The following is a 144,179-nucleotide window of genomic DNA, read 5'->3' as shown; positions in this document are numbered from 1 at the left end:
CACGGGACCAGCCTGTGATAGTAACGCAGAGTCCCAGGGTCCTGGGAGACTAATAACACAGTAGGATTACTGAGCGCTCACTCTGCTTGCACCAAGGACATTTGCCAATAACAACTTTATCTGCCTCCTCCATGCGCCTTGGGTTCTGGCATTTGTAACTGCTGGAAATTAAGAATCGCTTTGTTTTGTCTCCAAGCTGGGGATTGCTGACTGTGGCTGTAATCAAGAAAAAAAAAAAAGAAAGAAAGATTCTTTCAAAAACCTTTTTGATAAAACCTTGAGCAATTTCATCATGTCACTGTCATTTTGCCGTGTCCTTATCAGTTGATTAATCAGGGAGAGTTGTGAGCTGAAGACAACACTATTTGAGGTGTTGGAGGATTTTCTGTGACGACAACAGTCCTCATCCTTCACAGGGATGTCATTATTACAACGCCTGCCAACGTATTAATGGGGGCTGACAAAGGCCTAAAAATTTTGATTTGCATACAAATAGCAAAGCCATTTTAACCTCCATCATTTTATGTGTCTGGTAACCATTCCACATCTCTTCAAAATCTCCCATTATAATATACAGTACATGGTTATGTGATGTGACTTTTTACTGCAGCGGTACTCAACATAGCCTCCGATTTCAGCTCAAACAATTAGTTGATTACGTGATAAATCGATCAACAGAAAATTTATCGTCTACTATTTTGGTAATTGTTTTATGGTTTCAGTCATTTTCCAAGCAAAAGTATCAAATATTCTGTGCTTCCAGCTCTATGATAGCAAATCTTTGGTATGTGTTTATTTATATATTATATATTTTGGGGTATTAGACTGTTGGTCAGACAGAACAAAGAATCCGAAGATACCAGCTTCAGTCTGGGAAACTATGATTGGAATTTCATTATTTTCTGATATGTTACAGACACTGTATATATTAATCAATGAGTGAGGAAAATAATCACCACTTTAATCAATAATGAAAGTAACCTGCTACAACTCCAATTTCGAAAAGCTGGGTGCTGTGTAAAACCCAAATGAAACAGGATGTGATAACTTGCTAATCCTTTTTGACAGATACTCAATTGAAAACCGTACAAAGACAATAATGTTTCACCTCATCAACTTCATTGATTTTTGCAAATATCTGCTCATTCTGAATTTGATGCAACACATTTCAACCAAGTTGGGACAGGAGCAACAACAGACTGGGAAAGTTGTGGAACGGTCCAAAAACACCTGTTTGGATCATTCCACAGGTAAACAGGTTGATTGGTAACAGGTGATAGTATCATGACTGGGTTTTAAAGGAGCATCCTGGAAAGGCTCAGTCATTCACAAGCGAGGATGGAGCAAGGTTCACCGCATTGTGAACACATGATTATAGAAAGGAGATTACTACATCGGCTCAGGAACACTTTGTACAAATGTTTTATACAACGTCCCAACTTTTCTGGAATTAGGGCTGTAGCTGCAGCCCTAGTCACTAGTGCATCTTGGAGATTTAGAACAATAAAGATTATTTCCGTCCTGCTGTCTCAACCCTCTAAATAGTCAGTGTAAAACTTCAGTCAACACTGGCTACACAATCCAGGCCTTTCGATCGAAATAAGCACACTGGAACATGAAACAATGCCAATAACATGATCACATTTCCTGTGAAATACATAAAGGTGACAACCCTTTACTCTTGTTGCAAAGCAAGTCTGCTTTCCACTTTCTGCTACTCGTCAGGATCCATATTGCATACTGGTGCCAAAGAACAAGTGGTATTCCTTCGACCCCTCATACCTGAGGTAAACATGAAGATGTTGCCTCTTTAATTTGTGCCATTGTGGCACACTGCACGGTAAGAAAAATGTTGCCCCTCTTCCCTGAAATGAGCCAGATGCTCCTGACACTGCTGCACCGCAGGGAACACCTGACATTAACACAGTGTTCTTCAGGGCTGTGTTTAATATGTATAGGAGCCCTTTTCTCTTTTAGCAGACAGACCCCTCATTGGTGTGCCTCACCGTCTCACTAGCTTGAAGAGATGAATTCAAAAGCTGACCCTCATCCAGTACTGAGCATGCGCACGCCTGAGGTGATGAAGTAGAGCACAGACAGAAATGTTTTGAAATGCTGTCAGCAGGGTTTAGAATTGTTTAAACACACTCATCTCTCACATGTCAATTGCTGGTGTAGAGTTCAAACCTACTCAGCCTTGTTCCTCCCAGGCTAAGCTAAGCTTATGACTTAATTGCTGCCTAGGGCTCATTTTGTCTCGCTAAGAGATATCAAAAGGGATCTCAATGGACAGGTCTCAGGTTTGTTCCCCTCCCCCAATTAGCTCCCATAGAAACCATAGAAAATGCAAGTGGTGCTGTACCCCATTTTTCTTGGAACTTTCCACCTTCACAGTCAAGAGCAAAGTCAAAGCATTTAATTCTAATCCTTAGTCCAAACTGTCAAACTTTTATCAAAGAATACAGCCTCTCATATAACACCAACACACACACGAATAAAGCAGACTGAGCTGTATTTTACTCAAGTTGTTTTTGCTGGCTTTTCTAGGTCTTTACTATTGAATTCCAGCAAACACAACGAGCTACAATGTGCTCCTGTGTAACGATAAATAGCCAAATTAGGTACCACGTGACAAAGCAGTTATCCATTACTCCTATAGATTTGTCTTTGGGGTTGCAAAACACTTGGCAGTGAGATGTTCCAGTACAGCTGAATTAAACTACGATCCTTACCGTTTTCCCAAAAGGCACTTTGCTTGTTTGCAGTTAAGTCTATTTGACATACACAACTGCTATATATGAGTGTAAGGCTATGCTAGATGTGAGCTTAGTGTGTGGTCAGGCGTTAGGCATAAAACCCAATCTGTATTATATATATATATATAAGTACATCAGCCAGTGTACCACGGGGCATGTCTATCAAGTACATTTATATACACAGTAATAGACACACACACCACACACACACACACACACACACACATTCCGACAAAGCAGAGGGAGCTTTCCTGTAACAACAAAACCAGCTGAGCTCGTGTTGCAGTATGAAGTGTGGAGACAACCCAAACCCTAACGCTACACAAAATCAACGTGAAAACAGTCAGTCACATCCAGGTTACTACTGGCCAGTTTCTCATTACTGTCCCTCAATATTAAACACACATCACTCTCGGAATGTGCTAACACCAAACTCAACAGGCTAACCAGCAAAATAAACAACGGAGCAACATAAAAATGTCAAAACTTCCAAGTTATAAGTTTGAAGTCTGGATCCATCTTTGGATTCAGTTCTGAAGCGTATCCTGCTTTGTACTGGCTCTCAAAGCAGTCCAGAGGAAAACGATTAGCGCACACACATATACTAAGAGTTGTCCTGTGTAGGGACAAGTTAATTGACTGGGTTTCCACTTCCTCGGATGGTGGGAGTAGATGAAGACTTTTGTGTTGGGTCTTGCAGCCAACAACAGAGAAATTGACATGCCCTGCTCATAATATTGCCTTCCACATCTTTGTGTCACTGGAGTCGGCATTATAGCAAGGAGAACAGTAGTTATTAGATGTAACTGCAGTTCTATGAATACATGGGTAGCCTTCTACCTGCATGTTATCACAGCCACAGTAAAGCACATTACTTTTTAACATTAACATTAGGTTTCTGCTAAAATATCACGGGTAGCGACGGTAATTTGTTATGGCGGCCCTACTTACAGCTGTGTATAAATAGCAGTACATCAAAGGGCAGAGTGTAAGAATTGAGAGAGGGCATTCATATACCATGCATGACATGAATGTCAGAGTCAGTTTTCAACTGCAAAGAATTTGACTGGTGCATAACAATGAAGACATAAGTAAAAAGATTTCAAGAAAGATAAAAAGCAAGCGCTCCAAATCAAGCTTCATACATAGAAAAGCGAAAATTGATGAGAAAATATTTTAATTTGTACAATATGTTGGTTAAATGAAAGACATGTTTTTATATTCCTCAAACTAACCCTGTCACCTCATGACAGTCTGGTCTACTTAATGGCCCAGAATCTCTCACTCACTGTGACCTTCCAACTTGCTCAAACATCAGCAATTAAAAACAGACAGCATGTGGCTCCAGAGTGGCAGAAGAAGTATTGCTAGCAAATGGAATGGGGCAGAACGTGAGAGCGAGAGGAGCTGCCGTAAAGTGAAAAGCACTGTACCGATGCATTACATAACAAACATAAAAGGGTGACATGTAAGAGACATTGTATGATGGCATGAGATGAAGAAACACAGAGATGTGAGTTGCGACTGCCTTGCCCAGTCTTAGAGCTGATGGGGGCCTGAATACTGGAGCTCAGTGGCTATTTCAGTGCTTGTTCCCATCGGGGATGGGTCTTAGCAACATGCCACAGGACATTATTTCATGCATCACTGAGCTGCCTTGAAACTAATGCAGCCAGTTCTTGATTTTTTAGCTTCTGCAGAGCTGACTTTTTATAGAATATTTTGATACTTTTGTTGCTCAATCCATGTAACCTCAATGTGCCTTATCCATGTGTGAACCTGTTGGCGAATTAAAGCTTGCAATGGAGATTCTTGTTATTCATTCACTATCAAAAAAAAAAAAAGAATGTGTGGTAAAAGCACAGCACTGGAAACTGAATTCTCCACTTGCTGCATGTGGAAACAAAGACAATGTGAATTAGCATTTTACAGGTCCTTTCTTTAGACTGTGAATGCCATTATAACTCTGGGAAACAATGGACCTTTAGGAATAATGGTTTCAGCACAGTAGCGACACATAAAACTGAGTTGAGACATGTAATTTGTGCTTGTAATTGTATGCTGTCTTGTTGTCCAGTCCTGATTACTCCATAAGAGCCTGCCTAAAACGTGATGCTGATCTTCTGCCTTTGCTAAAACACTGGGATATTTTTATTGCACAGAATAATTACTAGTGTTGTAGATACACAGTTATTTATTCTGTGAACTGTGGTCATTATGTTATTGTCATAATGTTCTTTATCTTGACAATACTCATTAGCTCCATCCTGATCCACAAAGAGAGATTCAGTGCGTTCTGCTCGTGTGCATCCATCATCGCAACCTCTGAAAATGGTGGCAAAAAAAGAAACTGGAAATCCCGATATGAGATCACAAGACAAAAAGACTGTGAGGTGAAATAGTGAGAAAGGGTTTAATGGTTTCAGTTTCCTACACTTGAGAGCCTATGATTATAAAGCTAAAATTGTGTTTAGAAAATAAGCCTTTTTCACTCAAATACAACATCTCATGTTATAACATCCTAATTATGGTTTATACATGTATTAAGAGCATATGTAACAGGAAACAAACTAATATCTGGGTTTTACAAACTACCAATTTGACATCGACCTACATTCATAATAATAAGTGGTCTAATTTGAACAAATGGAAAACATATTGTATTTAAATGCTGCGATAAATGTTTAGGAACCACAAGTCCAACATTGAGATAAACTTCTCACCTTTACTACATAGAATAACCTTTTTTCAGAAGGTACTCAGTAACATGGCTGCTTAATGACAAATTATACATCACTTATGTATCTGTTTTCCAGAGCTAAAAGTATAAGAAATAAAAATGCTACACCAGTAAAGATAAGCCTTCTTTGGATTAGGTATACATTCTGTTCTTGGAGATGGACCAAGGCTAGCTTTGCTCCAGGTAACTTAACATTACTTGCATGTAAGTGGGTGTCGAAAGCACACACACACACACAGTTATACATCACAAACAGAGAAACCACAAAACAGACAAAAAAATCTTGGCAACCCCTTATGCTCTATTGTGAGGCAACTATTGCCCTGACTGTAGGAGATAGTGCTTCCTTTAAATGTTAATCACTGGGCCAACATAATTAGCCGCTGGTCCAGTGTAACACCCCGTGTCAAATGAAGAGCAGGACTTTCCAGTGGAGAGTGATTGCACTTGAAAGTCTGGAAGATTACCACACATAAGCATAGCCTCAGACGAAATTTCCCGGTTGGCAAACTTGATATTTGCTATGCAATTGCCTTGAAGGTTTTGAAGATTTAGCAGAGAAAGTTGTGATTGTTGGACAGAACATCTACAGAGACGTTTGTGTGAAACTCCACTCACATACTGTAGACTTATTTGAATTCAGAGTGGACATTCACAGCCTTACCGAGACCCGGGGAGAGAGAGAGGTCTTGATGAAGTTTTAAATCTTAATTCCCTGACTTGTTTAGTCATATAAGAGTGGGCAGATAAAAATATTAAAATACAATACGACTGTCCCAATTTATGTCCTCGTCATTTTCTTCACCACCGACGTTTGTTCAGGCCCTTGAGATGTCAGATCTCTTGAGGCTTTGTTCATTAAATTAATCGTTAAGATTCAGGCCTGCTCTTTCTCATGATAAAGGGAATTAGACCGTCAAACAGAAATAACCATTTGCAGTGCCTCCCTGTATTGATTTTTGACTTTTGCTTTGAGACACTGCGACAGAATGTGTCTCTGACTGAGAAAACCGAACTGTCTCTGAGTCATCTGGGATACATTTACCAACTTCTGACATGGTTATCTCTGCACAATACTTATATTTCTCTCAGGGGAAATCAAACAGAGGTAGAAAAGAATGATTGGAAATTACTCAGTAACTCCATTTTGGTTGACCAAAAAAAAGGAGGTTAAGCTAATGGCGATTTAAGGCGTACATCTGTGATGTGATCCATGAGTTGCATGCACTGTCAGTTGACTGTAAGTAGCGCAGAACCTCGTGACCTGGCTCCAAATTGCAGTCTGGCATACTAAATATTGATCAAAGAGGCTAGCGCTTCCACAGGCTGACAGAGTTTAAAGGCAGGACAGGCCAGACAAAGAGAAGTGGACAGCTATGTGGATGAATATACGAGTGCCTCACAGATACACACACACACGCACACACACACACACACACACACACACAATACACTGTGAGTCCAACAAGATAAAAAGCACTTCAATTAGCGCAAGAAATATTGATCGCTATGCTTTTCTTCATGTGTCCAATGTAAGACGACACAGAGCATCAAACAGACACAGGGGAGACGGGACGGATATCTGCTTTGGCATCTACATTTCTTTGTAAGGATTTGTCATCGACACATATGCACCCTGTTGGTTTTCACCAGATTCATTACATGCAATTACAATAATTCGCCCAAGTCACCGGTTTCATGTTTGTTAATCTGAAGCTGTTTTGGAGACTGCTTCTCATGGGCCCCGGCTTCACATCCATCATCACGAGGCTTACGCTTAAGAAAAGCGTTCCACGTTCGCTGCCGCCTACATTTTGCTCTGTGTGCTTTTTTTTCCATGACTATTTTAGCAACACAATTATTAATGTGACAGGAGTGTTTACACGTGTCAGCATAAATTATTGACATTTGCACGTGCTCAGCTATAAATAGTGTTGCGGGAGAGGTTCTGTGGCTTTATCCTTTGACAGCCTTTCCATCGCTGTCACTGGCCATTCTCAGTTTAAACAGTACAATCGTAAATGGGCTTATAGACGAGGAAGTCCTTTCCTCACACTATTCATCTGTGAGGTCGATCTGTTGATCTGTGTTCTGTCTGTGTTACTCACATATATTAACAGGTGACTGCACCTCCCTCAGATGGGATAAACAAAATTAAACTCTGTCTTGAACTTATTTTGTACATACTTCCTCCACAGATATAAATAGGCCAGTTCATTGTGCTAATAATTCACCCTTCGTTAAATTCATCCTCCAAACAGCAACTGTCCAATCATAGTTCAGTAACTGTAACTACTCAACGGCAATCAAGCTTTGCACTTCTCTACATGCAGTGTGCATGAGGCCCAAAGAAAAACGATACTTGACTTCTCAAAAGTTTGGAGGCGTTTAAAAAACCTAAAACACAAGAGCAAACATGTGAGGAATAGGTTGAACATTGTCTTTATCTGTTCGAACAGATAAAGAAAAGCTGCAGATGTTAGCATGTCTGGCTAATTGGCTTACTACCTACAGCAGTAACCAAGCATTACGTCAAAAGGCTTACTGCATGTTATTAGCTTTCTACATTACTTTATGGGGTTACAGGTAATATTAGAAAAATGCTTGTTCAGGGCCGACACATCCACTGTTCGTGGATATTTCAGTCTGTGAGCCAAGGTGCAGCTATATAAGAGTTTAGATAAATGACAGCAGCTCAGTCCTGCTCTCTGTTTGTTTTGGGGATGTTTAAGCAATGCCAGCCAAACTAGTATTAGATACCATGACATTTACCAAACTCATGGCTTATTCCTTGTATCCTCAAATCCTTCCTCCAGGGTTTGAAAATACAACTAATAAAGCATAGCCTAAATCTCACCACTGCATTACTTCTCGAAGTGCGTTTTTCTTTTATAGTAAGCCTCCAAACAATTCAAGGGAGGTTAGAACGAATAACAATCTAAATAGCCAAATAGCTCTGCACTGAAATACACAAACAATGCTGCTCCCTTGTATACATTACAATAATCAACAGCTGGTGATGATGCTAATGTTATGCCTGGGACATGTAGTTTTAGCCTCTGTCTTTTAGCATTATCTTAGATTTGCTAGCCAAATTTATAAAATCTGCTAGCGAGAGTCATCATTTTAGCTGACAAAATCCACAGTCATCAGCTCGAAATAAGAACCTGCTTTTCTGTGGGGAATCGACTAAAAAGACATTCAATGCTAAAGACATGTTTGAAGTCATTCAGAAACAGTGTCACCAGCTTATAAAGTAGAAAGCACTGATGCATTTTTTTTTTTTGACCTGTGAAAAGTCCTACATAATTTTTCTCTCGGCTGCAATTCATTAATGACCAAATTTAAGGAAATCTTATCGAAACTCCCTGTTTATATTATTTGATTATATTATTATTGGAATCTCTGAATATGCAAATATTCTAAATTTCAAACATTTTGAAACTGCTGAACAAAGGATGTCTCCCACTTCACTGAGGGTCCATTCTCAGTGCATGTTCACTGGGCGCTTCAAGTTTCCAAATCAGACTTGTGTTAGCTTCATACTTATGTCACAACATCATACTCTGACGCACACGTCTAAAACTCAGATTTAAGGTGAGCACAGAGAAACTAACTCCCTTCAGCAGACTAATTTTAAGACAGCTTTCTAGCACCAAACTGCACATATATCCTTCTTCACAGTGAAGGTCAAATACCCAAGAAATGATATAACCAAAAGACATTTTTAGGACTTTTGAACTGTCAATGACAAAGTGATGATATAAACTTTGAAAGTTGAAGTACATCTACATATCTGTGGACCATGAAATTTAACTTTGCTCTTAACTTTTGATTCCAGACAAGGAAAGTCGGACATCCTGATAAATACAGCCGCATCAAAATGAAGAAAAAGACATTTAAATCACTGGTTCTCCCTTTTCTTATCTTTTCTCTTTCCCTCTAAGCCTTTCTGCCTACTCTAGTAATGATCTGGCCTTATCATTCATCATATCATTTATTTGTCTCTTCCTTTCTTGCTCTCTCTGTGCCTCTTTCACTCCTCTGCTTTTGCTTCCTACTCACTTCTGCAGCCTTGTTGAGTGAAGTCAGTGAAAGCCTGGGGATCTTTGGAAATCCAAACAGATTAGAGCGTAAGAAGGACCTTGGAGATCCCAACTTTCTATCCCCTCTAAGGTGATAAATGTCAGCCTTGGTTTTAGCCACGACAATGGTATGCATTACGAAGGGGCATTCCATCAGAACTGTTCATCCAGAGAGATTCATTTGTAACGGTGACCGTGTTCAAGATATTTATCACAGTGGCTATTGGTTTTCAAAACGGATTACACCTGACATCGGTTTTCCTCCAAAAAATGTTAACAAGCCGGATCATTTTCCCTTGACTACAATTACAGGTCTACTGGTGAGGATGGATGCCGAATCAGTGGCTACAGTGACAGGCTGTGCTGGGGAGCCGCATGTTGTAATGGTTTACCATTGCTCAGTGTCTGTATGAATGAGAGAGCATGCCATTAGCACCACAGGCTGCTCCATGTCTGTGTCTCCAATAATGGACCAATCAATGGGGACGCAGGACTCGAGAGCACAAAAAGAAGGAAGTGAAAACATTAATGATGTCCATCCAAGGCTCTTGGACAATATGTCTGTAAATATGTGATAGGCCTTTATAGTGGTCCATCACATATAAGTGCACATGAGTGTGCTGTTATTGAGGATGCACATCTATTCTGCATTCATAAGAAAAAGAGCTTTTTGGTGGTGTTACTAGGAGAAATTCTGCATTGCGGCATTAATATTTTTGAACAACAGCACAGTCTTCTTTTGAGAGTGCCAAGCAGAAGCTGAAATCTAAAAAGACGTGACCACGCGCTCCTTTCCCATTAGGAAGAGAAAGGGTTTTGGAGGATAGGCGCTCGAAACTCTCCACATCCAACAACAGATCCCAATTATAGATCAGGGCTGTGCCCGTCTCAGTCTGCTTTCCTTCAGATCACACTCTGGAGTGCATGCATTTTCTCCCTCAGCAAAACAAACACAAAACACATTCACATTCTAAACTGCTTGCAGTGAGGACAGCAGCAGCCAGAGAGAGCAAGAGAGAAGGACTATTTGAAATCATGTCAGTATGTTCTAGCTGGGAGATAGTTTTACCCAGAGCTCTCCGGCATAGGAGAGTGAGGCCCACTGCGAAGATGCAGCTTCAAAGTGAATAACTGTGTGAAACTACCATCTGTTTGCTCAGACGTATGAATTCTGCACTATAAAAAAAGGCTTATTTTAAGAGCAGGGTGTTGTAGGCTTTGATGTCGATAACATGCTTACGATGCTTAAAGAATCTCAGTAAATATAGATATTTTGCCTGAATGGTGTCTTCTTGGACAGTGCTTCACTGCAACATAACAGAAAATGCAAAATGTTTTTTATTATTAATTTTATTATCATCTGGCTTATTTCTGTTCCTACATATTTGACAAAATCCACAGGCCATCTCTGATAAGGGTGCAGTGGGAGCTTATTTAATTTGAAATATAGCATATGCTGTTGAGATCTCTCTGGTGCGTTGGATTTGTTCTCGCTGGAACATCCCTCTCCTCTCCTTCTAATTGAACAATCAGTTTGTAAACATAGCAGATATGTGTCACCTCCCACCGGTAAGGCTGGACACCAAATATCATTGTCATTGTGGGTCTATTTACCCAACAGACAAGAACACAGACTCTAAATTCATCTATGTGACAAGGGGAGCAGTGATTATTTCCAATATGGATTAATTAAATTATCTTTTTTTTTCTATCTTTATCTTGTTTTGTCTGAGATGAGGTATTCAACTGACAATATGCAAATCAGAGAAAGGCAGTTTCAGCGGCTGGAAGCAGGAAACAGAACTTTTTCCCAATAAATGATCAACTAATCAATCAATGGAGTCATTTTTTCCGCACAAGTGTGACAGCTTGCACTAGTGCAGCAGGTCAAGCGTCAACTTCAGAGCAAATGTGATGATGGGCCTTCCACACACAACAACTGCACAGCACCAAGGTTTGCAGATGAGTTGAGAGTTTGTTGAACTCAGAGCAGCAACCACACAAAGAGAATTTAGACCAAACCACAAATAACTACTGAAAACACAAAAAACAAGCACCAACACATCAAAAAAAGCTAGCCTCATGTGGCCTGTGTTTCAGAGCACCTCTTAACGTTACATCAACGCCATGGACAGCGACATAATACTGACAAGTCACAGTAAGCAGTAGGACAGGGCAAGATCTATAAATAGAAGATTTACTTACCATTAAAAGATATGAGGAGTGTCAGGGTTGAACCATCTCAGCATGTCATCTTTTCACTTGCCAAGGGTCAGCTGCTGATGGTTAGTGTCAAATCTTCGGATGTCCATCCATTAATACGCAGCTTCTTCCTCCGCGCTGTACTCCAACCAGTTTAAATCCCAATGCTATGCACTCATCACTCGGCGCCTGCTACCTTTAAACTGGTTGACTGATTGTAAATAGGCTTGGTTTGGTGTCAGTCTGTTGAAGGGGCCTGTAGCGCCCAACTGTCCCGGGAGAGACATAGCCTGGGGACGCGGAGGAGACCGGTTGCTGCAACTGACGAACGCTAGCATATGTTAGCATCTATTTCTCTAAGCTACGCTAATTTTCTTCACTTGTTACACGCGCTTCGCCAGTAAACACCTGTTTCCTCAGGAGCAACAGCATCTGGACTCTCAACAGTTGTACACTTTTGAGTAGAAGTACTTTAAAAGGATTTTTAATATCAAAATGCTGGATTTTTACATTATCTAGCTTAGTCAATGATGGAGCATCGTGAATCAGCGTCCTGTCATTAATTAACACCTGAGAAAACAAAACCTGACAGCCTGAGGTTCCGCTTTGGCGCCACCCGCAGTTACAGCATTTTATTACACGTATTTAGACGCATCTATTATTTATGCATCTGAAATGTGTATCCATTAATTTAAATTCTGTAGTACCTATTGTCACTTACCCACTTAGTTTTGGTTGGGCAGCAACATGGAGTGATTTTGGGAGACTGTGGTTTGAGTGCAAAAATGTGACCGTACCAAGAGCACACAGAAAAAAATGTTTTTCAAAGGAAATTCCTTATGAGATTTATCTTTGTGGGGTAGATCTGTGTAGATAACTGTTATAAAAATAACAGTGTTTGCTTGGAGAAGGACTTGTTAGCAAAGTAAATGTTGTGGACTGTACTGAACATACACTACGCCTAAAAGCTACTTTACACTGTCTAAATATTGCCTAAGACATTGAATAATTATAATTATTATATGATAATAAAAGTTTTAATTATTAAAATGTGTTTTTACTTGGACAGTACTTGTCACATCAGCTATGATGAGGGTGACCTTTCCGCAGGGTGGCATGTCTGTTTGCATCACTTGATTATGAAGGTCTTAAGAACTTAGTGTTGCCTCAATTAAACCTCCACGGTTAAGCATATGATGGGCAAACATTTTCATTGGATTATAAATCAGCATATGCACTCGAGCAATTCAGTCGGAAAATAAGGGAAAAGAAATACCACATCCAATTTAAATACTGGTCCATCTTAAATTATTTACTGTACCTTAACAAACTTGCCTTTAAGCAACAAGGATACCTAGGTGAGGCTTTTGTCTGCAAAGTATTTCATGAAGTGCCCAGCAAACAATATTACTAATACAACGCTTTATTTCATGGGGTAAAGAGAAGATCAAATAGACTGCACAGTTTGTCTCTCAGAATTAATAGGCATTACATTGTGGATCTCCCTAGTGATGCCAGCAGCACAGTGCCTCTGCAACACCTCTGCTATGACTAATCATTCTTTTCTAGTGGCAACAGCCTTAAGGCTTCAAGCATGCACTGACATTTCATGGCCACACTGTGAAAAATGGCAAGATAAGACCACATGGTACGTACTGTATAATGTGCTAGAAGCAAAGTAAATATGTTTTTCTGTATCTGGGAAAAAAAAACACAAACAAAAAAAAATAAATTAAGCTTTCTGCAAAATAATGCAAATGTAACAAAGTTTCTCACAGTAATATTCACTTTTGTCCTGGAATTGCTGAGGGCGATTGAATTCCTTTCCATTGTGAAGGGAAACAAACACGTTTTCATTATTTTGCAGAAGCAGAATTGCAGTGATATACAGTGTGATGTAAAAACAACCTCACTACAATGTGCTGGCTCATAAGCTCATAACTGCTAAATGTATCAGCAGTGCAGAAATAGGCAGCAGCTGGGGGTGGCTTGCAAAAGCTGTGACCACCCTGGAAACCTCCATCTATCTTAATGAAAGTGTCAGTCAGGCAGCAGAGAGTTATTTGAATGACAATGTTTAATTTCCAAAAAAAATAAAAGGCAGATAACAAAACTCATGAGCATGGTATTCTTTTCTTAAGAGACATAGCCTACAGTGTGTAGAGTTCTATATTTAGTATATATTTTCATTGTAGGCTGGCACAGAGAGGCGCTGTTGTTCAGATGATGTGCTGAACAAATAAGAAATGTATGAACCCTCAGTGATGGAAAAATTGTATTTGTATTTAAAAAGAGCAAATAAAGAAGCTGACAACTATAACAGTAACTCTGAAGAGGCTAGTGAAATTTGGAGAAAAACTAGCTAGCACCGCTGACGTTAATGACCTGTGCTGCCTGCTAGCTTTACGGTACAGTGTGTGGGATTTAGTGGCATCAATATCTGTAGATTGCACCATAACCCTTCCTCATGGTGGCCACTAAAACTGGGAAAAGCACTCACTAGAACCAGTGTTTGGTTTGTCCCTTCTTGGCTACTAGAAACACGGGGGCACAACATGGCAGACTCTGGGGAAGAGGACCCGCGCTCTCTGTCGAGATAAAGAGCTCCTCATAAGGTAAGGGCAATGCAACAGTTCTTGTTTTCACGCGATTATACACAAATATAAACATACTCAAAAATGTTATATTCCATTTCTGTCATGTTCTGCCAATAGATCTGCCTAAATCACACACACTGTATCTTTAACTAAGTTACTGGACCCTTGTGAGCCTCATTTGCCAAGTTCAGATCTGTGAACTGAGAAGTCTTGGCGGTAGACTCTTTTTCACAGGAAGGTAAAGAACAAGCACCTGGTTTAAGGTAAGACATCTCACCCTGTTATTGTGTGTCAGCATTTATAGTTGGTTTATTTGCTAGACGGTAAGCAATCGGAGGTCCTTTGTGTATTGTTCAAGGTCAAGGGTGAACTCAGGGGTGACCAAGGGTGCCAGTTAGTGTAATTCAGGGTTGATTCAGGCGGTGAACTGATGGATTTGGGTGGAGAATGCAGCATTTTGTTTTTAGGATTTATCAGAGAAAGTCACCTGCATATGATGACTGACTGGTGTGCATGAAGCAAGCTGCTTTGTCGTCTTTGATGTCAATTTTACAGACAAAATCCTGCATTAATGCATAAAGCTGTACCTGCTTACAATGCAGCTATTGAATAACGTGCTTTTTCTGTAGTCATTTTTGTGTTGTTTTTAGAAATGGCATGGATTTCATGTAGGCTGCCAGTGTTAAGGGTTAGGGGGCTCCCGCTGTGTGTCAGCCCACAGGCCTCTGTGCTCTTAATCTGTGTTTGATGGCATCCTCCTCTCCTGTATTCATCTCTAAGAGATGGACACTGCAGAGATGAAGAGAGTACAAGACTTTAGCTGGGTCTCTTATCTATTACTGTGCATGAAAGAAGATTTGTCACATTTGTGCATTGCTGCGAGATTGTGTAATTCCTGCTTGTTTCTTTTTGAGCACTCATAGTTATTAATGTTTCAGGGGTATGCTTGGTATCCACCTAGGTATTTAAGGTGTGTGGGTAGACATTACCACACAAAGCTGTACATACTGTATGGTGAAGTAGTTGACTGCGCTCGGTACCTATTCAGATCTCACTAATTTGGCTGTGGGGCAAATTATTTCCATTTAGACCTTTGCTAGCTTTTTGTGTTTCCACCACAACAGTCTTTTCAGTGTCAATTATACCTTTATTAAAACCACCTTAAAGGTCAAGGCTGACAACTATTGGAAGAACATGGTGTTTAGACTTGTCTGTCTATGACTAGATGACTCACACTTATACAGACGGAGGCACAGAGTCTATAGAAAGCCAACAAAATGTCAGTGCTAGCAATGAACTATATGCAAAAGAAATATTGCAGTTATTTTCACAGATAACGTGATTGCAATATGAGTCATGATTTACCGAGAATGATAATTCTTGTGTTTTATTTTCAATGAAAAAAAACAGAAAAATGATGATGATGATGTGGTTGTTATGTTGGACTGTTTGAACATGCATGTTATCTAATGTCTAGAGAAAATGATTTGTAGGCGGGGGCATCTCTGTGGCACCGGGATGCTATTTATAGTGGTATCTTTTACCCCATCTTACCTTTATCACAAAAACAGCAGCTTCTGTGATTTGAATATTGCACTTGGCATAACGATTTCATCAGGACAGTATTTCAATTAATTGTTCAGCCCTTGTCAGTAGCGGAGACAATAAATCCTCTTTTAGTTCAATTTAAAGCACTGAAAGCAATGAAACTGATCACATAATAAAATAAACACCTACTTTGGTGGAGTTGTGCTGTTATAGTATGAGACAGGCATCTCATGCTACATCTCACTCCTGCTATTGTACTTACAGTAGAAGACATTGACGTGCGCCAGTTGAAATGCATTGTTTGGAGCTCCAGCCCTTCATCTCTAATTATAAAATGCCAAACTTCATTCTGTCTGGTTCTCTTTCTTGTAGGTCGACAGCTAGGCTGTTCATGCTTCATAGCACTTCCCTCTCTCAAGCTATTTCCCCCATAGCCTAACCTAATATTGACTGGAATAGGAAATTCAAAGCTGCTGTAAACATTCAAATGTCTGAAAAGCCCACTTCCAATTTCACAGATACAGACCTGGGAGTTATTATGGCAAAACAAACTGCAATCTTGCTGTGCATGAAAGAGGAAAAGACAATACTGTTCAGCTTTCTGTGCAAGGTCTTCCAATCTTGCACACGCAAGAGGTAATATTTTACATGGAGAGCTAAATCAAAATATCTGGTTGATTTGTGTTTTCTCACTAACACACCATTTTGCAGGTTAATGCACTGCCTCTGCAGGGAGTTTGTTGAAAATGATGGTAATAATTGGCATTTAAGGAGCCAATGTTTACCTTTAAGGCTTATCTCTGCTGGGGTCAACCCCATGCCTCGCTACAACTTGAGTGATTCTGCCCCTCCTGTAGTAGCAGGCCTTGGAGGGGTCAGAAAACCATGTCAATGTGTCTCTCTGTTTAATTCTATTAAGCACAGGTTCAAGCTCCAAATTAAAATGCAAATTACCTCCATAATAAAAGTGAGCGAGAGTACAGGCAGAGATAAGGTACATCCTTCCCTTTTATTGCTTGCGCTTATGAAGTACAAACCTCTTTTTAATGTAAAACTTAATTTAATTCTGAAGAACAAAGTGTCTCAAAACACATTGTCTCACAACAGGTTCTGTCCAACTTGTGTCATGTTTGAAACAAAAAAGAATGATGGCTTCACAGCGTGCTTTGTGTCTTCTCGCATTTATTGCCTGGGGTTCTGAATTACACAGGCAGTTTCTCTGCAGTTGTGTTGGTGCAAATAGGTCCAGCTGCATCTTTAGAGTTTTGAGTGTGCAACTCATCAGGATTTGTGTAAAATATAAAACAGAATCTGATTAATTCAATGTAATCTTTTCCTAAAAATTAACATCAAATATGAGTCAAACCTGAGTTTAGGAACGCCTGTAGTGGAATTAACAGTAGTAGTAATAGCATTAGTGCTAATATAAAAATGGATCAGTCTAAAGCATTAATATGCACTTCCATAGGTGGAAATACTTTATTTATTTGTGACTGCATCTTGTGTCTTAGTTGTCAAAATGTGCGTGATCTTCCTTGGCCTGGTTTTGCCTCGTTGGGTCCCTGCAGCTGCCTCAGTGAGAGCGCTGTACCTTTTGGACACATGTTACCAAGTATATGAGGTGAATGTCAGCATCAAGGAGATAACAGCTTGATGTCTCGCTGGTCTGTTATCACCGTGCAACGCTCTAGAGCAGCACAGCTGCAGGAGCAAAAGTCTTATCAATCTCAGAGTTAGGGTGAGAGAGCAGCAGGAGGATGAGACGCGAAAACCAACTAGCATGAGCCCTTCAGGCTCCCCTCAGCGACGCCCTCTGACTCCCCGCCCGCACATAGTGCGCATAATATTGTGAGGGGCCGACCTTTGCATCCCCATAAGGAGAAAAAAACGGGGGGGGGGGGTGTCATAATCCCAGCTCTTTAGTCATCCAAGGACAATTAGTATGGCGCCCTACGACACAGAAGGTGACGCAGATTCGTTGACGGCTCAGTGCATACTAATTATAGCTTTTGCTGTACAAGGTAGACAAACTGTACCCCTCAATTATAGGTCACCTCAAATCTCTGGGCTGAAAATAAATGAAGTAATTAAGAACAGAAAATCATGCCCGGCACAAACAGAGAAGAACATGATGAAAGATTCAGACAGAGATTCACAGACCATGATGCAGACAAGCATCAGTGTCTTCAGTGTATGACTTAAAGATAACATCACCTTGGTTATCTCACACCGAAAATACAAGACAGTGTTGCATATTGTTCGCAGTCACAGTGAGCTGTTGAATAATTCAGTACAGGTGTGTTGAAACGAGCCGAGCATTTTAAGTGAATATATTTTGTTTTATAAATGAACATTTGGTAAATGCCCGCGGGCTACTCTTCACCTTTCTCGTGGATACATTACTTAAGATGAGCGGTAAACAATACATAATAGATAACTCTGTACTTTGAAGTGTTTTGGCCTATATCAAGGCCATGTGGACTTGCAATGGTTGCACGTCACAAGCTGTGTGAAATGACAGTGAACCAAGCAAATGAGTATTTCTGCCGTTCGCTGCAAAGCCTCCTTTATTTTTAGCCAGGTCTCTGTATACCAAGGTGTCAGAAAGGTGTTTTTCTGCATATAGTTTATACAGCACTCTGGCACCTACCCCTTTAATTTGGACCAATTTAATTAGGCCATTGTGGACACAAATCAATGAGCAGGACTGCTTTCTGACAATGTTACATTTTTCTATGATTCTTGAATCGATGTGATATTCATTTGCCAGCTATTTAAATTGCTGGATTATACACAAACACACATTCTTGTCTCCATGTTTTATCCATGAACAGTTTTTCAATTGATTTTCAAGAAATTACACATACGCTGTGATGGAGGACTGCATGTATATCACCCACCCATCACCATGAGGAGGCTCAGTGAGGTGCAGCAGGAGACGGTGCAGCATGGACCGCCAATTTAGCATTGCACTGCTCACAAATACACTGTCATACTCACGATAGACAATTAAAGTTTCAATCGTTCCTCTTCCTTGTCAATTCTTGGTGCCTACATTACCCATAACGCAGCTGACTGCCAACAGCCTGGTCAGAGATTCGGATGTGTTATCAGTGTTTCACTTAGTTTGACTGCATTCTTCCTTAAAGTAAGAGGAAAAAGTTAGTGTTACTATCACACTATACACTTCAGTCGTTTTCTAATGAAATAAAAATAATAACATTCGGATAAAATTGAATTTGTTTGAATGCCAAAGGAGGGAAGACCTCTTTTCTAATGACAGCATATGTCCTTGTCATTTAGAAGTTGCTCCGTTCTGCTGATGTTATGAATAAAGAACTATAAAATAATTAGACTGATCTAAATTACCTCTAAGCTTTTTCTGAATGAAATCAAGCTCTCCGCTGCGATGTTAACCTTACCACCACACGACCTTCTGTTCACATTCGAGCATTCATTATGAAAGGCTCGGGGAAGTGCTTGCTCATAGGGCTCTGGTATTACATAAGCGACTGTGCAGACGTTGAGGGCGAGCCAAAAATTAATCGGCACGATTAATTACAAGAGCCATATGGTCAGCAGCGTCTCAGTGCCATTTCCAGTTAGACTGCTAGGGAGGTGCTGGGAGGCCTGCTGACATTTGCACAAAGTCCCTGAATCCAACATTCGTGTCCGGCTACAGTCTCTCTCTGTCACACTCACACACACATGAACACACACTCAAATAGTTTTGTATAGGTCAGATACACTACATTTGATCTGCATCACCGATATTACACCAGCATCCATTAATCATTCAGCCATGAATGCTGATAGATATATTTAAAACATTGCTGAGCACCCAGAAAGAGACAAGTCATTAGTGACCAGACTTCAGAAGAAGTCCCAGCTTTTATCCTCTCCTCCATCTAGCCTTAGTGTTTGACTATGTATGGGAAAAATGGAAATTGAAGCTAATAACGCCAGAGAAGATTCAAGAGCTTACTCAATCAAAATGACAGGTGATCGTACACTGTTAGAAACGACAAAGCAGAGGATGGCGCCAACACGCACCTCAGAAATGAGATGGATATTGTCCCACCTGCCAAAGGCTGTATGAGTCATGGCAGACGCTGGTTAGATGGTGACTGTGCTGTGTACACACAAGCTGTATTAATCATGCATACATTCCCATAGGGAGTATATTGAGTTTTCAGCTGAACTCTGTATCTTCCTGATGATTAACACTTTGTTTTGCCAGAGGTGCAACATGTGGAAGATTAAGAATATACAATATTCTTACATATATAATCAGTTATCGTCGAACACGCAGCTGAAACGCCGCCCTGCTGGCTGCATACTGTACTGTCTCTTGTGCCATTTGTGTCCTCTGGGACGGGTTGTAACCAAATGTAATATCATTGCACTTGTGCAATGACAATAAAACGCTTCTGATTCTGATTCTGATTCTGATGTGCTGTAACGATGCATAATTGAAATTATGAAAATGAAAACAGATAATTTTTGAGCAGGAAAAAAGACTTTGACTAATTAAAAATTGGTATGTTCAGGTTAAATGTATGCTATCTCATTTCTTTCCTGTCAGACGCTTTGCTAAGCTCAAATCCATAGTGCTGATGTCCTCATCTTCACTGTCAACACTGACTACATCTACAAGCATACTAATATTGGAATATGACAGCATTCTTTGTTCGCTAATCGAGTATGCACGGCTGCATGTAAACGTGATTATTTGTACAATATTCATTTTCATGAGCCATGTGAACAGCTTCGTAGGAATATTGTCTCTTTCAGAGTAAGGGCAAAAATATAGTAGGTGTTGGCTATCATAGAACACTTAACATCGAAATTAATTATGTTGTCAGTGTGTTCTTTTTTAAAATCTGTTTATTGACATTTCCAGATTTGTATTTGTGCACAAATCACATATTGAATAATTTTACATATAAATCCCCCCACTCCCCCCCTGCCCACCCCACATTCCCGGACCATCTGAAAGAAATATCATCTAGAAAAATAATGAATTACACACAGCTAAACCAAAGACAAACAGAGAGCGAGACAAAAGCAGAGGGCGGCAAGAACACGACCTTTGAGTCAATAAGGAAAACAAACAAACAGCTTCAACATTACTCACCAAATATATACGTACAAGTACTCTCATCGTACAATTGAGACAGGCTGGGCCCTTCCAGACAGGTCCAGAAGTATCCCAGTTAGTTACATTGGTGAATTATCAATGTAAATCAGAAAAGGCTTCCAGACTTCTTGGATTTATCCCTATTGTACGTATCTCTGATCCATCTGACATGGGATGGAAGTTTGAGCTCTTCCACTTTAAATGTATTAGAGTATCGGGCCAATAAGGTCAGAAAGTCCGCCACATTATACATGACGTCTATGTAGCTTCCTTGTCTAACACATCCAGGTTGTAAACCGTTTAAAAAGATTTATTATAATCACTAGACCATTAAACAGAACAATCAAAAAGATATTTCGCCATTCATGCAAACACCATCGTCAGGAAGTAAGTAAGTAATAAACTCACAAAAAAGCAGGAACGGAAATATTCCAACACCTATTTTCCTTGTTAAACAGAAAAATACAACTTTCCAGTTTCCAGTTCCTTCCATTCCAGTTTCTCGACAATCAATTGCCAAGTTAACTCATCAAGACGTACTTCATTCATACTTGATAGAGACAAATGAGAGTTAACCAAAACCATCTTGGTTAGTTTTTCCACAGATCCAACAATCACCATCTCTCGCCTGGTCAAAATAAAGCCTTAATTCACGTGAGTTATGCTGTTTTTCCCTGCTGAGTCTGTCACTGAGCTGCGGCTCTCACTTGTTCTTCAGAGGCAGATCATTAACTTTTAAAAAAAAAACAACAACCGGTGGTGGACTGATCAACTTCATCCAATTGTCCAAACCGTCTGCATATTCTCTAACCTGATGCATTAATAGGAATGAGGTATAAGTGAAGTCATGATTTGTATTTTTAAATTCCTGTGTTTCCTCATGAATTTGTTAGAAATTCATTAGTGTATGTCATGCTAAATCTACAGTACAACAAAATCCACCAATGCTCATTCTCAGCAGACTGCTATGCAGTATTTTGGAGGGAGCTCTATGCCCCACAGCTCATACTGTTAAAGAGAAGCTGAAACTATGTCTTAACTAGTTCATTTCTCAGAGGAACCAGTGACTTATTATAAAATCACTTAACAAATGGCACACTTCAAATGAATTCATCATCAAAGTTAAAATATTATAAAAGAAAAGAAAGAAAAGTCCCTGCAGATGATCTGGTCAGGTCACTCTGATTGCCGCACTGCTGTACGGTGCTAAACTGATGTTACATCTACACTACTGTATTTCCTATCCTGCTCTAAGTAGCTGTGAAAACAGTCAGACCAGTTGAGGACTTGTCAGACCAGATCCAAATATGCTGATTTTCCGTGCGGTGATTGACAACAGCTCCTAATGCCCCAGGATATTCTGTCTTCCTACCATTCCAGGAAGATAGGATTGAATGACGGCTTTTCTCTCTTTTCAACAGCATTTTACTTATTAATCACATTGAGAGTATGAACCGTGAAATGAAAGCCATCCCGCTAAACTACTCCGGCCTTGACTAAATAAATGGTCCTCCAAGGGAAATAACTTTTCATGGGATTGGTTTGGTGGCAATATTCCGAGACTATGCAAAATACCCCAAATATGCTGTAAATCAAACTCCGACATAAACCTCGAAGAGAATTAAATGAGCTGCCTCTTTTGGACCGGTTTCAAAGAACTTCAGATTACTGGAGATCATTTTAAAAATAACCAAAGATGATCAAAATAAGCTTCAGCTATTGCTCATGCAGTGCACAGAAGAGGAGGTTTTGTGTTAGATTGTGAATGTGTTTGTTTCCTTCTTGCCTGTTTTATATATGATAATGTAATATAATGTTGTGGTGCAGGAAGACCTGACATGCATGTGCAAAATCTCTCGACTGTTATTGTTAATTTCAGGTGGATGTGACAGAGGCCTTGAATGCATATGGTCACCTCTGGCTAGTATTTTGTGTTGCATTCAAGTCACATTATATAATAATTGTCGATGCATAAGCAACACACCAAACAGAAGACACAGTCCAGGCACAATGTGGAATCCATAATGTTCTTTGTTTATAATAGGAGCTTACGACCACTACTGTATGTTTAGAGTCAGCAGACAAGACATGCATGTGAAGCCTGACTTTTAACACAAAAAATCCCTCCCCAGCTCCCTTTGATGCCACATCCTTCATAACAATGTAAATACAGTAGGGCCTAATACAGAGCAGTGCTTGGCATCAGCTTTGCCATGCTATATGAAAATGAGTCAGTTGCATCTTTTGATTCATTTAAATGAGCTCAACGAACTGTGGAAAATGTTAATTTTCTTCACGGGGGCCTTTTGTGTTCCACGTCCCTAAGGGAATGGCAAGAATACATTTCCGAAGTTGGACCAGCTGAAAACTTGGTTCAAATTCAGCGGTGATGTCACTCTGTGGGCACGTTAAAGCGAGTCCTTATTTTAGGTGAGCTTTTCTTCACTGATCATACATGGTGCTCTGGGTCTTTGAACACATGGTGATACATGGGAGTGACAATATATAAAAATACATTCTGCTTAACAAAGGCGGCATTTATAGTGAGGACACAGTGTAATATACACATGTATACTGCCTGATCAGGTTGTTACATTCGAAACTCTCCAGTTCAAAAATAGTCCTGGCAGGATCACAAAGTGTATTGCCATATGTTGTTCTTGCAGGTGGATCTGTATACTGTACATCAAGCTTCACACACAACGCCAGTTGAGCTGCATATGTTATCTGCAGTGTAGATTCAGAGCCACATCTAATAAAACAATGCAACTGACCAATTTTGCTTGGGCGTCATACAATTTTTCCTCCTACTTTATACACATATGCAATATAGCGCATAGTTTTACTGAAGATCAGAGACTCCTTTTATGATTCAAAATACAAAGGATCATATATGCCCCCTGGTATCCATGGACATTGTAATGCGCCATGTGTTTAAGCTGTGATTCTAAAGTATGCATGCCCATGATCAACTCTGACATCTATAATTATCATTATATAATCCATCAAAGAAAATGTGACTCTTCTAAGACCTTTAATCATTTAGTTCAAAGAAACCATGTCAGTCCCATTTGATATGTCTTCCACTTTATCTGATGGCTCCATTTGTAAGAGGCTTTAAAGCTATGTAAAACTCACTTGAGTGATAATGACACTGCCTCTCACTTAAGGTTCTTTTTCATCGCAGTCCAGTGTCAAAACTATTGTGCTGTTTTAAACAAATAAAATCCACGTTATCACTTTCTGCACCCTGCAACGATTCCTTTTTCAGGGACAGTGAAGCAGGAGCAGACTTAAAGCTGCCAGGCCAAACACAAGCATGTATTTGACTGATAAATATAGGTGACCACTTGGTTAGTTAATGCGATTGATGGTCAGAATTACTCACTGTTAGAGTCAGGTATTACCAGGTGCACTGCAGACAGTAATGCTGCCATGTGTTAGTCTCACTAATTTCATTCACTGGACGAAGAGAAGGGGCAAACGTGACCAATGGCCATGTCTGGTGTTATGAAACATCTTCGTAAAGGAACCACTACTACCACTGGCTCCATTAATATGACCAGTAAAATGAAAGTAAAATATCCCTGCTGGGCATTGCATGTCCTACTTGCACACATGACACACACTGATACCAACCGTTACTGCAGCCAGAAAGCGAGAGAGGACATCATTTCTGGATTTGAAAATAACCAAACCTGACGCTGACCCAAGCTGAAGCTGTGTGCAACTTCACTACCCAGACCTGATGCTGCGTCCAGACTAGGGATGTCAGCGGTTAAACACAGAGAATATTGTTGACCGGTTGCACATGTTGGTCTGTAGGTTAATTTGCATACACAGACACACACATTTCGTTATTGGCTTAGGTTAGCCCGGGGCTAACAGCTCCCTTAGCCTGGAGCAAAGCGCAGTGTAAAAAGCCTATGAGGTCAGACACAACGCATGCTAAACAAACCTCAGTGGAGCAACATTTCCTACAGAAAGGCAACAAAGTCCAGTGTGAATTGTGTGATGCTGCTCTCCAGTTCAGTAATAGCACAAGCACCATGCTGCACCACATGAAGAACAAGCACCTGGCTGCCATGTCAGAGGATGAATCGCACCCAAAGATACCGAGCCAGGGGGTGAAAGTGTGATGCGTGCTGGTCCGAGGCCATTGCCCAGCCGGCCTGCCAAATGATTGAGACTGATACACTGCCAATCAGTGTGGTAGAGGGCGAGGGATTCATAGTGCTAGTTCAGTACCTCACGCTCCAGTATGGAATGCCATCAAAAGCTACTGTGAGCAAACACTATGAGGAGAAGAAGGACGAGATGAAAGTCAAGCTAGCTCTGACCACCGACTGCTGTACAGCTCTCACAAACAAAAGCTACCTGTAACTTCACCAGTGCTGACTGGGACGCAGTCCAGTCTGCTCCTCAGCTCAAAATTAACCGTTAGTGACTGATTAATGGCAAAAGCAAGATTAACCAATATTTACATCCCTAGTCAGGACACATAAGGCTTAGGCCAGGTAGGTAGTTCGAACACATTAATGAGGCAAAAAAATTATAATAAACCTACACAAATCAAATGCTTATAACCCTGCTGTCTTACACCCTGAACTCTATAAACCTGACCCCAACCAAACAGCATTTTCACCTGCTATCCTAACACCAAAGCAGCTCTGTGCATCAGTGCTGTCATAACACAAAAACAGCTGGAAATAAATGTAAGTCATTAATTTTTTGAGGACAGTTAGTTTCCTTTAATGGAAAAAAGACAAATGACCTCTCTCGTCTGTGAGAATATTAATGGAGATTTGTACCTTTAGGTAACTTTGAGTCCAGCCGCCTTGATGAATGTACAGCAGAAAGCAATTCAGGAGGCCGTTAGGAAAGTGTCAGGTTTGTGCTCTTTCAGACTCCTGTCGCCGAAGATGAGAGTGGGTTCACGCGGTGCGATCTGTGACAAGCCAAGGCACTGATGAAGGAAGCAGCAGGGGCCACACACTCTACGTCCCATCTCCATGGTGCAACGTATTAAACTCTCATTTACTGACAAAAGACATTCAGCCCTGCTGTTAGTCACACTACTGCTACAACAAGTATTGGCAGAATGAGAGATGGCCTCTCTTTGTCTTAATCACCGTTCAACATATCTGCTCTCTACTTTAAGCTTTTCATTGGCTTGAGGCCTGAAATATGAAATGCAGGAAGGACACAACACATCACAGAATTCTCGCTGAAACACTTGCCATAACAAGCAGGAAGGCACATTATGCAGCTGAGCACTGTGATTGTATTTTTTATTTTTTTTGCATGTTTCACATCCAGGAAATGTAAATTTGCTCCACACAATTTGGTTCCTATGTTGATAGAGTTACTATTTTCCATTTCAAACGAGAATTAGAGAGAGAATCCTTTTAGCGTAGCAGTCTAAATTCCTACAGAACAGTGAGTGGTTTTAAAGCTGTGGACAGGGATAAAAAAGTGACTGTCTGTTTAATGGGTGGATTTTGACATAGAAACACCCTAATCTGCTGTTACTTCTGTTGTAAACAGAAGTGTTCAAGACAGCTTTGTTATGCTGCTGCTCCCATAACTGATCAAAATGCCGTGTGGTATTTTCCAGAATGCCTTTTTTTTTTCAATGTGCAATCATTTCTAATGGCAGAGGTTGTTTGTGTATTCTAGTGAATTCAAAGTTCAGCGCTGTGTATTAACTCTGAAAGGAAATCCACGGCTCATGTCATGCTTTATCGTCAGAAATATGTATGCCACAAACCTTTTTCCCTCCATATTTTACCAGAAGCAAAAAAAAAACATACTGTAGTTGGTGTTCCTGTCAAAAAGCCCGGGCTTACAGAGGAGGGTGTCTTCTGTGTTCTGCAACATTCGAATGCTGCGTGAATGTGCAATGTAAGAACAAGAAAAAACTAACAAACTGGAACACAAAGTCAGGGAGCTCTACATTCGCCATTATTATGCAATGAATAGATTTTCACATGGTCATATAAATGCAAGTTTTCTGGTTTGATATGTGTATTCAATTATTCTTTCTTCATTGATTTAACCACAGTCAAGGTAAGGGTTCAAACTGCATAATGAACACTATAAATTGCACAGTATGAATATATCTGTGTCTTTATGTTACATTCACTTGCATGACGGACAAGATATGCAGTCAAAGATGTATGTAGTGGTGATGCTTTTACAAAAATATCAGCAAAATATGCTTAAAGTATCACAGTATTTTTTATGCATCTGTGTTCTAATATTCTATAATATAATATAATATTGGATTAATGTAATGATGCATTGATGTGTAGGTTGAGGAGAAACTCTGCTTTCTATAGTGTTTGGTAGTTCACTCAATAACAGCTTGTCATTTTTAATCAAGTGAACACATGTTTTATATATTAAATCTTAAACTGCAAAGTAAGGATCGCAATAACAGTACAATATTTCCTTTTAAAATCTAGTGGAATGGAAGTATAAAGTAGCATTATGGGGAAAAACTATTGTTTATTCTATTACTTATAAATTGAATAGGAAATATAAATGTTGTTAATTTGAAATTAAAGACTACTCGCCTTTGTGTTTCTGCTGAATTGCAGCAAAGCTGTCATAGCTTTATTTTTCTTGTACCATGACAGCACATTTAATTAAGTCCTATATATAACAGCATTAGTTCAATTAATGTAAAACAAGAGTCACAACACACCCATAGGCTCCCATATGTCCAGCTTGTAACCAGCATATGCTGAGTTGTTGGAAGAGACATCTCCACTCTACTTTAATCAAGACTGCTGTAGCAGTGTTACATTTCTCCCCAAGGTCCATGAACTAAACAGAACTTATTACTCCCCTTAGGGAATCCATCTTTTAGACCACTTTGTATATTAATGCTCAGGGTTTAACACAGACAAGCAGCATTCAAATCAATTATAAAGAAATTGTTCAGTTATATGGACCCTGAGATTACATGTGCATCCTAAACGTGCAAATTTTAAAAAGAGAAATAATAATCAAAATAAATGAAAAACAACGACAAGCATCAAAATGCTTCTTTTCTTGTTTGTTTGGACCTGTCCTGTGGACCAGAGGAGACTCTGATCATTCAATAGTTTATCTTATCTCTCCTCATGCAGGCTCAAGTCTGCAAGGTCTCCAATTTTGCAGAACAGTGCAGCACCCGTATTTTACGAATGCCTTGATTCAACCGAGCACAATGTTTTTCTACAGCATGACCAGAAACTTTTACAGAAACCTTTGCAGAAACAAATGTTTCTGCAAGATAAACAAGACACAATAGACAAGTACAACAATAACAGGCACCAGTTTCCTCACTGTGCCAAATGACTGGTGCTGCCTAATCAGGATGGAGGCTTTAAGGAGTCGTCATAGAAAGAAATCAAAATGGCAGAACTCCAGACACAGAGGGACAAAGCTGCCAGAACAGAAAGAGAAGACAATTTGAACACACATTTTGCAGCTAATGATAATGTAAAAGTTTGCCCTCGGGTCCTTTGAACACCAGAAATCATGGGATCAAAAACAAAGCACAAACTGGCCCTTTTCTCACAAAGTCACACTATGTTTGTGTAGCGTAGCATATTATGAAAGGAGAGTAGCAGGACTAGTGATGAGACTCTTTATTGCAAGAAATGAAATGTAATTTCAACATTTTCTTGACTCGAAGCCCAGTGTGTAATCTGTATTCCAGGCTGGGGTGGTTCTCTGCTATTGCCTTGTCTTTACTCATTCACCTTGTTCACAGCAGCTTTGGGTGACAAACCCAAACAGAGCATAACACATTGAGGAGTGCTGCGGTAGGAGGGATCAGCACCCAGGGAATGAAAGCTGTTCATTTCAGACACGCTCAAGTCAATGAACTGTGATATCTTAAAGACAGTGAGGACCCACCGGACACAGTTTGAACTGTGAGAGACCTCAGGGGGGAGGCCGGGCCTGATGGTGAGTGTGTTTCACGACCAAACCTCATCGGAAGCTTTATGCAAAATTCAGAGACGTGGATCTCTTTCTGTAAGATTTCACAGAGAGAGCACAAACGTACATGAGCATGTTTATTACATGAACATGCTTATCCAGTGCTGATTGGATTACCTGACCAGAAACTGCTGAGGGAGGGCAAGTTTCATCAGGGTTAGGACTGGGTTTGCACAGCTAAAGTGTTAATTCAGATTACATCAAGGTTTGTCAATAGCTGCAGCCATTATAGAGTTTGTCAAGCAGGGAAGTTTCTTTTTTAACTGTTGCAGCGTTGATTAATGAGCGTAAGAAGTGCTGGTTGGTGAATTTTGTTACCTTTGGATAGAAGCAGGCTAGCTGGTTCCCCTTCTTTCCAGTCTTTATGCTAAAGCTAACCAGCTGCTGGCGGTGTCTTTTCACTAAGAGTACTCACGTGAGAGTGGTTTTGATCTTCTTATCTAGTTCTCTAGTGAGCAAGTGTAATTCCTAAAATGTTGAACTATTCTTCATACATTGAAGTGACAAAGACCTCTCGGGGCCAGAGGAATTTTGACAGGAGCGCAGGAGGAAGTCAGGTCGTGTTACCGCAAAGTCCATGTATGGGGGAGGTCGGGCTGGATGCATGGACCACAAACATCAGACCCTCCGACCCATAACCTAAACCAGGTGTTTATTATTGTTGCCATGACAATGATGCTCCTGTCACAGTAACAAAGTACTTCATGTGTGTTAATCCAAAAGATAATCTTTGGATTTTCTGCCTAAACCTAAACAAACCTCAGCCATCGTGTTGTCACATCAGAAAACAAGTTTACATTTCAATGGTTTTGGAGGAAATGGACAAATGGACATTTTGTCATTTAATCTGGAGGAACCTCCACCATGTTGGGGCGGCTGTCATCCACCGAAGGTCGGTGGACACATGCCGAAGTATCCTTGGCAAGATATTGAACCCCAAATTGTTCCGGATGCTGTTCCATCGGTGTGTGAATGATTAAAGCTCGTAGTGAGCAGGTGGTCGAGCCACCATCGTATAGACGTGTGTGTGAATGGGGGAATGCAGACTTGTGTAAAGTACATTTACCATGTTACACTATTTAAACATCATATTAATGAACATTTTTAGCCCTGTGTGCGTCATACTCTACAGTCTTTGTTGTCCTTGTCCCACTCCAATATTTCATTTCTACTTCTATTGTGACACTTTTCTGTTCTGTCATTATACAATCACGATGTGTCCTTTTCTTGCCAGGCCGTCCCCCTGTGTGCACATTACAGTGTTTAGATGGAATTACATTACATTTCTCTGCTTCGGCCGAGAAAGGACAAGGCTCCACAGTGATAGGCTATTTAAAACACACAAGGACTTTGTGGACAATATCGGTCTTATTTTGCTCTCTTTAACAGAGGACATACCTGCTGCTTTAATGGCCTTTAATCTGGTCATTTAAAGTCATGTATTATTTCAGCGCACAGCTGCAGGTGGCTCGTGTCATACAGTCTGTGTTCAGTTCATTCAGTGGAAAAACAAAGGTGTTGCTATTGGGGCCCATGTAGAAATAAATCATTTTATAGTACATTGATGTTTTGACTCTCCCTTTAGAGCTCAGTGAAAATCCCATTACCAATTATTGTAGCTGCCTGACAAGTTACCACATGAGAGTAGAGCCTTTATTTTAATGCAGCTTCATTTTTCAGACAAAATACAGTGTGGCAACAACTAGAGGCAGGGCCAATTATTTATACAAATTATATTACTGTAACTGTAAACAGCAGCAACACTTGCACAGCGAATATAAACACATTCGTGATTATACTGGTTGGACACTGGTTGGATTTGTCGGCAGTCGTAGCTGTAGAACTGATGGGCTCTGATGGTTTCATGCAGCCCCTCAAACACTCACAGCTCTGAAGAGGCTCTTTGCATTAAGGGACAAATAAAAAAAACACAGCTGTCCTCATCTTTTCGTCCTTTCATTACAAAGTGTGATTATAGCAGCTAAAAAAAATCAGAGAAAAGGAGTTCGAAGCTGTGTGACTTTCAGTGGGAGAAAGTGTTAATGCCAGTAAATTTACTCAAGTACATTTCTGACTACTTCACTGCACTCTTCCCATTTTCTGCTGCTTTGTACTCTTACTCTGGTGCATTTAAGAGGCAATAAATGGATTTTGTTTTACTCCACTACATTTATAACTAACTGAAGCTTTAAGACTTTAGATATAAAACACGGGATGCATTGATTTAGATTAGTTAAAATGACTTTCATCTCCATGAGCTACATTAAAATGCTGCTTACACATTAATGCAGCATTTTAATACAATTACACACATAATATAATATAATATATACTGTATATAATACTGGGGGGCATTCAGAATAATGGCTGCATTTGCTTTTGATACTTGAAGAGCAGTTTCATGATGATACTTCTGTACTTAAAAATAATTTCAGATGCTGAATCCTCTATCTGCCACCTTTAGGGGAATGGGGTTGTCTCAGGGGATCCAGTGTTTATAATGCATATGTATGCAAGTGTTTAGTGCTGCAACTAACGATTATTTATATTATTGATGAATCTACCAATTTTCTCAGTCAGTCATTTGGTGTTTAAAACATTCGAAAGAAGCCCCTCAAAATATCCCAGAGCACAAGGTGACTTCGTCGAATGTCTTGTTTGGTCTGGCCACCAGTCCGAAAATCAATAATATTCAATGTACTACACTATGTGTTATAAGGCAGCAAATCTGACAAATTATTTTGCTATTCTTGCTTGAAAAATCACCCACATGATTAGTCAGTTATTGATATACTGTTGCTGCAGATAAATTTCCTGTTAACTCATGAATTAATGCATTAATCATTGCAGCTCTAAAAAGGTTCATTGTGTTGTGTTGATGTATGGATTAAGAGGACAGCTATGTTGTATTAAGAGCACTGGTGTGTCTCAGTCTAGAAAAACGAAGCAACAAAGTAAACGAGCAAAAACCAACACTGATCATAATGACACAAAGGTCAGATCCTGCTGCAGACCTTTGTGCATTTCAGACTAGTGTTTGCCAAGTTTCATATAGTTTCATACTTTAAATGCCATATACATACTGTGTCCCATCTCAAGACTTCTCAGCGAGGTAATCACCAGTGCAGTATTCTGCTCTACCTGTTTCAGATTTCATCTAGATAGACAGATTTTCTGTGGCAAGCTGTGTATTTATAGCAAAGAGAGAAAAAAAAAGCTTAGTCAGGACCCAAAAGCAAAAGCGCAGACTGGAATATCCACATGTTTATCAGTCCTCAGCCACAAAGTTAGATCACAGACTTTATTGCTATAAAATGTACGACTCATATTGGTAAGAAAAGTGTCTGACACACACTCCCTCCCCATTCCTCCCCACTCCCCAAATACATAGAATATTTCTTAAATTTTATTCCACATTATACTGGCTTTATTATGGATTATATTGTATGCTACCTTGCTGTATATATTTTCTATCCTATTATATTGTATATATTATGTTCCGTTATATTGTTTTATTAAATTATTTAGTATATCCTTTTCCTATCTTAATCCAGATCAACACTTATTACTTAATCATATTCTCATTCTGCTGCACGCCGTTATAGTAGATGGTGTCATATTACTCTTACATGTGCTGTAATGTGATTTTGCAGCCATTAATGACACCACCGCATCACTTCACTTCAGAGAGTGCTGCACACTATTCATGGGCACTGGACGTATACTGCCTGCCATGTAAGTCTGAGTTTAAAGATGAGCTGAACATATCTGCCATCGTTTTTCAGTTTTCTAGTGTAAAACTGAAATCACTTTGGTTCCAGGCTTATGTTTGTTTGATACAGTCTGCTGTCTTATCTTGATTCATCAAAGTTGGGTTGATGCAGAGCAGACCATCTTTTACAGCGCGTGTCAGGTGATCATAGTCGGAAATGCACAGGTGTTACTTATGACGTTACTTATGGCTCTGGCAGCGGGATGGTGAGCCAGCATGCACGATACCAGGACCAAGAAACTGAAGCAGCTAAATGGAATTCAGCCATTGTTCATTTTATTACTTATTTACACGTGTGCTGTTCCTACTGTGACGAGTCAAAGTGTCCTCTGTGGAAAACCTGAGGTGGGATGAAAGGCAGTCATCAGTGTTGCATTGGCTTTACCCCCTAGATAACGTGGTTAATTAATTGAATTTACTTTGAAATTTGCTATGTAATCATACTGCGTGTTCCATGACTCTGTCTGCAATGTGATGATGTGCTGTCACTGTCATCTCGGCAGAGTCTGCGCTCGTGTGTTACAGCAGCGATCAGCTGGCGTGCTTCGCTGCTGAGTGGGAATACACAGAAAACCCATCTACTGATGAAGTGGAAAACTTGTTGTACATAATAAGATTAATATTGAAACGCTGAGGAGAAGTTAGAGAGAGCCCTTGCTTATTTCTTCAGCGCGCAAACATGAACATCTTGCGGCCTTCCCGCTGCCTCTCGACACATCAGAAGGCTAAGCTGAGCGAAAAACGTCAGTTTCAGGACATTGTCTGCAGGCAGGTGCCAGCTCTGAAGCGGCAGCAGCAGCCTGGATGGTGCTCAGGGCCACTGCATGGGCAGATTACATAACGTCTTAATACTGTACAGCGACGCAGATGAAGTCTCTCAGTGATGTGTCTGTTTACTCCTTGACGTAGATACTACATCATAAGTAATAAAGCTACACAAACAACAGCAGCAGAAAATTCAAAAGAGGCACAATGCCTACAGTGCATACAGCAATGTCGTGTTCATTCTTGTCAGTCAGTGACTTTTAAATTCAACAAATCGTCAAATGGCATGCCGACATGCATGTTCTGGTATTTACTGTAGATGGCTGCAAGTCAGGGCTACTGATAAAAGCAGCCGATCCTTTATTTCTAATCTCAGAGTTCCTGCAGGATAACGTTTTTGTTCGTAGCATCTCTGCCACCAGCACTTTTCCCTGGAAACACACACAAAGCACACACACAGGCAACCACACGCAACCTCTACTCCTGCGCTCAGAATAGTCAACCACCAGCAGTCTGCAAGGTGACAAATGAATGCTGTCACTTGGCTAAACACCTACTTGCACTTTTATTACAGTTATGTACTGTAGTTCTGTTTTGTTTTGCTGCGTTTTTATTTTTTTTGGTGTGTGAAATGCCCAAAATAACACACAGAGATTTTTCTTTCTCATACAAAAGCCTAACCTTGCTCAAAACTCTCACACATCTAACAAGGAAGATAGAAAACCTGAGGGTTGCCCTCAGCTGCACGAAGAACGGGTCTATTTTAAATAACGGCAGGATCTTGTATCACTGGTATCTGGATGTGAACGCTGCAGTAACAGAACACATTTGACTGGGTGGGGATGTGGCTGAATAGACCTGTAACCCTGTGCCCTTCACGCCACCCAGTTTCGCTCGTCTATCTGAGGGCCATTAGGGGAGTCGCTGAGAGAGCGAGTGTCACTCTGCATTAGTCCACCGGTCTCGTCCGTCCATTCCATCCTGTCTGATAGGACACAGTCTTATATCATAACCCGCTGTGTCAAATCTGAAATCACAGACTCCACCGAGCATTATCGCCCCTGCACTGATCCTAATCACACTAATGCATTCTTTTATGCAAAGGCCGGGACACGATGTCTTGGTGAGATGACGTCCACACACGAGGATTGTGGTAAATCACCATATCCGCTGCTGGTCTGCGTCGCTGTCATGTCCAGGCTGCGACATGAGCCCTGGTTCTGAAAAATCACAATTTAGCGTAAATTGAGCAGAAACTGCTGAGGAGCACGAGGTCACGCTCTCTTCCTGTTTGACCCAGAGGAAAATAACATGAAAATACACCAGTTTACTGTAATATTTCTGCATGTGTGACAGTTGGAGGGGATGTTTCTGTGCGGCCTTGATTAGTAGGGTTTGTTTGCATGGGCGTCTGTGCAGAGGGCGCGAGGACACATTGTTACATGACGAGATTTTCTCTGGTTTTTCATTTTGTCAAGAACGGATGTCTAATATCCGAACAATCGGCTGAACACACCTCTTGAACCTGTCGCTTCAGTGCATTGTGTGGGCGTTTGATAAGTGATGTGATTATTATGTAAGATCTCACCACTCCAATTAGATCCTCTGGAGCTGTAGGAATGATATACAGCACACTGGAGCTAGTGACTGTGCTACTGCTACCATCAGTACACAGGCGATGGAATTAAGGGATTTAAAAGTGGTTAATTGTAAGGAAAAAGGGGAGTGAGGAGAGGGTGGAGCGGTGATGGTGTAAACCAGAGTTGAGCGGAGAAGGAGGCAGGCAGGCTGGAGGGTAAAGATCCTGGAAGCTCAGGGACATTTTAATGTTTCCACATGATTTGTTTTGAAAACTAAAACGCTGTAAAAGTGTGTTGAATTTGCACTCGATGGCTGCAGAATGCTTAAAGACTGAGGCCAAAGCCCCCAAGCAAAAGTCCTCACCCACAAATTGATGATCCATGTGAAAGACAACAGGCAGTAGTTTTGTATGTTTTTGCATTGCAGTGAGTGACACAGCACGATTACAGAAATCAGCTGTTATGGACCTGGAGTATTCAAACTACACATCACATTACAGTATCTCCTCCCTCCACTACTGCGTCTTCATCCCGACATGCAGCCGCTGCCTCCACCGAAGCGTTTCTCTAATATTTGCGAAATATGTCTCCAAAGTGATTAGCTGATCATTTCCTCTTTGAGAAGAAATTATTTAATTAGCTTGCCCTTTCCCAGTAGCTTAACCTTTCAAAATGTCAGGTGAAAGGGTTTTTAAAATAAGTGTGCCATATTCTTGGGAAATTCCTGTTTTAGGGGGCTCGTGATGACCTATAGAAGTGCGGCGAGAAATAAGGTCTGACAGTGATGAATCTTAAAGCTCAGAGCAATTTGTTATAGTCCAGATATGTTCTTGGAAACCTCTTTCAAAGCACAACTCCCACTGAGCTGGACTGACCTGTCTGTGGGCTTACATAACAACCACCTGTCCAGACTTTTGAAGAACTTACAAATGTTGTCATATTAGGTTCGTGCTCAATATGGTGCTTTATTTCTACATGATATTAAACAAAAATCTGGCTTCACTAGATGGGAGAGGATAAATTATAACCGTTCCCCGCAGTGACAGGGCCATTTGTTTGCTCTAAGGCAGATCAATCCACCTCTATCTTCTCTGGATTTCCTGTGCCTTTGTTGTCACCACTCGTGCTGTCTTTAGTAATCATCAGCTTTCATGTCAAATAAATGAGCTGTTTTACTGGCAGTGTTGCCGCAGCTCCACCGCTGGTCAAAATAAATGGAAATGAATAAGGGTTGCTTTGCAGGGACACGCCGTACACGCAGAGCAAAACGTGGCCGAGCAATAAAGGCTTCTGCCAGAGTGAATCGGATCACATGGGTGACACATCCAGCGCACTTCACCTCTAGAAGAAAAAGAGAAAATATGTGAAAATTTAATGAGTCAAAGAGGAATATGGTGTTCGGGAAAAGTGATGCGATGAACTGCAGCCTGTCGTAGAAATGTCCCGAGCACATGATGTTAAAAATAAAACGCAAATTGTGACAAAAAAAAAAGTCTTGTTTCAGTTTTTTGCAAACCACAAAACCCGGCATGCGTACCTGCCACGACAGCTCTGTGGTTATCAGCTCAACCGCAAGCAGGGTTCTGTAATTGTTCTGAAGACTTGAGTGACTGTAGAGTCAAACCTCCAGCTGCCAGGTGTACTGTATATTCCAGTCATACAGTAGAGCATCTGCGTTTCCTCTGCTGCCGTCAGTAAATAATGCACTCCTGTGCATCTGCAGCCCGACTTAATACATAATTCACACGACGTATGCGGTGAGCAGCCCTCATGCCATTCACACTAGAGATGGGAACTGTGCTTAAACCTGCCGCAATATGGCTTCTACACTATAATGCTGACTTCTGTTGGCCCCTTTAAACGCTTTGTTACAAGTTGATCTTGTGTATTGTCAATAGGACCATTATCATCAGCACTCCCGCTCCTCTGTATCACCCATTGTTGAGCTATCTTTACAGAACATCTTAATGCAAAGAATGAAGACTCGACTCTCCAACATTTGCTCACTTTGTAAAGCTAATAGGATGTGGATGTTTTAGGGCTATGTTTGCTGTCTTGCTGTCTATTTTCTTTTCTCTTTCACATTATTTTATCACGTATGAGTCAGCGCTGATGGAGACCTTTCTGAGACGGCGCAGGCTCTGCTACAGTGTTTTACAGAGTCACGCAAGCATGCAGAGACGGTTTTGAAGGCCTTGGGTACCGCAGGTGGTGTTTATAGGCCGTCAGTGGCCTTGCAGATGTCCTAATATAATTATAGCAATAGTTGTCGGCCGAACTGAACAAACAGTGAAGCCTCTCTGCGCTCCACCACCACCACCCGCTGCTGCCGCTGACAGCACACTACATGAGAATATGCAAATGTGCACCAAACCTGAGAACATTTCCATTAAACTTCATATTTCAGGGTGATGATTTGTATTGGAAAGAAAAAAAAGCATCATTCTCATTCGCGTGCAGGCAAGCTACCTGGTCCTGGCCTTGTCAAGCACTCGTCAGTATCATACAGGAGAAATGCTGCAGTTGAGACCTGCTGGGTTCTGTTCAGTCAGGCAAAAAGAAAAAAGTGGCTTCATTTCAACTTGTGCTGCTAAACTATTCTGTTGAGAGCATTGCATTAGCTTGATTATAGTTTTATCTGTCAAATGAATGCGCAGAAATAGCTGACATAACATTATGTTGCAAATCCAATTTCGTATTGATTGACAGTGCGAGATTCACCAAGCCCATGTTATGACTTCCTGCACTATTAGAGCGTATTGCTGTGTTATTTGCATTGGAAAGAGGGGGCATTTGCTGGGAGTAATTAGTTAAGCTCCTCTGACTTTGGAAATTTAATTGCAGGTACAGTAGAACCAGCTAACAATGGGATAACTGAAGCATTACAGTCTGTGAGGGACTAACAAACAGCAGGCGCCTCCCTCCTGACAAACAACACTGGAACACACATGCAGGCAGACACGCACCGGCGTGGACATACACTGACACACACACTTTAAGAAAAAAAAAGCATACATCGCCTCCTGCCCTCTTGACTCTTTGATCCATTAATGACATGCAATATTCATACTCCCAGCTCCTGAATGTTTCATTATAACTGCAGAGATGTGGAGTGCATTACTAAGAAGTATGGCACAGACTATCTACCAAAATGTTTATCATTTATCATGCGCTGCTGGCAGGGGCCGACATTAGCATTGGCCACTCTCCAAATGCGAGTAAAAATCTACATCGGCGAAGAAAATAGATGAGGTCAGCTGCCATTGGCTGGTTGTTGAAATGGGATTACTTCACTACAAGCTCTCATCACCACAGTGTGTAAGGTGATTGACCACGTTTTGTATCGACTCTGCACACCGGCAGCGGTATGCAAAGTACGACCATCAATGATTGTATCCCAATTCTTTGATTGACCCTCGCTGCTCATCGCCATTGCCGTTACACTTATTCTATCTAACTAGCTACCTGGCTTGATGACCAGTATTACTGGTATTGAGCCGGGTACCACAGAGGAGAGTTTTGTGCAAAGTATTTCGGCGGCTAATTGGCAGCAGCCGTCGGCAGCTAGATCAAAAAGTTCATTATGTGCGTTGGCTGTTAGCTTAGTGTGCTGTTCCTATGAACTGCTTGACCTTGACTGCTGCTTTCATGCATCCCTGTATATGTAATCAAACCATGAGGGACTACCATTAGGCTAATATCATGCACTAAAACCTGCATGTCAGGTTATATGAAGATAAATATTTCCCATGCTTTTCCACTGGTTATCATTATTTGCCACAATTTATGAACATGTGCTGCTCATCATGTTTGCTGTTCAGCCTACACAAAACCTCATGTAAGAGAGCAGTTAAATCACCTTAAAGCGTGGTATTTGCTCTCGCAGAGAATATCTATCATACGTTTTAATATGCAAGATTGATTTCTCTTTACATTAGCAGGTTTATCTTAACACCCATTATAGCTGGGAAATCAATCACAACAGTGCCGGTAACGTGACACAGTGGACACTGGTAATTATTTAAAAGGATCACTGGCTATTAATGGTATTTTGCCTCACCTTTCCCATTATCTGTAGCAACCAGTTTGTTTTCCTCTCAATTAGGCACGCAGGCAGTGAGCAACACCCATCTCCTATTACTGCGATATGGCAACAGAGGCCATGGGGGAAGGGAAAATAACAGGCTGCTGTTGTTGTTGCCGCTGCTGCTGCCGCCGCTGCTGCTGCTGCTGCTATGGGATTGTTTTTAGCATTTTCTTGGCTGCATTTCATGTCACTTCATTCTCTCCACCATAACTTGCCTCCGCTATTAAACCTTTGTCACTCTGCTGTGGAGGTCTAAAATGACTGGGTCATTGAAACCTAACCCGAGTCACAGTCGTGATGTGTTTGGTGCGTGTGGTGTGTGTTTTATACCTCTTTGCTGTGCAGAGGATATTAAGCAGAAAAAAAACAAGGCTGGGATGTAATGAAATTCAGCCAGTTGTAGACAAGTGGGATTTCACATGTTCCTTTAGCCGTAGTGATATGTAGCTCTGTTTGTTCTTTGGACAGTGGTCGGACATTTACATTAACAGACGGGTCTTTAATAACCACTTGCAGGATATGAGATTCAGCTTTTATCCTCTGTGATCAAGCAATGCCTGCTCCACTAAAGTGACCACATTAGGGCTGCAAAGAATATGTATATTTTTGTCATTGATTAATCTGTTATTTATGTTTATTATCTAAAACTCAAAGATATTCATTTATAATGATGTACACAAGAGAAAAGGAGCAAAACTAGCATTTTTGTAGCTTAAACTAGCATTTTAGCTAAAACCTGCATTTTTAGAAGCTAAAAATAGCATTTCTTATAGCATTTTCAGACACTAAAACTAACATTTGTAGCATTGCTTTTACATTTTACATACATTACTTTTGCGTGTCTCGACTGACCAATTTTTAATCAATCATCACACTGATGTCCATAATTTCGTTGTTGAACCACTAATTGTGTAATCGACTAATCGTTTAAGCACTGGACCACATATAACCTTCTGACCACCCACACTGAGAGCATGAGTTAACCACAAACGCTATGTGATTTGCCTCGTGCACGTGTGTGTAAACATTTTTGTCCAGTACACACTTGTGTGTGTCGAGGGCGGGGCACCCTTCTGCCTGCAGACGGCCCATTCCCGTGAAGCTCGAGCCCCATGTGGTGAAGATGTCTTCCTTCCACGCTGCGCTGACTGCTGCAGTTGCACGGTTCTGACTCTGCAAAGCCCGAGGCGAGAGAGTGAAGTGTGTCAGCCTGTGCAGCTGATAACGCCGCCTCTGTCACACTCAGGCCAAAGAGTGTTTGCCGGGGAGCCAAAGCGCGTGATGGGTTTGTGACGCAGCACGCAGCGGCATTCAAATAGTGGAATTGGAGAAGGCGCTTTTTTTCCCTTCATCCCTTGAACTATGTCACGTCGTTTATTTTATGCCACATGACGCGTTTTCATTTTCCTCACGGGGAGTTCACAGCGATTCATCCCGAACATCTTTCCCATCTCAGTGTTCTGCTGCTTGACATAGTTTTATCCCACTGGAGATGATTTTTTTTACACTTTGTTAAACAATTTGATTTCCGCATTGTACAGTGTTTGCACGGAATCTTTTATTCAGCTGGATTTGTTGTTTCTTTACATCTGTGTGACACTCCACCACAATGGCAAGTGCTTCTCTATCTCCTTAGGCCATTGCCTTCCCGGAGTCTCTTTCATGGGAAGTGGCACTGACAGAATAAAGAAGAGCTCCTTGAGAGCGGAGTCTCTTATCAGCCTCCAACATCTGGCCAAGACTGATGGGCTCTTGGAATAGCTCTCCAAATCATTGAGTTTGAGCTGCATAATGCTTGTTTAACTGCATCCTTCCCACTATACTAATTCAACCCCCCTCATTATGTGTCTTTCACCAGAGGAACCCATTTCTATGATTACTGAATTTGAGTCCTCAGCGGGGTAGGATTGAAGCGAGGCGGTACACTAAATGGAAGGAAACACAGAGATTGAAAGGTGAGTCAAGTCGTATGTGAGTGAAGGAAATGAAATACGACGTGACCTCTCCTGAACATACGTTACGACTCAGCAAAATATTCAATTTTCAAGCTGTTCAGTGTTTAAATCTTTGACACGAAAAGCAATTTTCTCTGATGCGCACACATTTTTCTCTAAATTGAAGTCATCATCGTAGATTTAAAACGTGCGGCCCTGGTGCATCGCAGCCAATTAGGCTGAACCTCGAAGGTAATCTGCAGCAGATTTGAGAATTTATCCAAACACCTGGTTCTGTGTCTGCGAGTCACTGGATGCCAAGCCGGCGATCGTACAGGAGGGAGAGGTTGAGCAGGTGTGTCACGCTGAGACACTGTGGAGCAGGGTGGACCAATCGATTATGTCCATGTTTGATCATGTTTTGTTATCGCTACGTGTTACGCTTTGATTTCTTGCCATCATGAAATGAGCTCATAACCTTACAGCCAAAACTGCTTTTGTATAATCTTTAGATAAAAAGGTGAAAATTCTCACCATGTTGTGATCCAACTTAAATGACCAATGAATATTTGATGGATGTGACGGGGAGTTTTTGGTCAGTTGCAGCTGCAAAATGTTATCTGCTGATGTTTTTTTGATTTATTTGTTGTCTTTTTTGGCATTTCCCCCCTTTTTTCCCTATTTGCAAGGGCCAAATCTCCATGTACCGCAGAACCCGCCGCGGCAACACCCACTGCTCCCCGAGGGTGGGTGTAGACAGCCATGTGCTTCCTCCGATACACATGGAGGCACCAGCTGCTTCTTTTCCCCTGACAGCGAGGAGCTTCGCTAGGAGGGCGTCGCACACGCGGAGGTTCAAACAATCTCCTGCAGATCTTAACCCCGACTCCACACAGACGTCCCAACCAGCCAGTAGGAGTCAGCAGCGCAGCTACAAGGAACACTGCCAACTGGGCTGTATGGAGCTGGAAACACTGGAGCTGCGGATTAAAGCTGAACGCTGCAGTGGTGGGCGGGTATTTTCACTCACTCTCCGGTGTTGAGTTTAGGGAATAACGTTGCTTCCCTTGGTCTCAGAAAACTGTTTCGTTTGATTGTACCGAGAGTCACCACCACACCATTACCTGGTTCATCCACTGACTCCATGCTGAGTTCATAATCCTTTCAGGATCAAAAATGATTCATGTTTATGCAAAAAATAAATATGGCTCAGCTCAGCTCGCAAATATCGAGATTCATGTTTGCCTCAGAAATCAGTGACAGCGAAAGGTTGGGAATAGGGATGTCAGCTTCAGTTCATTTGGCTGTTTGATTGCATCTCCCAGTCACCATCGACGAGGTGACAGGTGTCGTTTTCAGGCAGCTTTTGTTTGTGAGAGCCATCCAGCAGTCGGTGGTCAGAGCTAGCTTGACTTTTTTACCTGATGGGCTTTTCACAGTGCACTTAGCCCCAGGCTAAGTACCTGCTAACACAGTGTGTATGTGTGTGTGTGTGTGTGTGTGTTTGTGCGTGCAAATTAACCCACAGACCGACGTGCAGCTGATGACCGGTTAACCGATTAACTGTTAACCATTTACATCCTCAGTTAGGAATCACTGGCATCAGGTAAGCCTCCACCTGCTGACCACAGATAATTACCACGTCACACATGTTTTCACCTTAAGATCACATGTGTGAAATCATTATTTTGTGATACACAAAGAAACAGAAGCTCGCTCTGTCAAGATGACAGAGCAATTATCCAGTAATCACGAGCAAATCAGACCTAAAAATGATTACGCCCGTGGCCCCGGGCCTCCCGTAGAGACAGGGACTGTCATTTCTTAATAAACGTTTGAGTTTCTAACTTATTTGCTCACGTATCCTCAAAGAGGCAAAGATGAAGATTTCATCCTGTTGTGTTCGCGAGAGAAGGCAGGGAGCAAATGAATAATCCTGGCTGGTGAGGCTCTCACTGCTCAGAGCTATAGCCCGTGAATCATCATCATCATGAGATAAAAGGCAACATCTTTTCATCTGTTTTCCACTCTTTTCATTCCGCCCGCTCGAGTAACGCTCCTGTGAGTGTTCTCAAATCCAAAAAGGCATATCATATAATTATTTGTTTTCATATAGATCATATCTACCCCCCCCAACACACACACACACACACACACACACACACACACAAAATTGAATTCCTGCAAAGGTTGAGCCTGGAGGATAACGCAGCGTGGCCAAAATGTCCTAATTACAAATAATGCAGCAGAATCATCGCCATTTAATATCAATTACATCAAGGCCTTATCTAAACTGCTCGGGCTCCCCTCGTAGAGAATAATGCTTTTCTTTATGGGGTTTGTTTGAAATGATGCATGATTAGCCCAGTTCACACTGAGAACCAGCATGCACTGTAAATGAACGATTAAATGGCTCTTTCTGTATTCTTTCAATTAATCGCTTTACATAAACATTTTAGCGAAGCGGCATCACGGGTGGCATTTCGCGCTGAAGCGGCCGTCAGCGCCTCACATCCAGGTGTGAGGTGGTGACAGTTGTGGGGGGGACGGACCACAGAAGTCGGCGGGTCACAGTTTGACATTGGTCATTATGACTTCAGCCACTGAGGTCAGGCAACCGCCGTCCAGCGACTCTGACGCGGAGGCAGCGGGGACCAGAGGATCAATGTGATGTCATCCCAGATTCATCCCCAGAGAGCCGCTGAGTTGTGGGAGTGGAGATCAACTTTGACCCCGTTTGGAAAGGAAATCCTCCCCTGCGATGACCGGGTCACAACGCAGCACCACTCCAACGACTGAACGAATGATCAACGGCGCGCCCTCAAACGCATGATCGCTTATGATTCAGCCGCGAGGTATAAGTCAGATCTCATAGACATGCAGTGGTTTCCTGCTCCCTTAACAAAGATCCCACATCCCTGCGTTCACCAGCTCCTGTTTTGTTTATTGTGGCAGAGTTTAAGGATTTACAGTGACTGGCCATTCATTCTTCTTCACGGTGCACACCGGTGAAGAACAGGGCACACGGTGTGTCCTGTGTGAGAGGAAACTCGGAGCATGGCAGTATCAATAGCCGAAGCCCCAGCCATTTGCAATGCAATTAAAAACTCAATTTTCAAAGCGCTTTGCTGAGGGTGATGAATGGGCCAGTAATCCCTTAATTGTTCTCTCTTAGGCAGAATCACAGGAATGAGAGATGTTTCATTGGAGACAATGTAAAAGTTGAAGTAAATAAAAGGGGATGCAGGTTTTACTCACCGCCCTCAGTCGGTTGATTATGGTCAAGCCTGCAAAGGATGGCTTCTCCTTTTATGTGTGTGTGATTTGTGGTGAGGTAAATAAACCGGGCCGGTCTAGTTCAGTCACTTTCAGCCTTTTCATGACCGCTTTCAGGACCATAGACAGTGCTGCTGGCTCTGTGTCCCCTTCAGTCCTCCACCCTCATCTAAGCTGTGTGTGTGTGTGTGTGTGTGTGTGTGTGTGTGTGTTTCATCTTGCAATCACTCACTGCTTCTAACCTTAAACAGGCCAGCATGCTCTCAGCCACGCAGTCCCTGGACAACATGGACGCAAACTTTTCAGACAGCGTGGAGAATCTCGTGCTCGCCTCGTGCTCTGCCGCCTCTGCGCGCGCGTCCTGGAGGTGGCCGCGCTGTTCACAGCCATTGGTCACCTGAGATTGCAGCGTTTCTATCGATTCGGCCAACAGAAGGCTAATATTGACAAGTGCTGCCCTTATTTCAGGCCGTCGTAATCTAGCGGGCTGAGGCTTTTTAATTTAACGTCAGATCAAGTTTGACCAACATTGGCCCGCCGCGACGGGTCCAATCGGAGTTCAGATCAGCTCCTCCGTCCCCTCCACCCCACCTCCTCCCCACCAGCATAACCCTCCCTCCTCCCTCCCTCTCTCTCTCTCTCTCTCTCCCTCTCTCTCTCTTAGTTGCTCTGCAGCTGGGCTGCACCTCAATGAACCTAATTGGCGCACTGTGAGCGACCATCATCTTTTCTTTCCGCTGGATTTCCATCGCGCCCGGCTTCCATCCAGAACATATGAATTTGCTTAGACGCAGCCTTTTGAGGAGTTGAACAGACAGGTCGGAGAAAATGGCACAACGCGTGGTTTTGCTCCTACTGTGGCTCTTTGACAGATCCTTCGCAGGATTTCCTAATCAGATTAATATCGGTAAGTGTTCTGCCGTGTGAAGAGGCTGCAGATTGAGGCTTCCTCCGGCTGGATCAGGCGCACGGTTGCAGTTTTTAAAACCAGGCTGATCCGCGCGGAGCGCCGGAGCTCTGCGCAATGATAGAGACTAACTTGATTTTACAGCTGCTGCACGCTTAAAGCTGCTGGAAAAACTACGTAGATGAAAGCTGCATGTGGTGTTGACTGTGTCATTGTAATCAGGGGCTGAAGATAAGTGGAGTGCATGATAAAGAAGACGGGAGACGGTCAGTTCCCCCCAGCTCGACCTGAAGAGTTGCACACAGGCGCTCTGGTCAGAAATGCATGGTAGTTCTTTGAAATAACGATCAGCCCGCTTTATGTTCCGATGGGGCGGACGGAGTTCCTCCTCACTGAGCATGATGAGGTCCAAAGCTGACCCGAGACTAATAAAAAAGGAGAGCGTTGTCTGATCTGTGGTTTTCATCTCTTTAAGGGGGACTGTTCATGCGTTCCACGGTGCAGGAGCACAGCGCGTTCAGGTTCGCTGTCCAACTCTACAACACCAACCAAAACACCACTGAAAAGCCTTTCCACCTCAACTACAACGTCGACAACCTCGAGTCGTCCAACAGCTTTTCGGTCACCCATGCGTGTAAGTGTGCTTCTATTTCCAGCCATGTCCACGGTCCACACCGCTGCTGCTGTCCACGCAGAGCGAGCAGAATAATTTATGTCCAGCTCGTGCGGTGTGGAGCCTGTGGAGGCTACATCTCAATCCGGGCGAAGCGGCCAACTTCATGTCACTTCACCCTGCCTCACAACGTGTCAATGGGAATTATAGGAACATGTACAAATACAGATTTTGCAAATGCTCACTGTGTTCTTCCCATTTTGATCCTTCTTGTTTTTCTTGGGAATGCATACACCCTATTTAACAAAATGTTCTCATTATTATTGTTGTTATTATTATTATTATTATTATTATTACAAATAATAGCATTTTACAAACAGTAGCTATGGTTAGAAACCTCCACACTGCTGCCACATTTGCAGCGTTTGTGTCCGTCTTGAATTTTACAGAGGTGATGTTGTACAAATACATGAATTGCGCACTGTGAAGCAAGTTCCTCTGGCAACATGCTGTGTACATGCTGGCCTTGAGAAGAAAACACAGCCAGTGACACATACCCAGTGTCAGGGAGTCGCTGCGCGAGGAGTTAATGTGTTGTATAATGAAGGAAACCTGGATGAAAGCAGTGGATTTTAAAACTTGACTGTTAGACGTCTTTCAGGTTGCGTCACATAAATGATTCTCTATCCAAGGACAGAAATTGGTAACTATAATATGAAATGCTTGAACTATTTTTTTTTTTTTGGCATGCATCTCCATGGGTCCTGTTATGTGGTTATTGTCCATCCCATTGTGCAGCTGGTACAGTGGCCGATCCGTCAAATAATCTCTGTTTTCTTAAAACCCCCTTGGCTACAGTTTCTTGAAATCGTCAGAAAAAGAGCGGACAAAACAGCTGAGGAATGTTGTATGTGAAGTGGAGAATGGCGTTTTGTGATGTCATGTTAAATGATGGGTTCAGTTTGGCTGAATGGCCGACTTTGGAGACACACGGCTCTGTCTGACTGGTGCGGTGGAGTCCCTCTAACCCCTGTGTGGCACGCTCATAATGGCCCCTCTGACTCTCCTTGTGCCAGAGCCTCCCCGCCTGCTCCATCCTCTGACTCCCCCCTGTGTTACAGAGCATCTCCCCCAGCATTGCAGAGTCAGCTCATTAGCACCCAGCCCTCATAGCACCTCACCGTGCTGTCATTGGGTGAAAGGGGGAAAAAAAAAAAATCCATAGCTCCCCAACCAACGCCAGCAAATGAGTTGGGCTCAGACCTGCAGAGGAGGTGGGTCTGAGCAGTAAGGGAGATGAAGAAGAGCGTCGTATCACAGGCTGCAGAACTGCAAGTGCCCTAACGAAGGCATCCATAAGAAACAATAAGCAAATGAGAGTGAATAAATAATAGATAGTGCCATGCAATTTCACGCGTGTTGAAGAGGAAGGGAGGCATAGGAGAAAAAGGCTTGATATCAGAATCTAATTAAATTCGGGGGCAGACAGAGCTTTAGTGAGAGGAAGGGGATCCTGTGGGAGCAGTGGCCCCGTTTCTTGTTTCTTGCTGCCACGTCTTAGCATCTCCATCAAGAGCACTGTCTCAGGACCGCCTCGAACTTCACTTGCAAGAAAACTGGGAGCTTTTAATGATGCAAAGCAACCAGTGCTTAAAAGACATTGATTGTTCAGTGATGCAGAAACACGATTGTCAAATGTCGTTAGGATGTTTGGTGAGAGCATCACTTTTGCTTTGATGTGCACATTAATAACCTGCTCGGCTAGAACTCCCTCCTCTGTGCTGAGTGTGTAGCCTGCAACATTATAACGGCAGAAGTCATGTACTTAGCACACTGAGAGTCCTCCATGTCATTGTAAAACCTGCCCTTAAAACAGCCTGAGATGCAGGTTTCTTTCGGACCTGGTTTGTGTAATGCATGATCTGAGACCGTTTTAAAGGTAGTGCCCTGAGACTCTCGTCAAGCTGAGCTCGCCAACCGCAGACAGCTCACGCTGAGCTCACAACAGTCCACAAGCACCTCGGATTGTCTCTACCAATGTAGAAGAGACGAGGGTTATTAAATATCACTTATCTGCTGACTTCCAGGCCTTTGAGGCTTTGCCTCTGGTGAGTGAAGACCTCCTGTGTTCTGAGTTTCGGATTTGTCAGCGCTGTTGTTTGTTCTGCAAGCTGTCACAATTATTTAGTGGACATTCAAATTTCCTCTGTCATCAATAGCCCCGTGTGGGTGACTCAGACCTTTGTCAGCACTAACACACATCTATTTTATGATCTGGCAAAGTGAGATTGCACAAAAGTGGCGTTTATGTGAGTTTGGGGAGTAAATCTATTTTGAGGCAAGCTTCATTGCTTTGATCAAGATGAGATCTGGCTGCCTCGGGCCTTGCAGAGTCATTGAAATGACAGCATTTGTTTTTTTTGTTTTTTTTTCTCTCGCTCGGACTCCTCTTTTCTTGAAGCTGACGTTTTGCTTTAGTGTGCGTTCTCCCTTTACTCTGGGACACATACTGCCAGAGCCCTCTACTCTGACTCATCATGTACATCACTCCCCCTCATTTCCTGTACATCCTTTAAGATTAATAGAGGCCGAGGAACAAGAGAACCTGCATACAGTAATTCAGGTTAAACTTGCAAGGAGTTTATTTTGCTTTTCAGAAACAGAATATGGAAATCCTTTGCTATGATGAAGGCACCGTCTTGTGTCAGAACAATTTCTTTCAAGTCAGTTTAAAGCCTTATTCTATTAATTGAATTAGTGACCGCTAGCAAAACAAAGTGTGGCTTCAGTAATCCTTAAGGCTTGGCTTTGTACTGCAGAGGCATGGTGTGTGCTTTGGTGGCAAGACTGTTGTTGCTTTGAAGTGACATCAGAAATTGTGAAATGTGTAATTACCAGTGCAGGGTCCATAATCGCAGTGGGAGCTCGGAGTCAGGTATGCTCGCAGAGAAGAAGGAGTAGTTCAAAGCAAAGGGTACCCGCTTAAAGAAAGCATTGCAGACAGCATTAATGTTCCTGATGGTCACGGCTAGCCAACTTAATGACACCGCCATCCTTTTCTCTCCTGTTTACCCTTCTTCTCCTTCCTTTACCTGTGGCGACAAAAACATCAGCCCCCGCTCCCACGCCTCTCCTTGCCACGCTATTTATTAGATTACTCGCCTTGATTCCTGTTAAAGGCAAATTTTGCAATGCTTGGCTTTTGAATCTCATCTCCGTATTTCTCATTCCTCATTCTGTCATTAAGCTAATGGTCTGTGTCCCCTCTGCCAGCCTTTTTACATGTGCCTAACCCTCTTTTATTGAATCCTCCAGGTCCTTAAACCCTGGCAGTAGCAGATGCTTCTTTGGCTGCACTGTTTTCTCTCACCGCGGTAGAAGAAACAGTTTTGTTCCAATAGTGTGGGGAAAAAAACAAAAAACAAAGGATAAAACAAGTCGCTGTGAGTGCGCTCCAAAGGCAAGAAAAAGGGGGGGCAAGAAAGAAAAGCAGAGTGATTGTAAGGTGTCTTACTGGAAATGGAAAGAAGATGAGATTAAAGGAATAGCTTGCCATTTTGAGATATATGCATATTTGCTTTCTTGCCAAGCGTTAGATGAGAAAATGAATACCACTCCCATGCCTGCATGATAAATATGAGGCTGCAGCAAGCATCTGGTCAGCCTAGCCTAGCACAAAGACTGGGAACAGGGGGAAACAGCTAGCCTGGTAGCTGGAAATGCAGCAAAATCTGTCTGCCAGCACCTCTTAAGCTCACTACTTAACTTTGGTTTCTATATGCATTAAACAAACAAAATGTAATCTTGAGCTTTGGTGCATGGTTGTGGACATAGCCAGGCTAGCTGTTTCCCCTTACTCCAAGTCTTTGTGCTAAGCTAAGCTAACAGGCGGTTGGCTGTAGATTCATATCTACTGCGCAGCCATCAGAGTCATATTAATCTTCTCATCTAACTCTGGGCAAGAAAATGAAGCAGTACATTTACCAAAATGTCCAAACTATTCACTTAACGCTGCTTCAGCTGAATAGAAGTTGACTCGCGTGATGCTTGAGGTTCACGCTGCTGTGCTGTCAGTGTGAGGTGGCGTGCAGAAAAATGATGGCACGTAATTGTGTGCTGCGTTCTGACTGGATGCTGGATCCCACTGGCTGCAGGGCGAACTACGGCGATAATGTGTGAGCCGCGTCGTCCCGGGTACAGTATCATGATCAGGAAGTGTGCAGAGCTCATTAAGACTCATGGCATTTCATGTAGAAGTAGGGAAGAGAGCAGCAGCAGACGCTTGTATTTCCATGGATGTGGGAAGTCGGCATCATTGATTGGGATTACCATAAACACTGAATAACATCGTCATTTTTGTCTAGACACAGCAAATCCTTAGAAACATCTTCACTGACCTTTACGCCCACCCAGAGAGCGCTAGCTCTGCACATGTTGCCCAGAAACACCAACAATCTCTTTATACCGGCGGCCTACACTGTGACTGAGCACATGTGGCAAATGGCATATGTTGTGAAGCACAGACGAAAGGACCCTTACCAAATCTTAGTGTGTATTGTTGAGTATAGCTTTTGGGGCTGTTATTGTTGGTGGTGGTGGTGTGTGAGAGGACGGTAAACAAAGCGACAAGGCAGACATGTTTTTGCAGACGGGCTACGGTCGAGAGAAGCTCCTCAGGTGATTGTAGTAGTGCCACACTTCTTCTTCTCGCAGGCTGTAACTCAGCTTGAAAGGTGTGACCGGGGAAACATGGCAGGGGAAGCTGGGAGAGAGGCGGGGAGGGACGGGGGGAGTGAGTGGTGGGAGTACACAAAGACTGCAGTAAGAGAAAGTGAGAGGAAGAAGAATTTGATTAAAGAATGTTTGTGATCTTTCTTATATACAGAGCGATAAATGTGTGACTGTGTGTGAGTGAGAGACGTCTCCGGGCTATGGGGGTTGTGCCGGGACATGCCATCGCTGTCCAGCTGTGTTGGAGGCACAGATGGAGGTTTGTTTATGGCATGTGCATATGCATGCGTGTGTGTGCACATATGCACAGAGTCACACATACACACACACACACACACACACACACACACACACACACACACAGACAGACACTGCAGGCATATGCAGTCACACATGCACAGACAGACACATCCTGTCCCCCTCCTCACATTTGTCACTGACTGAATCTCGCCGCTTTGTACGAAAAGTCCCACGACGCACTTCATCTCCCGTCTAAAGTAAAGGTCACGGTAAAAGATATTGCCGGCTCACCCCGTGTCTGTTTGTGCAACCAGCTGACACAGTTTTTGAAAGCACCATTTTTAAAATATACGCCGGGTAGGATCCATGTCAAACGGAAAGAATAAGTGAGCATCGAGCGTATTTGATAAGCACCGTGACTGCGCAAAAGCCTCTAAGAGAATCATGAGCCACCGTACTGTAACGGGTTAGGGTTAGGGTTAGGTTAGGGTCAGCAGGCCAGGCGCGGTCTCTGAGGCACGGCGAGGGCCTCGGTCAGATGAGCGGTACAGCACCAAGCCTGGAGGAGGTTGCACGCTCTGGGAACTGCAAGGCCTGTGAGAGGGGAGCAGAGGGGGTTGACTGGCAGCATAGCTCAGATAGAAAAGGACGAGGCAGGGAAAGGGTGGAGTTTTTGCTGAATACAGTCACGTGTTATGATCTGATTTAAGCTTAAAAATGTCTGGCAGAGTTATCATCATTGTTTCTTCAGGGACACTTCTACTGAATTCATTTCCATAAAACTAATATTAATTGTTATCACAAGTGTTAGAGTAATTGCTCCTACATTTAGAGCAAAACACTGCTCGCCTCGCTGAGATTTAACACTGATGAAATACTAATACCAACATTTTCTGTGATTTTCTTGAAGTCCTGCTGGCACGATCCTCGCTACAGTTTGTTGTGGTCACGTGAGGTTAAAGCTTTTTCCACACAGCAAATGCATAAAAGGTTGGAAAAATTACAAAAGCCAAACCTCCAAAGGGAACATTATTTTGACCTAATTTTCTGGCCATGAGATGCCCTCTGCTGTGCTTTTATTATTTATTTATTTATTTATTCTAAAGTCAGGCGCACAGCTGAAGCTGTAATGAGATTCAGAGTAGGAAACATAGAACACACTCTAAGGCAGATCCAACACAATGAATTTTTAATCAGAATATCAAAAGATCCTCTTAAACCCAACCTGAGGAGAAGTGTTGCTGTCGGAGTGTTATTTGTCTTGGAATCAATGACGCTGGCAGATGTTGTTTGATAAAACAACAGCTTTCCTCCCTCGCTGCTGTGGTAGCTTCAAATCTCCATATATCTTTCACAAACACTGGGCTTTTGGCCATCTCAGCAGCTATGGAAAATAAAAAGCACATAGGATAGAGACACATTGTGGATTTGGACGGTCAGTAAACCGCAACATGGATTTATGTTGGTGCTTTTCAAAGATTTCTGCAGCCCTGACAGTTATCAGTCTTTCGTGGTGTGTTCAGACCTACTGTGGGGATTCTGAAGTCTTTGAATTTCCTATTGATTTCCTTTATTTCTATCTGCCCGATTTTCCGGGGATGTGATAAATTGCAAGTGAGAAGAGGGATTAAGGTGAAATGATTATGGACCGACTGCCCTGGCGTTCTCATTCCCAGGTCATCAAATACTGACGTGTTTGTCACGCCCCTCAACGTGCCCATTAGTGTCTGTATGAGATGCCGAACACGAAGCCTTTCTAACACTTTCATGTTGTGAAACGGTCATAGTTTGGTCCGGTTTAGGCCCTTAAATACATGGTTAGGTTTAGGAACAGATCATGGTTTGGGTTGAAATGAGTACATTTACGTACGTGAAGTTGGTTAAGTGCGTTACGCAAGTTCACTCATGTAGCTTGCACGTCTGTATGAGACGTTGAGGGACTTGACAAAGTGTCAGTATTTGACACACCCGCCGTTATAGACTTAGTATGCATTGTACTGTGTTAACAAGATAACTGATGCTTTTTTTTTATATAATACATGCTGCAGTAGTTCTGCCAGACTGGAACACACAGGACTGCTCATAAAGCTTTAACACTTTAGATTTTGTTGACACTAATTTCCACAACTATTAAAACAATTGACATCACGGCCGAGCAATAAAAAACCCTGATGCGACTGTTAAGCAACCAGTGAAAAACATGTTTAAGAATAATTTGTGCAACAGTGACCCATATGGGAGCTTTATGGCAAAGCCATGAATGAACGGCGTGGATCAAGCCCCCGTTTCCGCCAGCAGACATGATGCAACATGACATCTGTGCTCCGCACATCTGTTCGCCACTGCTCAAATAATAGGGCGGTTTCTGAACTATAAGTCAACAATGACAGGCTAAGTCTGTGTTCTGTTATTGAAGATGGTATCAGCGCTGCGCTGTGATGAACAAGAGGAGCTGGCTGACCATATAAAAAGCCAGCGATAAACCCTGAGAGGGACCACACAGGAGCAGGACGCACAAAATCTTAGTGATGCATTGCAAGAATTCGTCACTGTGCTCTGTGTGAGGAAAAACTGTTTATGATAGAAAAAGGATGTACATGGGGTGCATTTTAAGTAAAATGAACAGGGGGGCGGCTTCTGCTGTGAACTATTCATCTCAGGTGCATCGGGGATATGTCTGCCAGCCGCTCGGCTCCATGAGATGGCTGCTTTCCATTTTGTTTTCTCAATGGGCAAAACCTCTCAAGGAGAATGGGATTCATCATTTGTGGCAGAGATTATTTTTCATTTAAAAAATGTCATTTACCCTCACGCGCCAGGTCGTGAAAAGGCAGAGCCAGAGTCGGTGAGGGAGGCGAAAGGAAGAGCATTTTCAAAACTTGTCACTTGTAAAGATCTCTGACATTGCAGTCAGCATTTTTTTGCTTTTACTCCCCCTCTCTGTCTTTCTCATTTCTATCTCTCGCTCTCTTTATATATATTTAATCTCTCCCACAAAGCCCATTACAGCTATGTTCCTGCAGCCGTTGCAGTCACACTCAGCTAGCTATTGGCCATTCACTAGACTCCCCTACAATACCCATAATCACTGAATCAGTAATCCTCTCCTTGAGCTGGAATAGCACATCCGCATCGAGCCTCATCGGAAGTTGCTGCATTGGCCTGGCTTCACTGGGTCCAAAAGAGAAAGAGGGAACTCTGTAGTCTTCCTCAGGAGCTGCTGACTGCATTGTCCTAACCAAGGTCAGACAGCTTATGAAAGGAAACACTTTTGGGCCTTTTATTATTTCTGAGGAGCCTGGAGAAAAGCATTAATTGGCACCTATGTTCTGTCTAATCTTCTCGGTCCACTTGGACGCCGTCATCGGCTGTTTATTGTTTTGGCTTCCCTCTGTGTGTGCGTGGCGGAGTATAGCTTCTGAGCAAAAGACAGTCAAAAATGAGGAGGACATCAGGGCGGTGTGGTGATGAATACAAAACATCAACAGGGAGTGTCACGAAGCGCTCTCCCAACTAGTAAACATTGGATCACAGTGCGTCGAGGCTTCCAGCATCCAGCTCTCCGTCTGCCGACTGAGCAGATTGATCCGCACGTTTCTGGCCTGTTTCAAAAGAGGCAGTCGCTAGCAGAGCCCTGCCAAAGCTGCATGTCTGTGCAGAAACAAGGGCTCCATCATAACTGATTGCTTGTGACAGTTCACAGTCGCCGGGCCACTGAAGCATCATAACCTTGTGAAACTAGTGTACGGGCACTCTAGCATACAGGCTGAAGGAGAGGGGGGAAAAAATGATATTAGCATATTCCTTGCAGTGATACAGAGATGCAAATAAGACATGCCGTGCCATGAATAGCCTCTGCGTTTAATATTAAAAATGTCTTATGTAATGAAAGACATAATGCAGGCCAACACCCCTGGAGACCGGGTGGATTTATAGACAATTACTGAAACTGTGATTGCAGTTGTAGATTGAAGACCTCAGCAATGTCAGAGCAGGATCTGCTGATGTGCCGTAATAAACTGTTGATGACACTGAAACAGAAATATCTTCTGGCGGCGCCCGAGGAGCCGACCCAAGCCACTCAAATCACTTTGTGTTGTCTCCGCAACGAGCGCCAATACAGTTCTGATTGTTCACTGATTCACGTTGAACGCGCGAGTTTAATCAAATCTGCACGAATGGCGTAAATGGCCACGAATAATATGCTTGGAATAATTCGGTCGCGGGCGACTGTCAAGCTCCGAGGTGGGTCGTCGGGGAAAGCGGCTGCCGTCGTCAGTTTGTCCAACTTAAATTAAGTGGATGTTTCTGTAGGTGTGAAGGAGAGAAACATCTCATTGTGACTCGGTGGTGTTGTCTTACTTTACATGCACCTTACCGCAGCTCTCCTGTCCCTGGTGCTCACTATCCCCACGAGTGAGAATTAAGTGAACATGATGTGCCCGCTCAACCATGACCCTCCTCTGTTTCTCCCTCCAATGGTTAATTCGCAGAGTGCTGTTGTGTGGCTCTTGCCATTTCACACATGGCTACATAAAACCTGTGGGCGGTTGCTCCCAGGCCGCTGTCCGTGTTTGTGTGTCCATGCATGACTCTGTGATGAAATATTGAAGTGTTCTATCATCGACCATTGGGTCGCCGGCGGCGCGATTCCTGTCCCTTAATTTTATTTTTCCTTCCTTCTTTTATCTCGCTGCTGTGGCTTTATTTTGCCCGGCATGGCGTGCAGATCAGGAAGGCAGACCTCATCTGGACCCGTGACAGAGCTAATCCATCGCAGCTGCAGAATGAAAAGGCCGTTTGGAGTGAATCCATTCCAAAGGCCTCAATGGGAAGCTTCTCTCAGATGCCGCTGCCCTTTGCAGCCCTGACGGTGCTAGACTATGATGAAAAAGGACTTGGGAGAGTTCAGTGGCTTAGCTATGTTTATGAGAGAAGGGACTAGTGCAGGAGAGAGGCGCAGTACTGAAGATGGAGAGATGAAGTGACCAACCGCTGTGTTTGTGTATGCCCGTGTGTGTGATGTGGATGTGGCTTCCTTTATCTCTGCATGTTCCTGCCTTCTATACTATGATAATAATAATATTTCTATGAACTGAAGCAAGCTAGATGTCCACACTGTGCTGTCTGATGATGTGTGAGTAGATGAACTGAAGCGATGGCTGTGAAGTGGACGGTGGCCAAAGCAGCCTGATGTCCACTTTGAAATTAACTGACCATAAAGGAACGTACAGTACAGTATGTGCAAACAGTGGAAGCCCTGCTCTCTCTGGTGCAAATGGGCAGTAAGACTAAATAACATACCTTTCTTAAACGTATGGAGGGCACAGAGAACTCTCAGTTCCCTTGCCTTCTTCTCAGCACTTTGCACAATGTGTTTTCCTCCTGCCCATTGTAGTGCTGCTGCTGCTGCCGCTGCCACTGTAGGCCCATCCCTAAGCTGTAAGGGGATAGACTTTGGGCCTTTTATGCATAAAGAAGCTTAAGTTTGGAATTTGCTCTCAAGTGGCCGAAGTTTGCGAGAAGTCGGTGAACATTTCACTCCCAATTTCAGGGGTTTGTCTCGGAGTAAAGCTTTTTAGCCCTAGGATGCCCTGTAACTGAATGAAATATTTAGGTATAATGAAGACTCTTGTTGCATGATCAGCCTCCTGCTGTAGAAGTTGTGCAGCAGCAGCGTTATTCACACGACCCACCACAGAACGTGACGAGCACAAACTGAAAGGACAATTGAAAAGTGTTGGTTTACCTGCCTCACTCGCCACCGGTGGCATCTAGCATTGCTTTTATTAACCCAGGAGTTGACATATTCATTGAGACAATGCAGCGGCGGTGAATACAGCATCATTCCCTTTGGCAGAAGTGATCCTTTTACTCTGGATAACCCAGAAAACGTGCTGTTAAAGGAAAACCACAGTTTATTACAACTTTGGCGTTGAGTCATGATTTCCTGTATAATAAAGGATTCTTACAGTCATTAGGGGTGCACTCACTTCTGGTTTACCTCCTCATAAAGTTGCTCTAATCTTGCAAAACTGCGTTGTTGTCATTGATCGGTTTATGCTGTTTGTGCCTGTGCTTGCTACTGTGTTCCGAGATCTTTACAATTACTAATTGTAATAATTAAAAATAGTTACCATAGTAACTATTTTTTAGAGGCTATTTCTTTGGCTAAAAGGAGTTTCAAGACTGTTCAATGTTAAAATGGCCTCTGTTATCCGAGTAATGGTGACATTGTAAATGTGTGATGTTAGTGCTGTGAGCTCCGCGAACAGGATTCTGTTCACCTCCGTCATGTTGGGGCAGCTGCAGAAACATCTGGCTGAAGCTATGCAAAACACGTAATATGAGTGAATAATGAATAATACAAAAACAATTTCTATCGCCTTGATATCATCACGGGATAGCGAGAAAATATGCCTTTTTGTAATTTATGTCCACTGACCTTCAAATTCTAAATCATTATTCGCTTGCAAATTGATCTATTTAGCTTAAAGGTTGATTTGCTTTGCAGGGTTTTGCTTTTGCTGATCAGACTACCGTTGGAGTGTGTCTTAATCACGCTGTCATAAGACTGATATCTCTGATATCTCTGAACATGGGAGTCATTCTGGCTTGACTACATGGTGGCACAGTGACCATATCAGACAAGATATCAGACTGCCAGCAAATTAGACTGAGATTTTTCTCATTGGTGTTAGTGCCCAGCACATATCCAGACAATGAAAGGTCCACTGAGAATAAAACAGAGCACATCTTTTCATCTAATGCGAAAAACCTTCTTGCTCTCGCCTCTCTATATGAAATGGCTCTAAAGTGAAGCCCCTTGCTGAAAATCTTTATTGGTTTTTATGGGGAAATTTGCTTTAGAAAAGGAAGGTGAGTGAGGCATATTCAAGGCTTTGCATGCTGGGGAACTGGCATATATAGGATTACAGCTCACTCACTGTCGTCGCCCTCTGTTTTCCATCTCTCTGTCCCTTCTACCTCCAGCATTATAATTCAGGCATGGAGCACCGTCTCAGCAAGGGCACTAATAAGATGAAAAGTGGCACTGGACTCTACATACTTAACCAGGTCTGGATTAAGGCTGAAAAGGAGAGGGAATTCTTTACGTGATGTCTTCAAGGTTAAACAACTGGTCCCAGCTCCCGTCCTCATTCACTTATTCCATTATTCCTCGGAGAAAGGTGCAGAGCCGGGAGAGGCTGGTCCTGGAGAGGTGCTGTTTTAAAATTCAGCCCTGTAATCAAGCTTCACAATGCAAATCCCTGAACGGCTCGGCTCGCTTTGTTTCATCGCCATAGGATATGAATTGTGACATGTAATTTGATTAGTGACACCGGGGGCAAAGGCTTAGTTTACATGTGCAGGAAGTGGACCTCGTGAGAGTGGGAGATAGTCATCCCCTCTTGGTGGCCCTGTGTGCGCACTCTTGACTTTGCAACTAAGCCACTCAGATCAGAAATATCCCTAAAGGACAGAAACAACAAGTCAGGAAGCATTAAACTCAGACGGTTTGCACTCTAACTGGAATATGGAAATTTCAAGACTCATTGCCGTCCTGTCTCGGAGCTGAGGAAAAAGCGAAGATGACAAACAGAAGCTAGTTAAGCAAGCGCCACTGAAGAACAGATAGAATTGATTACAGGAGGGCAGGACAAACAAACTGGTGCTTTGACATTGATGGAAAAATATATGTGGCTGCCAGAGATCCAGAAACTTTGCTCTGGCTTTCCTCTGCCAGGTATTTTCCCCTGCTGTGCAGAATTGGATTCAAAACAAGTCAGTTGGGTGCGGCGCTCTATACCTCAAATATCACCGCAAATCTTTCCTCAGGCGAGCCCGGCTCTCCTGTCATCAGGTCGAATAGTGTGGAGGCATCTTCTTAAAATATTATTTTAATCTCTTTGATATGGCTGAGAGTTTTTTCCTTGTGTCTTTCTTTCTTAAAGGCGTCTGTCGGGGAGTCCTAAAGTGAACTGTTTCCTCTGATTCAGCAAAGCTAATCTTCCTTGTTTGTTGTGAAGGCAGAACCCCGGACCACTTCTGACAGCAACAGTTTGAGTGTTTGCTGTTGTGGTCTGACACGTTGAACTCTGTCTCCCTCGTTCCTCCTCGCAGCTGTCCCGGACGCTCTGCCTCCTCTAGCTTGTCTCCCTCCCGGCACAGAGACGGCGATTAGACCGCGTGCGTTAGGAGGCGTCGGCGTGCTTTTAGCGGCCATCTGCCCCGACGCGATCCGCGCCCCTCTTCATCGGCGATCCCCCTGCTTCACGCTCCGCTCTCTTTCTTTCCCCCGTATTCATCCGCAAAGAAGAGCACGCTCCAGGCCCGCAGTGCTGATTGGGAGGATTAGTGGTGTGTGAGGGACTTTGTCACCAGCTTTCTTGGAAATCCAATTACAGAATATCATAAGCCTTACATGTTTCATACTCGGCTGAATCCTCCTTAAAAATGCACACGGCCACACTCAAAGGGTCAGCGTTAAGCAGCCGTCCTTGCTGTGGACGGTGTTGACGTCTTCCTGAAGGTGAGAGGAGTGATCATCTTTGAAAGGATAAGACAAGTCCCGTAGCGCTCCTCTCGCCTCTGCATTGCAGCAAATGGTGGACTGCACGAGCCTGTCGGAGAAGGGATTGTTATTTGTTCAGCGTGATGGGCCGGTATCTCGGAGCACGGCTCTCGAGGTGAGGCCAGGGCGATGGGTTTAGGTTTGTTATCTGCCCACATAGATAGTCCTTAATTGCATGTGTCAAGGAAATGACATGCATGCAAAGCGGGATTTCTGCATGTATCGGTCGAGTCCTATCAAACTGATTTTCCCTGGAGTTATTCAGCAAACCACCCAATCTCAAAGCTTCCACAACACTGTTATCTGGACTATTGAAATGTCCAGCGTATTGAACATTTGAACAGCATCCTTGTTCAAACCTCCTGCTCTCTTGCGCAGCACAACGATTTTTGTTTGGTCAGACGAAGGGCATCGCCATGATAATGAAGACATCGCCACATGTTCTGCTCCTCTGTGGCATGTTGGTCTGTTTGACCTTCACGGTGCTTTCAGCCCCGCCTGTTGTTCTGTGTTCAAACAGAGGCACGATGGTAAGACCTTGAAGGTGAAAGTATCTGTCAGACGGAGATGGAGTTGAGAGTCATTGACTCCCTTGGGGATTGCTCACCAGCCACTCTCAGAAGTACAGGACTATATCATCAAGATAGCAGGTGGAGGGGAAGAGGATGGTTGGAGGGCTGCAGAGAGAAACAAGAGAGGGAAGAGGATAGATAATGAGCTCAGGTGATTGGGAAGTACATGCTTGTAGGCCACATCTGACCACAGTAACTCCCAACACTGTACATAGTCGTCTGCAGCAGGCAAACCTTCAATGCGTCCGGCATTATTAATGATTAATGATGAAGTGTTCCTGAGCCCGTGTAGTAACATCCTTTATCCAATCATGTGATCACAAAGTGGTGAACCTCGCTCCATCCTCGCCTGTGAACCACTGAGCCTTTCCAGGATGCTCCTTTCATACCCAATCATGATACTATCACCTGTTACCAATTCACCTGTTTACCTGTGGAATGATCCAAACAGGTGTTTTTGGAGCGTTCCACAACTTTCCCAGTCTGTTGTTGCTCCTGTCCCAACTTGTTTAAAATGTGCTGCTGCATCAAATTCAGAATAAGCAGATATTTACAAAAATCAATGAAGCTGATAAGTCCAAACATTAAATATATTGTCTTTATTATTAGAGTATAAATAACATAATTAACACTGAATATTTTAGTACTAAAGTGTTAACACTAGATGCATGTAGATTGTAGATATCTTCAGCAACTCTCCCTTACAAGGAGCCATGTCTCTGCAGTGTGTCACCTGTCATAGAGTCTTTTTTGTTAGTATTTCAATTTCAGCCGTCTTATTAAAAAAGAATTAAAATGGTGACATAAACCATGATTGCTGCCAATCGCTGTAATTCAGTCACATTCAAAAATCATTCAAAAACACTCTGTTTAATTGGAATATCGGGTCAGTTTAAAAAGCAGACAAGTCTAGTTTGCATAAGTAATCTTCCCTGGGCTTACTTTGCCAAATATGCAAAGATTTGACAAACAGAATCATATCACAATCATTCAGATGTGATTCCTCAGCTTTTAAGTCTGTCTTTCTTGCTCAGAGAGCAGAGGTCCAGTCACATCTCATTAGGACTGTGTAGGTTGTATATGAGCCCTTCATCAGAATGCTCTGACGCTGCGCGGTATGGAATAAGTGGTTTTCCTATGGATGCCTTTTAGGTCCGATTCTTTAAGCTTCAAAGAGAATGTAAATCATGCTAACTAGAGTCTGAATGTTATGCTTTCACACAGATTTCCATAATGTCCTTCTCAATTGGATGCACCATTATGTGTCGAGCGCAGAGGAAAAAAAAAGAAAAAAAAAGCCCACACAAATATCCATTAATTCCTTCTGAGAGGATGTTTGAGTGTTTACCTGAAGTATATACTGTAGCTCTGTGAACATGTTCTCTGTTGAAGGAGGCTGTGATCAGTTTCACACAAAACAAAGTAAATATTCAACATTACCACTGTGCCATGCTAATAAATGCTTTGGTATATGACTGGGTAACGTTTCAGTTGGCTTGTTCTCGCCAGTGACTCTGCTAGCCGTGTCGTGGGCTTCATGTGTTAAAAGAAATGAGCAGCAGTGGTGTCAAAAAGTGGCTTCTTCCCATATTAAAACCGTTCCACGAATTCGCTCATGCTATTTTTAACCTTGCATTTGGATCACATGTGGAGCAAAAATCTCACACATGCGGTCGCCATGTTGCATGTTTCCTCTAATAGCTGTCCAGGACATTTAAATTCTTCTTTGGCGTGTACAGGCAGCCACTCCGCTCCCTCTTTGATAGAGAAACACTTATTTAAGCCATTAAAGTTACTGGCCAGTAACCTTTTTTGATGTGACTTTTACTAATGTATCTAGCAGAGAAGGAAATGCATTGAGTGTTCACAGTCTGCAGCTGAATACACCAGATAGATAGACTGTGACTAAATCTATGCATGCCATATTGCAGTTTTACGTGGCTACAGCAAGATACATAGGTTTTTCTAAGAAGTTTAGAAAACAGTTTATACATTTTTTGATGTGAGTGCAGAGTTTACTCAGTCTGAGGAAGATAGAAACATGTCCTGAGCACGTGGGGATGCTGATCTCTTGGTGGGTGAGCTCCAGGCTAACAGGCCTCGGTGACAGAGCATCCCCAGGCCATGCTCCTTATCCCATATATCATCCATCATGCGCTCCAGCAGTCAAACACACAAGTACATGTACAAAGAGACACATACACAGGCGCACCTCTGAACGGTGCCTCTCAACCAAACTGGCAGGGTGAGCAAACTAAAACAGAGCTGTTCTGTGCAAAAAGTGCATCTTAAATGTTATCACCTGTAAAGAAAAACAAAAAAAACAAAAAACAGCCGCTTTGCTTTAGAATATTTGAGTAGATGATATAGATCATTGCATTGTTCTTGCAAACAAACAGAAATTCTGTTTACCTTCAGTGTCACCCCCCAGAACATGTTGTGTGTCCTTGAGACCTAACAGCATGTTCAAAGCATGTCCCTCTGCATAAAACATTTGCAAAGCAGATTGTGTTTGAACATGTTGTTTACATCTTTGTTTATTGTATAGCAGTCTTCTTCCATGTGTTTCTCTGGCACATTGCTGTGTTTGTCAGCTGCCACCCGCAATCAGTGGAATACTGTGAAACCACTAGCAGGACTGTGGGTGACGTCACCCATGTGCCTCCATAAAAAAAAAAAAAAAACGTGTCTTTAAATTGACTTTTTTTGTGCTGTTGATTTTGGAAAACATAGCCCTATGACAGCTGGGTTCGCCGATAAGTCTGAAATTACAGTGATATGGGGCTGCAACTGTAGCTTGAGGGTTAAGACGCTGACCATGAACATGCCAAAAAAAAAAAAAAAAAAAAAAAACCCCAAAAGAAACAAAACAGAAAGAAATTACAGTCATGTCAAATTATTAATTATAATATTTTTCCAATATATATGATAATAAGAAAAATGTAGGCAGAAATTACATACAAATCAAATTGGTGCGTTGCAATGCCCATTGTTATGCATTACACCTGAAAGCATTTCATTCTGTATGTGTAAAACAGCTTATTTTCATAGTTTTCAATTTCTTCTTGGAATCCAAAAAAAAAAAAAAAAAAAAAAAAAAGAATAAGAAGAAAGAAACAGATTTTGGTTAAACAATAACAATTATTTGGTCATGATTCGATTCCACTGAAAGTAGATTAACGCTAATATTAAAACACATCCTGCTGTATTCTATAACTGAAGGCGGCTGTCTGTTTGCTCTCTTTCCACAGTCTGTGTGTTGGAATGACTTAACCCAGCAGGTAATTTGAAGTGTAAATAGGTGCGAGATGTTGATGGAGCAGGGCTAGTAACAGTTTCCTTTTAACGTTTCACAGCACCGCTGCAGTTGAGTCGTTCTTGAATCTGGGTCTGCCATTTGAGTTAACAGTTTGAAGCACTTCACATCTCTATATGACAAGAGCTGATGCAATCCCCCGGGGCACTTACGAGCTATCTCCCAGTGACAGCATCCCGTCTGCAGAGCAGGTTGGTCCTGATGTAGGCTGGTGGGTGGGTGGGGGGTACCAAGGAGAGGAGCCGCGAGGTCCGGAGGGAGAAGGAGACCGAGACACGGGCAGGAAATGGAGGACATGTGGCTGAGAGGAGAAACAAAGCAGCCAAAAGGAGAAAGGACGTGGGTTTTGTAAGAAAGAGGAGGAAAACAGCTAAAGAGATACAATCATCGTTGACATTTACTGTTCCCAACCCCCTTCCCAAGGCTGTGCAAAGCTCTGGCTCATGGGCTGCCAGTGAACATGGGAGACTAATACTTTGAGTGCATGAAAAGGTTTTTTTCTTTTTTCTTTCTTTTTTTTTTTTATGAATTAGCCCAGCATGCCTGCAGGACACCACATATCCCTCTGAACTAGCATTCCAGGCCAGCCATCTCAAGTGATGCATCAGAAATGTAACATCCCCGTAGCACTGCCAAGTGTCCTGATTATAGAAGGGAATGAGGGCGGCACACTGTGTGTGTTTGACCAGTGAACTGGAGATGGGATGCATGGTTCCCTGCAGCAGGATGTGGTGGGGGGGGGGGGGGGGAAGAGGAGGAGGAGGAGGAGGAAGGAGGAGGAGGAGACACGGTTAGCTGCAGAGGAAGAAAAAAAAAAAGGCAAAATGAGATTGGAGAAGAAGGAAAAGAGAAGCAGCAGAATTATCTTTGTGTTGTTTACCACTCAGCTCTCATGCAAGCTCCTCTAATGACTCCGCGTACATGCACGTGGTTGTCTGAGGACTTGTGAGTAAATTAGCATTATTGAAATTCAAGGTGACACAGAATCATTGAATTATATTAACTGATGTGTTATTTCTTTAGAGCTGGAGACGGGTTCAGCTGCCTCATTTCCACCTGCAGCGGGACATTTGTCTCATTTTTATTTGATTACTGAGAGGGATGAGGCCGAGGCTGGGGCACTGCCTTCGAGCTCTCCTGACTCCGCGGTGCACTTTTTTTTTTTTCCCGTCAACAAGTCCAACACCAATCTCTGCTCCACTGATGGAGCGGGGCGATATTATGGGGGAAACAATGTGAGAGGGGAAAGAGAGAGGCACTCAGGTGGAGAGAGACACTGCCACGCTTGAAGAGGGTGTATGCTTTGGGGGATGACCAGATGGCTGAGGCAAATGACAGGCAAGAAAAGGAGAGGTCAAATATGGTGGTGAGGATGGAGAGGAGGAGAGTGGAGAGAGGCGTTGAAGGAGGGGGTGGGGGATCAGTACTGCATGGAGAGTCATCTCTGGGAGAAAGTGAGTAAAGTAGAGGAATACATACATATACAGAATATGGCTCTTTTGGGCTGCAGAAGGGTAATCCAGAACTTTCCATACAGTATGTTGAACCTTTCAGACACAGCTTAAGTTCTGAGTTTGGCTCTTAAGAATCAGATGTAATAGGAAAAGGTTTAACAATGCAGGTCCAACCATCCTTTCTGATTAAAGCAGAAGCCTTTTTCTTTTATTTACGCTATTAGGCTGAAATCTTGGTGCAATTGACTTTCCTCTGTTCAACTTGGTCAATATATTTCAACTGATTGCTGTTTTGTTTGCTATTTCCTATTAATAAACTTGCCACTGTGTCTGTTCTGCTCATTTGTTCTGCTGTCTTGTTGTTCACCCTTGACTGAAAGTGAATTAGAGTTTATTCAAATTGAAGTGGTTAAGAAATTTACATGCACCACAAATTAGTGAGGTAGCAAACTGGCGCAGTGTGTAGCAGAAATGTAGCTGAATGACAAAGTTGCAATCTTCTACAAAAGTATGTGATTTAAAGAGGGAGGCTAGTTTGAAAAACAACCTGCTCCACTGCTTTGTTTTTCTGGAGCAGCACCTGGTGACAAAGCTAATTGTCCTCCACTGTTTCGTCACGTCAGTTTGTAAAAACGGTGGTCGTAGCTGCCCAGACTGCCAAAGGAAGGCTCATTTTTACTGATGAGACGACACATTATCTTTATCGGTCGCAAACAGCAGCACTGCGAGCTCCAACTGCAGGCTCCCGAAGCTCAGATTCACCTCCAGGCTGCAGTTTATATACTGAACCCAGGAAGCCTCCACATGTGGTGCTGGCTTGTTAGCCTTTGACCGTGGAAACGGGCAATAGTGATTAAGAGTGAGAAACAAGGGGTTTCTGCACAGCACAGCTTATTGTACTCCATTGAAAATCAATAACACTTCTTCCATTAATTGCATGTAGTGTTGCGCTAACTGTGGTTTGGTCTATTTATGGCAATGCATGTGGCTGTGAATACCCCTCCCATACAGCCATGTGACCTGTCACAAAGGCCCACGACTGACTCTGGAGAAGGTGTAGAATGGGGTTTATTGTGAAGAAAGCATTGTGCAGCCCTTGTGGCAGGGTGACTTGTGTCTGAGGGCCAGGGTTGCAGAATCGCTGGCAGATCTGGTCCAGTGAGACAGGCCAGTGCGTGCCCCCAAATCACGACAGGTCACTCTTTGTCTAGAACATCCCTCTAAAACTCGCCGCCCTGGGAGAACCCACCCAGAGTTCAGATCGCTCTGGATGGCGTAGCTCTCGGGATCCCTGCAACATGCAAACCTTTCTGCTGCAATAAGAGGGCGACCCTGAAAAGGTTGCAGCGCAAAGACACCAACACTAACGGGGGCAAGACGGGGGGAGAGGGGGGAGAGGGACCAGGGTGTGTGGACATATCTGCTCCTGAAGCTCGGGCTCGCTCAAAGCTCAACCTAATAAGCAGAGGACAGCTGAGCAGAGAGAGAGAGGCTGCCAGATCTGGTCCCCGAGGATAGGTTCTGTGTCAGTACTGGCCCAAATTAAGAGGGAGTGCAGAGAAAACTGGGCCTTGACGGGGGCTGGAACTCCTACTGGCTCCCATTCAGTGTGGGAGATTGCACCACTCACCCTGCAGCACGTACCCACAATACTGCTGTCCATCTGTTGATTCACTTATCAGGAAGCAGTGTTGTGCATGTGTGTGTGTGTGTGTGGATGCATGCGTGCATATAGCTTTGCCTGTTTGTGTGTGTGTGTGTGTGTGTAGCTGAGAATGGATGCTTATACCTTGGGAGTGGTGTCTGTACCAGGACAGATAGGGAGGGAATAGAATTAAAAAGGATGAGGCAAATCCCACCAGTGACTAGATCTCTCATTCACACAGCAATTGTGCTTCAAGCCGAGTACGTGAGCGCTGTCATGTTGTCCTCTGAGCGTCTGAAAGGTTTGCACCGTTCTTGACAACGATTCTCACTGCCAGGAAAAAAAAACAAAACACAAAACATGGTCTTGTGTGTGCGTACGTGCGCGATTGCATCTTGCGCTTGATTAGGATGAAGGCAAAAATACAAGCTGTCACGTCGGTGATGAATTGTTTCCAGTTCGGCATCAATCGCCTCAGAGAATGCTTAAATGCGTTATTTAAACAAGAGCCTAAGCTATGTCTGGTGTATCGCACTAAAGGAACTGAATGAATATCTGTAGGCCTGTCGCAGTTATTACGCAGTCGCCTGATCGCAATGATTGGAGCTGTCGCCATCATTTTGCTTAACTGTTCCACCTGTACTAAAGCGTGGATGGAACTTGGCTAATTTTAGCAATGGTGCAACTAATAGAAAGTGCATTAGGTGTGTTTCCATCAGCTGGTTGTGGCAAAATAGACTTTCTATCTGAGCACAAGTTTCAGTGTGAGGTCCGCCTGTCTGGCTACTTACTGACTTTAATTAATATTTGAATCTGCTTTATCTGGTTCTGTTTCTTATTTTATTCTGTAAATCACTTCATAACATTGTTAAGAAAAGTGCTATATAAATAAAGTTTAGTATTACTATTGTTTTATGCTTTTAAGTGGCAAAAGATGAACAGAAAAAGACAATTAAATCATTGCTTATTTGTACAACAGCCGGCTAAAACTTCATGGTAGTGACAGCCCTAAATATCCGTCAGCCGATCAGGAGCAAATATTTAACATAGCCAGTACATAGGATTAGACAGAGCCTCCCATGCTGTCATCCAGCCATTGTACTAGAACGCTGGAAAGTATTTATGGATGTTAAGGATGCTTGATTACCCAGCGGGAAGACTTTCAATCAGAATAAGACGAACAGCCATTCATGGTGGCGCAGGAAGGCAAAAACACATCTGTAGCTCCGAATGTTAGTTTACACGTTAATGGCTTCTGACTGAATGGTGCTCCTGCCCGACAATTTCCGCTGCCCCGCCGGAGCGCAGGATGAATACACAAACAAATAGAAACTTTCTTGTTGCCTCTCAAAAAATGTCATCAGATGCACATGCTGATTAAAAAAAAAAAAAAAAACGCTTGAATTACTGAGATGTTCAGTCCCCGAAGTGCTCGTTATAGATTTGTCACAGTGAAAAACATTCAAATGATTTTGTAACTGTTTATTTTCTTTTACCTTTGGACGCCTCAGATAGTAATTTCACTGAGCAGCGTCTAGTTTTTGTGCAGCTTGTCGAAAGGGTTTTTTTTTTTTTTCCTGAAAAGTGGATCTCAAGGGTCAGTCTCATATTAAAATGTGATCTCTATACGTGTAACTGCACACTCTTCCTCATTTGATCTCTCGCTGTGCAGACATACAAAGCGTGTAGCTGTGACTGATCAACAGAATTGAACGTTTTGGGTTTAAGGCCACTGAAAGTGAAGCTGTGTTTCACCCGAGGCAGAAGGAGCTGTCTTTTCCAGCTCTTTGGTTGGAGGCGACAGAAGCGGCGACAGGCAGCGGCAGCGCTGTGAATGCTGCAGTGAGTCGTTCACTGGGGATGAGGAAACAGAGCGGTGACCAGCGGGGGCTCCTGGTGGGATCCGCAGACCTCCGGTGAACGCTGTGACGTTTCGATCCTCTGGCTGCTGCTTTCCTTCACACAAACCCGCGCTGCATTCACACCTGCAGGATTTTTGCCATCATCCCATCACCAATGCTTCCTGTCTTTTTGCTAGTTGTGTGTTAACATGCATTTCTCTCGTCCAGATGCAGATAGTGAATGTTAATACCAGGTGTAATTGGGATTTTATATTGTGATCACCTGAGATCATTCGGCTGCAACTGTTTTTTTTTTTCATTATTAATTACTCTGCTGATTATTTTCTCAATAAATGGGCACTCCAGTGATTTAGCAGGAACTCAAAGCAGCACAGAGGCTGAAATCTTCTGACTTTTACTCCCTAGTGTAGGTCAAACTCTAATAACACTAGCTCCAATACTTCCCACAATGCAACTTGATAGTGTCTTTCGTTAGACGCTTCCTGCCTGCCATCTTTCAAACGCCACAGCAGTTTGGCACACAGGATGTGTGTTATATTTTTCTTGGCTCTGAACCCAAGCCGAGATACCCCTGATGACATCACTAGGGTTATTTTTTCAGACATTGGGAATTTCCCTCCTGAACAACGTGAGAATCATACACGCTAAGTAGTACCCCTGATGACAGCTGAACCAAACATGATGTGTAAAATCGGTGGAGTGTCTGTTTAATTTTTTAGTCTGTGAAATGTCAGAACAGTGAAAAAAATAAAGCTCAAGGTGACGTCATCATGTCGCTTTTGTCTGATCAACAGTCCGAAAAGATTCACGTCACTGTCGCAATAAATAAAGAAAGTACAGTTCCTTCCAATGAAGAAGCATTTTTTTTGCTTTATGTTCAACGTTTTTGCTTTAAAAAAGACAATTGATCCATCAAAGTGCTAATTTCTGTAGATTGGTTCATCAGTGAATTGACTCATCATTTAAGTTCCTATAGCTTTAAATCTTTCAACACTGTCTGCATATCAAAACCTGAGCTACAATAATGATACCAGAACATGACTGTACATGACTACCATACAGTGAGAAATATAAACATCTTTTTTTTTACTATTCTTTTTATTTAACAATAGATGCAAAAGTTCTCAAATGATCAGCTTCTAAACACAAGCAGTCATTATTGGCCTAAATAAAATATTCTAAAATTGGGAACATTTTGATTTAAATCAGGAATGACATGATCAAAGAAGCACAAATCAATTAATCAATTAGTTAATAATCAGAAAATCTTTAGTAATTAAAAAAAAATCATATACAATAAAGTGGATATTTTGCGGTTTTGGATGGATCAAACAAGACAAGAAATGTGTACATCATCTTGAGCTGTGGGTAATTATAATGGTGGGAAAGAATTGCCAGATTAATCAATAATTAATTTGATTGTTGACTCTGAATCTGACCAGACAGAATATTTTAGTAACTTCATACTTGCTATTATTATGAACGGTATTCGTATTGTTATTAATGTTTTTACAGGATATGCAGGACTATAAATGCTGCACACACAGGGTCACACAAACCCTTAATTGGCAGGTTATTAGTGGTCAAACAGCTCAATTGATCTGTTACTGCCTGAAGTGATGACGCACACATTTTTCATGCTGAGCAAAGTCTTAACACTTGCGTCCTCTCACCCTCTGCTGTCCCCTGCAGTTTGCTCCCAGTTCTCCCGCGGAGTGTACGCCATCTTCGGCTTCTACGACAAGAAGTCCATGAACACCTTGACCTCCTTCTGCGGCGCTCTGCACACCTCCTTCGTCACGCCCAGTTACCCCACCGATAACGAGGTGCAGTTTGTCATCCAGATGCGCCCCGCCCTCCGGGGCGCCGTCCTCAGCCTGCTCTCTCACTACAAGTGGCAGAAGTTTGTCTACCTCTACGACACCGAGCGAGGTAGGTGACAGCGCGGGCCTTGAGTCAGGAATTACAGCGTGCGACCACAGGACATGTTACAGTGACTCAGTATACCAGCGGCACGCCGGGGTTGGCGGTGGATGGATTTACCCCGTAATACTTGATGAAAGCCCTGCAAATGCTGGAACTGTTAACACTGCACTATTTTATACAGTAGTTTGGTGTTATGCAAATGTGAAATAAATTCACTAGCAGCTCATAACACTTGTAATAGCATATTACGCTTGAAGAAATGGCATATCTTATGAGCTATAACCTTTGGATTCTTCGAACAGTTGGCTGCTCGGTGTCACTTAATCTCCTGTTTAATCATGTTGTTGATATTGGCTCGTCTTTCATCTGAAATGAGATATGTCACAGCTGCTGCTAAAATGTTTTCTCCGGAAATCGGAGCCTCTGCCTGCTTGTGGGGGCTGCTTATTGTGTCGCATCAATGGGGGTTTTTGTGTAGCTCCCAGATTGCGTTGCCTCGCTGACAATAGACAGCGGTTTAATGCTGCGGCGTGCCGCGTGTGTGACGACCTGTCAACATGGCGAAGTGCTCATTTCTGGGTGTTCTAATGTCAAACTGGAAAATGAGCTCATTATCTCTCAATAGAATGATGATCACCTCCTCCTACAGAAAACAGCTCCTGTGCAGGAGGGAAGGATATGTTTGGGATATGACAAAGACACAATATGTCATGGGGGGCTGCACATTCCTCCCGAACTGTACACAGCAGTGTGGATTTGCTATGTTCACTTGCTCATTATTGAAAGGTCCTGACCTCCAGATATGCTTCAAGCCACCGGTTTTCTCCGCTCCCTGCATGGTTCTTTATTTTTGGTCCAACCTCACACCCCCACCTCTGTGTGTCTTGCTTTGAGGCAGAGTAAGAAGTGTGCTTTAGTGCTCTGTCTTTGGGTCTCCAGGCCTGTAGAGTCCAGAGCTGAGGGCCTTAATCCTCCACACAGCCTGCAGATAATATGTGGTTAATTAGGGTCACTCTGACTGGAACACTCATTGGATCTTCCCTGAGGATGCTAGCAACCCACACGTCCTTCAGCACAACCAATACTGCCCAGCTCCCGGTCCCCATCCCTCTGCTTTTCTTCTCCTGTCTGGCAAGTGAGACTGTCTGGGCCACAGTTGGATACATAGCGGAGGTGGGGAAAAGAGCCTGAAATACAAACACAGCAGAGGTGTTAGAGAGAGGAAGAGTGATGACAACTAGACGTGTACTTTAAAGAGAGGAGAGAGGGACCGAGAGCAAAAAGCAGAGGGAGGAGGAAGCAAACCGGCAATTCAGTCCAGCAATTAAGGCAACAGGCGCGTGTGATTTACACCCTGTTACCTGTGCTCAGACAATTCCCCCCGTACTGTACATCCCCGTGCCGAGGCCCATGCCAAGCCACTTTTACCTCTCGCCTTGCAGCCAGTGGTGTAAGACGATCCCTTATTAGTGGGAGGACATTGGCCCCAGGAGGGGATTAAAGTCGTTTATTGATGCACTCCATCCAGCACTTTGGGGGGCTTTGACACTTGGCTCATCAAGCCGACAGATGTGTCAGAGAGCTTCTACCTCTGCTTATCAGGTAGCGCAGCTCCCCTGGCAGTACGGACACTGCTGGCTCAACCAAGAGGAGTGACAGGGGAAAACAGTCTTCAAGGATGGTGTTTTTTTTTTTTTTTTTACTTTATGGCCAACGTGCCCTCACAGCTCTGTCAGATGAGCTCAAGCACCCCTTCATTGACCGTGATCTTCACGTTCCCAATGTGGATGATCAGTAACGCTATAAAAGTGAACATTGTTCAATTGAGTTGTTAATGTTTATGTCCTTTTGTTCACGTTTGCATATAAAAGCAACTTTGAGTGGCAGAAGCTGGACCTTTCAACCATTTATCCATAATAATTGCTCAAATTAGCGTTACTTTTAGCCAATTGTTGACACTTTATCCATTCTTTTGGCTAATTATTTCAACTGTTTATGAGCTACCTTTAGCTAACTGTTTCTCCAATATGTTCAGCTAAGTGTTTCAGCTATTTATCCATCATTTTTAGCTGGTAATTCCAACTGTTAATATTAAATTTAGCTTATCATTCTAACTGTTTATCCATTATTTTAAGCTAACCATTTTCTCTCTTTGCCAATTACTTTTCAATTGTTTATGAGCTACCTTTAGCTGTTTCTCCAATAAGTTCAGCTAAGCATGTCAACTGGCTGTCCATTATTTTTAGCTAATAATTTCAACTGTTGTATCAGTTAAGTTTAGCTTTTAATTTAAACTGTTAAAACTTCCATTACGTTTAGCTAACTATTGTAACAGTTTCTGAATGACTTTTAGCTAACTATTTGGACGTCTCTGCTTGCTTGCTAACTCACTCTTGCATGCTCAACATGTAAGGTGTTATTACTGAGTCGTGTGCGTTTTGCCGTTAGCTCATCATAGCTGGTAGCTTACTGGCTATTGAGACAATAAAGTAACTGAATATCAGCATCACTCCAACTTATAATTCTTTCTGGATTTTTATTTTCATCCTTAACACCAATATATGATTATATGTTTTTAATAAACACAAATTAGTTGAGCTACTTCACAGTTTTTCCATTTACCCTCTCAACCCCACAGAAGCCCTGATCGGGAGTCACTGATCTATTTAATTCCCTGTTTCAGTGTCGGCGATGCTGCTTTGGGTCACCTAACTGAGAGTCAATGAAGGGTCATTGTCTTGCAGCCCACTGTGTTATTGCTCCACCGTGATTTTCATTGTCTGGAAAAGAGAATTGACATGTTGAGAAATCCGCTTTGTGATCTCTGACCTGAAATGTAAATAATCTTTACAGAGGTTAAAGAAAAATGTGACACTGCAGCTGTGAACAGCTGGTTCTGGCAGGTTTCTAATTTTGCCATAGATAAACAGTGACTGAGCAAATAAACCCAAATGACGGATGACCCTGTGCTCACGATGTGCGCCTCAAAGCACCTGTTGGCATGAATTATTTCTTTTGAGTGCCCTTTTGCTTTTTGATTTGTGTTTGATAAAAGCATTGATCATTCATGGTACTGGAAGTAACTGTAATTATTCTCCAAACTCTTCTATTAGGGAGGGAAAACACAGCTAACCGAGTTCCAGCAAGAGGTTTTATTCAGTCAATAGACGAGATTAATTACAACCACACTATTCATTTGGCTCTGTTATTGGGCTGGCAAAAAATGCTTTTAGGCCTTAGTGCGGTGCTTTCAGTCGGAGAGTGATGGTCCGTATGCGTCAGGCTCAGATGTATTGGAGGGAAATGGAGGTAAATTTGTACCCTAAATGCCAATATCAGACAGCTGTTTGAAAGCAGACGTTACGATGAAGGAGCTGCACTGGAAGCAAATGGAGCCTCCGCAGGCAGTGTTATACCAGCTTAATGAGTGGCTACTCTTCTTTCATCTGATGTAATATATTGACAGGGTGTGTGTGTTAATACGTGTGCGGATAGCGAGACATGAAAGAGCCAAACAGATCTTGAAACACTCGTTCTTTTGAATCGCCCCCAAACATCACATATGGCCGATCTGAAAAAAACTGACAATCCCCGCAACACTCCTTCAACCTAATCCTCTGTTTTCCCAGTTCTTAGCTCCCTGAGAGTGAATATTGTTTTGTTTTTTTTCCCCCCTGTCCTTTCAGTTTGCATCAGCGGACGAATTTCCCCTTTAAACTCCCGAGCTGTATAGGGTGAGGGTAGATGGATCTTGCCCTTTCTGTTCTGGCGGTCAGGTATGGGCAGATAATTGCCAGGTCTGTGCAGCAGAGACAGATGATTACAGGCTTTATTGTCTCTCCCAGGCACAATCAACCCTGATTCAGCAATCTCACCTCTGCTTGATTTATGAGTCGCTCTCTCTCTTTCTCTCTTACTCACACCCCTCTATACCATACCTCTTCCTTATATGCCTGTGGCTCTCTCTCGCGTCCTGGCTTCCCGAGTGTCTGTCTTTGTGCCAGCTGTGACTGTAGCCCAGCCGCCACAACCTTTCCCTTCTGCACCGTCAAGAAAAGATGAAACAAGTGTTTTGTCTGCATGTGCAGATTTTTAGAGCAAAAACTTTTCATACGTTTAAGATGGAGACAGCATGCTTCTCGTTTCCGCCTGGCGAAAGTCATCGGCTTTAGCTTGCTCGTTAGCTGATTAAGCTAACGTTAGAGCCATGAGTCTCCAGCTGACATCTTCCTGTCTCCAGCTGGCTTGTTTTGAAAGGTGCACCCAGTAAAACGGGCTCATGATTATGGCTGCATGCGTGGTATTTTGCTCAAAGACTGAGGCTAAAGATAAAACCCCAAGACAAAAAGTCAGCGTGCTCGCCAGCTGATCCATGTGCACGACATGGGAAGGTAGAAACAGCATCCTGTGTTCCAGTGTAGCGCTAGTTATTCAGAAAAAAAAGACTAAAACAGAGTTGTTCTAACACTGTTCGGCTGCTGAGCTTACATACTTGTTCGTGTCTTCAAACAGTATATTTTCACTTTTAAAGTTACAAAAGAAAAACCTTAGGATGAGGACTAAACAATGTGTCTTAACACAATGCTGCAGGTTGCTGAGGTTGCTGGACTGGAAACTTCCCCAGATCCAATAAAGAGCAGGACAGAGCTGCTAATGTCTCCCTAAACCCTGATCCTGAGCATCCAGAAGCAACTACTCAGCTGGCAGTGCAGCACACTGCAGTGGATTGCTAGTCATGAGTGGACATTTCTATAATGCAACCTGTAACCCTGCAAACGAAGGATGATGTTAGCCCCAATGCTCGTCTACTTCTGTAGGTTTTAAGCTATTCAGACTATTAATTCCTGACTCATTTTCTTTTGTTTTTAGAAAGGCTATAAAAGGGCGACGCCATCCGAACAATGTAGATGCAGAGTATGGCTGTAAATCTGAATGTTGACCAGCTTGCAGTTTCTCTGCTGTGACTGGATAATCGCTGTTTGGGGGCGGGGTTTGGCAAAGGTTCGATCGCATGTCTGTCCTTCCCTCGTCGCTCCGCTGCCTCCGAGCATTATTTTTTTTTTGTCAGTCCAGTTCACCTTGAATTGAGCAGCAAGAGAAAAAAATAAAACAGCGTGAATGAAGATATAAATGTGACTGATTGAGTCCTCTGGCAGTGTAAAAGCTCTTAATATTTTCCATTGACATTTTGTGAATACCAATCTGCAGAGAACAATGCCAGTGGTATTTTGTGGTAAGACCTGGAGCTGCCACCTCTTTATATCCATTACGGTGTTGTGAGACGCTGGATTTTCGCCTGTCCCACAGCATCCACGGCCACACCAAGGTGTTAATGACATGACAAGAACAATGCCGCGTCTCCTGCCGTCTCTCTCCATCATTTCCTCTACCAATCAATATTCAGAATGAGATATAGTTGGGAGGAAAACGATCCAACACGTAGCTGCTGCACAAAAGCACAGAGCTGTTTACTTTTATCATTTAACTGCTGACAGTTGAAGCTACAGTTGAAATAGTGTTCGATGTCACAGCCTCATTATAGCTCCAGGAAGTCAAATGCTCTTTGAACATAAATCTGCCAGGTGGAGGCTGTTTTTTTCAGCATTCAGTCCGAAAATATCTCCAGGGCATTTCTTTCATTCACTCTGTCAATATTTGCAATGGCCACAACTGCTGCACAGTCAATTCAGCGAACTTATCAGGAACACTAAAGCACATGTACAGTATTGATCCTAAGAAGGTGCTGCTGTTTGTGGAACCACAGAGGGAACAAACTATGATAAAATATGCAAATATGTGTAAATTCTGACCTATTGTATGGTCTCCAAAGTGTATGCAAGCACTTAAAAAGAATTCATTTAAGTCAATTGTGTGTCAGTATATTGTTAAAGGTCTTAAAATGTCAATATTGAATAAAAAGTATATTAAAAAAAACACTTATAGCAGAAAAAAAAAGATCTCACAAGTGAGCTTTGACAGTGTTTGTTTACACAGGGAGAAGTTGAACCACAGCAAGTCTGTCCTCCAGAGAAATCTATTTACTTTCTAAAAAAAAGTGAGTTGTTTCTTCATTATCACACAGGCAGCTGTCTCTCAGACAACAGTCTGAACCTAAAACTAAATCAAACAAACCAATTTGAGCTTCTCATAGTGGAAGCAATGATGCGCTCTGTTGTTTTTATAACACAAATAAATTGATAAAAAGAATTTGTCCTTCACATAAACAAATGAAACTATGCAAATATGTGGTTCCATTTGTTTGTCTGTCAAATACATATATTTGAGGGAGTCAAAGCTAAAAAGTTTGAAATGTTCTCCAAAATAGCTCAGCCCTAAGTCAATGTCATGAAGTGATAAAGTACTAAAATCAAAAGACAAATTTAATTGAGAGCCCCAGCAACTACTGAGTGCAACTGCAGTAAAACTACACGTTGTTGATGAAGTGGAGGATGAAGTGAGAGTGATAGTATGAGGCTGATCAACTTCGCCTCTAGTTTTCTCTAGCTGCGTTTTTTAATGTATTGTTGAAGCTTTTTTCTAAATAAAAGAGGCAGGAGCAGGCAGGTTCCCCTTCATGCTGAAAGGCTTTTTCCTTTAAATTATCCATTAATGCTGCATTTTTTTACAACTTGGCCCACATTTAGCCGTTTTGATCCACAAATGTTAAACGGACACATTCGATTTTTAAGAGTGACAAATAGATATACATTAAAAAAGGTCGTTTTTTGAGTTCCTGCTGCATATTGAGGGTCCGGGTCATCCTCTGTGAGACGATGCTGACTGTATGTGACATGAATGACTGAGTGGAAGCAGTGTGACGCTGACAGGACATGCACACACTGCTGACACGCAGCTTGTGTGACGCGGCTTGTGTAGCACGTGAGTCGCATGTAGCAATAACGGTGTAGCCAATGTCTGGAACAGCAGAACACGCAGACCAATAGATGCAGTCGATTACTAATGTGCAACTAATGTGAATCACTCAACGCAGTCCTAACCCACTCATCCGAGTATATTACGTTTCTCTCCCTTATCTATCAGGTGCAAGAAATAACACCTCTTAACATTCAATCTCTCACTTTCTTTCATTTTCCAATTTTCGTAGCTTGTTTCAATCTCTTGGTCAAACCGGCCATGCGTCTCCTCTGTGTCCACACGGAGTTTTAATTTTTATGCTGAATAGCTTTTGCTATCCAAGTTTTTAATTAGTAAACAGTGAAAACCACATTAAAGCCTCTGAAGGATGTGGATCATATGCATTTTTTGTGCTCGATACTGTAAGGATTTGGGCTCATTTCTTAAATCGTATAGAAATGGATGAGAATTCAGAACACGTGCTCTCCCTAGTAATGGCTGCTAATGTCAGTGATAATAAAATCATTTGCAAGCCTGCTAAAACATAGAAAACATCCTTTATCGGGTTCCGAATATTCTGGTTGCATCAATCAAAGGCCATTTGGCTCTGCATTAAAGCCTCATAACTCACCACAGACACTGCTGATCAGCTGTTAAACAGGCAGACAAGATAACTCCAGCCTGGCACAATTGGCAGAGTGATGTGCCAACAGGGCCAAGAGGCTTGCGGATGGGAGGATTGGATGACCGCATGTAGTTAGCCTCATTTCTGCTACTTCCTGCCAAGCTACTGCAGATAGAAAGATAGATATGAGGGGGTGGAGCAGGGGGGGGCAATCAGGCAGAGTCAGATACACTGTAACTAAAGTGAACCTTGCTCCCTATTCCTCAGCAATCCCTCTAATTGGCTATCCAGAGACAGTTGCCTTTGTTCCCTAAAAGAGTCAAATAATTAATGCTTCCCGCTGCTCTCCTGGATGCCTTTGATGGAAAACCAAATCAAGTCTGTCCTTTGGTTTGATTGTAGTCGTTTGGCATTGCTCTTACCGTTGTAAACAAAATAACAAATCAAGAGATGTGACACAACACCAAGTGCGCTGAGGATAGTCCACACTCCAGTGATAAAACACACAGAGACAGGCATGAAATGGCTTGGCCTTTTTTCTCCTGCATGACCGGCTGCGAAGGTGTGGTGACATGTTGTCGTGTGCTTTGTCTCTCTCGTTTGCTTTTCATCTTAGAACCACCATTAGTTTGCGGTTGAACCAAAGCCGCGTTTGTCTAAGCTAAAAGCCATTGGCTGCCTTTTTTCTCCCCCCTTTAACTTTGTTATGCAAGTAATTTTTATGCCATTCTGACACATTTCACACAAATAATATCTAGTCAAGTGCAATATTGTCACCCACAATTGTTGATTTATCCTCTGTGTTCACAATGTGAGATAATAAGTGTGAATGCCAGCTCCCTACTGCAACCATGTCTATATCATAGACTGCAGCTTGTTTCCTTGGCTTTGTGGTCTCATCACAGCCAATATAATGGCACATCAGCTGCACCCAGCTGAGACTTTATGCACGCACACACATATGCCTCTTGTGCTTTAGTGGCCCTCTCCTTCACGCCGGCTTCATAACAACTAAATTATGCATGCATCAGGAGAATAAATCAGCTTGGACACGCTGACAAGAAAGGGCACATCAGAGAAGCCATAAAACGCACAAGAAAAATAATATTAAAGAAATATGGATGAAGCTATGCATCACTGGCTTTTTTCTCTCTCTTTTTATTTTGCGCACATAAACTGGTATCACTGGCAAAGTGACATCCCAATATACAGATCGCCCGACCTGCAGCGGCATCCTCTGTAATTCAGTAACCCCTTGAAAAACTACGAGTCAAGCACCTGCGCCTTAAAAAAAGTGATACGAGTGCCATCGTCTGTCACAATAAGCACACAATAAACCTCTATGCTCTCTCAGTGTCCTCTTTTAACTGAACGTGGAATAAAGCCATTTTACCACCTACCCACTGCGAGCTTCAGCAGCCATGAAATTACTGCTGGGAGCTTTTTCTTTTTTTTTTTTCATTATAACAAAATGTCCTGGCCTTTGCTTCAAGCTGCCATAGTGGAGGTTGATTGCTTTGATGTTACACCATGTCACCGGACCAATTTGTTTGTCGAAACAACAAATGAAATATATAAGTCATTCTCAGCAGTAAACACGCGAGTGAAGTCGTGTTTGGGCTGATTCTCACGGAAGGCGGGCCTTTTGTCATTTTTCCTTCACTTTCAGCCGATCGGCCGAAGCTGCCCGGAGAGTTTTGTGCAGCACTTGATCAATTCCTTGAAACGATTCTGTGTGCGCCCGTGCTCGTCCATGTGCTGATATGTCACAGTGTGCAGTGTGAACGAGAGAAAGACCAGGGAACAAAGACAGACAAGGAGAGATGGAGAAGCTCTGAAAAGTCTGTGGGTGGATTTTCACAGCAGAAAAGCGCCACTCTCCTCCCTCCTGCATGTATGCACTTCTGAAGATACAGACAGCATGCTGCTTCTGTTTGATTTGACATGCGCTGTCTTTTTGATTAGGACAACACTTGGCAGTGAGACTGTTTTGGTTATAGGCCTACTGTAAACACCACATCAAAGCCTTGGCTGCACGCTGTTGGGCCGGTTTGGCATTCGCTTCGCGGTGAACGCTACGTTTCCACCATCGAGGTAAAGACTAAAGCTCGCTTCTCCCGTGGGCAGGAGCTCATACTCCGACTGCAGCTCCGGCTGCTTTCACGCTGCTAACTTTTTCCCCTCCTCTGAATTATATAAATTGAACAGGGCTCTTTTTCTTCCTGGTTTAATTGTCAGGAGTCAAACACGTTCCTCAAAGGCGCTCAGAGATTCTCATCTCATTGCTCATCAACCATCTGACATCGATTGTACTCCGCCTGTTTGTTGCGTCTGTATATAGTTTGCTGGAGAAGTCAAGAGCACAGGTCATATAATCCCAGCAAACCGCAGACTATTTTGTATAAATTGTGGGCCTATACCAGATGACTAATGAGAGGAAAAGCCTCCTCTCTCTCCCAGCCCAAGACTTTGATCTCCACTGCACAAACACTGGAGGGATCCTCAGAGCCGTGTGAGCACACTTAGCCCAGGGGCAAACACTCACCAGGCCCTAAATACTGTAAGTATTTATTTAGGCTTCCTCAAAAGACAATGGAGACAAAGCATCTGTGGGAATATTTATAAATTAGAACATACACAGAGATGCAGTTAATGAAGAGCGAGAGATTGACAGCTCGAGAATTTAAAGTAGACATTTCTAGTGTGCTCACGGCACAGGGAGAGCGAGGAGAGCACTCGGCTGCTACTGCATGACCTCCCGACTTGGAGTAGCTGTTTTGTCGTATTGAGCTCCGAGGCCATTTAGTTTTTCAGGATTTACAGTGTCACGCACATTTCTTTTAAGCCAAATCTAAGTTTACTTGTGAATCTACAAGTCCAGGAGGGAGGGATGATGTCTCAGACCGGTCTGTCACCGACCTCATGTCCTTTTCCACATTACACACTACTGACATAAAAAAAACAGAGGGAAAAGTTTGTCTCTAGGTTTAGGAAAAGATGGTTTCCATTTAACCCAGCAGGAGCAAACCTGCTCACATCTGCCTCATCGTACCATCACTAATGCTGCTGCTGCACTGCAATTTCCCAGCTAGGGATAAATAAAGTATATCTATCTATCTATCTATCTATCTATCTATCTATCTATCTATCTATCTATCTATCTATCTATCTATCTATCTATCTATCTATCTAATGAAAATATATGTACCTGTATTCAGTCACACATTTAATAATGATCATAATACCAAATATATACATAACTGCACTATAGTCCACGGATAATATCAAAATGTCCATAAAACTAGTGCATGAATTTACCAAATACACACATGTGCTTACACCCCTTAACTGCATATGAAGCGCTGTCCTATAAGAACACGCCAACATCCCAGGTGCGATCTTTAAAGGTATTACTCTGCAGGAATTGTTGGGTGCTGGTCCCCGTTGGTTCCTCCTCCGTAGCTCAACGCCACCAGAAGCGCATTCCTCGCACGCACGCTGCAAGCTACTGTTGTTGCAGCGGGCGTAAACCAGCCCCAGATTCGCTCTCGTTTTGGAACGAGCTTTGTCCGCTCTGCGTTTTGCCTCGCCGTGTTCGCGAATTTTTGCGTCCGCCGATTTTGTAGCTTCCTGTTGAATGCGTGCTGCTTTCTTACGGCCTGTCACCTGGTCTCTAACTTTTTCCAAAGTCCTGACTTCACCTGTGTGCTGTAAAGTAGCTGGAGGCTACACACCCACTGGCCAAAGGTTGCAACCCAGAAACATCCCAAACACAGGAAAATAAGATAAGAAAATACAAGCAGGGGAGTCTCTGCAGATATACCACACTTCTAGAACATCATAAGTGATGATTCCTTTGGTATGAGTCTATACATTTTTAAGGAAAACCTTCGTAGTACCTTTAAAAATATGTAACCTTTAATTATCATGCACTGTGGGACAGTCTCTTACTGTCGTGTTAAAGGGTTTGATAACCCCTGTTGCAAAAAACAAAACACACATGTATTAATATTGGTATTTTCACACCTTTCTTTTAGTGGTATCTATCCATGAATTCATTTTAGTTACCCATGTTTTGAATGTTTGTCTCTCAGATTTCTGCCTCCATCAAGGCGGCGTCTCAAAAGTTCACTTTTCTCTACAGATGTTCAGTCCTGAGCTCAGTATAAAGCCGGCCCCGCAATTATGAGCCAAAGCCATTATCTTTGTGGTTTCAACTCAGTTGTTTCTGATGCCTTCTGAGACCCTGGACAGTGCTCAGCAGGGCGTTTCAGCCCGCCAGAGACCCTCATTTACCAGAGGATTGGCAAGTTAGAGGGAAGTGCAGCCACATTTACTGCTGCCTCAACGACCACCGCCTCTTTTTCTCGTGTGTGATTTTGATCCCTCAGAAATCAGTTCAGATTGTGGTTTTTGTGATCGTGTTTTGTTGTTTTTTTGCTCCCTTCATTTAGTGTGTGCTGTTGTGCAGTTGATGCCGACTTATTTACTTTAGGATTAGATTTTGCATCGATGTGGATTAGTGCAACACCGACAATAGTGTATATATAGTGTGATCATACAGCATCATATAAGCAAGTGGTATAGTCGTGGCTCTGAAGCCGAGAGTCAGTTGTGGCTAATTACAAGGTGTGTGCTCAGAGAAATTTGCAGTATGGCTCCTCTGATTTGCTCAGTTATCCCAGATCAGCTGAGAGATATCAGAGAGCGAGAGAGAGAGAGATGGAGGCCTGTGACACTCTGCACCGTACCCTAATGAGAGGCAGGGAACCAAAGGAGCTGGGCAATGAGATTAGATGCAACTCAATTCAATTACTGCTGAGCCGCCACGGGTGACGCTTCAAAACTCATCCTGTTAAGATCCGGTTCACAGACGAAGAAGAGGACTGCAGCTCTCACTCAGCTGCTGTATGCCACGCTGCCACAGCATCTCATTCGCAACAGCTCTGATTTATAAGCACACGGGGCGTCATTAGGCTCCGTCGGGATTTGATAGCAGACTCTGCAATGTTCTGACATAGATTTAAAGGAAAATGCAGAAATAATTGAGTTTCCAAGCATCGCAGCAGTTTATGCACTGCTCCGCCAACTGCGGAGCCGTTTCAAGTGTGTGTTGGAGATTAAAGAGACGCTTAACACCCCGTTTTAGCTTGGACACGCTGTTACAAAAAAAAAGGCATTCAGACCCGGACACACACCCTCACGGCACTGCCCTCGCTGTTACCCCAGAACTGGTGGCTCTCCCGCCGCCCTCTCAGCTGTCTAAGATGGTTTCTATGCAGTGACTTGCAGGGTGGCATACTCTTACAGCTGGAAGACTAGCGACATGAATAATAATGATTAGAATAAAAATTTAAATAAGAATATTAAAAAATGGACTGAATTTTTTAAACATATGTAAGTGCAAAATACATATATAAATAAAACCCATATGTCACTTACTGGTTCTTTTTTCTGATTGTGAATATGAACACACACATATACTATGAGTAGCAGGCTTGAGTTAACATGTACACACCAAATGTGTCCAAGTATGCACAATGTACTATGCAAGCATTGTTTGTATGTTTCTATGTTTGCAGAACATAATGTGGCCGGCGGCAGCGTGCATTACAACATGTTCAAACTCTCCCTGTCGCAATGATTAGCTGTGAGGGGCATGATCAGCAGAAGCTGCTGCGTGCTGCCGCTGCCGCTGCATCTGTACAGCAGGGATTTATAGGTGGTGATAAGGAAATCTTGTTGTTGTCGTCCATAATTTATGTAGTTGACTGTGTTACATTTTTAGATGCAACACAGCTGTGGGGCTCCTGAAGGCCCGGAGGTGAATGGGATTTATGGCTTTTCTGCATGTTGGGAGTAAATATCACCAGCAAACGCATTTATGAAGGTCTCCAATGCTGGTTAGCAGGTTGAATCCATTGATTGGCTCAAGCTGAAATGCGCTGGTCCAGGAAAGGTGACTGGCAGATGTAAATCTACGCAGAGAAGCATGGGACAGCAGAATTATGTATTTTTTTACTTGCCGGTGGAGATGAAAAAGGAGCTGTCAGTCTCGCTGCTGCTGTCAGATTACGCTGCGCTCAGAGGATTTTGTTTTGATTTTCGATTTTAAGTCTAAATCACTGAACATAAACTTTTCTGCTGACTGTAGGAAAAAAAAAAACTGGAGCAAAAGTAATCCATTTCTGGACAAACTATTTACCACCACCAGATTCCATCTCTTAATTTCCATACAAATGTAAAACTAGGCAGGCATGGAATCTTCTGTGAATCTTAAATGAATCCAATTGTTCCAACACGGTTCAGGGTTTGCTGGAGGCAGGAGGAGACGAGCGCCGCACAAAGCAGCAATTTCAAAATAAAAGCCCTGCGTGATTCTAATCTGATTGACAGGACATTGTTTCCTTCCATCACGTAAGAGTTAGCATGAGCCATGTTCTTCTTGCACCTCAGACCTCAGAAATGGAAATTTGAAATGCACAGATGCTCACAAACAGTATATGAAGCACAAATCCCCAGAGCGTCCCTCGGAGCATTGGTGTTTTTTTTTTTTCCTTCTGAATCATGTTATTGTGCATTTCAAGCAGCACAGGAAACCGTGATTGCGCTGATGCTTTCATCCCTGAAGCAAATACCCAGCCTATCATTTTAACCCACAGGAACAGCATGTTGTACATCCACTGTGATTAGCGCGCATCGAATGGCTCATCAGCATTTTTACCTTTACCCGCCGTATTCTCGACAGTTTCCAACCCAACAGAGACCACTTTGACCCAGTTAATCTGCATGACATCTCTTAATGTGAGAGGCTTTTATTGTCGGGAAGACTGCCATGCTATCCAGCTGGCTTGTGGTTGGTGAGGTTCTGAGCATATGCCTGAGGAAGATGAATAATGCATCCATGTTATTCAAACCTTCGTTCTGTAACTTTTGCCTTTGGTATGCGAGATGTGAGGAGGTATAGTACATGAGAGACTGCCGTCGCTGTGCTCATGTAAGAATGATGGTACTTCAGAAGAGCTTCAGATATTGTCCCTCAGAGGAGCGGGGCTTTTGTCCAGGTAAAAAAACACCTTATTCTCACTGTGCCGTGGTTTTTCTCTTCAGACGTGCACGTGTTGCTACTTTTAACCAGCTCTGGGACCCAGAAGCCATGAAGGGACCACATGTGTACCTCTGCACGCTCGCCACATATCACCTGGACTCAGTGCGGCGCGACAAGCAGCATTCATAAACTATAGGCTGAAACTCCTCAGAGATGTGACCTGATAACCGGGTTGCCTGATAACCTTGAGGTCCAGCGGGCCGAAGGCTCCCGGCAGTGTGCCGTTGCTCCTCCGGACAGCAGGCAGGCCCGGAGCCGCAGTCACAGGAGCATTTACAAGTCAGGAAAAAAGGCTGCTTGACCATTCAGATGGGATGGAAAAGAAGGGAAATGCAAAAGCAGAGAAATGAAGAGAGTCACAAAGTGGTTTTCTTGTTATTGCTGTTGTTGTTGTTTCTTTGGTCTCTGTGCTGGCTTTGTTGGCTGCCTGCAGCCGGTTCATAGAGATAAGGCTGCAAGGAGAAATGTCTCACAGAAAAAAAAAAAAAAAAAAAAACATATGACGAATGTTCACTTTGCCCACTGCTGTTCAGGCTGTGTCAGACAATTTGCATAACACCCAATCACACGCGACATTATTAATCGTCATAGAAAATCTCCACCCATCTGCACGCGTGCCTGAATTTGCTGTTGCTGCAAGTTTTTCTCCCCCCCTCTTCGTATCAGTTAACCACATGACGATCGTAGGAAAATGAATAGAGATACGGATAAAGAAGCTTATTGTACATACAGCTTGCAGTTGCATTGTCCGCGGCTTAATGAAATACCAGCAGTGTGCTTGATTTTCATTAATAACCTTCATGTTCGTTTCTGGCCTGTTGTACACTGGTTAAGCCATTTTTATTTCAGCTCGTGCTACGTGCAATCTATCCCTCCAGAAATAGGCCTACATTATTCATTCCGTGGTGTGTGATTTGACCATGGTGTTTCTGAGCGCTCTGTTAAATGAAAATATTTCACGTGTGAATTAATCATTAGAAGGGCTCATTCTCCATTCTTCTGGTAGCATAATGATCTCTTTTTACCACTGGCCTGGATGAATCTTTCATTGTCTTTATCTTTAAATGACTTGGCGAAATCCTCCAAGGAGACACGAGCTGTGTTTCGCCGCACTGTCAAAGTTAACATGTGGCTGAGCTAAATGCCATCATTTAATTGATGCCAAGCGCAATAACATCACCCGCTGATCTTTTAATAATATGGAGATACGATTCCTGTCCTTTCACTTCATTATGGTATCGCCTTCTCGATATGCAAATGTACATTCACACACACTTAAACACTGGCACACAAAGTCTAGACTCTGGACAATATTTTAGTGGGCCCGGAGACTTTAGAATGCTATTTTAGATTGTAATGAGATGGCCTTTAACCTTTGGATTCCAGCAAAAACCTCTCTAGAATAAATTAGCAGCCACTCGGTTCTTGCATAACTGTGAAGTGTCTCTTTTGTGTCTAATCCTCTGGGTCGCTCCCCCCCCCCCCCCCTCTCTCCAGGTTTCTCCATACTGCAGGCCATCATGGAGGCAGCAGTGGCCAACAACTGGCAGGTGACCGCTCGCTCCGTTAGCAGCACAACGGACGCCGCCGAGTTCAAGCGCATCATTGAGGAGATGGACAGGAGGCAGGAGAAGCGCTATGTGATCGACTGCGAGGTGGCCAGGATCAACACCATATTAGAGCAGGTGAGCCTCCGACTCACTGTACATGCGGTAACGCCTGTAGATTATATAACCGGACGCCTACACCGTCCATGCAGCGCTGTTGTTGCTTCCTGCTTTAGTCACGTAATTGCCACGCAGATTCCATTTACAAAACATTATTAAAGGGCCAAAGTCAATTTATCGGTCCTGTTGAATGCTACTCCGCCTGTTGCATCATGTCGTCTGTAGCTCCGAGGTAATTAGTCAAATGGCATCACTTGAGCTATCTTGACTTGGGCTGGGTGACTACATGTCAACAAGGGCGTGTGGAGTTTTAAAGCGTGGTCGTGCACCAGGCAACGAGGATCTAATAAAAGATGCTCCCATGTTGCATTATGGGAAATGTAGTCTAGTCTAGTCTCTAAATGTCCATTTTGACCGCTGTTTTTAAAGCTGCTCTAATCGAAATGCTTCCTATCATCAAAGGATTAACCAGCCAACCACAGAGAAGCATCACCTGACTTTGCAGTTCCTCGCAGCTCTACAGAGCGTTTCAGCATCTTTTAACTCATTGTTTTGGTTTTAGGGCCCGCAGCGTTGCTGTTTTGGTTCACTCTCACCACTCTCATTAGCATAGTTTCAGGCTGCAGCAGGCGGAGGTTTTCAGCTCTGTGCACTTGTTGGTGAACATAGCAACTGAAGAGTCAGATTATTCTCTCAGGAGCTGGTGGAGTGCAAAACAGAGCCAAAACAAGAGTAAGTATTGGCCTCAGGTCAAGTCTATATTAATGCTAATGTTGCACTATGGCTGCTCAATGTAAATGCATCAGTTTGCATATCAGCTGTTTACGGTGATGACAAGTTAACGCTTTTCCCCAAGTGGGTAAAAAAATCTGTTCATTTATATTTAAATTTTTCTGATGCGAGTCCCCTAACTTTATGGAAGCGCAGCACTGAATTGCTGGGTGGCCCTTTAATTTAGGGACTCATTCAGTCTATAATTCAGGGTCTCTGAATATGGAGGATGTTGTCAATAAAAAAGTTCATATCCTGTGTAAACCTTTGTACTTCTGCTTGCTTTGTTTGTGAGTTCTTAAAAGTAGCTGGTACCTAATTCCAAAAACCAACCGACTTGTTTTTCCTGATGCAAGTTGAGTTTGTGTGAGCTCATTAAGTTTTAACAGTGTGTTAAGTTGAATATTAGGCGCGGGCAGTAATCCTGCCTGTTTGCAGAGCTCGGTGTGACGCTGTTTCGTTGCTTGGTTTGAGGCCGGCTTGTTTGAAAATCAGCGCGTGCTGAAGCTGCCCCAGAGCCTGAGGTTGAGAGGTCTGAGCGGTGAGCAGCCATTTGGAGAGACCACTGATGATGCATCCTTTTTAATCCTCTCCTAACAACCCCAAACCCCTCCGTTCCTCTACCATTGCCTGAGGAGGAAATGAAAGGTCCACCAGTCCTTGTAGTAGGGGAAACACAATTACCATGAATAGATGAGTGGCTATTATGCCATGCATCTTCTCTGTTCGCCTGCCCCGCTCCACCCTGCGCCCCTCTGCTTGCCGCTGCCTGCTTATAAGGCAATCAGCTCCTGAATTGGATTCTGCTCGTTAACATTCATTTAGATATTGGCTCCTCTCTGCCTCACAAAATCCCCTCAACGACTGTTAGTTTCACTTGTTTTTTTATGAATCTAATTTGATCCCAGAGTCATAGTTTAAAGCAGAATGGCTTTTAGTATTAATTTGCTGTGTCTAATTTAATTCTTGTGCTGCAAATTTCCTCCCTTTACAATCCGGAGCCTATACTGAAATATATTTCCTTTATGTGTTAAGAATATGCATCATCTTTTAAGAAAAGCTTAGAATATTCATTACAAATCACATGTGAGGCGTATTAATGTCTGCGTCTTTAATTGCTCCCCCCCCCCTTGCAAACAATAATAAGGATGCAGGGCAATAGTCTGTTTGATGTTTTCCCGTTTCTGTCTTTGTTCCCATTAATTAATTATTTCTTCTTCTTCTAGAGGGAGCTCTTTTCCTTCCTCCACCTCCAACTATCACCATCATGCATTCTTCTGTCTAAACTTTGTTCTCGTGCATAAGGGAAAAAATAAAGTTTTTACAAGAGCTAACCTTCAAAGCAGCAGTGTGCTCCATTTTGCCCCTTGTTTCAGTGACAACCTCAGCGTGGGATTTTTTTTTTTTTTTTTTGGAGCTAATTGAAATAATCTGGCTAGCTCTGCCAATATGAATGAGTCACAGGCATTCAGGGAAGCTGTTGGACTTCACTCTGCAGCTGCCCCCTACTGGGCCATACCATTATATACTGAAAAAGGGATGGACCGTCTCCCATGAGGGCAATCACACCAAAAATGGCATCCACTGTCAGCTATGAGGAAACCTGCTGCTTCTACCTGCTGCTGTACTTCTATTAACCAATGATTGTGGACAGATAGCGCTTCATCTCCGGATGACAGTTTGAACAGCCCCTGCGTGCCGAGGCCAATGTCTCTGTGTCGCAATGTCGACGTGTCGCTTCAGTCCGTCAAGGTCGCCGCTGTTGAGAGGGGATCATGAGACAGGACAGATCCAGCTAGCTGATTGCTGGGGGGAAATGGGAATCAGCTCAGTGGCTTAGTTTTATGATTTCAGTCGGAGTAATCCCACCACAGAATGAAGGTCTTTGTACCGGCCAATGAAGTTCATGGAGTGTAGCGTTATCTTGAATAGGCGAGTGTTGAGCTTCCACAATTTGGTACAATTGTGGCACACAAAGGAAACCCTCTGTGCTGCTCTTCATTAGCACCACTTTTGATCCAGTCGCTGTTCATGCTTTGGTCCTGCTGGGCCTTTGTTGCTCTACTAGTTTGCCGCACTGCTAGAGGTTTTCCATGTTTGAATAACGTTCTTAAATGGTTAAAGGGGCATCCAGTGGTAAGATATTACTCAATACTTCAGAGGAGAGGATTTTACTTTTTACACCCCCAACATTTATTTGACTGGGACTATAGTTACTTCTCTTTATTGCAAATTTCCATTCATACATGTACAACATAACATATAAAACATATATACATATACAACATATGAACTATAAAAGTGACAAAATAATTGTTGATACATGAAGCAGTTAAATTTAGCTCCACAGCAACCAACTACGGCAATGAAGTGCTGCTTATATGACGAGTATATATACATATATATTAGTTTATGCATTACTTCCTCTACCACTGTATGTTTTCAGTTAATACCCGACCCGTCAAATGTCTTCTGACCTACAGTCCAAATATTAGAAAACAGCAAATCCTCATAATTAAAGGCCTGAAAAGCATATTTTCTCAATCTGCTTCTTATTATGAGTATTGCCGGCTTACAAATCACACAGCGTCCTGCCAGTATCAGAACAGTTTTGGCTGTCTGACAAGCGAGATTTCTGTATTTGTGTGTTTTTCTCGCTGCTTTGAAGTGGGCGGGGTTTGACTGGAAAAACATAATGTCACGTACTCCCTTGCACCAATCAGAGTTTAGCGTCACTTGAATCGAAACGTGAGGACGCTTGCGTGTCGTCCGCTTGGTGTCATCCTGATGAAGCATATTAGCTGATTTTTGAGGGTTAACTTTTCATAAATAGTGACTTAAACTTTGATTATTGCTTAGTCCTGAACTTAATGTTACAGATAAATACTTTGTACTACTAATCCTTCAGGGGCTTTAAGAAGCTGAAACCAGCAAATATTTTTCAGTTTTATTTCCTATCGATGAACTAATAAATGAATTGACTAATTGTTCCAGCTCTAATTCTAATCTGCTACATGCACAAAAACATTGGATGTACCTCCTCTTCTATTGTATGCACACTCAGCTGACTGTCACTTTTATTAGCTTCATTTATCACTTGACCTGATGTAGAAACGCTCTAAGAGGAGCATTTGCATACTGCTGCATCAGGCGTAGTTTTGTTGTGCTCGTGGAGGAGTGGAGTGAGCCTCCCAACAAATTTGTTTTGGGATGCTGAGGAGAATGCTACACCCCGGCTATTATCATTTTATGCTGTAACAACCACTCAGGATTTATCGCCCATAGGACTTTTCCATCAATACACTGCACTGCAGATAAATTAACCCAATGGCAATCCTTCCCTTACGACAAAAATGGGAGAGCCTCCGCCAGCTCTGCTCTCTGAATCACATCCAACCAATGTGTTTCATTGAACCATCTAGGTTTATGATATCATATGCTGAGAAAAATGTCCGTGGCATTAAAGAAGGGCAGCATAAACAAGATGGAGTATAAGAAAATCATCTTTGTATTGCCACCACTCGTCATAATGATGATGTTTCAGACTGAGTATGAGTACGCCGGTCTCCTGAGTGTCCCTGCATGTGCCTGCATGCGTGTTCGACCGTACGTATGCTCATGCCTAATCTGATCCATCTATGAGATTGCACATATAGCATCGTATCTGCCTTTATGCTCCTTCCTGGCCCTCTTCCCTCCTGGGATTTCTGTGCTGGAGTCTGCTCAGAGGCAACAACCTGCTCATCACTAGTGTAAAGAGAGGCAGGCAGGCAGGCGGGCGAAGAAAAAAAAAAGAGAGAAAAAGAACGGCGTCTGGGACAGGCCCAGGGCACGCAAGCTGTTCAAAGACAGGCAGGCAGTGAGCGCTCTGCCAGCCACAAAGCTGCATTTTCATGCAGGGGAAAGAAAAAACAATAAGAAGTGAAAAGGATTCACAGAAAGACGAAAAAAATGAGAAGTACATCTGGGGATTTGTTAGAACAACATTCTGCCGCCTGTGGAGGCATGAGGGGTGGCCATATTGCCTCCCCATGGAGAGCTGGAGATCCTCCATATCCCTCGCCCTGCTCTTGAATGAAGAACTCGGAGAAAATCCACAGTTGGATGTATTATAGAATGTGAAATCTTTGTGTACGACGATATTCGAGAAGGGGACAGAAATTTGACCATGTGAGATATCAAGTGGTGGGTGAGGGAGAGAGAATGGATGATAGATTGCCAGCAGCTGATAGGAGAATGTAGGCAGTACAAAGAAGGTCCTCAAGCCTGAATATTGTCACACAGTGAAAAAAGGGAACAACAGTGGCTTTTGTAAACCAGGGGACGACACGTGTGCGCTCATTTCACATACTGGCAAACACAGGTGTAGCCAGAAGTATTACAAACTGAAATCAAACCTGAGGAAACGTTTTCTGGCACACCTTTGTTTGAAGCAACATAAAACCCTCTCAGGCATTCAAAGCTCCTTGATTACTTTGACAATTCTTCCTGGTAACACTACCTTACATGTTCCTCAATTTGTTCTAAAAGGCAGAGGAGAGGGCCACGAATGTGAGCTGATGATGGTGCTCCTGGGCCACTGAGAGGCGGCGTTGATAGAAATATAGCCAAACCATACCTGCAGGAGGTAAAGTCGGGGTACGTAGTCCATTCAAATCCCTGGCACCAACCGTGGCTGTTGAGGGCCATTTACTAACTGCGATTATAGAATTAAACAGGATTAAAGCATTATCATTTAGCAGAACGTGACCCGCTGACTCTACGGCTGAATGAGCGGCTGAGACCGGTGTGCCGCACATGTAGTCAGAACTGCAGTCTTGTGATAATAAAGTCTGTAAACCAGAAGAACTTTTTTTCCTCTATCAATCAAGATAATTGACCCTGATCATTTTCAGTGAAAACGGAGGAGGACGCCTCACTGTTTCGACGGCGCACTAAGACACGAGGGCGTCTCAGCTGCAGCGTCAGTGATTCCTTCCTCCCAAGGCATCAAGGCTCACATTGTTCTCGCATCTCAGAGCAATCATCAACATAATCATCTGAATGTGAGTCAGGTGTTTCTAAAAGGCTCTGAATTTTTTGGGGAAGGCCAACGCTAGATGCCCCTGCTATCTTCAGAGGCCTATATTGCGGCTGCCAGGAAAAGCATGTCAGCCACAGCCGCTGCTGGCTGTTAATTAGGGAGCGCTGCACCAAGAGCACTTCCACCAAGAGCGCTGACGCACAAATGGAGACTGAAGAAGAGGCATGTCCTTTTGTATCAAAGCACATAACTCAAATTCATCCTTCAGTCCCATCCTGTGTGAAGTGGAGCACTTTGGTCGCTCTGCAGCCTTTAAATCATGTGTAGCAGTTCTGCAGCTTGTTATGAACACTTTGATTAATAATGCAAAAATGATTTATAATCTTATTCAGCCAGACTGAACATTGACCTGCTTAAAGCATAAAATGTCCTGTCGCTGCAGCCTCCGCCCCGAATGCCCAGTTATCCCCCATAAAATCTAACGTAGGATCAATGATGTTGGCAGATTTTCCTTTTTACATTTTTTCAGCTGTATCAACATTTACGCTAAAAAGAGATAATCCTTAATTGATCTCCCAGAGGGGAAAAATGGGCCTTTATGTGAGTTGTAAACTGAAAATGTTTGTAAGAGAGAAAAACGGTTTCCTGCGCTGTGTGTTGTTGGTGATGGTAGCCGACTCACCTGCTCATGTAAAATGTCCCTAACATAACTAATTACATTAGCTTCATTATTGACGAAGAACTGTCAGCAGGATTAATTTAGATGATGTCTTTGACTCACATGTCAGACATGACTTTTTGTTATTGCCATGAGTAGACAAGTACATACTGCAGCAGTCACTAATAATTCCACTTCTGAGTGTAATGATTTGAGTGATTAAATTGGATTGATTTAAGGTATTGTAAAGTCACTAAATGCAAGCTGCAGTAAACATCTGGGCTTTCAAGATACAGACGAATTTTAAAGTTGACCTCAAGCAAAATAGATGCCTGGTCATTCTCTATTTTCTAAAGATTCCTGAAAATAATTCTACATCTAATATAATATCTGATATCACTTCTAATATCATTTTATTTGTTTGTAGCACTCACCGGGTGTACAGCTTTAACAGCATTGTTTATTGCCCCCTGTGGATGGGGCAATGATCCCCTGCAGAACTACCACTGGGCCAATGATCCCCTCCTAAACGCCATTTGTCTTTAGTTATTCCATGCTAGTTAGTGCTGGATTATTATTTGAGTAATGGAACATACAATCTAGAGGAAATAATAATCAGCCATTTTGATAATTGACTAATCATTTAGGTCATTTATCAAGGAAAAGTGCTGAACGGATTTTCCAGTATGACGACTCGGCTGTTTTTTCTCTTTTATATTGCTGTACATTTTGTTTGTTTGGGGTGTGAACTGTTGGATGAAGGCATCACCTCAGTTTTTTTTGGTTATTGATTTTCTTCTACAGAGGAATTGGTTAATTGCAAAAGTAATCAATCAGTAACCAACTACTTGAATATGAAAATACTCAGATGCGGCCCTAACGTCAGTGACATACCCTGCCAGCTGGTTATGAGTCTGTGTGGCCTTCGAGCCGTCATTTCAGGAAGAGGCTAAAAGTAATTGCATCATTATTTGCTCGTCTTTTCTATGAATGGTATGTTATTTACAAACTCCGGGGAACCTATCATTTTCAGCCTGCTTCTTCCTGTGTTGCGGCAAACTCTGCGGTGGAAAGGTCAGACTCGGAGGGAAACAGTCTGACGCTCACTGGGAATGGGTAGCTGTAGTTTTACATTCAGGGCTCTCTGTCTGGCGGGGCTGAGGCGCGGCGAGTCTGGATGAGGGTGAAGTCAAGGTCATCCTGGTTGTCTGTCCCCATCAGGCTTTAAAGAAAACTCCACTCTGCAAAATGCTGGCTCTCCATCAGCGGCAGAACAAAAGGTGGTGGAGCCGGCTAGTGGATCAATGTGCGAGAGGATACACTGTTTGAAAAAGAGGAATTGCATTATTGAAGGGGTAGCACACTGGACACATTTCTTCTCGCCTGTGTCACTGGGAAACAGAGTAATTGCTCGGTAGGCTTGTGTTTGTATGTAGGTGCTCTGAAGTCGATTAACAGCAGCAGGAATCAATTCAAGGAAAACGGGAGGCGAGAGCGAGAGGGTGATAATGCAAAAAAATCACTGTGCTTTTGGTGCATATCCATTTTAGGCTAAAGATGATTAACAAAACGATAGCAGCAAAGTTAATGAGTAGTTTAACACAGTGGAAAATACTCTTAATTCACCATCGTTTGCCAAGATGCCAAGATTAATATCCCTCTCGTGCTAGCTTAGCTGTAGCTTAGCTCTGACCAAAGTGAAAGAAAAAACATGTTTCTGCCTCTAAAGCTCTCTAATTACCACACTGTGACTGTAACTGTTTAATCCATCCACAAAGTGTTTGCAGCTGGATTCTCCGACTGGCTGCTTCCCCAGCTTTCAGCCTCTGTGCTAAGCTACAGGTGGACTGGCATTGTCAGTGCTCGTATCTCACCAATAACAATCTGTCAGTCAGACTAGATTGCATATTTGTTTAAATGAACAGAATCGTTCTTCAAGTATAAATGATTGTCAGATGCCAGGGCTTCAAGTGCTGGTAGGTGTATTTTTGAACTATGAGCAGAACCAAGTCAGCTGTCTCCAGTATTTATGCTATGCTAAGCTAATCACATCCAGACAGAAGCTCTATAGGCACAGGATTAAAGCATCCATGTTGGCAAAGAAAATAGTAAATAAGTGTATTTACCAAAACTATGCCCACAAAGGTCTGTTTGCTCTATCTAAATTGAGAAAATTCTGTTTCCGATTATAGTGTGTTTTGTAAAAGGATTTACCAGCAAATAATTTCTTATTAACGCTATAAAAAGATAGTTATCACCTTATCTGCTGGTTTTGTGGACAGGCCCATCAGCCGTGCATTACAACTAGAAAAGATGAGATCCGTCCGGCTCGACTGGAGCCGGGTCCTGCCTTCTGCCTAATTAAGGAGGTGAAGGGGAGAGGTTGGTGTGATCTGGCCGGAGGTCCTGTGTAGCTCTGTGTCATCGGTGTCCTGCTGTACTTCATCCCAAGGTTGCTGCACGTGGCCGTTGCCAGGCTGGCTGTGCGCTGCAGGCCGCGGGCGGGGGGGCGAGGCCTTTCTCTGCCCGGCTCCAGGGCAGGTGCGAGGAGGCTTACAGCCAGAGTCAAGGTTAGCACGCGGCGAAGGAGTGTGGAGCTGCGGGGTTTGTCCGAGAACAAGCAGCGGGGCTGAAACTCAGACCTGTGAGTAATTACAGTGGCAGCAGCCGTGATCCGTCTCGCTCTGGTATCACTGCAAGTGTTGCAGACATTTCCTTTCATGGAGCTTTTCTGTCACTTATTCATTAGATTGATGGAGTCTAAAAGCCAACTCCTGCTATTTCTGCATTATAATCAGCTCATTTCCAGTTCGTTTCTATTTCACTTTCTTGGTTTGTTCCCCCCTGTCTGACACCCTGCAGCGGCGGAAGTTTAAAGCCTCAAAGACGTGGGAAGCTGTCAGAGAACGCTGACCCACCCAAGCAGCTTGATAGCGTTCGAATGCACCACCAAACACCAGCAAACTCTCTTCCCTTTAGTGGACAACCCTCAGATGTCGAAGAGGGGGAGAAGTGGTTTATTTAATTTGGGAGGGCTCAGTTAGCCAGGATTAAACTGCTTGCTGCTACTGTACACGAGTGCGCCCAGGTCAGTTTAAGTTCACCGCAGCTAAATTAAAAGCTGTAATTGTAGCTGAAGTGAAACTGAAAACCTCCTCACGTTTTTTTTTCTTTGCAGCCTGAGATGTGAAGGTACAAGTTTGCTTTTTCATCACTCTCCCCTGCTCAGCGGGAATGTCGTGAGCTATCCACGGTAACAAACATCCAGCGTCCCCGGCCCGGCACGCGCACGCAAACAGACGATGAACTGACGGTTTGTTTTCGCGGCGGAGCCCGAGCCAGAACATGTGCAAACACGCTGATTTTGCTGTAAACTTGTGTGTCGCTGTGTTTGTAGAGCGCAGATGAAAAACCGAGACACGGTTGACAGGTTTCGGCGTGGCAGCCGCTCAGAAGTCCATCCAGACTGCAAACTCGTAAATAACAGAGCTCACGTGGCCCCGCTGACAGCCCTGTCCAGCCTGCACCGCTCAGAAAAGCCAGGACAATTTAGGGTTTCGCTATTGGATTTATCTCGCAGGCCCAGAACAAAAGGAAGAATCTAGAATAAAAGGCAGCATATGGTTTGTACCACAGTGATGGAATGGCTTAGAACACCACTTACTATTTTCAGACAGGCTGCGTGGGTTGAAACATGCTGTTATGCTCTGAAGGTGTGATATTTTCAAAGCAGAGTGAGATCTACATCTTACTGTCTAACTGTAAATTCCTTTGAAATATTTTTTCCTGTTTCTACCTTCTGTCCAACAGTTGCTGAGGACTCGCATCCCCGCACCGCAGTCGACTTCAAAGTGAGCGGAATATCCAAGGATGCTCCACGTTGCTCCTGTTTCTCTCTCATTATCAGCGCCTCCTTAATGAACGCTTCCTCTCTAACCGCTCCCTCTCTCTTGTTAATCCACGGCCGACGCCGCTTTGTTTCGACTCCAGTGGCATCCTGCGTACTCGCAGGACATTACCGCATTCACGCAGGGTGTTGTAGCCACTTACACAAGCCGTGGCTCTTAGCTTCCATCTCATGGGTGGTTTACTGTATCGATGTTTTTCTCCCGCAGGTTGTGACCCTGGGGAAGAACAGTCGTGGTTACCACTACATTCTGGCCAATCTTGTGAGTAATAACCGAGCTCCTCCCCTGGGAGTGAGTGGGACCTGCTTCTTGCTGCATGTGATGGGACTTAGTCTCAGCCATGAGCACAAATGTGCATGCAAAATAGGTGGATTAAATGTTTTTGCATGAATCCAGAAAAAACAGACTAGTATATGCTTTGTTTTTCGTCTCTACTGTCTATGTAGGGCTCGTTACGTTTCTTGCTCATCAATCACAATCTGGCAGTCAGACTGCATATTTAACTCAGTGAATATATTCATCTTTAGCAATACATTAATGTCCTAAGCAATAAATAAACAGCATTTAACCTTCTTAACCATCTTTGGAGGGCGGCCATCTCTTCCTCTCTGTCTGGGGAGGGAAATATTCATTTAGCCTTGATATTAGCATGAGGGTTTTAAAGTGGAGGCCGGCCCCGCTCTCACTCGCTGATCCCCTGCTGCTGTTTCCCCTACTTGAGAAGACGTGATTATGCAGCAGTCAGACACGTGTCCTTGCACGCCATGACACAATGCTGCATTTAAAAAACAGCAATTTGACCATAAAAAGAAATAACTCTGTGTCATGGCTCGAGGGTGAGGGAGGAAATTTAAAGGCAGCTGAAGCAGCAGAGGTTTTTGAAATGCATTAGAAAATGTTAGTTAGGTTTTTTTTTTTTTCGGACATGGCAAAGCGATCTGAATGAAAGCAGGCCAGCTGGTTCAAGTAAAATATTTAGTCTTCTGCATGATCTGACACAAACTCTAAAGTATCTGCTGGCAGGTTGTTTATCTGTAAGTGAATTCAGGTTACACCGCAAAGTGTAAAGGGAAACATTTTGCTTCAGTGTAATGGCAAACACGTGTTGCTCTCTCACACAGCGCGGGGTTCATAATAAAACACACCCTGCACACTGCCGGAGTAGCTGCTAATATTTCGTGGTGCTTCACCCCGGGTTATATTACAGAAAATGAAATAATGAATAAAGTCAAAGAAAAACAAGTAACACGAGTCCTCTCCCCCCTCCTGTGTCTCACCTCAGGGCTTTTCTAATGTGAGCTTGGACAAAGTCTTCGCCGGTGGAGCCAACATTTCAGGGTTTCAGATAGTCAACCCTGAGAACCCGATTGTGCAGCAGTTTATGCAGCGCTGGGAGCGGCTAGATGAAAGAGAATTCCCAGAAGCCCGAAACACTCCTCTGAAGGTACTTTTCTTGCGAGGCCTTTCATCGTGCATGCAGAATACAGCGACCATCCCTTCTGAAGTGCTCTCTCTCTGTTCCTCTCCTCCTCTGCTTGCCTTTGTCATTCTTTCTTCTTCCCACCCCTCGCTTCCTCCTCTTTGCTCCGCATCCCTCTCAGCAATCAATATATTGATAGGCGGTGCAAGGCAAGGTTATATCGCAGCTTCAATTTACATCTAATTAAACAATGATCAAGAAAGAAATGGATTTTGAATGGCATTTAATTAGATTTTGTCATGGTGCAGTGGTCCACAAACAAGTGGCTCAACCCTCAGTGGTGAAAAGGTCAGGTGAAGTTGGAGGGGAAGTGCGTGGGAGATAAAAATCGCGCATTAATGCTCTATTTTCTCCCCAACTCTGCACTAAAAGTTTTGAGAGAGGTCCTGACCATCAGACAAGATAAAATCTGTCTAATCAGACTATTTTTATCATGAGCAAGGTGGCAGAGCTTCCACCCACGCCACCAAAAAAGACCTGACCAAGAACTTATGCAAACTAAACCTTCTGAAAGATGCATTAATCACATAAAACGTATGCACTTAGTGGATTTAAACAGCTGAATTTTTTACTCTCAGTCTAAAGTTATTTTGTCCTGAACAACCAACCTCTACACAAACAGTAGTATCTCTGTATCTCCTGCCTCTCACTGTGTTCTGCTGTCTTTTTTTTGTTTCTTTCTGTGAACAGTACACTTCAGCTCTGACCCATGATGCCATCCTGGTGATAGCAGAGGCCTTCAGGTACCTGCGGCGGCAGCGTGTGGACGTCTCTCGCCGGGGCAGCGCTGGAGACTGTCTGGCCAATCCCGCTGTACCTTGGAGCCAAGGCATCGACATTGAGAGAGCTCTAAAAACGGTAGGGGGGGGAGGAGAAAAGGAGAGGGCAGGGCGGAGGGGAGGGTTGGCAAGCCGATAACTAAAGAAAAGGCTAGAAGAAGTGAAGCAGAGATAGCGAGTGAGAGTGTGATAAAGATGGAAAGTGACAGAGAGAAGGGGAGAGAGTGCGGAGCTGTTCTCCTCCCTCTGCCCCCAGATATCTCTGCACAGAGCTCGCTCAAATCCAGGCCCTCATTACCATAAAACTACATCTTTTATTAAAGCGTATCCAGTTCATCATTTGATTAACAGACTGCGTGCACTCCAGTAGCTCCATGGACACGAGCACCTTAATACCAGCTATATATGCAAAGTGATGGCTGTTACACATTCCCCTGTCTCTCTCTGTCTGTGTGTGTGTCCGTCTGTCTGCTTGTCTGTCCCTCGTGGCAGGTTCAAGTGCAGGGTATGACTGGGAACATCCAGTTTGACAACTACGGCCGCAGGACCAACTACACCATAGATGTTTATGAGATGAAAACAGGTGGGCCGAGGAAGGTAAGAGGGAGCGGTGACCTCCATCAACTATCATTCATCACCTGTCACATCTAGACCTGATCAAAAAAACCCTGGTCTTTATCAAAACACAGCCAGCAGCTGGCACACATCAAGGCCTGCTTCATTACTCGTCGAAAACCGTGGAATTCGGCCAACGTGTAATTTTAAGTGATTTACTGATCATCTGCGCTAAGGAACAAAACTGGGCGAATGTCGGCCACGTGTTTAGGCGCGTCCTGTTCAGAGAGGAACATGCGGCGTCGTGCAAGTAGAAAACGTTTTCAGACGAGCCTCTACCTCCATCAAGTGCTCACGCAGTCGTGTGGGAGCAGCAGGGCTGAGTAATGCTGATCGCCTTTCTCTGCCTCTGTTAGGTAGCAGCACTGATGAGCCAAGTATCACAAGCCCTACAAATCACGCACAGCCTGCCATCCCATCGCTGAAAGTGTCCCATCAAAAGAATAATACAAGACTATTTTTGTGCCGTGGGACAGCGCAGATATGATTTGACAGTAATTACCACTCAAATAACCAATTACTATAAAGGGGATCCAGGAATTCCTCTGGCTCCTCTTCAGAATGGTAATTCCCAGCGGTACGTTCACATTATAACCAGTACCATATGATGACCTCTGGTTTTATATCATAACCTCACCCAGTTCTAAGAGACAGCTGTGAATATCTCGTTAGCTGGATAAGTGTGGGCTCAGTCTGATATGACGTGTGATTATGCCGCCTGCCTCCCAGACCTCTGAAGTCCACACTTCAGTTAGCATCACACAGCCCTCACAGCCGCCCCGCACAGCCAGACAGAGCTGGAGAGAGCAGGGCGAGGGATGAAGACAGAGTGGGAGAAAGGAGGTCTGGGCCGGGTGGGGGAGGGGGAGTGAGGGAGCGAGGGAAGATGAGACAAGCCGGGCAGCAGTTTGTCAGGACCTGGAGCCCCAGTCACCCCACTGACAGTTAGAGGATGAAGGTTCTTAGCCGTGACTGTCACGAGTGATGTATGGGCTGATATCTGTCCCAGCTGCTCAGGGTGAGATCAGGACTTTGCCTCTGGAGCAGCCCTCCATGACACAGCTCCCCACAGTCCTGCACCCCCCCCCCGAGCGTTGCTTCTCAAATATCACTGCCGGACGAGGGAATAAACATTAAGAGCTTCCTCCAGTCTGGCAAGTGTGCTAACTGCAGCCACGTCTGTGGGCGCAGTTCGGAGCAGCTGGAGTTTGCTGCTCTCTAGCGCCTCCGCTTGGTGTTTAAAAACTCTGCACTGCCGTACACCTGTCTCGCCCAAGTGTTTTAAGATGTGAGGCCAGAAGAAAAAAAAAAAAATGTGGACCAGATGTGACAAGGAAAACCCTCGCCAGCAACAGTTAGACTATTGGCAGCAACATATGCAACACGTTTCATCGTGAGCCAGAGCAGCCATTATTTCAGATGGGCAAACAAACACTTGACATTGGTTTGACTTAAGCATCTGTACAGCAGAATGCAGCTCAACTGCAATGGCAGGACTGTGCAGAAGAAACTGTGGAGCCACTGGAATATTATGCTAAATTATTAAACGTGTATGCAGTTCACAGGCCTGAATATCAATTATTTACCGTAAAACCTGGGAAGCTGAAGGTGGGAAGGATTGAAGTTGCCTTCTGTATGCTCGTGCAGCTCAGCTCCTGCACGCTATTTGAGAGGATTTAGATCATGAAAACCAACAGTATGCTTTCATAACATCTTTGATCGTGACACCAACTGCATGTTGAATGTAGAAATATCAGCTCTTTGTTCACCCCGTGCTCAGATTGCCAGGCCTCCGCTGCCGTTTTAGTATTCTGCTCATGCGCTGCTGTTTTGGTCGAACTTTAGGGCAGAGGCAGCGGGCCTCTGGGAAATGCAGAGCCCTGCATCGCTGCAGTTCCCTGTAATGCTTAGAAGTACCTCTGCTATATGCTCACTTACATATCGTCAGTGGGCTGGAATGCATCACTAACCACTGTTTTCTCTTTGCAGATTGGGTACTGGAACGAGTACGCGCGATTTGTAAATATTATGGACCCGCAGGTCTCCAACGACTCCTCAGTGGAAAACCGAACGATTGTGGTCACTACTATTATGGTACACTTTCCATGCAGTTTTAAATGTTTCACGTATTCTGCCACTCAAGGTCATGGTGTTGATTCCAACGAGTGATACATTCTGTCCTGGGCGGGTAGAACCACATCTTTTTTGTGTTGCTTTCCATCCACTCACTACATGTTGAAACAGTCGGTCCAAAGCGGGGGAGTGTTTCAACTGTATCCGTGTGGGTGTCAAAGCATTTTGATTTTCCATACTTCAGTGGCCTGTCGTAGCAGTGACATCACAATAATGGTATAAATGATAATGGTTGACTCCATCAATTACAAAAAGCATACAAACGCATACGTAAGTAGACCTGTCTGTCCTCATCAAGTAAATGTTCAATGACACTTGGGATAGACTGGCCGAAGAATGACTAGAGGACGATGCTGCAATGGTTTCTCCAGCCGGGCGAAGCAAAATAATCAGTGTTGGAGGAGGGATAAGTAGGTGTGGTGTTTGTCCTGGTTATCGCCTCTCCAATCTATTTTGCATTGCTCCTACACGTGTTCTGTGTTGAAGTATAACTTCCAGTCAGTGATTTAGTGATAATTTTCTGGACATTTTCCCAGAATGAAGTATGATCAACAAACAAAACACCTTTTTGTTTATTTATTTTCAACTGTATTTACTCAACTAAATGTTTCAGGCTTATTGCATAGCTTCCATAGCAAATGCTTTTACCGACTGTATAATGGCACTGTAATTACCTGATGCAGTACCTCATTCTCTGCAAACAAACATTTTAAAACGATAAAGAAAGGCGCGATAAGGATCTCTGGCATTTATGCACCGTTAGATTTCATTTGTATTCTGAGGCGTAAGCCGGCGTCAATAGCAAGAAGAAACATTTAACATCTCGAGATGAGAAATACAGTCAGGATCAGGAGGTAAACATGTGTTAACTGGAGGGAAACACTCAAAGGATCCAAGGTGAGGGGATACGTTCAGCACAGAACAAACAAACCATTGCTCTCTTCGACTTGCACTCTAATTGTGTGTGGCTGTAATGACAATGCCTGCTCTCCTGAGCGGTCCTATTGTTTGATAATGATGATGTGCTCAGTAAGAGAAAGGACGAGCTGCACCAGCGTTTTGAAAAGGAGAGGAACACTAGCACGCTCCCGCTCTCCTGATGTAATTATTTTATTTATGGAGTTTTTGTTTTCTTTTTTTTTCTCTTTTTTTTGCATTTTTCTGGATAGCAAATAAAAGCTCTTTTTCTTTTTTTGTTGGAATGAAACAGCCTTTAACTGCGCATTGGTGCAATGTGCTTGAATATGTTGAGATACGATGGGCACTCTCTGATCCCTCTCCTGTCACTGGCATTTACTTATGAAACCCATCCCCATTCCCATCCCCACCCGCCTCTGAGCTGACCCACACCTTGCCGATGACTCCCAGCCCTATTAAAAACTCATTCCGGCCTCCTGTCTTCTCCCACAGAAATGAAAAACTTTGCTCTCCCTTCCCTGAACCCTCTTTTATTAAGCCACAGAGTCGCACCCTTGGGCTCACACTGGGTTGGTTGCATTGGGCTCGGTGTCCGCTGGCTGCCACGGCTTGATGAAAGCAGCGTGACCACATGATCACGCTGCTGTTATCAGTGTATATTTGTGCATTCGCAGGGCATCATCTGTATATGCATGACTGCATGAGTGTGGTTATAGCAGCTTATAATATTTTGAATCTCTGTGTGAGTGTGGGGGGGAGTATGTGTGTGTGTGAGAGAGAGTGCATGGGCACATGTGAGTGCATGTATGCATATTTCTGTATAATTGAATGTGTGCTAGGGCATGGGAGTGAATAAACCAGTGTGTGTTTGAATCAACAGGAAGCTCCTTATGTGATGTACAAGAAAAATTATATGCATCTGGATGGGAATGACAGATATGAAGGCTACTGCGTCGATTTAGCATCTGAGATTGCCAAACATGTTGGAATTAAGTACAAACTGTCTATAGTAATGGATGGGAAGTACGGAGCCCGAGACCCCGAGACCAAGACGTGGAACGGGATGGTGGGTGAACTGGTCTATGGGGTGAGTACTGGGAGCCTCGATTTCGCTGATTACATGACAGTTTGCAAGGAACTTCAACATGAGAGGAGATCTCATTTTTCTGTCTTAAGGTTATCGCCAACCCGTTGTGAACTCATCAGCTCTTGCCCAGTTCAAAGCCTAATGCTGCCTCAGGAAGCTCAGCTGTGAGTGAATTTGTCAAATGCAGCCTCAAGCATTGGGGAGTTGGTGATCATCTTGAGACGGAGAAAATGAAATCATTTCTCAGTGCTGTTCGTTGCAATTAATCCTCCTTGCTTAGCCTAGAAAGCTCTCTCTCTCTCTCTCTCTATTTCTCTCTCTCTCGCTCTCGCTCTCTCTCTTACAGTCGAAACAGAGGTAGGTACATGAAAACAATGAGTCCATATGGCAAACACACTGTAATCACTTTGATGAATGAAAGATTGTATGCCTTTGAAGTGATTGTGTAATTATGTTCGATGTTTGATGTGTATGATGAATATGCCACATTGTAAATTCACAGCTGAGAAAATCTGCTTTAGCATCAACAGCTAAATGGTGGTTTGCGGTTGGAAACAACAAGATCCATATGTGTTGTGCTCTATAAAGGTTGAACCTCTCACATTAGGGAAGGGTCGTGCCGTGTTTTACATCTGACAGAGCGCTCGCAGCACCTCAAGCATTCCTAAATTAACCCCCCCACATACCGCCCACCCGCCCTTCTCACTTTCTTGCCTTTCTCCGAGGCCACAATACTTGAACAGGGGCCAAATGCAAAATGCATGAGGGGTTAGGCTTCCTCATCTGTTCAATTTCCCAACTATCAGCCTGAAAGATTGCTTGGTTTGATGTGCTATCGCCACCAAATTATCTTTCAAATGGGAAAAGTCCACTCCCTGCAGATGGAAGGCGGAAAAAATATCCCAATCACGTCGCTGCCAAGTCTTTCCAGGCCTGTAATTTTACAGCAGGTGGGCCGGGACTAATGGTTTTGTACATTTTGACCTTTTGACCAGTAAATTAATTTGATTTTAGTTGTCTTTTAAAGGTTAGGCCCGAGGCTGCTCTTTATTGCTTCGTTTCCGTCAACATTGATTGAGTGCTGCTTACGCCTGCGCGAGGATTAAATGGTTATAGCCGCTCACAGTGTTGTGTTGACAGGGTAAAGAAAACAGTCGTGTTTATTGGGTCTATTTGTGTTGCTCCTAGTTTGACCTTGTAAGAAACGTTTTCTGCCTCCCGCTGCTTCAATCCAGTGTTTTTTCTCCGTTTCGACACAAAAAGACAATAGAGCACAATACAAAGAATTGTCCTTCAGCGAGTGGCTCCTTTGAAGAGGAGCAGTTATTTAATTAATCACATACATGCGAGCTGCAGTAACACTGTCCGACGTGATTAATTATTTTCTTCTGCTTTTACAAAGAGAGCCATTGTGATTTCTAAAAAGGCAGCACCACCTCCGTGGATGTGTTTTGATAACATAATGTGATTGAAGCAGCAGAGCAAAGGAGGGAGATAAAGAGAAACAGCTTGGAAAATTTAAGAAATAAAGCTAATGCTTAGGATAAGCTGCGTTTGGGAAATCCAGCCGACTGAATGGCATCTGGCTCGCTGATTTTTTTTTTTCCACAGCAACTTTTAAAATAAATTCCAGCCATTTATTGACAAAGGTTACACTTGTTATGAAGACATCAGACAGCTCACGACTTTCTTTTAATATGCAGTTCTAATGTGTTTTTTGGAGGAATGAAACAATTGAAAAGTTTTCCACTCTCCTTGGGTCCTGATTATGGAAGCATTTGGTCAAACATGACTCAAGCACCCATCTGCCTCGTGGATTTTTCCAAGCTGTCTCTCTGAATGTCTTGCGGTGGCCATGTGAGGGTTTTTTTCCTCATTCCTGCCTCCCAGTGTGCCAACATATCAGTCAAAAAGTCAGATGAATTTCACAACCCTGATTCCAGAAACGCCCGGGACGCTGTGTGAAAACGTAAGGAAAGCAGAACGCAATCATTTCCAGTCTTTTGTTGCTCCAGTCCCAACTTGTCTGGAACGTGTTGCTGCATCAAATTCAGAATAAGCAGATATTCACAAAAATCAATGAAGCTGATGAGGTGAAACATTAAATATATTGTCTTTGAGCTGTATCAGTTGAGTACATGTCATGAAGGATTAACAAATGATCACATTCTGTTTGATTTATGTTTCACACAGCGTCCCAACTTTGAACACTTTAAATCGCAGGTCAGGAGTAACATCTGATGTCAGAACACTGTGCAAATGCCACTCTGTTTTTCTGCTTTTCCTCTGTGTGTGTGTGTGTGTGTTTGTGCGTGTGTGCGTGTTTCAGCCTGCCTTCAGGTGTCACAGCCGGTGGCATCTTTCTGCTTATCATGTTTAAAACGTGTGATAACGGCATCATTGTTTTATTCTCTCTCTCCAGCTCCAGTCACTCACACATACATTTACAGTGACCTGTTTCTTCATGCAGGTCATGACTAATGCTTGCTGTGCATGTCCCTGTTTCCAGAGAGCAGATATAGCTGTTGCGCCTCTCACCATTACTCTGGTTCGAGAGGAGGTGATAGACTTTTCCAAGCCCTTTATGAGCTTGGGCATCTCCATTATGATAAAGAAGCCACAAAAGTCCAAGCCCGGCGTTTTCTCCTTCCTGGACCCGCTGGCCTATGAGATCTGGATGTGTATAGTGTTTGCCTATATTGGGGTGAGCGTGGTCCTGTTCCTGGTCAGTCGGTTCAGTCCTTATGAGTGGAACCTCGAGGAACAGGACGAGACCAAAGACCCCCAGACACCCCCCGATCCTCCCAATGACTTTGGCATCTTCAATTCCCTGTGGTTCTCTCTGGGCGCCTTCATGCAGCAGGGCTGTGACATCTCACCCAGGTGGGTCCAGGAGTGGGCAGCAGAGAAAAACAGACTACATGAAACTGCCAGGGATGAGATTAATTTCCTCTTCTCGTCCTTTAGGTGTTCATTATTTGCAGCTAAACTCGTTTCACATTTACTGTAGCTATTATATGTGCAATTAAGTTTGTCAGTTTGTGTGCTGAAATTAGCATCACTGAAATGGTTTCATCAATAACGTTCTTCAGGCTATGAAATGAACTTTGACCCTGATTGCTTCACGGCCAATTAAAGACTCAGAGTATGTTTTAAACAACTTGTGCTACTTTCCTCGGAAATGTGCAGTTTTAGAGTGCTGACACAGTTGTGTGTTGATTTACAAGGGAATTCTGATGACAGTGCAGTCAGGTACATTAAACACAACCGGTAGATCTTAGCAGGCTGATAGGCACCACATGCCACTGTGTAATTACATTCTGTGTTTTCCTGTCATCAACCTCCCCTCTCGCAGGTCTCTGTCAGGCCGCATTGTCGGTGGTGTGTGGTGGTTCTTCACCCTCATCATCATCTCCTCTTACACAGCCAACCTGGCTGCCTTCTTGACAGTGGAGAGGATGGTCTCTCCCATAGAAAGTGCCGAAGATCTGGCCAAGCAGACAGAGATAGCATATGGCACTCTGGACTCAGGCTCCACAAAGGAGTTTTTTAGGGTGAGTAGAATCAGGAAAGTGTTTGGTTTCACACCCACAGCACCTTACTAATCTGTTTGCTTTCAGCTTAAAATGGAAAAAACATGCAAAAGCCTGAATATTTTGCACTCAGCCTCATTGCATCATAAAAACTACTTTGTGTAATGTCCTTGATAAACTCCTCCTCGCAGCTTTTCCATTTTGTACCTTTAGCACAGCACTTGTGACCCGCACAAGATTGCTCCAAATGAAGCATGTTGACAGAGAAGCAGTTCTTGAACTCTTATGACACGAACAGGAAATTTATGCGGCAGTACTGCAGTGTGCAACCTTGAGGCACCGGGGCTGTCAGCAGAAAGTGTGATAACAACATGGAAGACTCAGAGGTGATAAAAACAGGAGGCTAATCAAAGCACCCACATCAGGCTCAAACTCAGAAGGGTCAGCTCATGAAATATAATTAGCTAGCCGGCCATGGCTGGCAAATTGGACCTGATGAAGAAGGGCCCTCTAGGTCAAACAGAGCAGTCTGAAAGACGGTTCAGATGGAATAAGCAATATGTCCGTCGGCATGAGGGACTAGCCAGGCAATTAAGTCATAAATTAACTAAAATCTGAAGCGAAAGTATATTAGTCTCTGAAAGGCAACCACATGCACACCACGCAGGAGCTAAAGAGCGCTGCATATCTTCAAATGCATATCTATTCACCCATCTGCTGCGAAGTTCAGACGTCTTAGCTTGTGGCGTGCCTCCATCGACCGTCCGGTCCTTTGCATTTGCAGAGCAATAAGTTGGAAAAGAGTTAATGAAACGGCGCCCCGCCTGCAATGACGAAAAGGCAATATGACAGTCTTTTATCTTACGCTCCTCATTACTCATCAGCAGGAGAGAAACAATTCATATGTTTCACAGCTGCAGCCTGTTGGCAGAAAGAGCAATTCATTTGTATTACCCCCGGGTTGAATTGCTCAGAACAACACAACGCAAAATCAAGCCCATGTTTTTTCAGACAAAGAGGGACAAGATAGCAGAGTTTGATGTTTGAAAGAGTTTTGTTTTAAGGCTGTACACTCTGGTGCAGCTGGATGTAAAAGGCTGCAGAAGATAATATATCCTGGGAAACATGGCACATGACACACACGCAGCGGCGGCGCTCCATTCTCCCTACGACACCTCAACACAAAGCCTGTCATCGCTGGGCCTTTCATCAGAGATGCCGCTCAGGTGTATTTACAGTTTATGTCCTCGTGTCATGGACATGATGGATGCCAATTACAGATTAGGCTTCCAGCCCGACAATGGAGCCGCCACGGGTCCGCTGCTAGAACAATCCGAGGGGTGGCCGGGGAGTCGCAGTTTTCCTCTGTTCTGTATAATGAGTGTCCTAGTTACATCCCCGAGTCTTCAAATAGGAAATGACATGTGTGAACCACTATTCCAAGGGACTTTTAATTAAAGCTGCAGAGGGCTGACTGGAAAAAAAACACACTGATTAATAGGAGTTAAAGTTCTATTTCAGATCTGTTTTTCAGGAAATACATTCGGGCTTAATTAGACCCATACGGCATCAGCCAGCTGGAAATTTTAAATCAAGACCAATGTTTCAAACAAGACATATGTCATCATCTCTGCCACCCCCGGCCTTTAATTTTTGATGATTTCACCTGGTTCATTTTACAAAGCTGCCTGACAAGTAGAGCAAACTCAGTAATGTTGTACATTTGTAAAATACTTTTTTCTGCTGCCTCTCCAAGCCCAAACCAAGACACAGTAACATGAATATGGTTCGTGAGAATGAGCTACAAAACCTTCACGTGTGTTCAGGTCACTTGAATTGTGTCATCGTCTCCTGCGGTGTAAGATATTCCTCCAAGGCTGCTTCTGTAGCTCCTGAAACACTGACAGTTCGGACGCGTGGCTCATTACCTGACGGTGACAGGATTCACATCGCTGTGTGTCTTCATTTGGTGGAGGGAATGCAGAGCTGTAGAGGAATTTTACAGTAGATCCCCCTCGAAAGCCCCTATTCTGCTGCTCACAACCAACTAGGACAGCTGGCCTGGGAGCCCGTGGACATGCCCAGTGGAAGCCTGAATGGCTGCAGGCGCTTGGCACCGCGGCTCGATCCACTCTTGGCTCCTCTTCCCCAGACTACCCTGCGTGTTTGGGCACCCTCTTCTCCTCTGTCTCCAGCCTGTCTGTTGCTTTACCTTGAGACAATGCGGGATAGCTTCAAGCTTTGTGTCGCTCGTCCTCGCCGTAGCAGCTGTCATGTGCCGCCGCGCCGCTGTGATTTGTTTCATCATTTTAATTCCTGTCACGGATCTTTTCATGCAGTCAGTTGAATATTTGTGTTTTGGATGATTAGGAAATGATGAGTTGCACCAGCGAGGCCATGTTTATCCTCTTGATGAGGTTTTATTCCATCAAAAGGCTTGGCTCCGTTACGTTTTCGAGATGTACATTGAAGGAGAGGCTGGATCGTAATAATGGCTGAGATGATAAAATGGGCTGATGCGGCTGTTTAATTATGTGTAAAGACCGGGTTGAGACCATCAAAGACAACCACACTGCTGTCCCATCATGCACCTCATTTAACAGCGTAACAATGAAAGAATGATAATTGCGCTGAGAAATGAGACCACGCCATTGTTTTGTGTTCCCCTCAAAAGATTATGCATCACCCAAAGCCTCAACAGCAAACATCATGCATCTTACTGATCTGCAGGTGTGGTGGAGATGGGTACAACAGCTTGAGTGCAGTCAGCAATGCATTTTATGAAGCATGAAAATCAATTTCAAGGCTCAGCTATTGTGGCCCAGACAGTATAGCTTGTTCGTGGCCCAAGACGATGTTTAATATGTGGCTTTTTCATGCAGAGCAGGCTAGGGATGCATCAGTGTACGCAGTATCTATACCGCGATACCGCCAAACCGTGATATTTTCTGAGATGCTTATCGTACCGTGAAAATCTCATACGGTTGCAACCCTATAGCATTACAGGCCAGGGCTGCAAGAAGCCGAAGGTGCAGGCATGAAGATTTGTATAAGAAATCCTTCGTTTGCCTAGCTATCATATGCAGCACGTTGTAACACAATTCCCCGAGCTCTTGTCACTATGTGGTTGAGTACAGTGCGGAGTGAAGGCGAGGCTCCTATACAGATTAGAGGCCGTTTGCATAAAAGAGAAAGCTGACAAAAGAGATGATAGACGAGTGCGAGATAGGCGTAACCTCTGAGGGAATGCGCCCTCCTCAGAGGGCCGCGTCGAACTTTAGATGAGCAGCAGCAGCAGCAGGAGCGAGAGGAGCTGCAGGACTCCAGCAAACAAGCATCAAAGACGAGGGTATTGGTATTCAGGGCGTAGCATGTGCTACTTCAATGACAAAGTGCACCCCCAGAGCCTCAACTTTCATTTCTGCATACTTGAGATACAGGTAGTCCTGGCACACAGGATATTGGGGGAAAGTGGCGATGTCCACGAACAAAATGGAGGGGAAGTTAAGTAGAAGGAAAATGTAGTGGTGGGTGTTTGGAGATGGCATTTAGATACACAAGCAGCGGAGCGTATGTGGGAGAGGCCCATAATGAAAGCAGCCTGTGACGCCAAAGGAAGAATAAAAAACAGGCTGCAGTTCGAAGGGCAGTGGACAGAGGTCTGGAAACGCTGCATAACTCAAAATCAATACAGATTAAGTGGTTGTTTAGAATGGAGAGGGCAATTTCTTTGACTTTGGACTTTAATCACTTGTCCCGTCTCAGACATTTTAATGACGTTGGTGGAGACTTCTGGGACAAAAAATATCCTATTTCTAGATATACGAATGATTTCAGAAAATACAGAAAAGCAAATCCTTCTGGTCTTTCTTTCTTCCTGTCGGCTTTGTTTCTGTCCATTTCAGTGCATCACAGAAGACTATAAAGAATTATTCTGTCCAAAAAAGCGTTTTAACTCTAGCCAACATAATCTGTGGGCATCTTTAGTCTAAAAGAGTAATACGTTTATCCTCTAAGGCAATGGTAGGCAAATAGTGTCCTCTGGGCCAGCTCTGGCCCTCCAGAAAATAAACAGTTTGCATCCAAACTTTTAGATAATTGTTTTTATCTGTACTTTAAATTACAATGTAAAGTCTCACATAAACCTCAAGAAATGTAATAAAAATGCTAAACAATAATATAATCCACTTTAACTGTAAATGATACAAGGACCCTGTGAATTCAAACGCAGTTTCAGCATATTTGAAATAACAGATTTGCATCTCACAAACTAATAGGTGGCAGTATGAAAAAGAAATGGCGGATAATATTTTTTTTCTATGGCAACAACAACAACAACAACAACAACAGCACCTTTATTTGACCGTGACTGAAGCTACCTCTGTGTTTTGTGTGTAAATAACACCTAAATCTCCACTCTCGTAGTGCAACAATAAACAGATGTTAGCATGCGAGTTATTCCTTAGCATTTAAAGGACCACTTTGTGGGATTTAGGGGGATCTATTGGCAGAAAAGGAATATAATATTCATCAGTGTGTTTTCATTAGATTCTAATCGCCTGAAAATAAGATTCTTCATTACCTTAGAATGAGCGCTTTGTATCTGCAGAGGGAGCGGGTCCTCTTCCACGGAGTCGGCCATGTTGCACCGCCATGTTTCTACATTAGCCCAGAATGAACAAACCAGAAAGATTCTCCTACACCAGGGGTCACCAGGTCGCCCGCAGCATCCACATCAGTCGCCTGTAAGCCAGTTCTAAAAATAGCACTAATCACGAATTAGCTCTGTCTAAAATTTTATTTAATTGTGTTGCTATTCTTTTTGAATTACATTTACAGTGACAAACCAGCTTTGCTGAGATGAGCTCGTGAGCGCTGCAAAGATGAGGAGACGAACGCGTTTTCTATCCACAAAAACATGGCAGAAAAAAGGAAGAAAACTTATCATTTTCACAGTGAATGGGAGGAAGAGTTATTTTTTACTAACGTGAAAGAAAACTGTGTGTGTCTCATTTGCGGTGCGACTGTGGCGACGGCTAAGCGGCACAACGTGGAGAGACACTTCAGTACATTATTATCAAAGTGGAAGCCCTTTGCATTCCTCAGTGCCCTTGAAGTAGCTCTTAGTTTCAAAAAGGTTGGTGACCCCTGTCCTACACACTTGGAGGGGGAGGCCAGTTAGATGCAATCTACAACCTCGCCACTAGAGGCTACTGAATCCTACACACTAGTCCTTTAAGAAATACAGCTTAAGTTCTAATGGGAAAAAACTCTAATAAGTGACGCTGCGTGTACAGCATCAAATAGCAGACCGACAAAATCAGCAGCTAGCTGGTGAACAAAGTGGCTCATTTAGCTCTAAAAAGCCATTTCCCTCTGGAGACAGTGGAGACAAAAAAACAGAGCTATAATAGAGTGAATGTTGAACTTACATTACATTGACTCGTATCTGCTGGATGTGTAAATAGGCAACTGTTTGCTAACAAGTTCGTCATATAATCTGCTGCCCCCAAGTGGCCAAGAATCAGTTACTGCAAGCATAAGAAAAAATATACAAGAAAAATGTTACATGCCTGCATCTCCACTGCCCGTATAAACCTGTAACTCGGCCCCCTGTTGTAAAGTGCTTGCGCCTAATTGCAGACCCCTGCTCTAAGGGAACCTTCATTTGTATGCGCATGCATTAGTGAGAGGCCGTATCTGCATGTGATTTGGACGTGGCGATTCGAAGACTTCTCCCCAGAAGAATAATAAGAACCCACCAGTCTTCCTCTGGGGTCCCTCTGACCTTGTCTTGCTGACGGCATGTCCTGTTCTCTTCACTCCTCATGTTAGGTCACCAGGCTGGAATAACAGGCCTCGATTTGTCTTTATGACTGTTAAAAGACAGCAGGAAGCTCACTGCTTCAGACAGATTTGCAGGAGGAACACCTACACAGATGATGTAACTGTGTCGCTTAGGTAGGAGGGTTGGCTGCAATCGACTATTTAGGTACTTCATTATGAATAGAGGAGCATTATGATTGCTTTAGTATAATTTGAATACATTAGAAGGAGGAGGATTATGCTGTTTGCAAGTTACCCAACATGGACTCGTGTTTCTTTTTACTCTGTACAATAGCTATCAAATGCAGCCCCTCCTTGTTAATTGCCTGGAGCTCGTTTAGAATAGAGCGGTATGCTCTAACAGGGCCGTTACATGGTGTGAAGGAGAGCCACGTGTATAAAGCTGTATTTATGGCAGTATAGAATTGTTCGACAAATTGTTCATTGATGATGGATTTTTTCAGTCATTATTGCCTAATTGAATTTTAAATGACCACTGTAGACCGGAATGTGAATGATTACATTTTATAGGCGACGAGAGCAGACTTTCAATGCATTATGGTGGGTCCGTGTGTGTGTGTACTATATGTGTGTGTGTCTGTCTTTGTCTGTGAGCATGCACGTTTGTGTTCCAGCAGTCAATAATCAAATATCTCTCTCTCTCTCCCTGCTGGGCTTTCTCACTGTATCTTGTTTTTTTCCTCTCTCTATCAGAATCTGCCTTTAGCGTCTCACTGGTGACTTTAGTTGCGGTGGAATCGGCCTATTTAGGTTTTGGTCGCACTTCGTCTCCGCTCTTATATTGATGAATTGACTTCATAAAGCACTGAGGCAGCACACTCTGTCGTCAGTAATCAATGCCCAGATCCATTCTTTTCTCTTCATTTGAGGAGGCGGCTGGAGCTTTCCCACTGCCGAGCAGATGAGCCCCGGGTCTTTGGGGAAATTGTCCTCCAAACTAGTGTCCTTTCCATGACGTCTGACACATGCAAATTGAACACATTGAACAAGATTGTCAACAAAAACATCACATCTAACTCCGACCCCCCCCCCCCACACACACACACACACACACACACACACACACACACCCACCCCCCATCCATTGTGTTTGCATTAAAAAGGAATGGCCAACTGCAAGGCTCTCTCATCTGAGCGGAGAACATTCATCATGCAGACTTTTAATTTGTGTTATCTTGCTGTCTCATCTCATCCTCACCCTTGGCCTGATGCACTGTGACAGATGCCTACAAACAAATTGTATATGATTACATAAAGCCAGTGAAGTACTTTCATTAGGTCAAGGTTAATGCTTTTGTTTATTAATAGAAGTGCATTAGAGATGGATATAATCCTGTTAAGGACAGTGAGTCTGTGTACTGATCAGTATGTTTGGACGTGCACAGCCACAAAGTTCTGCATAGATGAGCAGTTATCGAAATGTGCTTTATCTTCAAGAGCTTTACAATACATGATCTGTACTTTTACCTAGTTGATGACGTGTTAACCAGGGCTGCAACTACCAATTATTTGCAATAGCAGTTAGCTTGTGCACAAAACCTGGAAGTCTTCAGATAGAATTTCAGATTTTCCCAGTGCTTTGGTTCATGAACAAACACCTGCAGTTCAATGGCATTCTAACATGGTGAACGTGGTACATTACACCTGCTACGCATCAGCATGTTAGCATTGTCTTTGTGAGCATGTTAGCATGCTGATGCTAGCATTTAGCTCCAAGCCCATGCCTCACGGAGCTGTGCTCGTGTGGCTGTAGACTCACAGTAAATGACTTAAAACAATTATCTAACTACAAAAATTGATGCTGATTGTTTTTTTGTCAATCAGCTAATGAATTAATTGGCCAATCACTTCACGTTTTACTGTGCTAAACTGATGACTTGTGGCTTCATGAGGTCCAAAATGCCGCAGGGAAGTATCTGTGACAGATGCTGGTATATCAGCAGCTTCTCCGTATTCCATTCACAAACCCTCTGGTTGACAGTAGATCTTTGAATTCAGCCAGTTCTTGAAAACCATCCAACCCCTTCGTCTTTCTCTGGCCTTTGCTAAAAGAAAGTGTTTTTTTATGTGGGATCCAGTCTGCAGCACACACAGTGCCACTCGGGAACTGGCTCATCGCTGCTTGGACCGGGATCTGTTCAAAGTGTGAAATGCCTATGCCAAAATAAATCCAGCGGCATTGAATAATTTAATTGATGCTTATTATAGATAGCGCTCAACTCCCACAGATTTTACAGGCTCGCTAAGCCTGACCCCAGGCACTTGGAAAACGCTCATCTGTGTCACTTTGCGATGCCTTGTGTCTGTGTAACCCGCTTTCTTGTTCACTTCTCTTGCTTCTCATGCGCTTTACCTCTGAGTCACAGTGGAGATGTTACATTAAAGACAGTGTTGTTGAAACGAATGACTGTGATAAGTTCTGCAAGCTCAAATTAAGCCTATAAACCAAGGCTCAACATCACTAACAGAGATTGGTCTCAAACTTTTGCAAGTTTCCACATAAATGATGATAACCCACAATTCACTGTTACAAAAGTTTTATTATTGAAGATATTTTTTTCATAACCAAGTCTGCAAAATGCCTGTATTTCTACTAAAACTTAATTTGCATGACATTTATGTACTGTAAAGGTGATGTGTGATCCTTACTCACACTCAGTGGATTTGAGCCTTCAGCTATAACACAAAGAAATGAAGAGGAATGGATTTTGTAAATTCTTGTACTTCATGATCTCGTGAAAGTCCACCAGCTATCTTTTCCGGAAGTATTTAAAGATATCACACTGCCACTTTCCGAGATGTCTATAAATACTTCATGATATTAGTTTAAATGGAATGATCATTAAGCACAAAAATCCTACAAATTCCATTAAATGCGTCTGGTTTTGGGAGATTTCTAAACTGCTTCTTTTCTCCTTCTTCTTCTCTGCACAGCGATCCAAAATAGCAGTGTATGAGAAGATGTGGTCATACATGAAATCGGCTGAGCCCTCAGTGTTTGTTAAGACCACGCCCGATGGCGTAGCCCGGGTACGAAAGTCAAAGGGCAAGTTCGCCTTTCTCCTCGAGTCCACCATGAACGAGTACATCGAGCAGCGGAAGCCGTGCGACACCATGAAAGTGGGCGGGAACCTCGACTCGAAAGGCTACGGTGTGGCGACGCCCAAAGGCTCAGCATTAAGGTGGGTGGAATAATATAACAATATTCTCCATGTTGTTATAGTATTCCACCTACCCTGATGTCCCCTTGTTGTCATTGTCTTCTCTTCCTCTTCTTGTTTTTATTGTGGACACAGAGGTAACGGTGGTATGCCTTTAAATGCACTTGAATACAAAGGTTAAGCAATGATAATCAATGTTTTTCAGTATTTTCTATATATGTGACAAGAGCTGCTAATTTGTGGAGGAATCAAATCCCGATGATAAGGCTAAAGCTAACAGTCATTTCATATTTATGTCTCTCTTACTGTTGCTTTTCTCTCTCCTTCGATCTCTCCTTCTGTCCCGTGTGCTGTCCTACCTGACTGTTGTGTTGTCACTTTTAATTTAACAGTTCAATGGTTTTTCAATTTAGCCTTTAAAAGCTGCGCTGTCACTTGTGACGAATGTTAATTGCATGATGTTTGTTGTTGTTACTTTTCTTCTCAATGACAAGTGTCCCCATCCCGCACACTTCAGTTTCTAAACTACGTAACCCTTCATGCCACCTTTTCCAAGATTTAACACTGTCTTTACCTTATATGAGCCTCTCTTATCTCTCCATATTCCTTAAATTCTTAAACAATTTGTCCTTTCCTAGACCATTCTGATTAACAGACAGTATTCTGTGCATAAGCCCCTGCTTTGACGCTGGTAGTCTCACTACCATTATCATTATGATGCTTAGTACACTTATTACTTTGCATTAGATTTCTCACGGACCTGTGCATTTTCTTACAAGTTATGTTTTATCGTTTCAAGAAATGCTGTTAACCTGGCAGTTTTAAAACTGAATGAGCAAGGCCTCTTGGACAAATTGAAAAACAAATGGTGGTACGACAAGGGAGAGTGCGGCAGCGGGGGAGGTGACTCCAAGGTCAGCCTCGATGTCACCACAATCGGGTACCATAGTGCAGAGTAATCGGCAAGGCTGTTGCAACAACCCAACCGAAACCAAACCAACTGTCCGCCCCAACCAACCTGCTGCTGCCCCACGGCAGATTACCAAATTAACTGCTAGTCTGACCAGACGCTTTAACAGCTCATATCCAACTAAGGAGCCTTTGCTTGGCCAACAGAAAAACAGCGCTTGTGAATATTGAGGCTGTAATGTTTGTTTTAAATACAAGCTAGAATAGGAGTTATCTCTCTGAATGACAAACTTAGAAGTTACTGGGAATCAGTCCAGAAAAGGGAGGCTGTTAGGCATCGTCGGACTCGCCGTCGGGAGCACCGGGAGAAGTTTATTATACGATGGTTACGCACAAGCTAGTGAGGGACTGTGGCTGCCCTGCGGTTGTGAAAGGCTGAGCTTCATTTATTCACCCTTACACATGTGTAGGGCAGATCACCTGGTGTCAGTCATCGGGGCTTTGTCTAGGAAGCTTGGATGGTTTGAGGAGCAGCAGCTGATGAAGTCACGCGCATGTGATTCAAGAGCGAGTTTGCCAGCGAGGGAATATTTTCAATCGAAAAAGGCCGTAAAACCTCCAGCCTTCCGTCCTGAAGGTGAAGTTTGCTAATCCTGTAAAGTACATGGCTTTGCAGTACTTCACCGCACAGCCGCCTCACATCCGTGACACTGGCCCAGAACCCATGAGCTTTAAAGCCAACGTGATAAATTCTACTTAACGCCTCGAAATGGCTCCTCAGCTGAGGCCGACAGGAAAGCAAGGGGAACAGCGGCGTCTTGAGGGGACTAAGCATTGCAGGCAAACGTGAGAATTCTAATTAAACAAAACTTATGATGTTTCCTTTTAATGAGTCATCTGATAAACCACCTGTGGTTTGATTCCACTACATGCAGTTCCTACCCCCAACTCATTAATAACCCAGCTGTGACCCTTTTGACCATCAGATCTCTCCTTCTTCTGTGGTTAAATGATGAATGGTGCATTGTGGAAGCTAATGGTGCGAAGTGTGGAACCCCACTCAACCATGACAACGTAGAGTAATGCTACGTAGATTACGTGCCATGAAGCATTGTGCTATTTTCACTAGATTACCTATAAGGCAGAAGCATTCTATTCTTCACAATGCAGGTCAATTTAATGACAAATGATGCTGTCAGCACACATGTGATGATATGGGTCAGGTAATTGGCTAGATCACAGACAAGCAGCAAGGTCCCAAGGACTCCAGATTGTGTCATTACACTCCTAAAGTCATTTGTCATGGATTGGCCAAGACCTCAATGAACAGTTAAGCTGCAGCCATTTTTTTTAAATAGCATCCACACATGAGGCTGCATGAGGCATGGATCAAGTAATGTCTGACTAAACACCTGTGGTTCATTTCTGAAAAGGATTTTGTGTTCAAAAATCACCTTTTTTTCAGTGTTTGCATTGCTGACATTGCTATGTTCTATAGCCAGTGAGCTCAGGAGGCCTGCCTGTGCTACTGAGAGCTCATGCTGTCATCGATCTTTTATCGTGCACAGGTATGTACTGTCTGTCTGTTTCCTGGCTTGTCTTGGCTCCCCGGGACTCAGTGGAAAGGGCCGATTAGCTGGAATAAAGCGGCCTGGAGCGCTCTGCTCCAAACAGTGCATCGCTTGGCCCCGTCCCGCTCGCCGCTCCGTGCTCCAACAGACACCGAGAGATGCACATCCCCACAGCTGCATGCACCCCGACTCACACACAGTTAACACAGCTCTTTCCTGCCCTCAGGCACAACACAGTGCAGACTTGATTGAGTTTCAGACACAGAGCATGTTACAGGGTAATTGCATTGTTAATCAATGTCTCTCTGAGCCAAGACAATGGTCTGGGCTTCACAGTCCGTTTCCTCAGATTGGCTATGAGGGATACACAGTGGTGTAATCTTCTCTCAGTGCATTATACATTGCATGGATCCCCTTTGGGGATATTGTTCTGAGGCAGTAGACAGGTCACTTATTTATCGATACACCTCTTTTACACAGAGAGATTGACCTGAACCATAAATGTTATACAAGCATCACAAAATGTGATCTTTATCCCGCTTTACAGTGGTTTCTTTTTTCTTCCAGTAATTTTGTGCAATAGAAGATTATGATCATTTGTATTTACTACAGTAATGTGTCTAAATACTCCACTGCAAAGAAAAGTCCTGCATCCAAAACCATACTGAAGTCAGATCATGTACATATTATCAGTTCAATGCACTTAAATTATCAAAGCAAAAGTAGTCACTGTGCAGTAAAACACTCCCTGTCTGCATTTTATCATCATGGATGATGTTTTTGGATTAATATCACTGCTGCATTAATGTGTACGTTGCATTTTACTGCTCTAGAATTTTAAAGTTGCGCTAATTTTAGCTATTTTATTTACTGTTTTGTAGTTTAATCTGCAGCAATCATCGTATTTTATAAGATCATCATATGTTTGTACTGTCAGTGTACTGTAAGAACCAGATATCTCCCAAAAGTCACTTTTTCAGGAGCTCAGAGCCCTGTTTTCATCTTTTCCCAGCTAACCCAAGGAGCGACAGAATTTTCTCCCTTAGTGAAACACTAAACACTAAAAAGTCGCACACAAATGCAGTGGAGTAAAAAGTACAGTGTTAATCTCTGAGATGTGATGGAGTAGGAGTGTAAAGCCGCATAAAATGGAAATACTCAAGTAAAGTCCAAGTGCATTGAATGAGTACTTCACTCCAGTACGAGAGTAAGTGTAATTAGTCACATTCCACCGCTGATGGCAGGAAACAGCTGTGTCAGACATTAGATTATGCAGCTACAGGCGAATATGAGAGGAATTATTCCGCTGATACTTTTGAGCTTAGTCCTGCAGCTCTGTGCAGTTTGGTTGGGACACGCTTCATCTGACACTAATCTGGCGTAATTGGGAGATAAGGTTTTCTTAGCGATATGTCGGGATACAACACGCAAGAATTAATTAAGCTTTCACTTTTGGGCATAGTCGCTTGGATATGAAATTGGTTGTAATACCTCCAGAATTGATTGTTGTCGTGCCGGTGACAGTAGTATCAGCAGTGTTAGCCGTCACAGGATTAAGGTGATACTGTGGGAATGGAAAGGTAGCGTCTATCACTGAGGTTTTTCTGTTTGTGAGGACGAAGCTCCCGTTGGACTGAACTTGCTAAATGCTGGTCAGAAAGCCTGTGCGATCCATCGCCTGCCCCCGAACCTTGAACCCCTAATGCTTTTTGATCCTCGCAGACTTGCAGATTGTACTTTCGGTACCTGCTCGTCGCCCTGTTAACAGCGTCTGCCGATTACTCAAAGCGATATGGGTAGGTCCTGGCTTTAGACTAGGGGTTATAAAGGTAATAGGTAGAATGCCTGCTCTCTGTGATGTTGACATAGCCAGGAGCCCTGCTTTATCGCTTTGTAAAGTATGTAGTAGTTTAAAAGTTGAATAACATAAAATAACATAATATAATGTTATTTATGTTATTTCCCACGTGAAGAACTCCTGTAAACCTTGCAGTATTGAAACTCAGTGAACAAGGCATCTTAGACAAGCTGAAAAACAAATGGTGGTACGATAAGGGTGAATGTGGAACCAAGGACTCTGGAAGTAAGGTCAGTCGCTGCAGGTCTTTTGTACTGATTCCAAATTGCATTTTGACGTACTGTTCATATGCAAGACAAGACTTCTCTAACATCTAGAGTATACATTTTGTTTATTTGCTACACATACTTTTTTCCTTTTTTCCTTCTTCTTTTTGTCTTAATATTTCAGTTTTTTTGCCACAGACTGTAACACAGTTCACGCGTGGCTGTAACACAAGGCACTGCTTCCCCGAGTTCATTTTTTTCTTTTTCATGCCATAGAAATGAGACACTTTTTGATGCAATTTGAAATGTAGAGACTCTCTATTTTGGTGAAAGCTGTAATGATAACACTGTGGGGAAGTTGCTTAAGTGCCTCTCAGATACACTATTTCAATTGAATCACAGCAGTTAACAGTTGTTGATAAATGCTATTTTTGCTCATTTTCACTCTTGACATTCATGATACTTTGACCATTATGCTGCTGTTTCTATTTACCAAACTGTTAATGAAAATTTGATTTATTTGTGTTGTTACTAGTTTGCATCGAGATGTGTCTATTAGATTCTTTGGCCTCCTGTGGTGTGATGAACAAACAAAGCCTCTTATTGTGACGAGTTGCTCAAATTCGACTTCTGTCGGCGGCGAGAGCGCCGTAGGGTGCCCTCTGAAGCTTGTGGCTGCTCGGAGTTGAGGGTGGAGGCTCTGTTTGCGCATCACAAGAAGTCGGGGAATGTAATAAACCCACTATTTAACCCTCTGAGATACAGTCAAAGCCTCAGACTGCAGGTTAGGGTCGCTAGATAGCTTTACGATATCTCCACGCTCATAGGGTTAAACTGCAAATAGTAAAACTCTAATGAACAAATTTTTAATGAATATGTTTGGTAGGTAAGCAGCAGCAAAATGGTTTGATCTTTAGTGTTTTTTTTTTAAACTTTAATGGAGCTATCATTCATCTAATATGAATTTGACTGTACTGTATGACAATGTTGCCATGAGAGTTATACGTACATGTCGCTAAGAGGATTTAAAAAAAAAGGCAGGGATTTTCAGAGCTATCGACCTATGCGATACTGACCAGCTTCCTAACATGGTCACGAGCAGAAGCCATTTAACACACATGCAGAGAAGGGAAGGGAAAGCTCTACATTCACCAGCAGACAGAGCATTAAGAGTTGGCTTCTTTCTCCTCAGCGGAGAATGGTTTGACTTTGGCAGTCTGAAGTTCCTTCCAGCTTTGTGGCAGCCATCGGAAAATCAGTTCAGTCGAAATTCTAGCCGTAGCACCTCATTACATCTGCAATTTCTGGTTGCTTGTAGCAGTTAGTTCATAATCTGCCACATGTAGCGCCAGTGAGATAGAGTATGATGATTCACTAAGGCAGTTTAAAGTCAGTGCGAGGCTCAGTGTGAAGGATGCAGGCTGCATTTTGTTCTGCTGCCCTCGCTCCACTGCAAAACTCTTAACTGTGTTATTCACTTTCCCCCAGGACAAGACAAGTGCTCTCAGCCTAAGCAATGTGGCTGGTGTCTTCTATATTCTGGTCGGAGGGCTGGGGCTGGCCATGATGGTGGCTCTGATAGAGTTCTGTTATAAATCACGGCAAGAAACCAAACGGCTGAAATTGGCCAAGAATGCCCAGAATTTTAAGCCGGCTCCCCCGACCAACACCCAGAACTTTGCCACATACAGAGAAGGCTACAACGTGTACGGAACCGAGAGCGTTAAGATCTAGAGGTACGTCGCCTCCCCTCACCGTCCACGTGGTCCCCGAGCGGGGCGGGAGATGAATCATTTAGCTCCCCGTCATATCAGCTCCAGTAAATAATTCACTCGTATGTGTTGCTGTATATAGCCGCTGCTTGTGAAATTGTTTGTGGTTGTCATGTCGGGCGCAGCAGAACACACAAGCCCGCTCAGATACAAAACTCTGAGTTGTTGTTTGCGCCCCGTAACGTATAGCTGCATGGATAGTGCCTCGGGCTGCACGAAGGATACAGCACGCGATCGGAGCGAGTTAGCAGACGCACAGCGTCTCGGTTCGTGCTGTATCACAGAACTGCTGCACAGAAGCATTTAGCTCGCTGCTAAAATGTGTTTTATTCTATGCTCGTACTGCAATCTGATCTTTGAGGGTCAGTTCTCCCAAATTACGAAGAAAAACAAACATGTTTTCTCACGTACCTTTAATGGCATCTCTAGCCAAGCACGTCTTTTTGGTTGCACCTCCATTTCAATACATGAGAGGTCAGTGGAATTTAATTTGTGGTGCTCACAGCATTAAAGAGGCAGTGCTGATAGATTTGTTTCTGTGGCCCTTTGGGTGCAGCAGAACAACACATAAACACAACATTTACATATTAACACCTTAAAAAGTTGATTTATTAAGTAAAGTAAAACTTTATTTATACTATACCTTTTTAAACACATTAGCAAACAGTTATTTGATTGTCAGGATTTTTATGGCCACTCTGTTCAGGTGTCCATCACCTCCTGAGGGATGCACTGTCTGACTCTTCAGCTGCTAAATGCGCTGCTATATTTACCTGCTTTTTTTATCTGTCATCTGTTTTTATAGTAAAAATATTGATTAGTGCATGTTTAAATGCTGTTAGAAAGCAGAGTCCCTCTGGATACCGTGAACAGCTTTCATATCATCCTTCTGTGGAAATTTAGCTCCACCGAGAGCCCACTTTCCCATTAATACCACCAAAGATAAGCAGGAATTCCTCAAATATCTCTGCAGAGCAGCTCCACAGCATCATACCCTGTTAAGTACTCCGCTAAATAAACGGCTAGTTTTGTATTTGATTGGATTGGTCGCTTGTGTGTTCTGTTGCTTCGCCTTAAACACAAAGTGTGACATGTGTGTACAGAATACAGCTGTGCAACAACGCAGCATAATTTAAAGGCCCTGAAAGCAGACTTTCTCAATCAGCATATGGAAGAGACGTTGAGTGATGGGTAGAAAAGTTTGGATTGTTTAACATGAGAAGCTTCTGTTCTTGGTTTTTGTCTGCACCCTCTCTCTCTCACAGAGGGCGGGGCTCGGCCGGAAAAAGGGATGAATTATCTGGACTTTATCTTCAAATGTTGCTTATTTAGACACAAACATTTGCAAAGTTTTCAGGGGCTTAAAAAAAAAAGGCAAAAAAAGTGTCTTCACGACAGCTTTTATTCATGTTGAAGTTGACTCTTTTAATGCGGCCGCATGCTTTCGCCCAACCTGAGTCGCTGCTCAGATGTTAATTTCTCCTGACAATCACATAAACCTCCGCCCCTCTCATGTTTGCTTCTGCTCCGTGTGTCGACACAGGTTTAGGAAACATTTCCATTGTCCCTCACAACTGTGACTAAACATCTATGAAAGGACGGGATCACGGGGATTGAGCTCCGAGCCAAATCCTCTCGGGCGGACACGGCACGATAATCTGCAATGACGACACGACTGGACTGGTCACGGGAAGAGCCGATGCGGTCCCCTCCTCTCAGTGCCTTATGGAACTCTGAGTCCAATCAATGCAACTCATTCACAACAATATTGCTTTTTTGCTTGAAACTCATACAAAACAGAAGAGTGGTGAAGTGATTTATATGTATATATATATCTATATATATATATATTTGTGCATATATATATGTATATATAAATATACTGGACATGTTACGATGAATGAGAGAACTAAAGCCATCATTTGCAACCCTAAGCACATTTTGAAGTGCCAGAAAGAGGACGAATCTTATACGACAAGTGTCTAATTGGTTTCTTGTAATCACTATGATCAGATTACTCTTCATCCTTCTGCTGCCAGATTTTCACTGGTTATATGTGTTCAAATAATTTTATTAGATCTATTCAGTGCACTGTAAGACACTGGTTATTAGACGATAGCTTTTATACTGCTGTAAGTCACTTATAGTGACCTTGTACTTGTTTTAAAAGACAGATATTATTGGAGTGAAATGCCATTTAGCCCAAAAACAATTATGAGTGTGTTGTTTGTACTCTAAACTCTGGTGCTGCTGCCACTGTCTTCTGAAGGTTCGACGGGACTCGTGAAGATGAGATAATGATCTGGTTTGGCTTTTACGCGCCACAGAACCAGGTCATGAGTCGCACTTCCAATACTGCCAAGAGTGTGTTTTGTATGACAAAGAGTGTGTAAAGCGAAGTGTTCATGCTTGAGAAGAAAAAAAAAATCTGTTTGTGATTTACGGTTTGTAAAATATCAAAGGAGCACTGGCTCGCTAAGGTTCGCCGCTCCACGCAGTCTTTCCCTGAAGTCTAGAGTCTTCTGTACATGAAAGTAAAACCAAACAAAAAGGGTAATTCAATTGTAGATTAACAGCAATCCAATTAAAGGATAACAGTAATGGCTTTTAAACTGTAGTATTTTGGATTACCTTACCATTTTCTTTAACAATCGCACATTTTACAATGAGCTGTGGTTTGCTTTTAATTTGATTTCCTTTAATGAGCATTACAGTGTTTGGTGACTTCACTTAGTAAATGAAAATATATGAATACAAACGGAAAATAGATTTATACAAGGTTAAACCAGGGAGAGTCCTGAAGCTTAGCACATTTCCATATTGCTGTAATCATCTTTTCTTTCAAAAAGACTGTGATTCCATAGGATTTTAGGAAGGTAATTATCTAATCACCTGAATCTATGGGCAGATAGTTTTATATATATATATATAAAAAAGCTGATAATGTGAAGAAAAATAAAGACTGAGTAAGATGTGTACATTTAGATAAATGAGAATTATTTATACTACACAAAGAAAGATTGGCCTCCCCCTTTTTCCCCTTTTTCTTTTCTAAGAAATTGCATGTGAAATCAGTGATGCTTGACGAGCTCTGCTACTCACAAACTGACCTTAGGTTAACGTTAGAAATCCAGCCCTGGGTTTCCTTTTGAAATCGGTTTCACCTTTTTTCTTTTTTGTACACCTCACCTTCTGGGAAAAAAAAAAAAAAAAAAATCAAAAATCAAAAAAGAGAGAAAGAAATAAAAAAATGCCAGGTATAGTAGTGGGTTCAAAAGAGCAAGAGATGCATGCATAATTTGCTGAACCTCATTAGTGAGGCACTGTACAGAGAATTTTAATACATTTTGTAAATAAAATGTACAGAAAGGGTCCCGCGTCTGTGTCCGTGTCCTTCCGCCAAACTGTTTGAACCTGTCTGCCTTTAATAAAACACTGTGGATGATTTCGTGGCCTGCAGGGATTTACGGGAGCACGCCTCGGCTCAGGTTAAACACCACGCGTTCTTTAACTCCGGTGTGTGGAGTGTCAGTAGCCTGAGCGGCCCCCCCTGCAGACAAATACACAAAGAGAGGAGTTTTTCCTGTAACGGCCCAATATTGAGCTGCTCGTCAGTGGAAGCGTGTGTGCATGTTTTGGATCAATAGTAAGCACCATCTGCCTCACTCTCACTCTCCTGCCTTGCATCTCCTTATTGAGGGCTGCACTGACAGCTTCATCTGGCATGCCATCTTCCTCTCTTTATGAGACGCTTTGTGACGCAATCAGCAATATATTTTTTTTAAACAACAACTGCTTGCGAAACATACTGCACACGGATGCTGCGTGGCTTAGAATTCCAGCACAGGTTTTAAGCTTCAAAAGTATATTTTAGGGAGGACGTTTTCATCAGGAATTACTCGAGTAAATACAGCAAAGGGACAGTTAATCATTTAAACCCTGCTTATTCCCGCAGTGTAAATTCTCAAATATACAGTAAATCAACACAATAGCTTGCCCAGACAGTCTGTGTCATGTTACTGGTCTCTGGGTCTGCATTGTGTGGTAAAATGAATTCCTGCTTCCAGAGATCCAGCCTGCCACAGCTCAAATAACAAATCCAACAAACATGGCAAAAGACCAGTGTGGGTTTTTTTTTTTTCTTTCATTTTTGGATGCAGACACTATGATTCAGGATTATTCACAGCACCAGTCCTGTGGAACAGACTCAGGCTGTATAAAATGCTACTGTACGATCCAAACAACCCATTTCTGACAAAGCATGAAAGGATATTGCTTTTTTGTTCTTCCTTTGCTTCACTGCTTCTCCTTTTGTGTTTTTTTTTTCTTTGTTATGCCTGGACTGCTTTCAAACAGGACAATGTGGGGGAGTGGTGCGCGAGGACGGCGCTGCACTGCAGTACATGATGCTCATGAGGCTATTCTCTGGAATTAGTTTACTCACCTATCAAAGGGGGGCGACACAGTGTTTGTCCTGCAAGGATGGGAGAAAAACAAGAGGCAACAAGCAATTAGGATGAGGCCTTTTTTCATTCAGGAAGTGACACGAGGAGAGGAGCGGTTAATGTAGACGCAGGAGCAGGAAGGCACATTTCCCTCCACCAGAAGACAAGTAATCATCCCCCACCGCGGCGTCGCACGCTTCTCGCATGTGTCGAACTGCGCAACTATAGGCCGGCCTCTCGCGCTCGCTGTCTCTTCGGGCCCGTGGCTGTGACACTTAATCTGATCTAACATGGACTCTGTCACTGAGGGTTGTGTGTGTGCGCGGGAGAGAGAAGAAGAGAAAGAGTGTGTGTGCGTGAGGGAGGACTCAAAAGGCAGACGGATACTTTGATTACAGCCACAGGAAAGAAAGAAGAAGAAAAAAAAGCAGCTTTCTGGTTCACTAGCTCCCTCACTTTGCAGCGTACTGCAGTGTTTCACCCTATCTCTCTCTCTCCAAGGACACAATGAATAAATCAGATTCCAACTCAGTTGTTCCATTTCCCTCTTTTCTCCACTTTAGCTCTTCAGCTATCTTCAAGTGCACCTGAGGAAACCTGCACTTGACATTCAAGTTCAGGTGGCAGTGATCAGCCTCCCAAACGTGCAGCCTGTAATGTTTTGTTTTGTTCAGAGAGTTTAAAAAAGAACGGAGCATGGCTTTGGGTAGCTTTTTGACATAAGCAGTGTTTCACATTCATAGCTGTTTAATCTGTTTGCCTTCCCTCATCTGCTTTTTTCAACATTTTTAATTAAATTCAGTTTTTCCGTTGATTCCGCTCTTTAAAGCACATTTTAATGACTGCAAAGACAATAAAGACGCAGGGATGACACATGGAGTTCATATGTGGAGCCTTTAGGGCATGACTGAAACGATGAGATATGAAGAAAGCAAATATTAGCACACAAACACCATTAGCATTCTGCTCTGGATAAGCGACGACGATTTACATGAGCTGCAGCTCGTTCTTTAGCATCGTAACGGTGACACAGAAGATGTACATTTGCCTTGTTTCGTCTCCCATTTATGCAAAACCCCATTCCTTCAGACGGTGAGCAATGCAAGTGTGACTCACAGACAGCATGCAGATAGCAAAGAGGAGACCCCGTTGCTGTTTGACTAAACCTGAATGGGCAGGACTCATGACTCGACTTTGAACACCGTGTGATCGCTGGCGAGAGATGTGCCACTTCCAGCATCTGCAGAGACAGCTGTCCTCACGGGAGCTTTGTGCGCCACAGATTCGGGGTCTAGAGTTAATAGAGAATGAGTGCTGCAATATAAGAAAGACACACAGCCAACTGCAGCCCTGACACAAAGAGAGAGGTCAGATGAGAATGGCAAGGGTCGCTCACAAGGCTGACCACATGCATGCAAGTAGCAGCCCAAATCCAAATCCTGCCTCCTGCTCCTACACGCTGATGAACTTAAACCTGTTTACACTTGAGCGTCGCTTGTTATAAACGCTGTTGTTTTGCAGGCGGGCTTCTTCATGGCCTCCCTCTGTCTGCGTCAGACAGACACTTCAGCCAAAGCACGTGGTCTCTCCAATTTCACGAATGTTGCAGCAAAGTCAAGAAAAAGTCAATTTTCAGACCCTCTAGCTCCATAACGTATCGCCAGTGTTGTTTTCATTTTCCTTCAACCTGCCTCAGTCATACCCCAGGTCATGATTTCCTACATTTCTCTCATTTCCATCCGAAAAAGCAAAAGCTGTGCTCAGGGAGGCTTTATGGAGGATGGTAAACCTCTTGCTCAAAACACAAAATATCTTGCGGCTGCATTACATTATTGATTGTTGAAGCTCTGAGGAAAAATTGGTATCTTTCACTCTACAATGATGATTTCTCTCTGCAGCGCCGGTGCGAAATGGTGAGTGGAGGAAGCCTTTTCTCTTTGACTCAGAGGGGCAGACAGTGCTGCACTCTGCTCTCTGATTAAGGGCTGTCGTAGCACTTATCCTTAATAACTTCAAAATTAAAAAGCAATGTTGGCACTAGCATTTATAAGCAGCACAGACAGCAAACACACTGTATGGTTTAGTTAGACTGCAGCTCTGAGTAGACTACCTTCAAACATCTTTGAAGCGTCTGTAATTGGTGAACAACTGTTGAGTTAATGATTGATTTATACATCACAGCATGTGTAATCATATTTAATCTTTTGTGATTACACATGTTATGAAACATTTCTTATCACTGTTTGCAGGCACAGAACTGTTTGACTGTTTGAAGGAATTATAAAGAAGAGTGTTTTAAAATTTATTTGACTTAAGGTCCGCTTACTAGAAGTCTTCTAGAGCTTTCAGACACATTTAGTTGCCTACATCATCAGAGCTTGCTCAGTTGTCATAGAGGGTTCAGAATTATTTCGAAATAAATAAATCACTGATAAATACAAAATAATACAAACGTTAAAAAGTCTTAATTGGTAATTAACTTATTACAAATGCTAAATTGGGGCAGTTAAAGTTAAGCGTTATCTATGGACTGTGGAACTATGCTCATTTGCTTTCTGGCAGAGTTTGATGACAAGAGTTTCACTTTCACATAAGCCAGCAGCTGGTTAGCTTAGCTTAGCAAAAAGACTGGAAACAGGGGGAAACAACTAGCCTGGCTTTGTCTGAAGGTTGCAGAATCTGCTAATCAACACCCCTAAATCTCACCATTTTGATGCTGAATGACGTTTGATCCATCAAAACTGAAGCAGCAAAATGACACATAATGGTTTCACAGTGAGTTATGGCCCAGACAATTTCTCAAAGCAACCAATTGTCATGTTTTTTTTTACACTTCGGTTTTGGTGCATATTACACAAAGAAGATCTTACATGTTCACATTAAACTTTAGTGATCTTTAGAGGTGCAGGTCGACAGATTTTGTAGCTTTTGAACTGAGCCTGGCTAGCTGTTTCCCCCTGTTTCCAGTCTTTATGCTAAGCTAAGATAATCTAATCACCTGTGTCCTTAAAGGACGTGAAAAATGTGTGAAATGTAAGCTACAGCATACTTCTTTAAATCTGCTCCAGTGGTTCCCAGATGTTATCCCAGATGTTATCCTGGTTTATGGCAGTTTCGATTGGTCATGTATGGAGTTTTGCACTTTCACTGAACATGTGGAGGACAGAGGACGGACTCGCAGTGTTGGATCAGAAAGAAATGAGCAAAAGTAGCAGGGGTTTAAGTCCTGCAGAGCTTCATTAACACGCCCCATTACAAGTGACAAGTAGCTCAGTGTGACTTCACATCTGGACATTGCACTTCTTCATTATAGCTCAGGCCAGCAGGCTTCTACACAGCAACAGATTTGGCTGACTGCAGACGTTTCCCTTTTGATTTCTTGTTGACCCAAATATATTGCACAGCTCAGTCTACATTTATGAAGTGATCATCAGTCATCAGCTGCCACCATGCAGCAAGTTGTTTTATTTCTCACAAAAGGAAATTGCTTTGGTAACTGTTTGTTTGGGTCACTGGTCTTCAGCTTTGGCTTTTACAGTCTAATGTGTAATCCAAACATCATAACAGTTTCTCTATGACGTTATAATTGCTCCCCACAATAACAAAAGGGAATATGAGTCAACTGTGGTTCATCCCTCCAGAAACCACTGATTGGCTTTTGATGAAAGTTCAACATGCGTGTTGTTGCTCAACTGCAGCATTTTTTAAGTCACACTGTTTGGCCCACAGGGTGGGGATGAGTGTGGGGGTGTAATGGGGGCAATAGATTTTTACTAAACTGTGGGGAATGGTAATGTTCTCACATTTTCATAAATGAACAGATCAGCCCGTAGAAAGGCTGCTACACCATTTGTTGACTTCTCCATGAGTCGTATGCAGTAATATCTGAGGCTGGTTTGAGCCATGTTTCCCAACAGCACCTTGAAGCTCAGATGACTGTCGCACACAGACGTACAATCACACTAAGATCACCTTACCTTGAAGGAACAGTTTGACATTTGTAGGGTAAATGATTCATTCAAAGCATGTCATTAAATATAAAGGTACATATGCAAGTGAAATTTTGCACTGATGCAATGCTGCATTTACGTCATTCACACTAAGCACAGACTGTGTAATAAACAGTGGATGGAGCCACCATGATGTCAGCCGTTGGTTTGTGGACTACAGTTCTGCAGCCTCGGGTTTGGCATTATGTCGCCATCTTGATTTTTTGGAGGCAAAGGTAACCATGTTTGGGTGGAGCTGGAAAAGTCCTGATTGGATCTTGACTAACAACCCAAAGACACTTGTCAATCGCAAGGTTGCCACACCCTCAGCATGCTCTGCTTTATCCTCTATTTTACCCTAAATGGGACCATAATTGACTAAATGAACATTATGCTGTACTGAGGACTTGAAACTGGTGATTGAGAGCATAAGCTCATTAGGAAAATGTCCATTGGGGTAATAAATCAAGTGAGAAGTAGGATCATTTCCAGCTTTCATACAATCAGACTTCTTTTTGCAACCAGTGGCGTCGCCCCCTTCTGGCAACTAGAAAGAATGCAGGTTTAATGTACTTCCACTTCACTTTTCAGAACTGGAAACTTTGCCCACTTAGAACGTCTGCGACTCCAAGTTTGATTTTCTGTTTTCGCCCTCAGTGAGATCGACAATGAGTGATGTAACACATAGCAACAGCTACCACATGGCAACGTAACCGTACTGCTGCATGTGGCAGCAGCTTGTGCTCTTCCATAAAAGCCAATAAAAACACTCTCAGAAACAGGAATATTAATCTACATGAAAAGGCCTTTAAATGAGAAGCTAAATACCACTCACAGCTAACTTTGCTATCCCCAAAGTCAAGAAATAACAGCACCTCTAAGGCTCACTAACCAGTATGCTGTATTTGTTTTAGGGCTTGTTAGGGGTGCTAGATAGGGTCTAAATTAGATTACACTGCAGGTTTGTTAAGTAGGATTATCCTAAAAAACAAAAAGTGTGTGGCGGTGTATTTATCTGAGACTCTGCCCTCTGTCTGTATTTTCTTCTTAATCTGCTGTGTTTAGGACGTTTCTGGCTGCAACCATTGTGCAGTGTGTGTGTAGCCTCCAGCTAATAACAGAGCACAGGTGAGGTCGGGACTTAATAAAAAGGTAGTAATCAGGTACCAGGCTACATGCAGCATGCATCCAAGAAGAAACTACAAAAATGGCGGACACAGTGGCGAACAACGATTCCTGCACAGTCTACCTTTGAAATTAATTATATTTCTATAAATCATTTCAATTTGTAGAATTTACAATGTCGTTATGAAGACCCATAAGAGCCATTTTTATCTATTTCAATATGGTTCCTTCAGGAGAAAGTATTGATACAGTATTTTAATTAGTAGGAACTCACATTTTCACAAATTTGGTCAATATGGACTCTCCTCTGTGTTAGAGTCATTGCCAGTCCATTAGAAGCTCAGCGTATGAAAAGCAAAAGGCTCCGTCAGCACTTCAGAGTGGAGGAAGTCCCATCATTGTTTTAAAATACCAGGCTTCCGCCACGAGTGGAACGAGGTGCAGGTCGAGACATTGCTCGAATAACAAGAACGAGCAGAGTCAGAGAAGTAATTTAATTCATTCACTGAAGCACCAGAGGAGAAACCCAGAACATGTCTGTAAGTGACTGTGAGAGGAAGAGAAGATGTGGTAATACTCCGCTTGTTTGATGTTTCTATTCACAATTGACAGCCGTTACAAGATAATGGCGGCGCTTTTTAAATTTGACAAGCCCTTGAGCAAATAAATACGATGTACCGTCTGAAGGTGAGGATGTAAAAAACAAAACCGGCATGAGGCGAGCAGACAGGGATGTGCCCAGCTCATTACTGCTGGGGAAAAAAACAGTGTGTACAGTCGATGAGCAGCGTAGTCCATGCCTTTGAACGGGAAGTGATGTTCCTGTCACAGTCGCTCCTCTGGAACATAATTAGAGCTTTAAAGGCAGAGCGGTGCTTTCTTGTCGTCCAGGTACTGTATGCAGCGTGGGCGTACCTCAAAACACCTTCGAGCAATCATCAAAAGTTCAATCAAAGCCTCATTTTAAATTGCCTTTCTACACTCCCTTTAATGACACACTCCAGGTTACAGTGGATGAGATGTAAAGTGCAAATGCCATCCGTGTTTTGCATACAAAGCAGTTACGAATCTCACTGCAAGCACGCGCATGAAAAAATATGCCAAGATCTGGTACAAAATTGTGTTTTAAAAATCTGTTTTGCAACATTATACAAATACAGCGGCATTGTAAGGATGCCAGTAGTCTTTTAATGAGCTATTTTCGCCTCTGCATGCATGTTGATGAGCTTAACACTAAAATGCCGTTGGTATTGAACGGAAAATTAACAAGGTTCTGTTTTATTCTCACTTTTTTTTTCAGTAAGTGAAAGGTGTTAAGTGGCTCTTAACCCTAAATATAAGCTTTCCAGTTTCAAGTAAGGTCAGGGTAACAATGTTTGCCAGGAAATGTGCATGACTTGTTTTTCTCTCAGCCTCAGAATTGGTTCAGTCTGTACAGTTCATCTTGCTGACACAGGGACATTATGTTGTTGTTCTATAAAATGTTTACATCCAAATATTTATGTATTCCCACGTTGTGTCGAGGACTGACTGGAATAAACAACAAAACTGAAATCCAGCCTTGTTTGAAAAACACAGCCTGTCGTGTGGTCTCAGACACACATTGTATCCATTGCCCTAGACAGTATAATTTCACATCATCTCCAAGGTGAAACCCCTGCCAACATCATGGGAAACCCTGTGAGGGAGTGGGGTGGTGTGTGTGTGTGTGTGTGTGTGTTAGTGTGTGTGTGTGTGTGTGTGTGTGTGTGTGGGAGGGAGGGGAGGGGAGGGGAGGGGGGGTTGTGATGGAAACACTGCTCTTCTAAATTCAGAGGAATTGCTGTTTCAAGTGGAGTCATCAGCATATTTTCAAATTCACTGTCATTTCCTTCATTGACCATAACAGCAAAAACACTTCATCTGCTCCGCCGCTTGACGGGCGCTATTCAACAGGGAGTGACTGAATAGAAGCGCCGAGCCTGCAAGAAGGCCTCGTCCAATCACGGGGCGCGGACCAGCCTGAGAGAGAGAGAGAGCCGGAGCGGCGGGAGAGATATTCTTATTCAGAAATTGCATTACAGGAATATGTGCTATAACAATGGGAACGGCTCTGGCCAATATATTCTCTCTAAATGTCAGAGAGGCAGAGCTGCAGTAACCTCATGCAAACTTAGTTCCTTCAAAAAGAGTTTTGAAGAAATGAGGATTCAGCTGCTGCATAGAGTAAAATGCCTGCATATTAAAAATGCACAGTGACCACCGCGGCCGACCTCACATACTGTGGTCTCGGAGCTGCAATCTTTTTCTTTAACACAAAACATTTTCTGCACTCAGAAGGTAATGAGGTGAGAAAAAAACTTCAAAGAAAGAATCCTCTAGGAAGAATGTTTTACAGCGTCAAATTTATGGGATTTTTCAATTGTCTGCGCATAACACCCGTGTCTTATGTGGAAGGCTATATTTGAGCCATCTCCCTCAGCAATAGCTCAATTTAATAGAACAGTAACGGGATACTAGCCTAGAACACTGTTCAATTTGATTACGCAGTTCATGGGGACTGCAGACTTTGATAAAGGATTGATTTATTTTGCAGGGAGCTTGAAATAATAATCCTCTGCTAAACCTTCATGGCCTCCAGGCTCAAACTTTTAATAACATTATGAGAGAGATGAGAATATAGTGCATCACTCCAGGCCTGGTGTGGCTCCGCTCAGCCATCCTGTACAATAGGCTCTTCCCATAGCTGTTGGTGTCCCGGCATGATGGGTTGTTTGTTTTTGTTTGTTGGTACGCTGCTGAGCCATCCAGGAATTTGCCCTTGGGTTTATCTTAAAAGTCATATGTGCACTTATATAACCTGTGCCATGAATCATAGTGGTGTTTGAGCGTTTCCAAAGACAGTAGTTCTTTGTAAAAGCTACAGAATCCTTATAATAGTGCTGGGGCTTGTTATTAAAAACCAGAAGACAACAAAGAGGTTATAGGCTTCACAGGCTGCAACCAAATGCAAAATTAAGAAAGGCTGGGATGAGGGAACATAAGGGAGATTGTGATATAAACAGGCTGAAACTGCCTTGAACTGCCACTGGGGGCTCATAAAAACTGAATGGAGACTGTGCTTTGTGTGAATTATTTAAATCTGGAGGGCAAAGAGTATACAGATGCTGCATTCTCGATGAGTATGTTAGAGCACGGACATAATTTCTGACATGACAAGCAACCTGCAAGTCCAAAAATGATCAGTCCTGATTCAGTGATTTTCAGAAGGTGTCTAGTTAAAACTGGGCTCATTTCAGCCCAGTCGCCGGGGCAAGAATGTTGGATGTTTCCGCAAACCACAGATTCATTAACGCTTCTACAATAGGTATCAAAGCGACGTAGTTCAGATTACTGGTACATGTATATGAGCTGAGTTTTTCTCATCAGGTGGAGGAGGGGACGGTGGTGGCATGGCAGCGAGGTGAGATGACTACCAAGCAGCAGAGTACAGCTCAAGCCGTATTTGTGGCTACAAAACTGGGTATTTTTAACAGGACGTTGGCATATTTTCCAGATATATTTACAGGTATTTTAAGTCTCAATATTTGTTAGAACTGTAATTCTATAAGCTTTTAAACAGCTAAAATGTATGCAAATGCAAATTTATACAATCATGAAATCATGAAACTAAAAAAAAACAACTTTTCAACCAAATTTGGTCTGGTTGAACATCTCGACCTCGATCAAGGGTGTAAGGACAGAGGATATCCGATGCTGAATGTGAAGCCCTTAAGGCTAATTTGTCATTCATGATTTTGGCTGCACTAGCATGGTTTTACAGATAGATTTGACTTCATTCCTCTTGAACTTCAAATCAGTGCTTTCTGGGATGCTGACACCAGCAAAAACCCCATAATATGCAATTAAACTTTAAAACCTACCCAGTTTGCATTAAGTGATTTTTTTGGCCACCTGGGGGCAGCAGAAACAACCTGTGAATGCAACACTGACATATCATCATGTTTTCAGTTCCGCACACACAGACACAATGAGAACAACATTCATTTCTATACACGAATGGCCGAAAATGACACTATGAGAGCGGTGAGAGTGAATCGAAACAATGATGTTCGAGCCCCATAGTGAAACAACAAGCTGAAACTGGCTAAAAAAGGGTAATAATTCTCTTATTTCTCCAGCACCTCCCAAAAGGATGGGACTGTTTTGCCGCTACATGCTCCTCTATGTTCAGATGGGAAACGTTAGCAAACAGCCAGTCCCCAACTTCGGCTGATGCTTTTGGTGTATTTTGCTGAAAGCTGCTTGAAACATATGAAAGCAACACTGATGAGACTGGAAAGCAAACCAAAACCATTGCAGGACATAAGAGATGCTCGAGTCTGTAGAGCTGAGGGGACCTGCAGAACTGGATCATGATTAGGTTTGTCATTATGGGCAATCCCTTTCTCATTACATATAGTCATTAGAACAATTTAAAATACTGATCATACACAAAGGGTCTGAGTGTGCTGATGTTTCCATCTGACCAGTGCTGAGTTTTGAAATACTGTATAGCCGTACTACCTCCCACACGTCATCATATCATTAGGTCGGGATGAGATAGGTGTCTGGCCTTAGCTGCTATCATCAGACCAAGATGTTATTATTTCACCAGCCGGCGCCTGTCTCCCACGGCCACAAAAGCTCATTACAATTGATAACTGATAGCATCGCTTAATCATGACTGGACAAAGGCCATGGCCATCCAAACAAGTCCCCCGATTGAATTAATGGTATTCATTAGACCCCAATGAGAGCCTTTACAGATGCCGCGACCTTATCCTGCCACTTCATCTTTTTAGGGATTGACTGAGGTAGAATACAAGCTCAGGGGGGGAAACGAGGTGGGAGAAAGAAAGAGAGATTGAGATTAGGCAAAGATGAGAGAATGAGCCCCCAGAGAGGAGAGAAAGACAGGGGTGTAAAGCATGAGAGGTGTTTATTTCACCGCTAGTAGATCGACACATTCCCACAGGGGGAGCGTTGCCAGCACAGATTGTCCCAAAGCGGATTACTATCAGCCTTGCAGTGACTTGGAACATGCCTGGACTAATGGCACTCCAATGCCACATTTCATCAAAAGTCTCCTGGAACATATGTGAACAACATTACAGAAAGCAGAGGAAATCACCTCCTCCTCATTAATAGGACTAACCTGAGGCGTAATATCCGCTCGGGGACCCCAGACCTTGAGTTAGAGGACATCACTCAGCTGCTGCTTTAAAATCGGCACTAGCATGAACGTGCCTGCCTGTACAATATGAATCATTTACAGCCGTGCTCTAACGGCTCGCTAACACGCTGCCGTGCTCCCGGACTCCCCCAAGCAACCCTGAACCAGTAGCTCAGGAATACACAATGATTTTTGACCCCTGAGGTCCATGCAGAGAAACGATGTCGTGCAGTTAAGGCAGCATTGCACACTGCTCACCCCACTGGGGGGGCTTACTGTTAGGTCGGGGCTGGCTGCACTCTTCTTCTCCTGATGGCGCGTTGGACCTGGCTTAGGCTCTGCCCCGCGGCAGGTTCTTCTGTGGTCTTGTCACACATGTGCTTTGTGATCTCAGGAAATTGACTGAGAGCTTTTGAGAGCTCAGAGTAAAAAGAAAGACATGTAGGACTGTTTGACAATTCACTCCCAGAAATGTCTATGATGCTTATATGCTGCATAAAAAGGGAACATCCTAATGCGACAGACTCAGTATTTCTACAAATATTTGCATCATAAAACATTTTGAAACTAATTTCAGAATTACACTTTGTCACTTCTGATGATGCTTTTCTCTGTTTTTTGATATATCATAATGGAGTTTCTGTATTTGAACCTTACTGCTGTGAACTGCGCTCATGTCATTCAGATATAGGCGACATTTAAGTAAATGTTCCTCACGGCTTTATTCCGACATGACAAGACTGCTCCGCAAAGAGCCTCAATACTGATGCCACATGTAGGAGGCCTGAGTTTGGTTACTGCAGCATGCTGTGGTTGTGGTCAACAGCGTGCTCTGTCGTTGGCAGGATTTTTTTTTTTCAATTAGTTTTTGTTCAAGATGTCTGAGATACAACAGAATAATAGATAGAAAATAATGCCAGTATACAACTGGTGGAAACACTCTGTGTGGCTGAACAAAAAAAAGTTTAAGCTAGCCCATGAACTTTGGTCAAGTGTACCTGGACGTCTTCGTGTCAGGACTTTTATGTGTGCGAGGGTTCACCCAAACATGAGGCAGACATTATCACATTTAGGCAACGTGACGCCTCTCTTGCAGGAGCTATCGAGCGCTGTTTCTGAAGTGCACAGAGCCTCCTCTTCTCCATATTTGATTTTTTTGGCGTAATGATCCAACAAAAATGATGATAATGATTCAGTTTTAGAGCGACATTATGGAGGCTGAGAACACGGAGAAGGTTTTTGACTCTGACAGGAATGAAGTGGATTGCATTTAAAACATTGATGGCCTACTATAACAGCAGATAGCAGTAAAACATGAGTGGAGCAGCAGGGCAAGTAATGATTTATGATCAACTTCATTAATAGTCCATTGGCTCTATAAGTGGAGATACTGTACAGGCAAGGACCTTCCGAAATTAGCGCAGTGTGTCAGGTGAGCACAGCCCTGCGAAAAACCACCAGCAAAACAATCTGCAGACACCCACACAGACATGCTACCATCACCAGCCGCTGCAGGGATACACATGTGTCCCACAAGGGAGGTCAAAGTAAATGCAGCAGTTCCTTTCTTTACATTGGATAAACTGGGTTAATCACTTTTGAGATCTCTCGCTGCTTTATGTGGCCCTCTGTTAAAACTGTCGCCCCGCTGCTGGCTTTGTTTAAATAGTAATTCTTTGAAGTGAAGACATTTCTTTTTTATTATGCACTTGATGTACAGAGCGTCACATATGTGAACAGACAGGGCACATGTGTGTGACTAACAAGTACAAGTCTATGGGGTTTGTAAAAGTGTGCATGCACATACAATTTGTGCTGAAACTTAAGTTCAAAATTTCAATTGATTTTTTGGGGGACAAACTGCCCGACTACACTCTGTGCATAAATAGCACTCACCCTCGTGAAACATATAGTTGACTAATGCTTATGTGGTAAACACGCCATTTCTTTCATTTAATCACAGTTCAGTGTGTAATTACACAGAGGGATGGTTATCAGAGTAGCACTCACTGTATAAAGCTTTAGTGGGTCATCTGCAGTGAGACAGAAGAGGAGAGCGAGGGAGGGACAAAGTTCTGCTCAAACCTTTTAGGGTATCGCATTTGCAAGCGGCAACGGTAAGTACACATGTAGAAACTAAGAAGTGTTTGAGCGCTGCGGAGGAGCTGCTAAGTGTGTTTGTAATTAGCGACCGAGTTGTCAAAATGCTGTCATTAATAAACTAACACGCTTGGAAAAATTACAGTCACCTGCGAGTGCAGTTTTCTGGCATGTGGGAGCTTCTTTCTCTTTTTTTTTTGTGCATGAAAGTTACTGAGTGAGCCCAGCGCTTCCAAAGAGGTTCTTCAGTTCACAGGTCAAGCTACTTTATTTTTGCCCTCTCCTTTCTTCTCTCTTCCTTTTTCGCCCTCCTCCACTGTGACTGGGTAAGACAGCCGCGAATCATCTCTGAGCCTATTAATTAGTCCAATCACTGGCAAACAGGCCTGCGTTATCACTGCAGCACGACAGTCTTTCAGAGCTGAAATTAAACCATGCACACCACTGTTTCAGTGCCAAGGGGAGTAGAGATTTAGCTCCACTGACACCGTGCATGGATAAATCAGCCCCACTAAGCAGCCTGTAGCACTGCCATGGTAAAAAAAAAAAAAAAAAAAAAAAGGAGAGGGCAAATACAGTGTGCTGCTGTTTATGACAAAAAGACCATTATATATGATGACAAACTCGTGATGAGCACTCTGGTTCAAAGAGAAACCACTCCGCAGCTTCAAACGGAGGAAATGTCTGTCAGAATAAGAGTGGAAAGACAAAAGAAGAAGGAAAAGACCGAAGAAGTGAGCAACTAAGAAGAAGAGAGATGCCAAAAAGAGCTTCGGCAAACCAAGGTCTCCTTTTATTGAAGGAGAAAGATGAATGGCAAAAGATGTGAGATCTAAATGACAGAGAGAATGAAGGACAGCGAATGGGAAAAGACAGTGATTCCAAGTGTGTGCGTCTGTGTGCGTGTGTCTGTGTATCTGTGTCTATGTGCACAGCTGTGTGCATGCCTGAATGTTTCTGGCCCAGACTTTGGATTGTGGGAGTATCGTGAAACTGTGTTTCCCAGCTTAGGTCCTGTTTACTCCCCTTAAAATGCAGATGCGTTTGCTCATTTATTTGGGGGGACTGCACCTTGCTTTATTAAACCCATCTATCACTCACGGCTCCTGAATCAATGGGATGCAGAGGAAAGCAGTGTCAGCACAGAGGCACGCAGGGAGAATACCAGCAGCCTGTACAAGTCAGAGGAGAGAGGAGCACTGGAGCAGGAATAGATCAAAGCATCTGTCACACATTGTGAGTGTGTGGTGACAGAGCTTCTTTTTTTCTTCTTTTTCAGCTTCTTTTGTGCATTAATATAAAAAAACACTCATACCTTACGGGATCTGTGCGCCATCCACTTTAGAGTTAATGAGATATGCAGTTTAAATACTGCACATTCTGAGGAGGAAAAAGTATCAGGTGCGGTATGTAAATACAGACCAAAACGCAGTCAGGTAATTAATTTCACTCAATCTGCATTTAGTATTCAGATATGCAGTGTTATCCCGTATGGAGCTCATCTAGGGGAACCAGGGGTGAACTGCTTCAAACCGAGCCCATCTGGAGACCCCCTCCCTGGGATTCACTCTCCTGTGGTAGAGAGGGCCACATCAACCTTTTCCACAGCTGCCACATCCACCACCCAGCCTGCCAGGCCTTGTTAAATAAGTCTGTCTTCAGCCTGCGGACCTGCGCAAGAGGAATATGGAAGAGATCTGGCTCGGCAGACGGAGATGAGAGAGTGAGGAGAGAAGAAAGTTGGAGAGCAAAGTGAGAGTGGGAGGGGATAAATGGGCGGGAGGGAAAATACCAGTCTGCGGTGAGAGGCGAGCGAGAGTCGCTATGCAAACGGACATCAAAGGCTCAAGATTGGGTTGTACTTTTTACTGTTGCTGCTAATCGGCTGACGGAGCGACACAGCCTGCACTTCAACTGGAGGGAGCACTACCTGAAAGGAGTTTTCTCAAAGACGCTAGCAAAGCCTCCCTACATCATCCACCCTGAGCTGTCAATAGCTACAGTCAGTGTTCAGTAATCTGTCTGTGACTTATGTGTCTGTTCGCCTGAGTCTGCTAGCTTATTCATCCGCAATGTGGACAGAAACAAAGAACGCACTCTTTCACCAACACATGGGAAGCTGGAAATTTGACACCCAAGTTAGATTTAAACATGCATGTGTTAGCAAACACTTCCACATCCAGCAGACACACAGCAACATTAGCGTTCATTTGGAGTGAACGTATATACAATATTCACTCTTTTTTTTAATCTCGGTTTTGGTCTCTACCAACTCCTGAGGGACATATCTGGGTCTTTAACAGCCAGATGCTCCACTATGTTTACAAGCTGGTCACTCAGTCTCTTTTCCTGCCGTTTGGTGCTTATAGCTGATGTGAGCGAGGTCAATGAGCTGTAAGAGTGAAGCCAAACAGAAAACCAAAACACTGAGCTGAAAGATACTAAAAACTCTGTCGGGCTGTGGGAAACTGCAAAGACGGGTAATAATCCTCCGTTGGTTCATCACTATGACTGACCCTTTCACAAAGTATGTAGTCATTTGATCTATGGTTATTATATTGATTAGTCTTTAAGCCATAAATATTGAGCCAATTATTCCAAAAACCAATAGTCTGAAAAATGTCCAAAACGACCCGCCCAGTGTCCCTGTAATTGGCTAGTGATGTTGCTTTGTTAGGGTTAGATGGTTAGGGTTAGAAAGAAATGTCACAAGCAGAACCAATCAGAGGCAGAGTAGGGGTAGGATCTTTGTTGGGAAATAGCGCAGGGAATTGGAATAATCAGCTGTCAGAATATTGGCACTGCACCCCTTAACTAGAGTTTGACTTACAGAGACTTGCTTTCCTAAGACCGTCACTTGACTTGAGACAATTTCATAAAGAACCAATAAAAAATGAATGAGACAGCGAGAAACAGGCATATCCACACAGCTTGCTTACTTCATTATCAGGCCCACTGATTTGAAAGGACTTGCTTTCAATATGTGAAAACACTGCAAACACAGCTTTGAAAGGGACGCGCACAAATGCGTCGTTCAGATCTGAATCGTGGCTTGCAATTTGCCTATGAAGACATGACTTCACTTGGACTGTCCTCAAAGGATTTAAAAACAGCTCAAGTGCTGTGCTTCAGAGCAATTTTGGGGCACTTGTAGTTCACTTCTATTTTATGCTACTTTACGTCTACTCCACCACATTTCAGGGGGGAAATATTACAGTTTTTAGTGCACTACATTTACCTGACAAAGGTGTCACTGATTACTAATTACTATTACGTGACACTAATAATCCTACTTTCTACTTTATAATGTGTACTTCTACTTTTGACAGTTAATTACATTTTTTGTTGCAAACACTGTGTTTCTAATAGAATATGAATACAGGGCTTGAGCACTTTGATTTGGAGGTTTTACTACTGTAAATAAAAGATCTAACTACTTCACCCACCACTGCACACACCAGAGTCAGGCGGTTGTTAGTAAGTAAAAGGCAGCAACTGTGGAGAAAACTTGGTACGAGGAGTAAACAGACGAGTGCATCATCATCTATCAGAGCTAACAGGAAAACTCTAGGGCACGTTGTTGCAGCCACACACACACGGGGGCTGTCTGGGATGCCTCGTCTGTGTTTATCGAAGGGTCAACACCCTCATGAGACAAGCTCACTGGAAGGTCAACGCACACATCACTCCTGTGACTCGCATATAACCATCAATCACCATCCTAATTCAAGTCTATTGCTGGCAAGTCAGGCAATTACGGCAGCCTAATTGCAGGTAATGTCAGTGAAAGCCCAAAGTCAAACAGAGCTGTGCAACAAACTGAATACTGAATGTAGTCTGAGCGCAACATGACAGCTTACAACATGTTTCCTAATGACTTTGTACAAGCATTTGGTAAATATTCTAACAAACAAGCCACTGTTATCTTATACTTCCATGTTAAACACTTATTCAGTGGCATTCCGACACATTCAAGAACGGCCCTGTGAGTGATGCAGTCGAGTGCCTAAGCAAACATTTTGAGAACAGTGACAAAAGCTCTAATTTGAGAATATCAAAGACTTCTATTGGGCGGGATAGTCTTAAGGTGCCATGACGCTCATGCATAAATCATGCAATCATCATCAATGCATATTCAGAGAGGCGGTATCACTCTGCTTCTCAATGGGAGATTAGAGGGAGCCCAGGCTGACAAAACCCAGCTGATTGTAATGAGCTTTTTCGTGGCTTCCTGCGCTGACAAAACAAGCCTAAATTAATCATGATACCACCCTCCTACTGCGGTGAGGAAGCCTTAAGCTTCCATCGGCACTCCCTGTTGTAAATTGGACCCTGAGACAGAAATTTCTGTGATGCAGGGTGAATTAGGCTCCAAAACGCTTTAATTTAAGTCATTCATAGCAAATGGGTGAAAGAATATGTTTTCAATAATTGGCTTGCCTTTATGAAACATGACTCAAATGGTTGCAGTTTGTTTGTTGCACCATCTGCAGTGAAAGGCGTCGGATAAGTGAGAGGGATGAG

At 43.1% G+C, this 144,179-nt stretch overlaps 1 protein-coding gene across 1 annotated transcript; it reads left to right on the top strand.

The window, feature by feature from the left end:
* Window positions 1-45,305: 45,305 nt before the first annotated feature.
* On the top strand, window positions 45,306-124,558 carry LOC121611580 (glutamate receptor 3). The gene is made up of 16 exons (XM_041944202.1): window positions 45,306-45,384; window positions 45,860-46,018; window positions 70,085-70,324; window positions 86,404-86,591; window positions 97,141-97,194; window positions 98,216-98,377; window positions 99,104-99,271; window positions 99,685-99,789; window positions 101,797-101,901; window positions 103,739-103,945; window positions 106,455-106,828; window positions 107,301-107,499; window positions 116,260-116,507; window positions 117,286-117,400; window positions 122,519-122,766; window positions 124,346-124,558. Exons 1-15 carry the CDS (start codon window positions 45,306-45,308, stop codon window positions 122,762-122,764), a joined length of 2,649 nt encoding a protein of 882 aa, XP_041800136.1. The 3' UTR covers window positions 122,765-122,766; window positions 124,346-124,558.
* The last annotated feature ends 19,621 nt before the right edge of the window (window positions 124,559-144,179 follow it).

This window comes from Chelmon rostratus, chromosome 9 (assembly GCF_017976325.1).
Source record: "Chelmon rostratus isolate fCheRos1 chromosome 9, fCheRos1.pri, whole genome shotgun sequence".
In the NCBI taxonomy this organism is placed as follows: Eukaryota; Metazoa; Chordata; class Actinopteri; order Chaetodontiformes; family Chaetodontidae; genus Chelmon; species Chelmon rostratus.
The sequence above is the reverse complement of the archived record's forward strand: the minus strand, read 5'-3'. Positions and strand labels throughout refer to the sequence as shown.

Bases quoted from the DNA above. Each gene is read 5' to 3' on its own strand.
- LOC121611580 (XM_041944202.1), top strand. From the start codon at position 45,306: ATGGCACAACGCGTGGTTTTGCTCCTACTGTGGCTCTTTGACAGATCC. The intron at 101,902-103,738 runs GTACACTTTCCA...TTGAATCAACAG, and splicing joins TTGTGGTCACTACTATTATG to GAAGCTCCTTATGTGATGTA. The intron at 107,500-116,259 runs GTGAGTAGAATC...TTCTCTGCACAG, and splicing joins CCACAAAGGAGTTTTTTAGG to CGATCCAAAATAGCAGTGTA.